The 144,179-nt window shown below is 34.3% G+C and overlaps 1 protein-coding gene and 2 pseudogenes across 2 annotated transcripts; 1 reads left to right on the forward strand and 2 right to left on the reverse strand.

Moving 5' to 3' along the window:
* Positions 1 to 2,512: 2,512 nt before the first annotated feature.
* LOC149549112 (arginine N-methyltransferase, putative (DUF688)) lies at positions 2,513 to 7,504 on the reverse strand. 2 transcript variants are annotated; one of them, XM_089792555.1, is made up of 4 exons: positions 6,922 to 7,504; positions 4,776 to 5,856; positions 3,608 to 4,684; positions 2,513 to 3,139 (listed from the first exon to the last, which is right to left on the reverse strand). In XM_089792555.1, exons 2-4 carry the CDS (start codon positions 5,799 to 5,801, stop codon positions 3,089 to 3,091), a joined length of 2,154 nt encoding a protein of 717 aa, XP_089648681.1. In that variant the 5' UTR covers positions 5,802 to 5,856; positions 6,922 to 7,504; the 3' UTR covers positions 2,513 to 3,088. The 2 variants fall into 2 exon arrangements, with proteins under 2 accessions (XP_089648681.1, XP_089648680.1); XM_089792554.1 differs by lacking the exon at positions 6,922 to 7,504 and adding an exon at positions 6,584 to 6,845.
* Positions 7,505 to 32,368: 24,864 nt separating this feature from the next.
* On the forward strand, positions 32,369 to 120,632 carry LOC149549113 (26S proteasome regulatory subunit S10B homolog B-like; annotated as a pseudogene).
* On the reverse strand, positions 112,451 to 119,262 carry LOC149549114 (actin-related protein 4 pseudogene; annotated as a pseudogene).
* Positions 120,633 to 144,179: the final 23,547 nt, after the last annotated feature.

Here is a 144,179-nt window from a genome sequence, read left to right on the forward strand (position 1 = left end):
TGAGGGCATTCTCGGATGCACCCGTGTTAGATGTATGAGAATCACTAAAGAATTGTGATGAATTTCTCGTGAGCAATGAAGATGGACTTCCCCTGAGAGTAGCAGGAGGTGATGAGGACATTCCAGGCACTTTAAAGATTGATCATTTCTTAAAGATTTTAAATGTTACTGGGAAATTTAAATGTTAGGGGGGGTGGGCCAAATGAGCTTCCACCTTCACATGGTTGGCCCTAATTAGTAAAAAATATCAAACTATTCTCAAAACCAAGTGAAGCTCAACATTAACCTATGATTGCATGACAACTTACTATGTGAATCTATTGTTATTCCTCAGACTTGTATTGCTTCCTGAATTATCAAAGTAAACAAAAGAAATATTTTAGAGATCATTATAACTGGAGAAGTTGGGTGCCTTATCCATGATTATTAAAGCCATAAAAAAAAGGCATTGACTTCACCTGTTGAGGAGGAATATCTCAAGACCAAAGGTGAAACCATGCCATGACTAATAAATCCATACAAGAAGGCATTGATTCACCTCGATAACTTGCTTTGGAGACCAAAGGCGGTATGGCAGTTGTCCATTTGCAATGTCCCTCCCCATGCCCTTCAAGTGATCATGCATTCTTATCCAACCATATTCGTCCTCCTCAACAAGACATCTGTTGAAAAGAGTTCCCCACTCAAGTGTTCCATAAAACTTAGCATCCCATGTTGCAATGGCCGCATTTCTTCTTTCTCCAATGAAGAAACATGTTGCATCCAAGAACATCTCCTTCTCTTGCTTCCCTAGAGCATTATAGCTGAATTTGAGCCTCTTTGTGATGTCCTCATGGGGAATCTGGGAATACTTATACAACATTTGCTGCCAATTTTTTTTTTTTTAATAATTCAGCAAGCTGTCACAATTGTGATGGCTTGTTCCAATGGATAGTCATCGCTCCTACAACATTGTTGTCACATACCCATCGCAATTGCAACAAACTGTTCTGACGAATAGTCATCGCTCCCACAGCACCGTTGTCGCACAGTCGTCACAATTGGGACGATAGACTAAAAGCCTAAGTCGTCGTATTTGTGACGATCTACTGTCACAGTTGTGACGAAGTGAAGATGAACTCTTGCCCTTGCTTTCTTCCAAGTTACAACAACTTTATCCATCACAATTGCGATGGACGCCCTTGTCGTCGTAATTTGCAACAAAAAAAGTTTGGCGGTCGTCTAACGAGAACCAATTTGTGATACTGTCTCTTGGGTGACAAGTGGCCATCATAATTTGAGCCCAAATGTAGTAGTGGAAAGTACCGAATGTTTGGAATTGTAGTACCCAAACCTCTGCAAAACATCAAATTGGGTAGGACATAACCTTTTAGTAAAAAAGCCTGCTTACAGATCTTGAATTTTATTCTTCAGTATCATAAGTTTGAAAATGGGCAATGATCTCTGATCTTGAGGAGCTTCAGTAGGAAGTCAAAATGAAATGGATTTGAAAACATTATCAAACAAGAAAGTCAAAATGGGAATAGGAATAGCAATTCCAATAAAATGTATTTTTTAAAATGGAAAAATGCTCATATTGGGGCCAAAATGGGAATACGCATTCCTTTTCCCAATTTTGATTTGACAAACCAAACAAAGAATTAAAAACAAATTCTAATTTTCCATTCCTATTCCAATTGAATTCCAACAACCAAACCCATCCTTATCGTCACCTTCAAGCATTTCCATACATTTGAACTTATCCCAATATTTTATGTTTTTATTCTCGCACATTCATCATATCATCAATCCACATTTCCATACATATAATTGTTGCCTCAATATTCTACATTGATTGTCTTGGGTCAACCTTATGAGACAATGGTTGTGTAATGGTATTAATCATGTCTTGATATTTAGTAGTTATAAGTTGAATATTTAAATATATATTACTTTATCCAAACATCCTTTTGTTTGAACATTTGAATTTAGAACATTAAAATCTACTTCATGATCATCTAGGACATATATTAATGGAAGTGTGTTGTCTTCAATATCCATAACAAGTATTCGTATAGACCAACGAGTAGAAGAATAAAAATATGCATTCACTCAAATTCAAATCTCACGCCAAGGTTTGACTTGTTGGGCCAAGATTGATCCCAAGGAATGAGATTGTCCTAGGAAAGATATCAAGGCTATGCAAAGTTCTCTATAGCCAACACACCAATAACATCAATTTTCTTCAATATCCATACCCCTATCTTTTCATCATTATTTTCTAGTTAATTAATCTATAACTATACCACCTACTTTAATTAATCTATGGTTCAATTGTATGCACGCACTTAATTAGTCTAGATTTACATCATGAAAAGAATTGTGCTTTGCTGACAATAATCTGCACCCCTTCTTTAGAAAACCATTTCTGCGTTCTCTTTTAAAATGTCTGTATATAGAAATACAGTTCTCTTAAGGTAGAGAAGTGATGTGTTTTGCTCTTGTATGCAAGTACCAAGTAAAACATAAGATATCGTACATGATAATTTGGCATATTAAAAATTAATAATAGATATTTGAGAAATCTACATCAACACTCTTCCCACAACAGAAAGCTTTTCCTGTTCAGGATTCTCATAACAAAGAATGCCATGGAACAGACATGGAAGCTTTGCTCCAAAGAATAAGCATTTTCCTTTACAAAACCTCACCTAAAAAGACACTTAATCGTGTATGATCAACTATGAAGTTGCATTTTCCTTTAAATAGCCTCACCTAAAAAGACATTCTTAGTCATGTATGATCAACTCTGAAGTAGCACTTTCCTTTACAAAAACCTCAATAAAAAAGACATGCTTAGTCGTATACGATCTACCCAAGTTATTAAATGTTCAGAGTACGAGAACAAATTTGCCACATCCTTATTGTGGATATACCTTTATTATTTAAGAACTTACAATTCTAGCTGGACATTTCTTCCTATTGAAAGCTAACAAATTCACTCCTCGCTAAAAATGTCAGCTATTTTGGTCTTCATGATCACCAGAATAGTGATCTCGATAGCAATCCGCCTATACCTGCCTTTGAATAATGAATCGGTAGCTCAAGATTAGGATCCCCCTCTGCGGAAACTGCCAGGAGATGCATTGTAATTTAACTCCTGAAAGCATAGAAAAAAGCAAGATATTATTCATGATTCTACTGTTAGTGTGTTTGTGTTAAATGCAGTGCTTCAGGAATCTGAAGAATAGTTAGGGACCTAAACAATATAGGTCATGTATAATTTGTTTTTTGATTTGATTGTATTTGATTTTTACATCAACTTTCGGATCACACTCTGCGATCCATCACATTCAGGATGAAAAGAGTAAACAGAATGATAAATGGATCACAGAAACAGATTGATGAATGGATCACAAAGTGTGGTGATCCATCATTCTGTTTGCTCTCTTCATCCTGATGATGGATCACACGTTGATGCAAAAAATCAAATCCAGAAACGAATTATACATACGCATGGATTGTAGAAATTTATGTCTTTTACTGTAGGTTATGTATAATTTTCAGGCAAGAAAAAGAATCTATGGCATCTAGAACTGAAAATTTCAGACGAGATCTTGCAATGTACCTCTGAAAACCGCAAATGGCCTGGTTGTGCATACGCTGACTTCACAATAGTTTCCCACTTTGGATCAGCAACTGATGCTTTTGGGCCTTGCTGTTGCTGCTTTCTTAGAGGACTTCCAAGTCTTGAATACCGTTGTGATGGTGAACTTGGTGAGGGCGTCCTAGGCATGGCGCGCCAAAGCCATGATTCAGAAGGAGACTTGGGTAATGGAGGTTGCATTGGGGGTGCCAAACCAGTAACAGAAACACTACTTCCAGGTTTCACATTCACAGGAACCAGAGATTTCTTTTCATCTGACAACTCCTTGGACTTGTTGGCAATGCCCAAAGGCCACCCTTCCTTCACCTGAACCTCTTGGATTTTCTCTACCAACACAATGCTCTGTTCTTTGTTGTCAGATCCATCAGTTTGGTCTGAACAATATGGCTGATCAGGCACCAAACTAAGAGATCGCTCAAGATTTTTGGATTTCATATTGTCACTCGCATTAGCTACCACTAACATCTTCATAGAATCTACTAGACAGCTATCTGGATCATCATGTTTTGGTTTACTATTAACATCAAAATCTGATTCACTTCCTTTCACCAGCTCCTTGTGATTTGAATAACCGGTTAACACTGAGGATCTTGTCTTGTGTACATGATCAACATATACGGTTTTTTCAATGGTTGGACTAACAGAACCAGCTCTGGCAGTATTCCTCAAAAGAGGTGGGCTCTTCCAAAAGCAAAGATCTTCTTCTGGTCCCATATCATTAAGAGAATTGCAGGATCTTCTCATTGATTCCACACCGGGGGTGTTATCTTCTTTATCTGCTTTAGGGAAACCTAGAAACCCCGTGCCTTCACTGAATGGAGACCGGAATGGTTCGTTCCGGTAAGGAGAAATTCCACCTGATTTCGGTGTTCCAAATTTGTTCAACGTTTGGGAATCACTTCCGCATGAAATCCTGCTCATTATACCTATTTCGGGGGACGCACTTGCAGAAAATGCTCGTGTTTCATTTCCCTTCCGTAGGTAACAAGTAGATTGACTCCCATTCACCAGTTTTTGCCTATATATTTCTTCCCAGGTCTGTATATGGCAGCAAAAAGATGAAAATGAAAATTGCAATTATGCCTACATTTCAATGCAGAATAGAAAGAAGAAAGAAATGGGTACAGACCTCGCCATCACTGTCGCTCAAGGGGTCTCCATCACTCAAATGGCCGCGCGAATTGCGTCTGTTTAGAGCAGGTGAGAGAGAGAAATGCTTCTTCTTCTTCATCCGACTCAGTTGTGAAATGGGGCTTGAATTGAAAGCACTTCTGAGGCGTCGGGGAAATAACCCACATGCCTTGGAAGAGAAAACTGCAATGTCATCAGTCTCTTTCTCTTTGGTCCGGGGTTTCCTTGGGTATGGCCTGGACTGTAATGGAGAAGGTCCCCTGCTTTCTCTCCCTCTGGTGACAGGCTTTGTCGGCAGCCTTCTCGAGCTTTGTTGTGGTGACTCAGATGCCATGGCTTTTGCGGCAGGGAGAAAGCGGTCCATCATGAAATTACGAGTCTGAGGATCAACAGATCGCCCTGATTGCCTCAGATCGTAACCCTCCATGCCACTCACCACGCTAACACTGTAAGGAATAGCAGCAGATTCAGTTTGTGATAGAGTTTCTACCGCATCTGAGAAATCATCGCAGCCATCAGAGTCCAAATCATTCTCCAAGGGTTTGCCCGGGCAGGCCCTTCTTGAAGCAAATGCATCATTTGAATTGGCAGAAATCTTTGACGAAGCCCTGTTTGTGTGCTTGCTGGGAAATCCCCCATTTCTTTGCTCATTATCAGATTTCGCCTTCGGTGGTTCTGGGGTATCGATATTTGATTGTTTAGCTGACAATATCCTCCCCGGCGGAAGCCGCGGAGCTCGAGGAGAAGGGCAATTAAAATTAGCTCTCGCCCGTTGTTCATCCTTGGGCCTCCCTGGAGTTTGCTCCCACACAAACGGCACAGTTCCAGGGTCCCTCAGAGGGCCTGACTTTAAATCTGACCTATAGACGGGAAGAATCGGTTTGCTGCTTGAATCTGATCCACCATTTACCTTACTATCTACCTTTTCAGTCTCTGTTGGGGAGCCAGAAATCCTTCTAACGGACATTAGAGGGGCATTGAAATCCAACTGACCTTCAGCGGAAGCATTATTTTTGCTCTCCATTGAGTTTATTCTTATCTCAACATTTGGGGCAGACTCCTTCCCTTTCGACTTCTTCCTGCACAGTACAGATCAATAAAGAAGAAAATCCCTATTAGAAAATACCCAAGAGAAACTGCCTATGGGCATGACCTGTACTCATAGCCTACTATGAAAACAATCCCAGAAGCCATGAAAAACATCAAAAACCTTGAAATTAAGTTCCTTGGATCTCTATGCTCTAGAGCCCAAATTTTCAGAAGTCCGTTAGCTTTTCACTTAAGGCCGAAGTGTTGTACAGTCAGTGAGAAACACGACACAACATGAACACTTTCTTACATTTCATGGCGTCGAATTCGCCCAAAAGCATAATCTAACAATCAGGTACATAAAATGGCAAGGCACTGACACCTTCTCCGACGCACATTAAGAGGCCCACAAGAAAAAACACAGAGAAAAGCAGCTACCTATTACCAACTGTTCTTAATCGGGTTTATCACCCAATGAAAATCTGATATAATTTCCCCCTGGATAACCCACGTAAGCCATGGATCTTTCCTTACAACTACAATTATTTAACCTTAAATACTGACAGAAATCGCCATTACTTGATCCTAAAAACAATTGTAAGTACTGCAAGCTCCTAACTCCTAAAAGGCTTTCCTCATTAAGTTATTCTGTCAGTTTCACAGGCCCTCATGACCCTAAATTCAGGGACGTGTGTGATACTGGCGAGAAGCATAAAAGTCACCTCCATTGCAATAAATATGACGGAAGAAAAAACCCGAATCAGTTAGAAAACTCACTTGGGATAAGCGAACCACCGACCCCTCCCCATGATGAATTCAGTGCCCGCAAACACAAATGGAATTCAAAACATGATTTTCTTAATGATCTCAGTAACACTCACGGGATGCAATCCAAAGCACAACAGAAAAGGATTCGAAAAGAAACTCCAAATGGATTCACAGTCGAGATGCCAATAAAATGAATATAGATCATGCAAGAATCAAGCCAGTCTAGATCCTTGAGCTTGTGATCTGTATATTCTAGTAGCGAAGAGAAAATAATGCAGGGATTGGGAGCAAATGCTGTGGAAGTCAATGCATTTAAAAAGAATTCAAAAGAAAACAGAAAGTATCACCTTTTTCAGCGAGTCAAGGAATAAGAATTCTGCAGCCCACCATTCATGGGGGAATTCATGGGGGAATGTTGGAATCCGCCCACTTGCCTTTTCTTTTAACCCCACCTCCATGTTCTCACTTCAATCTTCTGCATCTTTCTCAGTTCAAACCTCATTCATCTACAAAATACATTATACTTCTCTAGAATACCTCAATGCTTTTGCTTCCACACATTTTGGGATTCGCTTGTATATATGTAGTCTGGATCTTCTACTGCCTTTCTATGCCCTTTCCCTTCTTTTTATGGATGTTTGATGGGATTGAATTATGACAGCAGCAGTACTAGTGGACATCCTTCACGACTCATAGAAATTTTCATTTTTCCCTCCAGATGAGAGTTTCATCATTACTCTGGTAAAAATTATATGTCAAAAGTTTAAACTGTTTCAAAGAAATTATAATAATTATTTGCATCATGAAAAGAATGCCATATATAAAAGTAGTAAATTGTTTCTTCATAGGAAAACCTCTGAAGAGTCTCTACAGATGCCCATCAATATGTCGTCAGTTGGATAGACAAATTGATCTTAAACATGTTAATGAGGAGAACCTTCTTCAAATCATTTTATAAATACTTGTTGTTTTTGGGAGAAAAAATAGACATCTTATATATTTATTATATGATATAGGTTAGGTAGATGATTGTTCTTTTTTTTAAAGTAATTTTTTAATAATTTTATTAAACTATTTACTTGAGATATGTTAGACAAATGAATATTGACTTTTATATATTATTTACATTTTTAATTCTTTGAATTGTTCATATGAATGTTTGAAACTAAGAATATGTTCTAATAAAATATAATTAATTGATATTTTATTTTATATATAATAAATTAAATTAAATAATTGAATAAAATTATTTCTCCATTTCACATAAGTATAATTAAGTAGTCTAGATATTTATGCAAGTGGTCTTCTTCTTAATTTGCATTTTTTAATTTCATGTAAGTATAGGCATGCAGGGTCCTACTTCAACATAAATAATTTAATATTTTTTATATTAATCAACAAACAAAAACTATGTTGTTGACCTTTAACAAGACAACAACCTAAGAGTGTAGAGATGCAACACACTAACAAAAGAAAATATCAGAAGTAGGCTAGAACAAAGCTAAAAATGATAAACATGTCATAGAACTATAGCCTATACCCACGAAAGTTAGCACCAAAGTACCTAGTAGTACTAGTAAATGAATAATTTAATATTTTTTATATTAAGGCAGCCTAAAACAAGGGGGTTGGCCCTATAGTACAAAACAATGGAAGAGCCATTCACAACACATAACCAGAAACTAAGCTACCAACACATTGACAACCCCATCCCCTAACATAAAAAACATAGTCCCTTAGAACTTGTAATCCAAGACAAGTTCACATCTAACATAGTAGCAAAATTACTATCATGTAGATTATTGTTCATCCAGATAACAAATATAAACCTATCCCATCTATACCTACTTAAATCAAACATATAATATCTACTTAAAAGAGTAATTAAAGTTTATAAGGGCCACTAACAACCAACTTAAAGAGTAACTGACTAGAATAGTCATGCGGAACCAAAGTATAGCAGTTAAAATAAAAATAAAGCAAAGGTTTAAACTTTAGCCTTCTCCTTTCCTTTCTTAGCCAGCAAGACTTTGGCCCAATCATCAACCAGAAAACCATAAACCCTCATAGTCTTCCAAGCCAATTGTAGTGCCTCCCCCATTTGACTTTTGTAAGTCGTCCTGATGGATGCAACCTTGATGATCTTTTGTTGTGATGGATCATGATTGTGACCCTGAGTGGTCTACACCGTTGAGGTGTTTGGATTTATGTTTCTTTATCAGTTGCGTTAATTATGCTTTTGACTAATCTTTGAGATTACGATGTGATTTTTGGTTCACTGAGGTTTGTGCCAGTGGTTACCAGGATCGATGTGGTATCATGAGGTTGTTCCGTGATTACCCTGAGATGTGTGCAGAGATTGCACTGTGTACTATTATCATGCTACACTAGACTAGGTTCCTGTAGCAGTGGTTAGTCATGTTTATGACTGTGTTCGCTTATGTGTTTTTAATGCCTTTTTAATGCAGAGTAATCAATCATTATTAAATGCTTAAGTAAGTAGAATGGATTGTTCATGTGAGATTATTTGGTTATGTGTTGCGGACATTTACCTTGTTACATTTCTGATTAGAGAGATATTTGTTACTCATGTTATGTTTACATTTGAGAGGACCCGAGGGTCAGATGTTACTCTTTGATTCCAGTATCATAGATATTAGACTACTATGCTATTCAGTTAATCATATTGCATGATGATGCCATTTTGAGATGACAGTGTGTTTTATGATGTTATCTAGTTATCTGGTATTTGGACATACCTCTAATTTTGTTATGTGATGGATTTAATGCTATGGTAATTTACTTCATTCTTGCGTTGCTATGCCTTTTACGAACGTGAGTGATGTAAATAGATTATTTTAGTATAATTAATTAAATGGTTAAATTAGGTGATTTAATGCATTTATTGCTTCGGCTATGTTATTATATGCAATTGCACTTTATCGTGTTGTTTAATGTGTAGGATTTATATCCCTAGCAGTGGCACATGGAGTTAGTGATTCAGCCTTTCATATTTTACCAATGTCGTCCTTGTATGGTCGACGTATCCTTAATTAAATGTTTAATTTAAACCTTTCGGTGATTATTAAATCCGAACTCATTTGCATTATGTGATTAGACCAGTAAGCGTGTCTGTGCATTTAGAGTTTCGCTTTGTCGCGAAAGTTGTTTAGGAGATTTATGTGTTTTTAGGTTTTTGGGCTTTTTAATTGATTTATTTTAATTTCTGGCAGCTTTGCCATAGATGAATTCCTATTTATAGGAATAGCCTGTTTTCGTTTGGGTCGATTTGGGATTTAACTAGGTTGGCTGGTTATTTGCCCTAATCGATTATTCACCCGAAAAGTGAATAAGTATCCAAAAAGGAATTTAATTCCTGACTTCTCACTTTCAAATTGGAAAGTTGGAGAGTAAAACCCAAAATCCTCTTCATGAGGATTTACTGTTTTGTTCGTTGTGGGAGCTACGGGCGTGGGATCGTCGCGAGGTTGAGCTCGTTGGATCCAGCTCGAGGAAACCTTGGATTGTCATGATTTTCAGCTTCTTCTGCGGGATATTTATTTTATGGTTCATATTCCCGTTTTGCTCTTTTGGCTGTGAGGTAGGGCTTTCCCGTTTTATTGTTTCTGCTCCGTTTCAGCTTCTGTTTTTGGTAGCCGTTTGTTTGGAGGCTGAGAACTAGTGTTCCCCTCTGTTTCTATATGTTAGTTCTACCCAGTTGGGTGGGTATGAACATTTTCCTTTTTTTGGGATGAGGGTTTGGGATTTTACGCCGTTTTTGCATACGGTGTCTGATTTCATTTATTTTTGGATTTTTGAGGTTTTTGAACCCAAAGGCCAAATGGGTTTTAATTTTGTATTTTTCCAATTTTTTGAGTTTTTACCTCGTTTTGTGTGCCACCCTGTTTTCTCGAGTTTTCTTGGCACAATGTGGGTCATGGACCTTGATGATCCGTTTGGATATTAGTCAGACCACTTTTGCACTTTTATGTTGCATTGGGATGCGTGTTGCATCTGTACTCCCGACGTTGTGTTCGGTTGAGTGATTTTACACTTGTTATGGTTTTTGTTGGACCTTTGCTTTTGTTTCGTGAACGCTAGGATTCGTGTAGAATCCATACTCTCGGATAGAGGCCGGTTGAGTGAGTTCATGATGTTTGGTCTTGTTTCATCATTGGGATTCGTGTAGAATCCATACTCTCGGATTGAGGCCGATTGAGTGATTTAATGATGTACGGTTTTATTGGCTTTGGGATTTGTGTAGAATCTATCCTTCCCGTGTTGCTTTCAGTTGGGTGTTTTCTTTGCATTGTGTTCTCATTCCTGTCCTTGTGTTATGATCTTCATGATGGTGGTGCACCACACACGAGTACGTACACGTACATTTGTTGGGTGACTTGCGAGGCCCGATCTTCCGTGGATTTGCCAGAAGTTATGATCATTGGGGTTGGGATGGGAGTATGCATGCCCATAGGCACTTGTCGTAGGATGAGCATGGGTAGGGTAGGGTAGCATATGGAGGGGGCTTCTACCTTGCAGCCCGGTGATCATTGTGCCCAGAGGGTTGGCAAAGGAAGCTTTAATTAAGTGATAATTAAATAAAATGTGTGACTGGTAATAAAACTTAAGATAATAAAAAGGTTTGGGGTGCAAGAGCCTTTCTGTTGAGGGATGTTGAATCTGCGCAAGTCCTAGCTTGGGCTTTTTGATGCCAAGCGACTCTCCATGATGTTAGTCCCTACATAGCAGCCTTTTGAGTGTCAGACTAGGACCTGTACTCCTTGCATTGTCTTAGGTTCTTGGTTCCAGCCATCATATTGTCTGGCGTGAGTGTTAGCCTTGGATGTTGTGCTTTATGTGTGTTTGTGGTTGGATCATTATCTCCATCAGCACGGCGGGTGTGGACCTACGGGTGCCACGTGGTTGGAAGGCGTAGCTACCTTCACCACTGCTAGCGATTGGTGTACAGAGACGATCTTTTGTCCTAGTGCGACCATTGCTGGATGTCCTCACTTGGTACTTCGGGTTCCGGAGTATGCTTTCTTGTGATTTATGCTTTCATTGGGATGATTGTATATCATGTTTAGATGATGTTATTTTATTTGGCACATTCCCTTATTATGAGGTTTAGCATATGATTAGATGATGTGATTTGCTTTAGTAGTATATCTGTTGCTTACTATTGTTTAGCATGTGATAGGTGATGTTATCTATTGTAGGATTATCTTATGCGTTATCACTAGCATGTTAGATTTTCTTATGCTATTATTATGCATGTTTTAGTAGTGACGTCCCTATTATGACAGTACTGACAATCTGGTCGGTGGCTTGGGATGTTACGCGCGGGGGATGGCTAGGATCCACGATGGTCTTATGATGCTATTGACGGTTGGGAGGAACCGCGTACTTAGTTTGGTTGTTTTGTTCCTGAGATGTATTTCTGTACATTGCGATGTTGCTTTGGTTCAGCTCTCTGCGAGGTTTATTTCAGTATGTTCTTTGATGCTGTAGTTTTGTTGGATCGATGTTGTTCGTTCTGTGTTGTTCTTGCACTCGAGTGTTCATTCCTTGAGCCTTCGTGGATCCGATACTCCCCGGTGTGGAGGTTCTTTTGTCGATTTTTCCTTGTTTTTGAGTTTTGGAAGTGTTTTTACTTTCTATGGGCGACATTTTTTTAGCATTGTGCGACACTGAGAAAGTATCACACGCCCATAGAAAGAATGTCGTACAATACTATAAAGTGTCGCACGCATTACTGGAGAAGTGTCGTACGACACTGGAAGAGTGTCACACGGCTTTATGAGAAATGTCGTGCGATACTTTTCCAGTATCGCACGCCTTCTTGAGAAGTGTCACACGCAGTAAGGGAGAAGTGTCGCCCTCCCTTAGTAAAAGTGTCGCACGATTTTTGTGAAAAATCTACGTGTGCCATCAGTGGGCACTTTTCTTCGTGATCCGATTTTTGTGAGAGTGATTTTGGATACCCTTTTGGGCGTTCTTCGACTCTGTGCTGTTGCATTTTGAATTTTGTTGGTTTCTCTTGAAATCGAGTTTTTGTGTTTCTGTTTTAGTGTCTTGGGGTTTAAAATATATCGTTTAATTCCTTATACTTAAGATATATTTTAATATATGCGACAAATCGTTTGAGATAGGTTTCAGACCTCTCAGAGATAAGTTATGGATTCTAGGAAATTTCAGGGCTTCAGAAATCCAGACTTAGCCAATTTTCAGGGCTTCAGGATTTCAGGCTTAGCCAAATTTTGGGATTCTGCATTTTACCCCAGCTTGGTGTTTTGTTGATGAGTGGACTTTTCTTGTGCCCTCATCTTGTTGTGGTGGTTGTTGGTTTTGTTTGGGTGTGTCGGTTTGGTAGTGGCGTTTGGAGATTCGTTGGTTGTCGAGATTGTGTTGAAGTCTTCCGTTGCGATCTTTGTGATCCCTTTATGATGTTGTCTTGTGCATTCATACTTGTAAAAAAAAAAAATCTTGGCTTGATTTGAATCCTTGTTTCCAAGGATCTTTGGGCGGGGCATTACACCAATACTCTCATCCTTTTTCTCCTAGTGAAGCAACTGGAGCATGGTAACCGTTGTGCAGGTCACTTTGACAACAAATTTTGACAGTGTCCCAAAGCTATCATAATGAACAATTTAATGTTATGCTATGGCATCCTTTTTAAATTTTAAGATGACAAAATATAATAAATAATATTTTATTATAATTTATATATAAATGTATAAGAATTTTGATGGAAAATAAGATTTGATGTTGCATTCTTGTTGTTCTAATATAGAAAGTTAGTACTCTTAATCTATTTACTTTATTAAGTTTCAAATAGTCGCATAATGTTTTGCAAGTCAAATCTACATTGTGCTTTTTTGTCTTATTTTATATAGAAATGACTTCTTATAAATTGTCTACCTTTGGGACTTGATTCGACTAGCTCTATGGTATTGGCTAACATACAACAACTTTTGATATTTATAAATTCCCCTTGGAGAGATCGTTAAACCACAAGGGTTATGTTTTCCTATGTCATCACCCTTGATTAAGCTAGCTTTATAGTCATAAACAAATATTGAAGAAGACACATTCACATCTTATTTTTTATAATGTGAATTGTAGTGTTATTTCTCTTAATTTAGAATATCTATGGAATGAATGCTTATGATTGATAGGTGATTCTTGGATTATGTATGTAAGATACTAAGACATTAAAATGGTTGTACAAATATATACTTATAATGAAAAATTGAGCTACTTAGAATCTAATGTTACTTTATTTATATTAGAAAAAATATTAAAACATACATGCAATATAGATTTGTAGATTACAAGAAATAGAAATATTGAAATGACAAACATGAAATAAATTATAAATGTCATAAAATAAAAAACCTAACACAAAGGGGTGGAGCTTGAATCTAAGGATGGTATCTTGACACAAAGGAGTGGAACTTGAATCTAAGGATGGTATCATAATATGAAAACATTTGTGACGTTGTAGTCTTTGTGTATTATCATAGACGATCTTAGATTATCATCCAAAATAGTTATCAAGCATAAATTGCTCATAAGAAAATCAAATTCCCTTTCTACAATAGAAACTAAGGACAATATATTAAAGAGAAAACCAAAGAGGGCAAAATAATATTGAAAAACTAATTTAATCTATTTATTTTGAAACATAAAGTATAAATGATAAGAAAAATGAAAGAGTGAGAAAAAACCTCAATGAGTGCTAAAGTCTTCGATATATGTATACCAAGAATAAGAAAAATGGTTAGGAGTGCTTTGAATATTGTCAAGAATGATCAAGCCCCTAGTTTTTTCTTTCGACCTCCACACAAGACTGAGAAAATAGTAAATTGTATGTGAATGTGTTATATTTGTGTCTAGAACCTAAAATAGTAACCTATGAATGTCACTCTTGTGTCTACAAGGAGTGACAAGCTAATGTATGTACATGTATGTAATTTAGCAAAGTGAAAGTCAAACAGTTCCAAATACAAAACAAAAAATTTAACAATAATGTAAGTAAACAAAAAATGTAAGAGAAATAACTAAAAAATTAACAAGAACAAAGTCACCTCAACTTGTTGGAGAAGTCATGACAGACCGAGCTAGTTATATGATGGTTAAAAGATCATCATGAGAGTAACAATTTTTTTGGTCTATTTTAGATGAAGATGTCAAGTCGAAAGAGTTCAAATTGTAAAAATCTTTACACATTTTTGGAAAGAGTGCTTGAGCGCTAATACATTGAACGATTTATTAGATATATTTAAAATTTGGCCATAAAAGGAGGTTCTAATGGAATATCTTAAGGTCCAAATAGTTAATTACATTTGTTACTAGCCTAAGCATGTAGTAGGAGGTAATGTACCAACAATTGGTTGCTAAACAATTACGTAGCTAGTACATATCAATAGTATAGATAATTATAGGTCTTGAAAAGACTAATCATTAAGAATGATAAAGGTTAATTAAGCTTAGATTTGATTTTACACAAAAGAGGTGATGACATGCATGAACTTGGCACCATGAGAGAAAAAGGCTATGGAAAGAGTAAAATAAGTCTTAAAACATGCTATGAGAATGAACATTAAAATAAAGGTATGCAATTTTTATGTTATAAAGCAAGGTTGGCATTTTAGGGTGAAAATCAACATCTAGAGCCTTAAAAAATACACTTCCATGTTTTATAATTTGAATCAAATTTATTTGTGTTCTCAAAATTGATATGCAAGTTTGAGGCACCTTTCCTAATAACTTTATTTGTATCATGCATGATAGGTTTGATCACAAGCTTGATGTCATCTTCGCTTACCAACATGTTAATCCTTGCATCAAAGTGTGATATTATTAAGGTCATTTTGTCTACTTCTATATTCATTTTTGTCAGTTTTCTTAAAATTTCAACACATCAAAAGACTAGAAAATCCCACATGCAATGTGTAAGGTCATAAGATAATTCTCATGTTCAAACATTGTCATTAAGCTTAATTATCAGTTCAAAGTCACCATAGACTTCTAACATTTAATATTTGTCTTCTTGACATAAAGCAAGCTATGGATAAGTAACTTATTTTCAAATTTGATGTTATTATACAGTTGGGCTAAAATTAGGAATTGTACTAATATTTATTTTCTTCACTTGCTCTTTCCCTAGATTTTTTATAAATAACATCAGAATATATAGTTTCTATATTTTAGTGATGTAACTTTTCTCATAATACCCATGAGATGATCAAAGCTTCCTTTTGGATTATGTATGTTCTTAAGTTTCTTCGAATAGTCCACTCATGACACTTTCTTTATTGTATATTTTTCGCCATTGTTTGTATTATTCTTTGAAACTCTTATGGTGTGAACTTTCTTGTTGATCTCCAAGGAAAAGATTATGTATTCAACTATAAAAGACTAGTTGGATTAACTACAAATCAAAGGCTTGGTTTCCATGTGATGCATTTTAAGGGTCTCAAAATGAATCTTCATCCTTTCTTTGTACCCAGTTTTCTTTAAACATATTAAAATGTGATATAGTCTAATGGTAGGTATCCTCTAATATTTGTAGTATTTCCTAAATAGATATATGTGAAGGGTAGATAGGAGTTCGATTATTGATATATCTTGGAGACCAACAGTATTAGGCTAGTTGTATAATAATGGTTTCAATGGAGCATCCAGTGACCATCCAAAGCATGGAATACTTTCCGCAAAGCATTATAGGTGAGGTGAGATCTGTCCCTCTTTTCTCTTTTCTCCCAACTTTTGCCACAATAGAAACTTTATGGCTTGTCTCTTATATATAACTCATAGTATTTTATTAAAAAATGTTGAAAACTTATTTTTCTTTATATCTAGGTTCATATTTGAATCTATATATTACAATCTACACTTCTCGCTTAGTTTGACAACGAATACAAAACAAATGAATAATGTAGATTGAATAAATATGAGTACAGTTATTTGGTAGTGTATTTAAAGAAGTTTATCTTGTCACTTAAGCTTGTTACCATTCTCTCTACCAAACATACATTGGCATAGAGAAGATCTCAAAAGACTCAAACTAATATTCATATAAATAGAGAAGAGTATTAAGAAATCAAATATAAGAAACTGCGAGAAATACAAATTTCAAACTAATATAATATAAATACAAAGAGATACTACGAAATTAAATTTAAAAAATTCATTTATATACATCTTTTTAAAAACTCATCTCAAAACAATTCCAAATGAAATTCTCTACACTATACATACAATACTAATCAAACTATTTTTAAAAATGTCTATAGGAATGCATCTACAACTAAACAAGATATTATGATAAAAATACTCAATATTATATCATTTACCATCTCATACATATTCTAAAACATTACCTACACAAATATTCCGAAACAAAAGTGGACTTGAATATTAAAAAGATCAACCAGGATGGGCATAAATTTTAATAGTACAAAATTGTTTTAAAAAGCATTTTATTCCAAAAGCATACATTTTAATAGTACATTATTTTTAGCGGGATATTGATGGCAAGCTTAGAAATGCCAAAGCGCGCGAGATATGATTATTGAAAGCACATCAGAGCCAAAAAATAGTTTTGGAGGGGACAAATATTAATCACGAGCACTATAGAAATTGATCAAATACGACACTAAAATGTGATGACTAGCACATGGGGTGGGGAAGGCTAATTGTCAATCATCTTTTTGTCTTGGAATGTAAGATTTTCTGCCTTTTACTAAACCATCTAATTTTGCTTTATGTTTTTATATTCCACTCAATGTCTAGAGACTTGTACTCGTTTTTTCTAGATGAGACAAGAATGAAGACTCACAATTATTGTTCATTAAAATGGAAGTTAAGGGACAAAATTAATGATTTTTGCCCAATATTGTTACTATGGTTTTTTAAGGTTAAATGATCCAATCAATAATGACACTTCATTTATAAGATTACTTGTCTTTTTAAATCTAAATTTGTAACTTTATTTCACTTTAATAATATGAATGTAATTAAAAGTTATAAAAATTTAAAGAAAGTGCTAAAATTAAATAAGTAGTATTAATATAAAAATTGACTATTTATATTTATGTTTCATAATAATGTCTTTAATTCTTACCAATATATCTCAATTTAATTTTGAATTGATAAAATGAAATTGCTACAACATTCATACAAAAAGGAGTGTGGCAAGAAGGTATTTTCATGTCTAATCATAATAAACAGAAAAACTTTAGACTTAAAAAAATTGAATCGAACTCAAAAGCACAACTCATCTTTTTGATTTATCGTCACAACACTTCAAAAAAAGAATAAGCAAATATACCATTTGTTCTTTCTCCAACATAAAACTCATTAAATAAATATAATAAATAGTAAACTATGATTTTTTTAATATATATTTATAATAATAAGACTACTTTTTGGTTAGAATAACTATAAAACTATAATATATAAGCTCTATTGTGGTTTATTAGTGTAACATTGTTTTAAACAAAGAACTTATCTAGGGTGATGTTTACTTGAGTGTTTTAAAGTCAAAATTTACCAACCAATGTCAACTTTGTTCACATGAAGTTTAGTATTGAAAATAACATAAATGATTTTTAATAGGTTACAAACAAGTATAATTAGTCCAAGTCAATAGAATATAGAGTGAGTTGGTAATTGAGAACAATGAGATGAGTTTTTTTAATTTTTAGAAATTAAATGATTCTAGGTAATGAGATTTTGTTTGACTTATAGAATTACGAGTTAATAAATGAGATTTGAGAATATGTTTACTTCTATATTTAGAAATAGCAATTTTTTGAATGAACTATTAGGAAGTTCATATTAGATTCATGTTCTATTAAAAAATCTAACAATCAATGGTATGTTACTCTACAATTTTGCCTAATATATTTTGCTCTTCTTGATCACTTGGTACTTGATGGAATTCAGAAATATGTTAAGGATACTTGATTAGTCATATCGAGGACAACACTCCCAAATTAACCACAAAAAATAGATAAGATCAAAAAATGACAAGCATACACCTAATTATGTTGAATCTTCTCTTTTCATTGCATTTAATTAAAAAGACTTTCCTCGGTAATTACTCTATATAATTGATCATTGTTGAACTCCTTGATGATTATCTTATTATGAGACTGAGTGAATTTAAGTACTAGCATATAACATCAAATAATGTCAAGTGTATAGTTAGTCGGTCAAATGTAGAAGACAAAGGGTGACAATAAACCATAACTTGAATTTCAAAGTGGAAATCACAAATTATGTCCATGTAAACTTATTTAAAAATAAGATAAAAATCAAAATTCAATACCATATTTATAATGAAGGTAGACACATATAAGTGTAATAAGTGGGTTGATACGAAGTGAATGTTTAAGAGTGTACAAATGGACAAGGTGGGTCTAGGTTTATAGTGATATGCATATATGTAAATAAGTAAGAAGACTAGAGAAAGAGTCCAATTTTAAGAAATACCATGCTACATAAAACTATGTGTATACATATGGGTATATTACATCAAAGAGGGACAAAAATAAATGGAAAATGATATTGACATTTAAATTTTACCATTACATTTTGTACCCACTTTGAGGTGCCCATAAATTCTATTATGATCATGTATCTCAAAGTAGTGGAAAGGACCCAATACTTGCATTCATTATGATGGTTGTGATAGCATTTGTTAATTCAATACACACATTTGTTGACTTAATATCCAATATTTAAACAACATTACACCAATAGTTGTGACTTTGAAGTTGTTATTAGTGATTAAAATTTCTCAAAATTGAATGAAATTCATCCCTTGATTCTAAAAAGGAACCAAACATGTGGTGCTATATAGCGCCTCTCCTATTTGATTTTTGTATGCCATCTAGATGGATGCGACCCTGATGTTCATGCCTTTCGAGTGATCATGTTGGGACTCATGAGTGGTCTACACCCTTGGGGTGATTTGACTTATCTTATTGTATCAACAAATTGATTATGCTTTATGCCCAACTTATGAGACTTACGATGTATTTAATGGTTTTACTAAGGTTTGTGTCAGTTGTTACCTAGATTTATATGATATCACATTGTTATTCTATGGTTACCCTTGAGATATGAATAGTGGTTGCACTGTGAGGTGCATTGGATTGTTGCACCTGATTCTAGTTCTTGCACTATTGTTGACTTATATGTTTGATTAAGCTATTAGTAGTATTTTGGCCATATCTTTATGTTGGTTCCTTATGATGCTATCTAGCATATTTTATATTTGAGACTATTGTCATTGCTTAAGATGATTACTTGGGATTGGCTAAGTGTTGTGTCATACATGTTGACTAATTTAGTTAGTTATTTCCATTGATATATGATTAGAATAATTAGGAAATCATTTATTTATATTATGGTTGGGGATTATGGATTACATTTGCATATTGAGATACTTTAATGACTATACATTATTTTGATTACCACTATCGTAGATGTTAGATGGTAGATGATGTTGCTATTCAATTTGTCATATCTACATAATGATGCTAGTGATGCGACATGACACTTTATGATGATACTTAGTTTATTTTATATTCAAACATGGATTAGGGTTTATGTATTATCAAATGAATATTAATGGACTACTTATGATGTGTTTTTATGTTGTAGATATCTATCTTTTACCTCCAATTAATACATGCTCAAATGATGTAAAATAATTTAATTTGAATGCTTTATCATGTGATTATATGGTGTTATGTTATATTGCACCACTAATGTGTGTGGATTTCTCGTTGGTACTAGTACGAAGTGGGAACAAAGTCATAGTCACTTGCTTATGAGATCTACATGTTGTCAAGTTCTCCTTCACATGACTATGTGTCTTTATGTGCTTTGGCTATTTATATATTGAGCATCCACACTTGGTGCTTGTTGTTTACTAAACATGCACCAAGTAATTTCACCCTAAATTTAGGATATGAGTGTGTACCTATATCCCTAATAATGGATACCACAAGATAGTTACTTTGATCTTTCATGTTAACCTAATGTCATCACTATATGGGTACATATTCTTATATTTGTTATTGTTAACCCTTTGGTAATTGGTAAATCTACATTCATAATAAATTATGTGATTAGACTTGTGAGCATGTATGTGCATTTAGGTTCTACAATTGTCACTGAAAATGTTAATTAAAATGTTGATTTAAGTATTTTGGGGAAAATGATATAATTCATTTAATTTAATTTATATATTGGCTAATTTTTCATAGTTGAATTCCAGTTGCCCCTAATTGTCTAATTTATTTGGGAAAAGGGGCCAATTAGATTATCAAGTGATTTAATAATATAATTTATAAGTCACTTTAATAAAAGTGCTTATACTGTAAAAGAGAGTTTCATTACTCACTTCTCACTTTTTTATTTCCTGTTTTGAGGAAATTGCTCCAAAACCCCTTTGGGAGAATTCCTTGTTGTGTTCATTATGAGAGATTGGCTCGTTAGATCATTGTGAGGATATGCTCATTGGATTAATAGTTGGATTGTCCTTTTTTGTCACTTGATTAACATCACATTTAGTTTCCTTATTATTTTCTTGTTGTATTTCCTAGTTTTGAACATTATTATATTGAAACATGACTCTTATCTAGATTTGATATTTGTAAGATCAATACTTTTAATTGCTATATTATCCTTGTGTAGAGCTTTTCTATGTGCAAAAATATTATTTTTTCCTCTAGAAACATTCCTAATGATGATGGAAGAATTTTTGTATTATCACTTACTTGGGTGTAGATCTCACATTTTAAAAAAATCTATAGGAAATTGAGTTGTGGTCTAGAGGGTGAATTTCATGGAAACAACAATTTAACATTAAGATTCTTAAATATTCTCCTAAATACCTCAAACCCTTTCTATAGTAGTTTTAATATGTCCTTGATCAAACCACTGCAAAATAATTTGTAGCCTTCAAAAGAAAATTTGGTGGAAACATAAACTTCATGATAACTCCAAATCTACTTCAAATGATGTCAAATATATATTATAGTAGTTTCAATATGACCTTAAAAATCCTAAAACATTTAACAAAAAGAATCAACTAAGTGAGAGATATGTGGTTCACAATTTGACATTTTGATTCAAAAAATTACATTCTAATGTTTGTCCTCGGAGTGTTAAGTTAATATTCTATTGCCACAATTAATCAAATAATTTGCACAAGAGAAGAATATAATGAAAAATTTGCTATAGTAAATCTATAATAATTGACAATGATAATCTATTTAAGGAAAAGAACCTTCAAGAATCTACAAGAAGAACATAATTTAAAATATGATGATAATAAGATAACTTTTAATTCCTATTAATACCTAATTATTCCTTGAATGTTAGTACAATTATCTTAATGATCTATATAAATTTATACTAATGGTCATATAACTTAGTTAAGAATCAAAATATTCATAAGCAAACTACTTAGAACCTCATGATTCAAAGTATAAAATAAAATAAGCAAGAGAAAAGGGGCCAAAATTGGACATCTCTTTTTGAAAATTAGATAGTTTGAACTTCATTGAATACTTCAAAATTCTTACACTCACATAAAGACTAATAAAAAAAGAACTACCAGGAAGACAAGTTCTCACCAAGGGTTGGAAGAACAATTTGGGTTTGGACAAAGCTCCAAAAGACAAATAACCAATTTGTATAAACATGGGACTCACGAAAGATAAGGGATATGAACACAAAAAAATGAACATTATTGGAGGCACTCAAACAATGTCTTGGATTGAAGTAGATAGATACCATGGTTGATTACATCGATGCAACTAGTATGTGCACTCCCTCCCCCATTGTCATTTTGTGGAAAGCTTTTTGGTTTTAATTTTGAACTTAAGTTTATGCAAGATTAAGAAAGTCAAACATATATGCATAAATAAACTAAACTAAGGTAGAATTGATTTTAGTAGTAGTGATATGGTCTTCATCTGTTCACTTCCATATCAAAATATTTTTAAAAATTTGTTGCTACCAAAATCATGTTCATGCACACCCATCTTGGAAATCCAAAGAAAGCTAATTCGAAGGGATTGTTCATGCTCACCATAAAAGTTGTATCTTAACAATTATATTACACACAACTCCAAACTATGGAAAAAATGGTTAAACATGGAGAAGGAGAAACAAAATTTGGGATTGTGAGGACAATTTTGTTGCATGAGAAACCCATTGACCACATTTAACACAATTAACCAAACCCAAACACACAATTTGAGAAAAAAATTAAAATTTAAAGTTATACAAAAAGTTAAACTTCCTATTGTTTATCCACAAAAGAGAGAACATTTACATAGTAAATATATTCCAAACATCTTTCCAAAAAATACTCATCCAGTGATTTTCCTAAATATAAAATTGGTAAAAATAATAATTTAAAAGAAGCGATTCATAGAAAGAATCAATATTTCCAAGTCTATACACTAAAGAACTTTGGGATCTTTAGCTAGCCATAATCATCAATTAGTCATCCATAAGCATCAATTATTTCCAAAAGTTTTGATTAAAAATCACACCATGTCATTTCCTTATTTAGTGTCAACTTAATAAAATTTATTTAATTGTATTGAATGACCAAATAAAGAAATTTTAAAAGGAATATGATTTTTGATAAACTCGAGAGTTGTTTCATCATGTAGTATTACATTTGATCATTTCTATCTTGACCTACTACCAAATTGTAATGTTCGATGAAGAAAAATAAAAGCTATGTATGGTCTTTCTTAGGCAAGAAATTTGTTGGCAAAAATTGGCTAAAACTCATCCCTCATAATCCTCTCAAACATGTACAACAACAACACCAATTTCATCAAAGAAATAGCCAAATGTGTGGTGGAAAGAAAATAATCCAAAATTCTACTAATATTGTTAGGGTAATAGCGGATGTTAGCATCAATGACATTAGAACATTCAAATATAACCTTCCTAAAGATCATGTAATTATTTAACTTGTTTAGAGCAAAAAATCTACACAAACACTTAATTTGAAAATGTAAAAGAAAATAATTCACTGCAATCACATCTTTTACCTATTTGGAATATAAAACCTTCTCAAAAAGCTAGTTCAAAAATGTGCAAGAAAAAAGAGAAATAAAAAATTAAAGTTACCTTCAATAGGGATGTAATATGCTCTAACAATATGAAGAATAATAATGTTGTTAATTTGGTGCAGTTTAAGATAGGTAGTGAAGGTGTCAAAAATATCATTTTGGCTAATGTCAATTGTATATGACCCTTTCAAGAAAGCCTCCTATGTTGAAATGAGGTTGCTCTCATTCTTGTCTTCCATAAAAACTCTTAAGCTCAAAAGTAGAAAAATGTGAAAATAGAGACTAGGCACATGAACTTCTTTGAAAATGCTACCTACCCACCAAAATCTTGCAAAGGTCTACACTTATGAAATTTCAAAAAGAGGAAAGGTAATTATGTAGACAAGCCTTTGGTGTTGGCTTTAGTGAATGCCATCTGGTACTTGCAACTTGTAGATTTCATAGCACTAACTTGGAATCCACTCCTCTGCAATGCACTGCCTAAGATCTAGCAAGAAGCGCCTTCTCTCACTTTGGAATTTTTGATTTTTGTATGATGATCTCTGTTCACCATTTCTAATCCAATCAAATAACAAAGAAATATTCTAATACATGACACACTTAAAAATCTTGCACTTTTGTTAGCTATAACATAACTTCAGATAGGAATTAATGAAAATATGAACTACCATTTGTTAGTTCTGATAATGTTTAATCACTGGTTAAGCTAGAAGCCTCGACAATAGTTACTACCATATGCATGATAGGAACTAATAATAGTTTTAGTAATCTTGGTTAATTTTTTTATCTAAAAATGATTAAAGTCAAATGGCATTTTATTTGTTGGTTAAGTTGAATAGTTTTGAATGAGATCGTTAGGGATATAATGTTTCTAATTGTAAAGTCTTGATTTAATGAGGCACAGGGTCATGAGTGTGCTTTAAGATGATTTGGTTGAATGAATATTTCGTCGCCTCTAACCCTCAATTAAATAATTTTTATCTTAGTCTCATGCTCTTATAAAATGAGACAAAAATGAGTCCATGTGTATGATATTAAAACCTCCAACAAAAAGAGATGGTTAATTTTTTTTATTAGGTTTAGCATTATTTTAAATTAGTTAGTATAATATAACTAAGTGTAAGTTTAGACAAAAAGTTTTCTTAGTGCACGTTCTTTCCTACCAATATTTGCATTGAACATAGTTTGAGTTGTATTTCCTTTTAATTTATTAATAAAAAATTCTTGAACTTAAGTATTTTACCGATTAAAAAAACTAAATATAAGTAGTATAAATGTATATAAACTAAATGTAAGTACTATAAATATATATGAATTCTCAAAGTGATACATATTGAAAATAACATTTATTAACATATAAATTGCATAACTTTTATAGTGTGCACACATATGTATGTATATATCTTATTAAAATGTCTTAAGATAGATTAAAAGAGAGGAGGGAAGCTTTTTGTAAAGTACTTTATTGTACTTAAAACCAAACTATGTGGGGTTTGGTCGTTACTAGTAACAAAGACGCAAAGCATCTAATTCCTACCGTCTTGTATTTTGAATTGAAGCTTATAGTGTTGAAGTAAAATAACTTGTTCACTTCGCTAATTCTTATTATTTGATTTTCTTGTATTTATTTTATTTGACCAAGTCAATGGACCAATAAGAATGCAGAATTAAATTATCCCACAACAAAATACAATAGTTAATTTTTAATATTTATTTTAAATAATTTTAAAATATGAATTCTCTGATTTATTATTGGTTAGAGCAACAAAAAGAATCAAATTTCTTAAAAGCAATATAAAATTTATTGATTGATAATAATAATAATAACAATGAAACAAGTTTATTAAATATTGAATAATAATAATCATAACAATTTCCTGCATTTCTAGGGTTCGCATCTATCATATGCTTAATTTGACATATACACATTTCAAATTTCAAATAGGTTTGTTTTGAACTAAATATTTTATATTTGGCTGGGAATTTTTTTAAATAAGGAAACATAATTTAAAATAATATGCTAGAGTATACCATTATGCTCTAAAGTATCATTATGAACAAATATTTTGAGAAGAGTTATAATAATAAAAATTGAAAGATGAGTAGTCACATTTCATAATTAAAGGAAGTTCTTAAACCCTGCAAATTTTTTAGGCAAATCCATGGAGGTAAGTTTGTGTCTTGAAAATCATTGAGATCAAGTTGAAGCCATAAGAGGGTTGTTTCTGATGTGCAATTGACATTTCCTAGGAAATATGTGAGTTGAGAAGCCATGGACATGTTGTAAATGGAATGAAAAGACCTGAAACTTTGACCATTTGTCCATACTAGTGACAAGAGGAGTGAATCCCAAATCTTGAACTTCTTGAATTAAAGGTTTGATACCACATAAGAGATTAAATCCTTGATCAATCACAAAGGACTTTCTTAGAGGCCTTTATAGCTTGAATAGAATTTTAAGGATATTACATTCTAGGTGCATCAATATTATAAATAGTGAACATGAAGATAATTGTGCACACACCCTATGGTACAAATCAATTGAAGAGGAAGATGAAATAGGATTAGGATCAATGGAGGTCTTATTCAAACAATTTGCATTCTCACTTCCAAGTACCTCATTTTGGGATCTATCCTTGTTTGTAATAAAAGCCTCATCAAAGTATTCAAAACAAAAATCATATATGTTGAACACAAAGTAACACTAAAAGCTTGAAAGAATGTAAATAGTTTTGTATTTTGAAAGAGAATTTGTAATTTTTTTTGTATTTTTGAAATCTCTATGCAAGAAATCTAATTATCATGCAAGATTTAATATAAAAGACAAATCTAACACCAACAAGATAATATAAAAGGAAATCAAACACCACAAAACACACTAGGGCATCTAACTCCACAAAAGAGAGGGGTAAGCTTTTCAGGTTCACAAAAATGTATAAAGGTAAAAATGTGTAGGGGGGGAATATGAAATGAGGGAAAATATAGGTGTAAGGGTTTCATAATAGATGAAGATAATCACACCATTTTCTTTCTTAAGGGTTATATATCTATTCTGAAGACTACCTATTCCATCATGAAATACACTTGAATTGTCAACCCAAGGATGTAAGACTTGAAATGGGTCAGCATAGTACGTGCACTAAGTTCCTTTAAGAGTATTAACACCTATGTTGTAAGAAAATAAAATGCATGAAAGGAATCTATACTACTGTGACAAAGTGATAAACACACTTGGACTAACAACAAATAACTATAGAAATATTTGGAAGATGAATTCTAAACTAGTTAACAACTCAAAACATCCACCATGATCATTTTCCACAAGTGTTGTAGGAAATTTCACAGTAACAATATTGCTGGACTAATACAGTAAATCTATCTTAAAAATAGGAAATTGTAGGGAATGAATCTACTATACCTAAATATATTCCACCTCCCAAGTGCCCCCCCTTGGTTGGATTCAACTAACTAAGAACACAATAAGTATTCAAAAATCACTCTCCCATTTAAGTCCTTCTTTGATTACGTCAACTAAATAATTCATGAAGAATAGAAAAAAATAGAAAAAAAAGTAACTTCTGAATCTTAAACCAACATTGTTTTTTTTCTCATTTTCCATCCCTCTAAAAAGATCCAAAAATCCCTTATATAGAGGATTGGATGCTTATTAAAAACATGGTATAAAAGTCTTGAACAAACATCGCCAGAAAAGAAGGCGGAAGATCAACCATAACATAATTATTAAGCAATAGAACAACAGCTCGTAGGAAATATAGCAAGTCGGGTCTTCCTAGATTTTCTGGAACAATAACTCCTCTGCAAGTGCAGCTTATCTGTAGGAACTGAACTGCACTTCCCTTGCCATGATCGGTCTTCATCATCTTCTTCCTTTAATGTAATAATCACCACCCTTTTGTGCCACTCTTTACTTCCTGAAAGTTAGAAACGTCCAGGACACATATGCAAGATAACATTCCAACTCTTATTTAGATATTAGAACATAGCTTAAAATATTTATATGAAATACTGCATTCTATGTATAATATTAAGCAAAGTATGTCATGCATGCTACCCATAGGTTTAATAAGTTCTAGTTGTCTCTGGCATAAGTTCACAAGATATTTAAACAAATATTTTGGAAATGTTTTTAGACAAAGCACACAAAGACTAAGCCAAAACTATAAAAACTATATCAAAATTGAGATATTAAATTGCCTCATCAATAGGATCTATCCTTAACCAAAATTCTCAAAAGGAATGATCTAAGTTGATTAACCATGAGGAAGTGATCAATGCACAAATGAATAAAAAAATGGAGAATATGAAGAAAGGAGGAAATCCTATGATCTACTATGGAAAGTAAGTACTTGAAACCTTGAATGAGTAGAAGACAAATACTAAGCTCAAAGTAGAGAAAATATAGAAAATGTTGATTACTGATGTCTGTACATTGTTTTGGGGAATTTTGTAACCTGCTTTGAACTAGAAATGTCAAGATGGAGAAAACCCAAAAAAAATTGTCCTTTTGAGGGTAGGTCAACCTTGGCCTAGATAACAGAGCATAATCTTACCCCGACACACAATTGTACACCAAAAAGTCAACCTTGACCTGCACTGCTCTGACAAAAATTTTGTTCGCAGATTCTACAAGTTCAACAAAAAGGGTATCCAAATATGCACTTTAATTTATTGTGTTGTATCTATATCTACAAGAAAAAGGGTCTTGTTGTTTGGATAAGGGATCTACCTTTGTCAAACCCCAGTTTGGAATCAACCTTAATAATGGAATTGAAAAAGAGAATGCTAGCAAGCATTAGAAGTAAATCTAACAATGTAGCTATGATGTTCAATAGAATTGTATTTGAGATGTAAACAAGTATATTGATATGAAATCTTGGACTTAATAATGTAAATAAAAACCATAAATGTAAATCAAAACCTCCATGATTGTATGCTTGAAATCCACCTTGAGAGAAGAATGAATAGATCTTGAAGATGAACAAAGGGTCTTGAAGGAAGATCACACCACCATGATAGATAGATTGAGGGTTTGAATTATGAATCTTGAATGCTTGAACCAAATCCCTTCAAAGGCTTGAATTCTTGAATCCTTGATCCTCAATAGAGCACTCCAATAGAGAAAATGGCTTGGATGCTTCCTTGAAAATGCTTGATGGAATTCTTGCTTGATCTTTCTTGATGGTAGAAAATAATAGATCATCTAATATCATGTGTTAGAGAGAATGAGAGGAGGAGGCTTCCTTATGTAGTGATCTAGGACACAAACTTCTAGATAGAGACTAACATTGGAGAATTAAATCTCAATTAACCTTAGCCCCTAGAAATGGACCTAGATTAAATGCAATTTAAGAGTTTACTATTTTAGAGACCAAAATAGCAGACCCGGAAGTGGGAAAACAATTCTTTCAGAAACCCAAAATTTGGAAATCATGGAACTTGAAATTCGGACCTAGGGTCAAGGTTGAGGTCAACCTTGACCTAAAATATTGACCTTGACCCTAAGGTCACAAATCCCAGGATCTCAATCTATAATGATAGAAAAATGTAAAAAGAAAGTGGAAAAGGGGCTGGAAACAAGGGGAGAAAAGCATAACAAGGGGGAAATAGCCAAATCCATGCAAAGACTCAATCAAGGTGCTTGACATGACCCTAGACCACTTACTAAGAGGGTTAAATTCTCTTAACATGGAAGTGCTTCCATTTTAAGATGATACATCAGCATAACCAATTCTTGGAAGCTAACTTCTCCACTCCCCTTTCTTTTTCCTCAATTCTTAAAATTCATTGTCATCATAAAATAGTTCAAAGGTAGAGTCATTTGGTTAGAAAGTAGTTGCTACATGTCATGGAGTTTTCAAAATGTCCAAGAATGGTCACCATGTGGAAACAAAATGTCATTCAAACATTATAGGCAGTGATGGGTTGGGTGGCTTAATTGTTATCCTAAATAAGGAACAAATATCATGTGCCCATGATTTCAACTTGTACCTATGTGGATCATATATTCTTGTGATTACAAGGAGATGTAAGTGAAACTTCAAGAATGACATGGTTATTATCATTGGAGAGTTAAGTTCCACATATTCTTGAAGATGCACATCATCTCTGCTTTCTAATCCAAGCTTTTCCTTCCTTGTAATGTTTGCATAGACCAAATTGTTGACCAAGAACTATTCAAAACTGCACATCCAGTTTCTAAAATCCCTCACAGTCACCTCACCTTCATTAATATTGTACCAAATTGGTATCTATAGACTCCACATACACATCCAATTTCTAAAAAAACCCCACAATCACTTTGCCTTCATTAATATTGCACCTAATTGTGATCTATAGAATCCACCTTCACATGTCCTTCATAAATATTGCATGTAATTGTGATGCATAGTCAAGAATGAATCTAATATATATTTTTCTAAATTAATAGATTGGGCCAGTGATTAGCATGACTCATATTTTTTTTTTTCCTCTGGCTTATGTTCTATTGTTTGTTTTTCAATTTGCTATCAAATTGTCATGTGACTTTCACTTTTCCAAAACTATTTAGTTTGCATACCCAACATGTTTGGTGCAAGTAGTAGGGTGTTAATCATGTTCTTATCATAAACTCTTCAATATGGATTCTTCCAAACCTTACCAAGCATATCACAATCAATCCCTTAGGACTTCCACAAGGTTAGAGACCAAGTGGTTGGCCTTTTCCTCATGTCATACTCATCTCTTCCTAATATATCTACCTATATCTTCTCAAACACCAAACGATTACCCTTCTCACCACACAAAATGTAGTGCCTACCCTCGTTCACATCTTTTCTGGACATTGTTATTATCATCAGACTATGATAGACTAGTTTTATGTTGATAGATTAGTGGTATTATTTTGACACTATCAGACATTACGTTATGGATTCAGTGGTTATATGATGAGATCATTTAGATTTTACATTTCATGCATACATGATGATCATTATACTGTTTTCAGTTATTATTGATGATTAGATGGATGGTTTATTATCTTATGTGTTTTATTATGGATACTTACCCCATACTTGCATGTGTATGGTGTGCGTGTTTTCTTATTTTATGGCATTTCTGATGTGGTTAAGGAAGGGAGTCATAGTCACCTGCTTAGTCGGGATCTACATGATGCACCACTTCTTGCCATTGTCTATTTAGCTTAGCATTATATATATTGTATGTACATGCATGGTTTTTCTGTAGGTTGCAGGTACCGGGTATCGACTTCCCTGAATTGCCAAGATGAGCGTACCCTATTATACTATCTCAATGATAAGAGAAGGGAGATAAATTCTCAAGTCCAAATCCCAAAATTTTAAACCAATTGTCCTAGTGAGGTAGGACAAGTATCTAGATATTTTACCCACCGAATGTGTCGGATGACATGATTCGTGATTTTTAACCTTTTAGACTGATTTTGAGTGATTTGCTCTATGATGGGTTTTCATATTTTATCTTGGAGGTCTATGGTGAATTTTCTATTAATTAAGTCTTAATAAATGGATTTAATTAATAAATTAATTATTTGAGAAGATTAATATAAAATATCATGTTATTTGATATTTTAATTAATTAAATGTGGATTATTGAGGAAAATGAATTAAATAAAAGAAAATTAGAAATTAAAATTAATAATAATAATAAAATAATAATAAAGTAATAAATAAATAATAATAATAAAAGTTATAAAGTTAAAATGAAAGTTATAAATATTTAAATAGAAATTATATAAAAAGTGAATTGGAGTTATAAGCTTGCATGGGAATTAACGCACTTCTCTATTTCTCATGTGTCAACAACACGGGGGTTAGTGCATCAATTAAGCACATGGTGTCTACAACCCTAAGGCTCATCTTGAAGGTTGGAAAAGACCCATGCTTAGTTGGTGACACCTTCCAGCTATTTCTAGAAGCATTCTTGATGTTTCCTGAAAGCTCTTTATATTCAAGCATTCATAGAAGCTTAGACATAGCGTTTGGAGTGCAATTGGGGCATTGGAGGACTCAAGCATTCTGAAGAAGGGAGAAGCTTGCTCTGCAGATTTTCTGAGGAAGAGCAATTTAGCATCAGAATCTGGGTAGATTCTTGTGATTTTACTTATGCAATTTTTGCATCATGCATTCCCTGTCTTCTTCGTGTCTTCCATATGTCTTCTAAGAAGTTTCATATTTATATGCATTCTTAATGTGGGTAGATTAATTTAATTGGAGAACTTTATATGCATTCTATAATGCAAATATCTTATTCTTAATTGTAGATATAATCTTTGTGAAAAACATACATGGTTATATATTCAGATCTGCATACATATACATATATATAAATATATATTTATATATATATGCATATGTATACATTATTATGGATCTATCATAAAATTCGAATACATATACATATATACATACATATATATATATATATATATATATATATATATATATATATATATATATATATATATATATATATATCTATGTATGTATGTATGTAAGTATGTATGTATGTATGTATGTATGTATGTATGTATAATGCACCGAATTGAGCGATTGATTAAATCGCAGTGGAAGATTTATTAATTCGCATCGCGATTTATATCGCATGGAACAAAGTTTATATATTATATGTCGTGGGCATGTTTCGTACCCCGCGCTGGCAGAAGGCAGAGGCCTGCCATCGCAAGTCTGCGGCGACAGGGGTACTACGTACCCGCTGTCGGCGCAGTGCCTGCGACCATAGGTACTGCATACCGCAACAAGAGTTGGGGGGATTTTAATTGATGTATATGTTATGTAAAAAAAAAAAAAATGTTTATGTTAAAACATTTGTATAATCGATTCTCATATGAAGTCAATCAAAATTGTTAATTCGATTTTATGAAAACGTATTTACATATGTATGTATGTATGTATGTATGTATATACTTAAATATATATATATATGTAATATGTAAATGTGTTATTTATAATTTAAGTTATTATTTGATCAATGGCTTATATTGATGGTTTATTTCCATAAAGGTGACTCTTTAATAATTTTCAACTATTTAATAATTTAAAAGTTTTAAATTACTAAATAAGGAATTGATAGTTGGGTGGGGGATGTATCAAACAAATGTATCCTCCATTCATTCTTCAGACTTGGAAACTTAAACTGAGATCTCTACATTTAAACTCAAGTTGTAAAACCAAAACATGTGTCTACATTGTGTATTTTTTATGCTATTGTTTTGGGTTTTGGGTTGACTAGTGTTGACCAATATAGGACGTCTACCAGAGGCTTGGGGGTTATGTGATTGTGGTGACATGATGATGTTTTAATCTCGATCTTTATAAACCCAACCATGGTTATGTGATGGAATGCTCTATTTATTGATTGTGATTACTGATTGTTATAGTTGATATTCTTATGTATGAGACACTTGACTTAACCATTATTTTGGTCATCGATCATTTATCCTTGGTTATTTTTCTAGTCACCATGATGGGACTGTTATGTGGATTTATTTTGATAATGTCATGATGTGACATGTTTGACTCAACCATTTTTGGAGTCTTCGATCAGCTTGATTGAGATATATTTTGGTTATTGAGAACCATTGGATATTTGATTATCAGTGATACTTCAGTTGCCAATAGAGAGCTGTTGTGTTCATGATTTTCTATGGATGTTGCTCATGGAGATTTGATGCTTTTATGCATATTTGATAATTTTTTTATGGATTATCTTTTGTGATTTTGAGATTTATGAGTCCATGAGCATTAGGGTAGGATATCTGCATGTAGTGATGGGAAGTGACTTGCAATGGGGGTTGGGGCCCTAAGAGGCTGCCAGGGTAACTCATTGTAAGTTGGATTAATAAGTAATAACATTCACACCTAATACTAACTAAATGAACCTAAAAAGATAAGTGTTTTGTTCTTGCCCATGCCTTGAGTGCTTGTATAGGCTAGGATGGGAGTAGTGAGATGCATGGTTGCGACCTTGCATTCCGTAGTATGCCTCGTCAGTATGAGAGGATACTAGTGGCCGCATGAAATTAGTATGGACCAATGGAGTTTAGCTAACTACCAGGGTAACTTGTACGTGATAATTGCGATGACACGTTCCCACTTGCATAGTAGGTTCCTACATGTCATTGTGCCTCTGGGAATAAGATGTCAGATTTTGTGTTTGGAACCTTTGAGTTAGTATACTTTTAAGATTCTTGGACTTATAGAGATATGTGCTATGTGATTTTGATAGCCTGTTTGGGACTTGAGATTATCTCCTTAGCATGGTGGGAGTGGACCACTTAGGTACCATGCAATCGGGTGGTAGTGTATTTTCCACTCTTACCATTTTGAGATTCATTGAGACATCGTGGCTAATGCATCCTTCATGATGGTGGATATGTATCCTTTTTCATTGATGATTAGCATATGTTAGATGATGTTATCTTATGCTTTTATTTGCATGTTATATTACTTCTACATATGATGATGTGTTTATTAGGAGTGACATTCCTACTATGTAATACCGATGATCTCTTTGGTGATTTGAAATGTTACGCACAGAAGGATGGCTAGGATCCACGATGGTCTAATGATGCTATTGATGGTTGGGAGGAACCATGCACTTAGTTTATTATGTTTGATCTTTATGATGGATGTATATGTTCTCTATGATGTTGTATCATGTGATTATCTCTACTTTGATGTATCATGGATTAGAATAGGATGATGTACCTTATTCTATGTATGTATATTCTTTTGGGCTTGTCATACCCTGTGACATGTACAGTGGATGAATGAGCATTTGAAATGTAATGTATAAACATTGGACTTATCATTATTATTTCATGAGGATGTTGTACTAGATGGATTCATGTATGTAATTCAACGTTAAGGGATCTTAAAGAATGTAATCCGTTATTTATGTTATGTTTAATTTCAGATGGACAATGTTATTGCTTCCGTTATTGTGCATAATTTTTATGTGATATTTACTTTCATGGAAAAAAAAAATTGTTTCTAAACTTAGTGAAATTATAGGTTAATTCTTTGGATCCCTTGGCGGGGCATTACACAAAATCCCCCACTCCCTCACACCCTCCAGGATCTTTCAGAAACTCCACACCCCAAATGATTCCAAGGGGCTTAAATAATCACAAACAATGTGATTTCAAACATTCATAAGGTTTCATGCACCTTAGTGGGATCCATACACTAATCTAACAAGCTAATCTAATAAGGGGATCTTCCTTGTAGCCCTATTTTGGGGTTTTAGATCAAAACTCAGAAATTCCTTTAAAAAAAATCTTGAACTAATGGAGGATTAAGACACCTATTATTGAATCCTATTAAACTTTAAAATCACAAATTCTCAAGTCACCATTAAGACACTCAAACACCAGGCCCTAGTTGAGGGCTAATAGGCCTAATTGGTACAACAAGTTCTAAACTCACAAAAAATTTCAAGAACTTGAAGAAATGAACTTGGAAACATGTTTACCTTATAAATTTCCTTAAAACTTCCAATTATTGGGCTCCTAGTCATAATGGAGATAGTTTATCCTTCAAACCCTTGGCCTAATGAGGGTTTCATTGTTGTTTATAGTAATTGTCCTCAAATCTCCATTGTCTCACCTACCCAACTCTTCTAATTGGCTCTTCAACACCCCATGAATAAATTAAAACATTCAAACATGCATGTAGACTATAAAGCAAGCCTCTGTCATGTTTTCTTGAGTTTTGGTTCAGTGTATTCTTCATGTAGTACCAGATACCTTATAGATTCTTAGCCAACTCCATTATAAGGATCAGGGTTATGGTGTAAACCCATGAGAGGGAAATATTAAAAAATAAGGAATACCTCCAAATCTTCCCTAATTCCACACATGAGAGCATGAAGTCACTGTGATACTTCACTCTAAAAATATATACAATTTACTATCTAACTAGTGAATAATGAGATCTTAACAATAAATCCATGAGGCTACGCACACATTTAACATTAGTATTGATTATAGACTTCATTAACCTTATAGATTCTTAGCCAACTCCATTATAAGGATCAGGGTTATGGTGTAAACCCATGAGAGGGAAATATCAAAAAATAAGGAATACCTCCAAATCTTCCCTAATTGCACACATGAGAGCATGAAGTCACTGTGATACTTCACTCTAAAAATATATACAATTTACTGTCTAACTAGTGAATAATTAGATCTTGACAATAAATCCATGAGGCTACGCACACATTTAACATTAGCATTGATTATAGACTTCATTAAACTATGTAGAAAGATTAAGAACCATCATATCCATGAGGTAAGGGAGGAAGTACCAAGACTACATTCAAATACAAGTACACAAGTAGATTTCACAAAAAAAAATGATTATATTATTCAAAACCACCACACCATACCCTAGACTTCTCTTCTCTACATCGCATACCCTATCTCATCTACATGAAATCCCACCTTTATGTAATAGAATGACCTTTTAAATCCCTCAAAGATTTCATACAAGATGTTTGACCTTCCATCTTCCAAAAACTGTTACTTTGCAAAAATGTTGTCAACAACATTTTTGATAATTTGCATCTTTTGCTAACTAGTCATTCCTATTTGGCACCATATTGTTGTGGTTTCACAACGCACACCCCATTTTTACTAGGAATGAGGACCCCCTAGTAAATTTTTTTATCTCCCAAATCCCTAGTCCAGGGCCTAGGTCATTTTAGGAACTCCAGCTAGAGTCTGGGTCCTGCCTTTGTTCTTTAATTGAGAAAATCCAGCTGTCAAAATTGGGAAAGTTTGGGAAAAAAGAGTGTTTATGTGCTTAAGAGTGCACATGCGCACTTAGCACACATGCACACCTATTGATGGTGCACAAGTACACTAAATGTTTATGTCTACCCTTATGTCCCTTTGGAGATATGCACCCGCACACATGCGTAGGTTTGCACCCCCAAAGGGTGTGCACATACCTAACAACCTAAAACCTAACAAGGACCTAATAAAAACTAAGTTAAAGGTGCACATTTGCATACCTATACCTTTGAAGCTTTGGAACGTACACACCAAACACTAAGACAAGGTGTGGATGTGCACACCTCCCCAAGGCACACACATGCGCACCTTTCAAACAAAAAACTCTAGAGTAGCACAATAATGGTGTGCAGGTGCACATTTGTAACAAAAGAATAATTTATGTGCAGTGTAAGGGTGTACAAGTGCACACCCCATAAAGTGCATTGGTGTGCACCCTATTTGAACAATTAAGAACCCTTTGTATAAGAAAATGGTGCAGACATGCGCACCTCACAAGCTGTGTTATGTGTACACCCTTAATTTTTGATGGTTTTCTTAGGGGAAAAGGTGCACAAGGTGCACCAGATTTTTGTCTTACAGAGTGTAAAATAGGGTTTTCTGCTAGTTTTGTCATAGTTTTGCATTTTGGGTTTATTTATGAGAAATTAGAGTTTGTTTAAGGTTTGATTTTCAACTCTTTGGACTAATGTTTTCTTCTTTATGTAGGTAAAAAAATGCAACCTTAACTTGTTGAGATCATAACTTTTGACCTAGAGCTTGGAATTCAAAACTATTTACACCGTTGGAAAGAAGAAATTAAAATCTAATTTCAGTCCCTACAACAATGAGCCTTCAGCTACCTAGTTTTAGGGACCGATGAAAGTTTAAACTTGAAATTTATAGCAAAATTCCTCAGAAAAACCTAGTCAAAAGACCTCTAAAAAAGCCAGTTAAAAATGCCTAGAAAATATTGTTAAAACTATGAAAAAGTTTCAAACATTTGATCATTTTGGATAATCTGGATCACCTCATCTCTGATAGGGAAGGATCAATAAATTTTCACTAAAAATCAAAGATACATAGGGTTGACACATGAACCAAAATAGGTTCCTCATCTTATGCAACTATTAATGATAAGATTCAACAAGTGTGCCTTGGAATTTCAAATAGAAGAAGCAAAAAGAGTTCAAATCTATCAAAATGTTTGGATATAAAGAAGATATAAATCATCAAAAAAGGGCAAAATAAGTACACTAAAGTGCTCCCAGACCTCATCTAAGAAAAAGTTAGAAACCATTTTGAAAACTGAGAACTTTGATTTTTTGGTCAATTGAGCACCTTGTACAAAATTTCTCCCAAGGTGCACAGGTGCACAAGTGTGCAAGGTGCACTTCTTCCAATGTGTGATTCTTCAAAAGTGCACTGATAGTTGACTACCAGTTCTAAATTTAGAGCTTTTCATGCACTAGAAATGCATTATGACGACAGTTTAACTCCTACAAACACCTAGTGAAGATGGAGCTTCTATTTTTGGCATCTTCGGAGACTCCTACATCATCTAATGGCTTTTTTCTTCTTATTTTCTCATGCTTTCTTTATTTTGAGACATGTAAAGCTCATGCACCAATTAAATAATATAAATAAGGGTGGAATCCTACTTAGCATCAGTTAGAGAGTAAAATTGTACATAAATAAATTTGTTTTATTAGTTTAGAAGCATATGTTTTCATAAAGAGATCTCTCACTCTCAACACAAATTGGGGAGAGTATTTCTTATAAATTCAAGAATGTAATATGTATTCCAAGCCACTATTATTTTGATGCAATAGTATATGCTATTGGTGCTCTCATTTGGAGTGTAGTTATTCTTGCCTAAGTGTGTTATATTTTGTGAATGTATGTTCATGGAATGTAATGGAGCCAATAGTTTTATTAAGTTATTTTGATTGATTGATTTTTTAATTCTAGTGTTTGCTACATGTTTACAAATGCTGTTAATGTACTTATTTGGAGAAGAGATCAGCCTATTATTCCTACATAGCTTTTTGTTCTGCATGAGTGCACTTTTTGTGGCCTTGCAATTTGATGAAAAGTGAAACATCTTATGGTTATTGAGTTCCCATCGAAGATTGCATTAGTGGAATTAAGGTAGTGGTGCTCCTATTTTCATTGGTTACCTATCAATCTTTTCAAAGGCTTAACTTGCAGACATGTTATTTTAGTAGCTTATGTCTATTAGAAATTTACATTTCAAGTCATTTGCTTAAACTTCTTGTTACCCTATCTTTGTTATTACTTTGCTAACCCTTGGTAAAATTAGGAATTCATATAGTTGCATTGTTAGATTGCATTCATTTAAAAAAATAGAAAATACCAAAAAAAATCTCTTTTGTGGTTAATTTTGAAACATCAAGCAGATTGATCATTTGATATTAAATTGGTTCAAACCAGCAAAGGCCTCCTCATGAACACTCACATTTATCTTCTACTAAGCAGATTCTAGTAGGTCACAAGATCGCCCAAAACCTTGGAGTTGATTCCAAATTAGCTTTTCAAGAGAGGAGTTCAAAAGGATTCCTGTCATTAAGCATTGTGCATAACAACAGCTCAACACATATATAGGTCCAAAAGGCTTACAAATTACATTTTTAATTCATTTGTGACCTTGCGTGAAATTTTAATACCCCTCAAGGCCTTTGACTAGCATTGACCAACTTTGATTTATCATTGACCTTGGTCTACATGACCTTGATTGAACACACAATTACATGAAACTAAAATAACTATTTCACTAATCCTATCATGAATTAAAACATACTAAAATGACTCAAAATTCAGTGGAGATGGTCAAGGTGTTCTTGCACCAATGTTGCTTGAAAATTTTACCTGGTTAACTGATCTCCTCATTTATTGTGCCTTCTCAAGCTTGTACAGAGTGTCTCTATTGGGTTCAACTAAATCAAAGACAATAAAACCTAGGAGATTTGTGTTTTAGGGACTCTTGGTTTAGTTAAATTGGAACTCATTTCCAACCTAAATGTATTCACATGATGTATAACTTTACCAAAATTATTATTTTTATTCAAATCACGTCCAACTACACAGCGTGAAAGATAAATATTTTTCACTCATTTTTCAAGTGAAAGTATACTAACTTGTCAATAACATATTTTGTGTAAATACTCTACCTAGTCATTTTGAGCTATATCATTTTGAAAGTTTTTTACTAGCCTTTATTTTATCTATATTATAAAGACAACCCATGTAAATCTATTGACATTAGTCATTTGTAATGAAAATGGTAATTGTGTAAGGAATTATCATTTTTACTACCCAAGAAATACCTAGATTAATCATGGCTAGAGGCTGAACCATGTCAATGTGCTTTACTAACAAATTCCTTCATCTCTTGTTGTAAGGATTATTTGGCTTGGAAAGATCTTTGATAGAAATTGCATTGAACAAACTTGTGAAGGACCTTGATTTCCCTATGAATAACTTTGAGTTACCTCTTATGTACATCATTAAAAGAAAAACTCTTCTTTCTCAAAATTTTAAATAAAAAATATGATATAAAAATAAAAAATCATTGGAACAAGTCCCCAAAATCATCAAGTTTGATATCACAAATAGTGAAATGTATTTTTTCATATCACATAAGTGTTGTTAATCCTTATCACTGTTACCATTGTTTATTTATAATCTTTAAAGTTGAAGTTCTACACTAAGTTGCATCAACCAAATCAACTAGTTTCCAGCTGTGATATTGTTAGTGGATGAGGGTTATCTCCTTAATAGCTAAAACATTTATGTACTCAAAAAAAAGATGTTAAGCCCTATTTTGTTAACTTATAGTGCTACATTAATATTCCTCTTCTACACATGTGGCCCTAATATTTTATTGACCACAATTAAATATGAAACACACTCCATCAGGAAATCATCTATTAATTCACTAATAACATTCTTTTTCAGCATTCATTGTTGATAGTAACTACAACATTTCCTCTTCAAAATTTCATGCCATAACTATAGATGTTGTTGCTATTGTCATGTTATTTTCTTGATTGTGATGTTACACATGGATGTTTTTATGTTTTGAAATAAGACTACAATTTATGAATGTATTATCATGCCTAGGACATCAATAGTGACGTTTCCCTTACTTTTCCCTTATGTTCTAATATGACAATGTAATTGAACAATGCATGAGTGGTAGTCATTTTTTATAGATAGGGTACATACCCTTCATTTCTTAGTTCCTTTGACTAACACCATGCATTTCCATTTTGTCATTCCCCAAAAGATAATAAGACATGTCTTGATAGGTCAGATGCTACATAGTCTATTATTCCACAAGGCAATGATGACTCCTTTCTCTTTCCTTATATTTTAAGTTCTTTCATGTGTATTTCAGTCGCATTGTTTTTCCTTTTTTGTAGTCATCTCAAACACTTGACTTAAAAATGAAAATTGTGGACATTAAGATATGCCAAATGAAAGATCAGGCTAATGAACATAATTTGTAGGGTTAGAAACCAACCTAAATTTTTCCACAAAATGTTAGGTAGAAGTAACCTTTCAATTAGTTCCTAGTGTGTAATTTCTGAGTTGAGCAAGACCATTCTTATTTCCCCCACTTCTTGTAGTATTCTCTAAATTATCTAATAGAACAACACATCCCTTGAGAATGTCAATGGTCTTACCCTAAAGAGTGATTATAAGTATGAGAAACTTCCTTTGCAGATATTTTTTTGGTTGCATAAAGACTAGCAAGTTGATCTTGTTATTAGAGGAACTCACAACAGTCAAGTAATGCCCAATTATCTTGGCCATCTTCACACCAATGTGGCCTATACCCCCAACCCTATTAATCCATATCTCTTGCCAGACTCTATCATCACACACTACTTCATTGAACTATAGGTTATAACTCCATCACATAACGACAGTGCAACTTGTTCAAGGGGTAGATTTTCAAGGATATGAACCAGAAATCTGCACCATCTTAGAAGTTTTATGTTTTACACAATAATATAAAAGACCATTCCTACTAAACTACTAATGATCCAGGTTATATCAAGGTAATAATATATTACAGATTCAGTCAAATAGTAGGGTTCTATTGCTTAAGATGAGTGAGTAATAAAAAAATATAAATGAAGTAGAATAAAGTACATAATAGAGGATGATCATCCGATCACATACTAATTTTAAGACAATTATCTAATAGTTGCAATATAGAACTTACAAAAAATGAGTCAATCTAAATAATTGTTTTAGGCAATATAGATTTTGTAATATAAGAAGAGGTGTCAATTTCAATTCCAAGACATGCACAATGAATGAAAAACTTAATATCTAATAGTTGGGAAAGAATCTATGAGGTGTGTAAGCAATCCCTTCAATAAATAGAAGATAAAAAAATTCCTTTTATTTTCCCAACATGTAGTAACACACGATCAAGTAATTTCATACTAACAAATAAGATTAGTTATTGAAATCATGGATCTTACCAATCTCTTAATAACTATTCAGGTGATCTTTTGTCACTTAATCAATAACTAATAAGGTCTATTAAATTTCTTGGTAGGTCTTAATAATTTTTTATTTATATAGCATTTTTATTTGTAGAAAGCGTCACTAGTACATTTTCTCATAGATATTGATCAAGACATTTATAATAGGAATATATATTAAATTAGTTGTGCAAATTGAAAGAAAATAGTTAATAGAGTAATATATAATATGTAATAAATGTCACCTTAAGATGACCACTTTTTGAAATTTGTATGCATCACAAATCCTCTGTCATTCATGATAACTTCCCATAAACCTAAACAATAATTATAAACTATATACCCATATAATAGTATAAATAAAATTATCCTTTTTTGGGCCATACTGATATAATGTTTAAGAACTTGATGTAAGCATAGGAAGTTACAATGGGAAGCTACTAACACCCAACCCTAATGTAAAGAGGATATTTGAAATAGTATATTATATGCCATTATCTCTAAAAGATAAATGTGCACAACTTTTTCGTTCAAAGTTGTCTTGTCTCTTTATCTTTCCAAGGTATTCCATTGGTGAATCAATGAGCTATAGTGGTAACCTAGAAGTAAGAAAAGATAATTCAGTTGATTGCATTGAGGCTAAAGTGAGGGTATGGATTATATAAAAAAATTCACAATGAATAAGACTTACCTCTAATCAACAACCATGGCACTTGATGTAGTGCCTACCCCTAGTTAACTTTTTCAATTTTATTGTTGAACTCTTTTTAGGCCAGTTTATGTTTATGCTTGATGATTAGTAGAATTATTTTCCAAATTATTGGGTATTGTTTTCATACTTAGTTGATTATATGATGAGACTACTTTGGTACTGGTTAATTCATGTATGCATGATTATACTTTGATGATGATGATTTACAATGATTTTAGTTATTTAATGATGTTAGTTAGATGAATTATTTATACGTGTTTTCTATGGATACTTACCTCATACTTGCATGTGTATGGTGTGCATGTATATTTTCTTTATGTATGACATTTCTGATGTGGTTAAGCAAGGGATTCGTAGTCACCTGCTAGTCAGGATCTACATGATGCACCACTTCCTATCATTGCCTATTTAGTTTTGAAAATATGTGTTTGTACATGCATGGATTTTATGCAGATTGCAGGTACTGGGTATCAACATCCCTGAATTGCCAGGATGAGCGTACCCTATCACAATATCTTAATGGTAAGAGAGGGGAGATAAATTCTTGAGTCCAAATCCTAACCTTTAAACCAATTGTCCTAGGAAATTAGGACAAGTATCTAAGATGATTAACCTTTTGAATTTGTCATATGACGTAAATTCATGATTCTAACCCTTGAGTTTGATCTTGTATGTGGTATTTTATGATGGGTTTTCATATTTCATCTTGTAGGTCTTTGGTGAATTTTTTGTTAATTAAATCAAATTCAAAATCTTAATTAATGATTTAATTTAATGGAAAATAATTAAGATAATTTTAATATTTAATTATATTTAATTAAGCCTAGTAGGATAAATGCTTATTATTATTATTATTAGAATGATATGTCATTTGATTGTTTCATTAAAATATTATTATTATTAGAATTATTATTTGATAGGATGGTGCCTTCTATATTAAATTAGTGATTTTATTTAATGGAAAATTATTAAGATAATTTTAATATTTAATTATATTTAATTAATTGAAAAATTAATTAAATAAAAAATTTTAATTTAAAGAGAAAATTATAGTTCTAATTTTAGAGGGTAATAATATTTATTTAATTTAATAATAATATATTTGGGAGATCATTTTTAAATAAATGCTAAATATTATTATTACTTAAGTTAATAAATATTTTATCAAAAATAAGGCTTCAAAAATTAAATAAAGAGAGAAAGAGAAATTAATTTATTAAAGATATTTTAATTGCAAAAAGTGTGCATGATTATCCAAAAAGTTAATAAAGAGTTAAAAGATTGTGATCAACGAGTTCCGCCGCATTATCACACAATCAGTGCCCTAAATTTAGGAGAGAACTTCATATCAGAGATTGAGAGTTCTTTTTGCAGGGACTAGGATTTTCAGAGAAGGGATATTTCAGAGAGAAGGTTTTGAGAGAAGAGAATTTTCTCACAAGCTTCGGGTGATTGTGTATTAGCATCAGAACCAGGTAGAGCCTCCTGTTTTGTTCACCCAATGAATTATGTAATTTAATATTCCTATCTACATTGTGTTTGTTAATCTATGTTTCCAAATTTTGTTGTGATAAATCTTTCAATCTTTCATTGTGAATTATTGTTATTCATATCGAATTCTTTTGTACATGAGGATTGAAAATCAGGAAACCCTTGTCTATGAATTGAATAGTCATTATTTAATCAAAATTAGTTTCGAAAAGAAATCAATTTTAGATTAAAAATTTGACTGGTTTATCTGGGTTTCCCTATCAGACTATATTTGCAATGTTTATATATATATATATTAAAAAATTTAAATTGTGGGGGGGAGGGGGGTTGTTTTAAAACAAATCTTGTTAAAATAAAATTTAAAAAAAATATTAATTTTGGGTGGGAGGGGGGTTGCACACCCCACCTCCCCACCCGGCAATGAATTTTGCTGTAGTTGTTCATAATAGTACTGTGACAGCAGCAATAGTACCTTAACTGCTATTGCAACCACAGGATGACTGCAGCAGCAGCCAGTTATTGAAGGTCAATCGTGCAGGCCTAAAACACATGAACATATGCAATTTTTAAAAAAATTGTTTATAAATTTTATTAAATTTAATTTTAATTATTATTTATTAATAATTTTATTAATAGTTATTATTTTTATTTGTTAATTTAATTAATGATTAATGAATATCAATATAGTTTGTTTTAATAATTATTAATTAATTAAATTAAATTTAGTTTAATTAATAATAAATATTATCTAATAAAGTTTTAAATGGATTTTATTATTATTAATGATTTTGATTTGTAATAAATTTGTCATTGTTTTATTAGATAATCAATAATTATTATTTTAATAATTTAATAAATAATTATCTTTAATTTATTTTAGAATATTTGATTGTAATCAGATAAGGGCATTTGTACTTTATGTTCAAATACTGGAAATGGGTTAAGTTGTAAGGGTAAAATGTAAACCTCATATATTCAAAAACTTACATTGAAACGAAGACTTAAACCTTACTATTATCTCAGACTGTGTCTTCAAAATCAAACCAAACTATGAAAATATACTATTAAATGTATGTTGTCTTATGTTTTGGGTTCGGTTGACTAGAGTGTTGTCCATTCTTAGGATGTTTACCAAAGGCTTGGGAGTTCTGTGTTTGCGATGTTATGATGATGCTTTGATCTTGATCTTTTAAAATCAACCATGGAAATGTTTCTAGTATGCTCTATGATGAGTTTCATTATATTGTTCATTATTGCTTTCAGTGTTCTTGTGTGATAACAAGATGAATGTTATGACATATTTGACTTAACCTTTGAGTCATCGATTAGTTATTTTTGGATGCTTTCCAGTTGCTTGTAAAGAACTAAGGTGTTATTATGAATTTTCTTTTAATGCTTTCTAGTCACTTGTATAGGACTGTGGTGAAAACTATGATTATTTGATTTGTACTTTTATGAGCTTATGGTAGGTTATTTATATGTAATGTCAAGAAGTGGCTTGCAATAGAGGCCAGAGCCCAAAGTGCCTGCCAGGGTAACCCATTGTAGGTTATTTAATAAGTGAAAACACTAGACTAAATGAGAGTAAAATGAACCTAATAAGAGTCTTTATCTTTCCTCACCCATGCCTTGAGTGCTAGTACAAACTAGGATAGGAGTAGAGAGGATGCTTGGTTGTGACCATGCATCATTAGTATGCCTTGTTAGTACAAAAGGATACTAGTGCCACATAAAATCACTAGGGGGTCAGGGTCAAGTTAGAATACCATGGCAACTCTAGAGTTGATTCATACAATGACACTTGCTTGCTCGCATAGTAGATTCCCTACGTGTCTTTGTTTGCCTCTAGGTCTAGATGTCATTTTATCTTGGAACTTTTGAGTTAGATTACTTTTAGGGACTTACTTGTCATAGATATTACTTATGATTTTTGGGATTGATATCTGTTGGAATTACAAATTGAAAACATATACTTCTAAGGGGGGGGTGAATCAGCAGTTAAAACATGAACCCATAAAACTTTCCACCACACATCCATCTCATGCATTCAATAGATAAACTGAAATAACATGTAAAGCACATACATCTAAATCATGTAAACATATGAGCAATCACACATTTGACACCAAATATGATTACCCAGAAACCCTCCAAAAGAGAAGATAAAACTAGGGCGGGGATGACTCCCACAATTCTTCACTACTGCAGCAACAAATTGTAGCCAATTAAGGTTACAATGGTTTGACCATGAAACATGATCTACCCTATGAAAGGTCTACCCCATTAAAGGCTCACAAGGACTGTTAATTCCCACCTTGCTAAAGGATTTCAACACCTTGTCAGAAGTGTGTCTGGCTAAAGGACTTATGGTCATTCACTTGGAATGCCACCCTGTTAATTTACAATAGTTTGTTAGGACTACTCCACCTATGAGATTTAACTAAAATCACCTGTTAGGATGTTTCAGCATAGATCTTATGATTGGCTCTGGTTTCCTAATTAAAGATCAGATATGTATAGTGTTCTTCTTGATCCTCTCTGATCTAATGTGTCAATGGTGTATCCTCTATCCTTTGTTCTTCTCAAAACGATTATGCAATTCACTCTCTATATCTTCTAAGCCTCCATGAATGCTCTATTTACACATGCAAACTTCTCTATTCTCCTCTTTCAATTCCTTTACACATTCATATGAAGTTTAGGGTTTCATCCTCCTTAAGAAGATTAGAAGACTTAGGGTTAGGTATGAATCTATGGCTGAGATTCATTTATATTGTTGCTTAATCCTTCCTATTTTCTGATTGGCTGTATGTAAACACATAGGGATTATGTAAATAGATTGTCCTTATCTTTAAAGAACCAAAATCTAACCTTATGTCAACTTGAAAATGGTTTACATAGTTATTTGTGCAATCACAAACAATTTTTTCCAATTTGAGTTACTTGGCACTTGAAGTTACTAATGCTTAGCACATACTATAATTATATTCCTTGCTCAACACTTGAACTTCTCGGCATCTACTATTTACTCAGCACTTGAATGACTTAGCATGGTCTATCTACTTGACACTTGAGTGACTCAACACTCATTGCAATTTGGCACAGTCTTGTGTTTACATATTATACTCGGCATGCATTACTAGTTTGGCATAAACTAAGTAAATGTCTTAAGTATTTTGACACTCAATTGTCAAAACCAATCTGAGATCAACAATCTCCCCCTTTGATATGTGTGTCCAAAACACTTAACTATACATGATTATCTAATCTTCTTGAGTATAATATATTCACAACTTGTCTTATATACAAAACTTCAAAATTGCAAAATTTTGTAATAGACTATATGCCTCAAAAAAATTGTAACTCCCACTGAGTTAATATGCCTATTTTGTATCCGAAATCTATTCTCCTTTTTGAGTAGATTTTTCTCTTGCTGATACTCTTTGACTTCAAATGTGTTGATACTCTTTATTTGATATGCTCTATTTTTGTTCTTTCTTTGTTAACTTTGTTTGCTCCCCCTTTCATTGTTCAGCTTAGTCTCCCCTTTTCTTTTTAAAAATCTTTCTTTCTTTCTTATTTTATCTCCCCCTTGTTTATTTATCTCCCCCTTTTTTATGTATCTCTCCCTTCTTCACACTTATGTCAAAGGGTTTATACACTTATGGTGTATTTGTTCAAAAAGGATTTATGGACTTCCATGATTATTTTCAGAGCAACATGCCAATTGTCACATGCAACACCCAATGACTTTATTTGGATTGCTATCTCTGCTGCAAGATAAACTAGTCCATCTAATGTAGAAAGATTAGGATCTTTCTTCAACAAGGTTTCTGCATATGCTAGTTCTTTATGGAGTATCTCCATATGGGGGTGAGGGAGGTTTGGATATTAGTCAACTTAGCTTTTATATTAACCTCTTCTACTGTTAACATAGCTAATTGACTTTGTGAGTGAAGCAATGAGTGAAAATGCTTCTCACTCTGAGCTAGGTTCTGGGGTAATTACATACCTAAGACTTTTAAATTTCTCTCTAGACTCATAATTTTATAGCTTGTTTCTTAAGTGAAGAGTGTGGGACCACACAGTTTGGTGTACAATGAGAATATGTTCTCAAGTACCTTCTTCACTTTCTCAATATTTGTAGCCAATTCAACTTACGTCAATGCTATTTCACTAGATATCTTGACATTTACTTTCCCTTGAAATTTCCTATTAGACCATGCCAAAAGTTTGGCATTAGTGTCCTAGTCTTCATTGTTTACCTGCGCCACAATTTCTAATAACTATTCCAATAGTGGTTTTGATTCTTCGGATGTTTGCAAGTTGAATGCATCTAAGAAGATGTCTTTGATTTCTTGTAATGCTTGCCTCTATCTATACTCCTTTCTGAGTATTTCTTGATTTTTCTTCTTTTCCAAGGCTTGTTGCATTATGCCTATCTCTTCTAATGTTATGGTTGCATAATCATACTTAGGTATCACTATTTCTTCATCTAGAGTTACATCTCCATAGTGAATTACCTTAGAAACCTTGGAGGAACTTGAGCCTGGTGTTGAGATCTGCAATGGTACAACTTTAGTACTCAGCTTTTGAAGGACTTTTCTAGGAGTGCCAGATGTTGGCAATGCTACCAATGCTTGAATGGCCTCTTGTTCCTTCTCCTTTGGTATGTCCTTAATTTCTTTAGATCTACTTCCATCAATTACAATGATTTGAGTTGCGCCTTGCAGTTGTGCTATAGGTACAAATTTGTCTTTCTATCCTATTTTCTTTGTTGTGGTTTCCTTTTCCTCTTATTTGGTAGTCTACCCCTACTCAACTTTTTTTCTTTGACACTTGTGTCAACCTTGATAGATTTATCTACTAATGTTTGTATTGAAGGTTGAGCACTAGTAGCTAAAGGGATGGCAAAAGGTGGTTCTTGTGTATTCATCTTATCCCTTATAATGTTAGCTACTATCTTTTGAAGTTCATCAATGCTGACCAATACTAGATTCACACAATCTAGCTTGTAGTGTGGATTGGTCAAGAATCTTCTTTAGATCTTTTGTAGTTAAAGGATTGATGTTCTGAATAGAGACATCAGAAACATCCTTAACAGTTATAGTTTTTACAGGCATGCTTGTGTCATGTGGAGGGCTCATACTAGGCATTTGTGTGTCTTCCACACTCTGTTCTTCCTACTACTTTTCAACTGTAGCCATGTCATCTTTTTCCTTTTGTGTCTCCTCCACAACATTATTATCTTTTTTAGTTTCTTCCTCCTTGTCCTCATCTTCATCTCCATCGTTTTTGCTTGTAAATGGATCTTCTTCCCCTTCTTTAATAGTTGTCAATCCATAGATTATTTTCACATTTGAGTAGATTTCTTGACAACATCTTCCATATTTTTTTGAAGGATGCTAAATGCCCTGTATTTTGGTGCAAACTGTCCACCATATTTCTTATTTGCTTTTACAATTTGTCCTTTTGTCAATCTTGGCATCACTTGGGCTAGTGTTGATTCTCTGATTTGTTTCTTCGAGTTTAAACAATAATGCCACTTATTTTCAACAATAGTATACAAATCCTTAGCCATTGTATTATCTAATTCAAGTGGAGTGTTCTTGAATTTAGACATCATTGCATATATTGATTCCTCAATCAAATTTTGTTCTTCTCTACTAAGTTTCCCAAAATCAATATTTTTTAAACCTATTAAATCTGCATTGTTCTTAATATTCTCACAAATATTTTCAAGATCAAATTTTTGTGTGTGATGCACCACTCTAAACTGGCTTGTATCTTCAGATTATGTACTTTCATCATCAACTCTAGTTATGCAATGCATTTTCTTCTTTTCTTCTTCTAGTCTAGCCCTTCTTGTTTAGTAGCCTTTGTCTTCTCTTTGGCTTTTTCTTTGGCCTTTTGTGTGGTGGCCCTTGTGATTTCCCTAGTTGTTGGTGTTGTTGACTTTACTAGGCTTGGCTTAGCAATCTTCATAGCCTTTTTCTTTGTTACAGGCTGTGCTTTGGCCTTTCTTTTCTTTGGCTCTACCTGTACTGGTGCTTCCTTGGTTTGCTCTTCCTTGACACCTTCTTCTTCAATGTCCTCACCCATTCCTTGGGTCAAAGAAAGAGGTTCTTGGGCTTTTTCATGTTCTTCATCTTCATCCCCTTCATTATCTTCTTCTTCCTCTTCACCTGCACCTTCTCCAAATTTGGCCTTCAATTTTCTCACCAATTTGTCTTTCTTCTTCAATGTAGAGCTATCTTTAACTCCATTTCAACTTTGGATTTCATAACATCATAATTACCAAATATCTTGGCACTTTTATCAATCTCCTCTACTAGGAGTGTAGTGATGGTAGTTGAGGTTTCATCAACATTTATCTCATATCCTACGAGTTTTAGCCTTCTTACCCTAGGTACTACTACCTGTATGTATGTGTAATCAATATCTACAAGAAAACATATGCCACTGTAGTATTGTTCAACTAAAGAGATAGGTATCCTCATCCTCTACTTCATAGACTTCTTGAAGTCTTCAAAATAGCTTGTCATAACCATTTCAAAGTTCTCACCCATCTGCTCAATATACTCATTGATTTGTACAGCCACTAATTTTTTTTATCTTCCAGCCTATTTTTCCAAAAGATGGGAATTCATCCTGTACATAGAAAAATATGCACACAAGTATTGATCCACATTTACATTGTGCACTCTTGGTTTTTCTTATTGCTCCAAAATTTTCTATCAATTTTTGTAATTGAAGCTCGACAAGATCATAGGTATGATCTTTCTTGATAATTTTATAGCCAACATCAACTAAAATGCAAGGCACACTATTTAAGCTACTTGACTGATAAAACTTATGAGAAATAACCCTAATTGCAAAGTCAAGTAGAGGATCAGTGATGGTATCAATTGTCATTCCTCTCTTGTTCCATTTAGCTCCTGTGTTTTTCTCAATTATGTCTTTAGAGTCACTTCATAGAGTCTTGGGCTGATCTAGGGTTGGAAAACTAGTCACCCTATGGATTATCCTCTTTGAAATATTGATTGGTCCTCCTTCCAACCATAGACATCCATTGTGTATCATACGTAACACTATCTTGATCCATTCTGTTTTGAATACCGTGGGAAGGTCTAGGGCACGGGTCAAACCCTTTCTCTCAAAAATATTAAATTCTTCCTTCAAAATGTCATTTCCACACAACTTATCATAAGCTTGCCTTATTTCTATATCACCTATACCTCCTACTTTGTAGTTGTGACATTTTCTTACATCTTGGACCAATATGACCTTAGGTGGAATCATGGATAATGAACCTGACAAGTCTTGTTTATAAGAAATATTTGGGGTGGCTTTAAATTTTGGTTGTTTGACCTCATTACCAACTAATTGGACATCAAAAACTTCTTTCTCCTTCACATTCTTTGAACTAGAATCCATTTTGTCAAAATAAGGTTTAACAAATTTTAAACTGTGTAACTCGGCTTATGAAGAATACCTCAAAAAATCAATGAACTAGTGCTTGATTCAAACTAGATTGTGAATTACCTCTTTTCTTTGCTTGCTCTTGCTTGAATTTGTAATTATGAAAAATAGGTGAAAATTGACCATATACCCTTCAAAACTTTGCATTTAATGCTTGGTGCTTGTACAGCTGTAAACTCAACATCAACATGATTTCTATTCCACTCGGCATCTATAGAGATTTCCCTCACTCAATAGCTACTACTAGCTCGACAACTACTAGCCAATTTGCTAGCTTGGCATCAACTAGCATTTCATTTGGCATCCATTGAAATATTTCCATGCTCAACAACAACATGAAAAACTTGAAGATTTAACTTGAATATTCAACATCTTGCATCTTTGTTCATGCTAATTTAGTCTTTTTAGTACTAACTCCTTTTGGAACTGATGTATGGTATAATACTTTGAGTATCAATTTCACATACCTTTTGTTGTTTAGTTTGATGAAGTGTGACCACTTGACCTATTAGGTGAATTGATCCCTTCTTCATTTGATGTACTACTACCATCTTTCTTCTTCCATGTTTTATCCATCTCATTCCTTATGTGTTCAACATTTGCTTTGCCTTTACCTTTATCAAATTCACAATTTGGTGCTTTGGACCTAGTTGGACAATATTTATTGATGTGACTAGTCTTTAAATAGCTAAAACATGTAGTTTGACTCAACCACCTCCTATAATTACCACTGAAGTGAGTCCTAATGTAGTTTTCAGGTAGATGTCCATATTCCTGACAAAAGTGATAGCTATATCTTGTATTATAATCCTAGTTATAAGAGTTTATGTAGCTACTTAGCTTTGTTGGCTTGCTTGATGACCATGTGGACTTGAATCTACATTCAAAAGCTCTATGTCCATACTTCTAAAAATTGTAGCAGTATCCTTCAAATCTTCGTGCATGCATGATTCTAGTTTTGCATTCATGTGCCTGATGACCTTGTTTATTGCACTTATTATAGTGGACCATGTTCTTAGGCTTAGCATTCTAATTTTTATTCTTGCTCCTACACATATTAGAGGTATTCCCTTTCTTTCCACAATGATGACAAGTGGTTTTGGAGTTCTCACCTTTGTTGTTCCTTTCCTTAGCAACTTTGGATGATTCTCCTTCTTCATTGCTTATGTAGCCCAATCCTGATGTATCTCTATTGGATCTAGGGGATTCCAATAATTTTTAAAAGTACTTGATGGCTTCATTTGGCTTGTTGAAACTTTCAACAAATTCCTTTTCTCTTTTTAGGTCATTTTGCAGTTGTTCATTTTGAAACTTTAATGTAGTTATCTCAATGTCCTTGACATTCAACTCATGATGAGAATTCATCATTTGGCTTAAGGTGTCCAATTGCATGTTTGAGATTCTAGATAGCTTTATTGACTTCTCTTCCAATCTATTTGCCATGATTCTTTTGTCTTCTTCAACCATGGCCTTGTCTTCTATAGCTTTATTCTTTTGTTCAATCACTTCACACAGTAGTATAGCTTGTGATTCTTGCTCCAACTTGAGATTTTTGATCTCTTCAGCTTGTGTTCTATTCTTTTCCATTGGATATGCAATTTTTGCATCAAATTCACTTGGGCCTCCATTTGAAAATAACTTGGTGGTGTCAATCTCTTTGCATTGTGTGTATTTTTTCTATAGCAATCTCTTTCCTTCTTTTCAGGGAACTCTTCAAAGCATCTCTGGCTTCATTCAGTTAATGTAGTATAAGATGTATTTCAATATCCTAGTTCTCAATGGTCTTTCCTAATTTGTGGACTTCCATTTCAAGATATTTCTTCTAAGCTACAAAGCTTCTTCTTCTAAGAACTTAGCTCTAATACCAATTGTTGGAATTACAAATGGGAAACATATACTTCTGAGAGGGGGGTGAATCAGCAATTAAAACATGAACCCATAAAAAATTTTATTACACATCCATCTCATGCATTCAATAGATAAACTAAAATAACATGTAAAGTACATACATCTAAATCATGTAAACATATAAGCAATCATACATTTGACACCAAATATGATTACCCAGAAACCCTCCAAAAGAGAAGGTACAACTGGGGTGGGGATGACACCCACAATTCATCACTACTATAGCAATAAAGTGTAGCCAATTAAGGTTACAATGGTTTGACCATGAAACATGATCTACCCTATGAAAGGAATGCCCTATTAAATGCTCACAAGGACTTAAGTCCCACCTTGTTAGAGGATTTCAACACCCTGTTAGAAGTGTGTCTAGCTAAAGGACTTCTGGTTATTCACTTGGAATGTCCACTACCTAGGAGATTTAACTAAAATCACCTGTTAGGACATTTCAGCATAGATCTTATGATTAGCTCTGGTTTCCTAATTAAAGATCGAATCTGTACAATTTTCTTCTTGATCCTCTTTGATCTAATGTGTCAATGTTATATCCTCTATCCTTTGTTCTTCTCAAACTAATTTTGCAATTCACTCTCTATATCTTCTAAGTCTCCATGAATGCTCTATTTACGCATGCAAACTTCTCTATTCTCCTCCTTCAATTCCTTTACACACTCATATGAAATTTAGGGTTTTTTCCTCCGTAAGAAGACTAGAAGACTTAGGGTTAGGTATGAATCTATGACAAAGATTCATCCTTATTGTTGCTTAATCCTTCTTATTTTTTGATTGGTTGTAGGTAAACACATAGGGATTATGCAAATAGATTCGTCCTTATCTTTAAAGAATCAAAATCTAACCTTATGTTAGCTTGAAAATAGTTTACATAGTTGTTTGTGTAATCAAAAACAAGTATGTCCAATCAATGTTACTCAACACTTGAAGTTACTAATGCTTGACACATACTATAATTTTATTTTTGGCTCAACACCTGAACTGCTTGGCATCTACTATTTACTCAACACTTGAATCACTCAGCATGGTCTATCTTCTCAGCACTTGAGTGACTCGGCACTCATTGCAACTCAACACAGTCTTGTATTTACATATTATACTCAACATGCACTACTATTTTGGCATAAACTAAGTAAATATCTTAAGTGTGTTGACACTCAATTGTCAAAACCAATCTGAGATCAACATATCCTATTTGGGACTTGAGACTGTATGCTAAAATGTTTACGCACTTCTATGAGTCATTATATCCAAGATTGCTCAAGAATGAGGTCTTGAATGGTGACTCATAGCTCTCTATTCATGGAGTACAAGGGTTTATAATGGAGGCCCTCAGTTTGACCTAGTTTGTTCCCATGCAAGTACACCATAAAATGAGAGATTCAATGATCAAAATATGAATGCAAATGAAGATGCAAGCTAATCTAAATGATGGCAATGCAAAGTAATGCAAGAAAGGAAATCTAATCTATGAAAGGAAATAATAATGCAATATTAATCTATGAAAAAAAATATGACATAATATGAAAATACAAGGATGAAACCTCATGATGGAAGCCATGGATGCAAGAGAGAATAAGACAAGAAGAGAGAAGTTGCAATGAAGCTCCAATATCCAAACCCTAAGGCTCAATCTTCTTCTCCAAAGATCACTCTGTAAACCTATAGCATATCAATACTATAGCAATGAGCTATTTTCTCTATATCTATCTATATATTTCTCTATGTCTCTCTATATTTCTCTCTATATTTTTCTCTATGTCTTTCTCTATGTCTCTCTCTATATCTCTCTCTCTATATATGAAAATGAGCAGGAGAGACCTCCTTATAAAGGAAAATGTGTAGGTGGGAGGCTTATCACAACCAATATGGAATAATAGAGTTTGATCCATGTGAGACAAAATTCCAGCAATGAGAAAAGAGGAGTGTTTGAGAAGAAATTTGAAAGAGGAAATTAAGGAATCCCACTAAGAGATATGTGCATTTAAGTGTAGAGGAAAAAAAAAAAGATTTATTTAATTTTTATTTATTTTCTTTTCTTTTTTCAAGTGGGATTTTATTTAATTAAAAGGGAGCAAGTTCTTTTAATTAAATAGGAAATATTTAATTTAATTAAAAGTGGGATTTTCTCTTAACAAATTAAATTTGGGTTAATTATTTAATTAAAAGAGAGGTTTTCTTTTGATTAAATAAAATTTACGATAAAATAATCAAACCTTAGGAAATATTGAAATAATTAAATTATTTACAATTTGATCAAAGAAATTGATTTGAATTGATTTATTAAAATATTGCAAACCATTGATTTAGGAAATCTGATAAATTGAATAATGGGGCCCATAGTCTAGGTGACTATTTTAGGGTGCATACAGAGACTGTCTCCTCAGCGCGGTGGGAGTGGACCATTTTGGGCTACCACAAGGTTGGGTGGTAGTGCTTTTTACTTTTACCATTGAGATGTGTCTGTAGATGTCATGGCTAGAGTTCCTTGTTCTACATTTCCTTTCATTCTATCTTTGTGTATTATGATGGATTGTTATATTTATATGGTGGATGATTTTTCTTATTGTATTGTGCCTTTTCTCATGGATCTAAAAGGGATGATGTAATCTATTTTATAAATGTATATTCTTTCAACCTTTCATACCCAATGACATGTACAGTGGATGATTGTGCATTCTAAATTTATTGCCAAGTGGAATTTGGAACAAATGTATATTATTTAAATAAATTGGACTTGTAGTTATTATTTTATGTGGATGTGTTATTTATTGGACTTAGTATTATTTAAATTTAAATGTGATTCAACATCTTGGGATCCTTAAGATATGTAATCTGTTATGTTTGCTTATGTATAATTGTATGTTATTGCTTCCACTACTTTATGATTGTTCTACATGTTCTTCTTTCAAAAAAAATGTTTGGAAAAATTAGTAAAACTTTAGGTAAGCTCTTTTGGATTCCTTGGTGGGGTATTACACTTGAAAGCTCTCCCTATGTAGGTATAGGGCAAAATGGCATTTTTCTAGGTCTACAAGATTAATAGATTCCTTACTAAGGGCACAAATGAATAACATTTAGTGAACTAGTAGGAAGAGATGGTTGATTCAAAGGAGTTGGATAATCTTAAGGTAGATGTAGCTCATGAAGATAAACAATGTTATTTTGAGGTGCTTGATTGTAGGTAATTTGTAGCTTTAGGTGAAACTATCTCTCATGAGTATGCATCTTGTCAGTATGAGGAACTCGATTTTAGATAAAGACACTAGGCCAAAGAATATTTTAAAAAGAATGTGATAATGTCTTTCTACTATAGATTTCACAATGGAATAATTAAGGTTACCCAATAATAAACTCATATTTGACTAATCTTGTACATATTTGGTGATGATTGGAGTCCAAGAGAGTACATTTCTTTTAGGCATTCTATCAAACTATTCATGAATAGAAAGATGGGAACCTTCAAACACAAAAATTTATTGTCAACTTACCTGTAGCAATCTAGCTTCTTTGATACTATTCATTCTATAAGATTGGTAATCTGAGGATCATGGGCAATGGAATCTATTTCTAATTAGAATAGGAAAAGTTTACAAGAGACGCTCCCAAAATTCAAGCCCATTTAATAGATTATGAAGTTGATTTGGAGTTTCAATTAAACAAGCACAGTCACAAACTTTTAATAGTGGATTAAGAGTGCAAGAGAAATTAGGATTTCATGCCATCAGAGAATGCAAATTATATAGTTTTTGTGTGGAATGGACAAAGGATTGAAGTGGATTTATCTCAAATCCACCTAGAAACTAATCTTCTTTATTTTACCAATGAAACCATTCATTCAAACAAATTTTAAAACAACAATATTCTCTTTACCATTTAGAAGATAGTTTTTCCTACATATTTTGGCCCTACTATACTTGAATGGTTGTTCCCATGTAGAATACAATATTTATAGGTTAAAGTGATATCTTTTAGGTCATGTTTCAAACTGGTATGTGATAATCTGCTACTTTGCTATCATGCAGTCATAAATACTAATGTTGATGTTTGTGAAAATCATCGCCATGATATCTTTATACCCTTGCATCTGAGTCCATTCATCTTTGAATCTCTAAATTCGATGACCATCCTCACTATTAATCACTATATTGATGTGCCCAGTTTTCTCTAGACTTGCAATAAGTACAGAACATACATCAAATATAAATCATCAGAAAACTGACATGAACAATTAATAAATATGGTTTGTGGTTTGCTCCTAGAATAATTTTCTCTTATCATTGGATATGATCTTAGGATCTCTTCATTCATGGAATAGGTGATGTGTTACCACATCCATAACTAGACTCCAACATCGCTGCTAAATACATTGAAGATGTTGGTACTTGTAATGGTAGTTTCTTTGTTGTATTTGAGAATTGATATTAACAAAGCTCTTGAAACATTCAAACATGACTATCATACATATTAATCATTATTGATTAAGATTCATAGTCTCCAAGATTTACATTTATAATTTATTGTACGCATTCTTATATGGTATGTTGTAAATGCTTTCTAGTTTTTAGATTATGGAAATATATACCCTTGAATTGTGTTGTTGTAAGAAATACTTGTCAAAATACTATACTATGTTTGAAGGTGTTGTGGAGCATATTCTAAACTAAATTTGTTTGCTAAACATTCTATGTCAAAACATCCATTTTTCTGGTATGACTTGTTAGAAAAAATAATCCACCAAGATAAGTGAGAGAGGGGGAGGCAGGGTGAATCATTTTATCCAACAATTAAAACATATATCTTCTTTAAACCAACTTAACCATTCAACCAAAGTAAACAAAAACTATAATAAGATGTCGATAGACAATTACACTAGATATGTTGACTAAGGAAACCCTTGATAAGAGGGAAAACCCCGATGGGAGTGATACCCATAAGATGATCTACTAATATAAATATTCCTTGTTAGAGGATGGACCCTATTAGGCATCAATTACAACACTTAGTACATAGAGTCCCTATTAGGAGACTTTGAATCCTTGTTAGGAGATTCCAACCCTGTTAGGAGTTGTGTTACAATGTATGCAAGATGAGCCCACTGCCCAAACATGCAATTTCAACGAAAGAGAAGAGTTCACTACTCAAACAAGTAATTTACCATTATGTTCTCCTTTTCTTTATTTTGTTAATTGAACTAATCATTGTTAGACTTTGTAGACTAGTCATGAACCTCAAATCCAAATATCAAACATTGGATCACTCAACAAAACCTTGGCAATTAAGTTTCCTTCACTTCCACACTACTATACTAAACTTTGCATTCTTCTCTTACTACTACTTATCATCAATCAAAATTATACAATTTTATACATTCTTGATAAAGGAAAATATCCTTCCTTTATACCAAGTTCTCAAAGCAATTCCTTGAGTTGGTTGTTAGACCTTCTCAATTAATCATTATAGGACCACATTAAGAATATGTCACACTTAGTGATAACATTATCTTTCACCTTGCAACTTGAATATCTTTTTGTACATCCAATATTATGATGAGCGATCTTAGACACATCATCACCAACATGTCTTCTTCATATCCTCAACCTCAATTCTTAGAATAACAATTTGACTAGGAGATATAACAAGTTTACCAAAACATGCCTCTTTAAACTCTATCTCAAAAGAGACATTACCAAAACTTACATAAATTTTTCCAAACTTTTCATTTCTTCTTCCAACATTAACTACATATACTAGATACTCAAAAGTATCTCTGATAACCTCAGATAGTTATAATACTCAACTAGTCATTCCTACCAACTTGATCTTTATGTTGTTCTTCTATCAAATACCACAAAAAATTTCTATGTTGACATCAATGGCAAACTCAGTCATGAATGTAACATATCATCATAGTAAGACATCTACAATACTCCCCATAGGAATATCATCAGCATTCATGCTTGCAACAATCTCCCCCTTTGTCATTGATGGCAATATAGATGAAAAACATCTAGTTTCAAGAATACCAACAAAAGACTGTTCATATTTTTGAATCCTCTTCATCAATCATTCTCCCCCATTGATATACCTCAATGTTCTTTCTATCAAACTATCATTCCATGATGTACTTCTTCCAAACATACTTTACTCATATCAAACTTCTTCAACTGTTATGCATATTATTTTTCATGCCAAAATTCTCCCTTGTTGACATCAATGTTGAAGGTTTCAACAACCAACTTTACTACATCCAACTCTACAACAATTGATTCTTACTTAGCTCAAGTGTCAAAAGACACTATTCAAAACAATATCCAACAAGATTCCTAGATGACTATGTCCATCACATATACTCTCCCATATAGGAAGCATCAGCATTCAGTCCAAACAATAATGGTACTTTGTTACACTCGATTGGTGCACTTTTTCATCTTCTACTCTAATGTAGGAAGGGGCATAACCCCAAGCATGCCTTGCAAATACTCAAAAGTTTCTTTGGAAAGAGGCTTGGTGAATATATTTGCAATTTTTTCTTTAGTACTCACATACTCCAATCTAATTTCCTTTTTTGCAACTTTCTCTCTCAACATGTGATACTTAATAGAAATGTGCTTAGTCCTCAAATGCAACACTAGATTCTTAGACATATTTACCATGCTTGTGTTGTCACATTGTATGACAATAGTTCACTGATTTCTATCCTTATATCCTTCAACATCTGCTTCATCCAAAAAACTTGATTACATTTTATTTCTACTACAAAATATTTTGCTTCTACTATACTTTGAGATGTGCAATCTTGCTTCTTCCTTAACCAAGAAACCAATATTCCTCCAAGAAAGAAGGCTCGGCCATTGGTGCTCTTTCTGACATCCATACTACTTGCCCAGTCAACATCAGTATAGGAATTTAGAGTAAGATCATTAGATCTATCATACTATATCTAAATATCCTTTTGACTGCTGCATAGTGTGCTTCTCTAGGATCAACTTTGAATCTTGCAACAATTCCAATTATTTTTTATATCTAGCCTTCTGTGAGTTAAATATTGCAATCCTCCAATCATAGATCTGTACTTCTTCTGCTCAATAGTAGCTGTCTCCTCCTTTGTAGATAACTTGTGTCCAATTACCATAGGTGTTCCAATGGGTTTGCATGTTTCCAAAGCAAATATTTTTAGTAAATCCTTCAAGTACTTAGCCTGAGAAAAAAATTCATTCTTTATTCTATACAATTTGTAATCCTAGAAAATATTTCATTTCTCCTATCATACTCATTTAATATTCTTTCTTCATCTCTTCTATAGACTTCTCACTTTCCTTATCATTTCCTCCAAATATGATATCATCCACAAATATTACGAAATCATCAAACCATATAAATTTCTTTTCAATAGAAATTATTGTCTACCATACCTTTTCTATATCCAAGCTTTGAAAAATTCTTGTCCAACCTTGCATACCAGGTTCTAGGTGCTTGCTTCAATCCATATAATGCTTTCTTTAATATACATACTATGTCCTTGTCATCTGTCAAGGGATAACTTTCATGTTGCTCGATGTACACTTCTTCTTCAAGTTCTCCATTTAGAAATGTTGACTTAAGATCCATCTGATACACTTTGAATTTCTCTTGTACTACATAGGCTAAGAATAATCTTACTACTTCTATTCTAGCCACCAGAGCATAGGTCTCCTCATAGTCTATTCCTTCTTGTTGTAAGTAACCTTTACATATTAATCTTTCTTTATCCCTTACAACTTCCACATGTTCATTCATCTTGTTCCTGAATACCCATTTGGTTCCTATCACATTCTTTTTTGCTAGTCTAGGGACCAATTCCCATGTATCATTCTTTACTATCTAATCTAATCCCTCTTTCATAGCTTGTTTCCAATAATCATCTTTACATGCTTCATCTACATTCTTAGGTTCAACTTCTGACATCAAACATAGTTCTTCATTAACTCTTCTTATTTTCATCACACCTTTATCTTTGCTTCTGATGATCTACTCAGATGGGTGATTCTTTATCATAATCTTTCTTGAACTAGGAGTTGCTATCTCAACTCTTGGCTCTACTAAAGATTTTGAGCTTTGTTCTTGCCTTGGATCTCCTTCATTCTATAAATTATTGTTAGTCTCAAGAAATACTTCATCATTCCTTCGCTTAGTAACAACATCATCATTTGAATTGTAATAAACTATTCTTTCTTGTATCCTGAATTTCTCATTGTTGGTGTAAATAAGTATTTACTATTTACACTTACTTAAGTTTACTTAGGTTAATGTACATTATTTTATTATTTATTTAGGTGAGACACTTAGGAGTTTGTGTACTCTCATGAGTTATGCAACTCTAATTCAGCACATGGTGTCTACAACACTGGAGTTTGCATCATTCACTGAATTGTCATGTAGACAACATAGTTATTCGCACTCCCTTTTTAGTACATATTGTCTACAACATTGATTTGTGTGATACACCATTGTAGGCTTATCCTCACATCATTGCACTTACTTCCATGCTTAATGGAGGATAACCCATATCTGGTGGATATGTTCCTAGTTATATGACTTATCATGATGCTAACTTCTATGCATTCTAGAAGCTCTCTAGAGGCCTTTATATGCAAGCACTCCTAGTGTACTCTGATATGGCATATATGGCATATTGAATGAATATATCATTATTTTGATCATACTCACTCTTTGGTTTACTATTGTGCTTATGTTTGAGTTCCTTGGTCTTGGGTGAATTTTGTCCTAAGCCAAATTCTTACATGGTACTAGAGCTCAAGGAGATTCTCTACACATAGCCATTCGAGACCATTCATGCTTTAGCACCTCAACTTGAATCCAGAGAATTCACAAAAATTGGGAGCATCTGGAGCTAGATCTAACCTCACCATTGTGTCTAGAGCATTGATTCAATGAAGATCAACTATAAATTTGCCTATGTTGGGCTAATTCGACCGTGAGGCAAAAAATATTACAAATCGGCACCCAGAGGCCCTGATTTACAATTTGAGTATGGTCATTTAATTGATCTGATTATTTAATTTTTGGATTTGCATTATTTTTATCTCTGTAATTTCTCTATATTTTTGAAATTTTTTTTGTGTCAAAGAATTTTTTTTTGCAGAACCAGGTAGTCAAACCCCAGCTCTGTAGAGTATTTAATTAATTTTACAGGGTATTTTAATCAGTGAGCATAATATTGCATACAAACTAGTAGTCAAGCCATACCATTAGTTTGGAAAATGCAGAGAACCCCCAACTGACTTAGATTCAGCCACCAATATCCATCAGCCTACTACCAAATTCTAGCCCACACCTTGCCAAACTCCTGGTGGGTTCCATTTTCTTTACTCCTATGATTTTTGGCTTTTACAAAGAACAAAATATTTTGAGCCCATGCATGTGGGATAAAACAAGAAATTCTAGTGAAGTTAAAAAGAAATAGCGCTCGCTATTTTGGAGTTTTTGGCAACCTCCCTGTGCCTTGAGACGCATCTTCAGTAGACTGTGCCACACAGATCTCTTTTATAAGCCACATGGACTACATATCCCAATCAACACCAACTTGCCTATACCCTATCATTAATTACTCTGTGACATGTGATGATATTTTATAGGGCCATGTGTAGTTAGCCACCAATATGCCTATACAGTCAGCATAGTAGACCTATCCCATCAGCTTGTACAATCAACCCAGTCAGCATTTGACTATATGCCCAATCATTGCATAGTCACATGCCTGCATTAGCACTATACACTAGCTCATCTTCCTGACAAAGTGCTAACTTAGCACTTATGTAGAAGCCACCTCAGCAAACCATACAATCTGACTCTATGTTTGTACCTTATACAGTCAGCATCCATATAGTACATGCAGCCTACATGTCATCAAATTTTGTATAGTCTGTACAATTTCATACTGCCATGTAGGATGATGACATCATCATCTGTACATCTAATTTCATGTTGACATCATCATAGGGTGGGGAGTACTGAGGTCATCAATTTACTAGCCTAAATCGATAGCCATCTGATTGTCATACCAAGCCAAACTTGAATTGTTATGATAGTTGTATGACTGTCAAATTTAACCCCATCTTTTACTGATGCAACGCCTCTCCAGATTGATTTTTGATTTTGTAGTTTTACTTTGGGAGGCCATATCTCAGTCATTTAGACTCCAAATTAGGTGTTAGTTTTTTGAAATTGGGTAGAATTTCCTAAACTTTTTAGTGGTGTAGTTTTTTCTGGTTTTGGTGCACGGATTTGTCAGAATTTGCATTTTTTGGCAACTGTACCTGAATAATCCTACATTTTGCAACTTTAAACCCTCTGTATGGTCATATCTGGAGTCAAAAATAGGTTTCATTTTTTTTGAAAGTGTGTTAATTTTTGTCTACTTTTCAAATCTAAAATTAGATTGTAGGGTTATGTGGACAAAAGTGTCACTTTCAGCAATAGGGCCTTTCTTTGCTTTGTATTGCTTCATAATTGTAGTACATTGTAAAGTTCTAGATTTGTTATCTATCAAGAGGTCATAACAAGAAAAAACAGAAGTCCATGAAGGCCAAAATTAGCAAGTGGCCATTGTAATCACACTACTAATAAAGTGCCAAAAGTATATATTTTGGGGGGGATTCTTGATTTAGTGAAAAGGGGGGGTGTTCTTGTTGTTGTGTTCTCTCTTTTCTGCAATTTTCTTTCATTTTCCTGCATTATGAAAAATTTCAAGTTCCCAAAATTAACTCCTCATAACTATGCTACATGGTCCATCAAAATGTGGTATCATTTAATGCACAATGGAGTTTCTCAATATGTAGATGGTACTCTTCCTAAATCAGCAGGTGATAAGGTATTAGCAACTGATATTTTAGCTTGGGTGGCAATGGATAGAAAAGCCCTAGGTGATATATGTTTGGGGTTTGATGATAAGATCATGTATCAAATTAAGAAGTGTTCTAGATCCAAGGAAACTTGGGATACCCTTGAAAGCCTATATGGTAAAGTTTTTGAAGAGAATGTTTCCAAAATTGAAGATGAGCTTGTCTCCTTAGATCCTAAGTCATTTGATTCCATAAAGGATTTCATCAATAAATGAATGAATTAAGGACAAAGATTACTTATTGTGGGAGTTCTATTAAAGATGACAGATTGATCTATCACATACATAACAAGCTACCATAAGAGTATTCCACATTTGTTTCTTCTTTTAACACCTCAAAGACTACATTAGGGTCTACCTATAAGAAAGTCACTTTTGATGAATATGTTGATATGTTGGATACCAAAGAAAAGAATTTGAAATCAATGGGGATTCTCAAATCACCTAAGTCTAAAGCATTGGTGGCCAACAATGAGGGTTCTCAAAATTCAGCTGGACAGTCTTCAAATAAAGGAAAGGGTAAGAAAAAGAAGTGGAAGAACAAATCAGAGGATACAAAAAAGTCAACACCACAATTCAATCAACAAGGCAAGTCTTCCTCAAATTCAAACAAGAAGGAGGACAACAATAAGGAGAAGAAAAAGTGTGTCTATTGCAAGAATTTTGGTCATGAAGAGCATGAGTGTTATCTTAAGAAGATCCATTGCCTAATGCTTATAAGGATAAAAGGTCTTCTTTAGATTCAAAGGGCAAAGGGAAATCACTCATGGAAAATTCAAACTCTTCAAAGGAATGGATATTTGACTCAAGTGCCTCATATCACATGGGTTCTTCAAAGGAGGATTTTTCTTCAATGAAGCAATCAAAGTTACCACACATCTTTGTCGAAGATGATACAAAAATGGAAGTTGAAGGAAAAGGAAATCTGGAAATGGAAGATGGAGAGTTTCAAGATGTTCTCTATGTTCCAAACCTAAGTTCAAATCTCCTATCAATCTACCAAATCACTCACCTCAAATATGGACATAGAGTTGAGTTCCTTCCAGACTTAGTACACGTGCATAGTCTTAAAGATGACTCATTGGTTGCAGTGGAGAAAGTGAATCATAACAAGAGTTTGTACTCTTTCTCCCATTTTTTTCCCAAGTCTCCTTTAAAGGCCTTGTTATCTCAATCAAATTCAACAATGCAATTATGGCATCGACAGTTTGGTCATCTTGACTTCTGCTATCTTTAGTAACTTTGCACAAACAAAATGGTTAAAGGTCTACCTCAAATAAACTTTTCCCATGGTGAATGTTCAATAGATTCAGTGGATATACATCTAGAAGGGAAGTTATAGAAAGGGAAGTCTTCCACAGCACCACGTGCTCTATAGATTGTTCACATGGTATTAGCAGGTTCTTTTGTAGCCAGTTAGGGTCGCTACATATTGACCTTCATTGATGACTTTTCAAGATACACTTGGATCTATTTTCTTCACAGTAAGAATGAAGTGTTGGACAAGTTTCTAGCCTTCAAGACTCATGTTGAACAAAAATTGAGGAAAGCCATCAAAGTTCTTCGAATGGACAATGGAAGCATGTATGTGAATAGAAGACTTAAAGACTTTTGTAGGCTTGAGGGAATTGATCTTCAAACTTCACTAGCATTCAATCCACATAAGATAGATGTTATAGCATTGAGGATCCACACTCTTAAGTCTATGGCAAGTTGCATGATTCAAGCCAAGTCTCTCTATCCATCATTAGAAGTTGAAGCAATCTATAGTGCCACTCACATTCTAAATAGAACTCCTCATCCATCCTTAGATGGAAAGACTCCTTTTGAGGCTTGGTGAGACAAAAAACCAATTGTAACACACTTTAGAGTCTTCAGTTGTCCTACATGGGAAAATAGATCTTCTAGGGGATGTAAGGCACAGTCACCTCAGCCTTGTACTTTCATTAGTTATGAAGATAGTGTGAAGGCATATAGACTATTGGATCTAGAGACACATTAGATTTTTTTGGAGAAGGATGTACACTTTCTGGAGAGTTCACCCAGCTTGTCCTCTAGTCCTCTCTGCACATCATACCATGTGGAAATTGATAGTGAAACTAGTGATAGTGCTTCAATAGATTTAGATACGTGGGGTTCTATCGACAGTTGCAACAAGAGGTCACTACATCAATATACTCCACATGCATACATCACCATAGTGATAGGTCTAGCACAATAAGATACATCCAGTCTTCCAGGTCTAGTTTCAATTTTGGATTTGGGGGATAGTATTGATGATCTGTCTCTTCTTCTTGATGCAGCAACACCTTCTTCAGTTGTCATGAGGGCTCCATCTGATCCTCTTGTTCATTCTCTACATCTGATCCTCTTGTTTATTCTCTACATGATTGATCATCAAAGGTTGATGTGACAAGTTTTAGAGACATCACTTATTCATGGGATTCTTTCCACATATAGTGGAAGCATCTCATTTGTACCCTTGGCCTTGTTTCTTTCTAAGGGGAGGAACACCATTCTACAGTCTTGGATCAACTTCTTCATCGAAGTAGTCACTAGAAGGCATTTTTCTTTAGGGGGGCGCAGGGGGGGGTGGGGAAGCCTATTTTGTCTCTCTTCCTCTTCTCATTTTTATCTTATATATATACTAGATGTATGTCATAATGGGGGGGTCTTGGTTAATCCATCCATCCATACATCGTATGTGTTTTTTATCTCTCTTTTTGGGGGAGGGTTTTTCCCATGAGGTTTTCCCTCTTTCTTCACTTTATGAGAAATTTCATTTCATTATGTACATAAGTACCTAACATGGCCTAGTAGCTAGGACCCATCTTGTGTCTATCCTAGATTTTGTAAGCTTAAGGGCATTCCCCTAAGTTGCACTTAAGGCGCAGGGGGAGTTGTTGGTGTAAATAAATATTTACTATTTACACTTACTTAAGTTTACTTAGGTTAATGTGCATTATTTTATTATTTATTTAGGTGAGACACTTAGGAGTTTGTGTACTCTCATGAGTTATGTAACTTTAATTCAGCACATGGTGTCTACAACACTAGAGTTTACATCATTCACTGAGTTGTCATGTAGACAACATAGTTATTCATACTCCCTTTTAAGCACATGTCTACAACATTAATTTGTGTGATACACCATTGCAGGCTTATCCTCAAATCATTGCACTTACTTTCATGCTTAATAGAGGATAACCCATATCTGGTGGACATGTGCCTAGTTATATGACTTATCATGATGTTGACTTCTATGCATTCTAGAAGCTCTCTAGAAGCCTTTATATACAGGCACTACTAGTGTACTTTGATATGGCATATATTGCATATTGAATGAATATATCATCATTCTAATCATACTCTCTCTTTGGTCTACTGTTGTGCTTGTGTTTGAGTTCCTTGGTCTTGGGTGAATTTTGGCCTAAGCCAAATTCTTACACTCATCAATTATCACATTTGCACTTTACATAATACTCTTAGTTCTTTGATTATAACATCTATAAGCCTTGTTTTTCAATGAATAACCAAGAAATATACCTTCATCACATCTAGTATCAAACTTACCAATATCATCATCTCTTTTGATATAACAATTAGTCCCAAAAATTTTGAAATACTTAACTGTAGGTGAGTGACCCCTATAGTTCATAAGGAGACTTATTTGTGTCTATCTTGACTATCACTCTATTCATAGTGTAGACTATTGTATTTACATCTTCTCTCCAAAATGTCTTGGATGTTTCATTCTTAGCTAATATAGCTCTTGTAGCTTTTGTAACTGACCTATTCCTTCTCTCTACAATGTCATTCTGTTCAGGGGTTCTTGGAGCTGATAATTATCTTTTGATTCTATTTTCTTCACAAAATGTGTTAAACCATTTGAAGTAAATTCTCCTCCTCTATTTGATCTTAAGCATTTAATATTTATACTAGATTCATTCTCAACTCTATTCTTGAAAATCTTAAATTTATCAAATGCCTCAAATTTCTCTTTAGGAAATCCAACCCACATCATTCTAGAAAAGTTATAACTAGAATCATAAAATACCTTTCACCATAGAATCCTTTAGTCTTCGTAGGACCATTGAGGTCTGTGTGTATAATCTCCAATTTTTCTATAGTGGTAAACTTCTTGCAAGGAAAGGAAGTTCTGTTATGCTTTTCCAACACACATTCCTTGCAAATTGTGTTAGTAGGCTTTACAATCTTAGGCAAGTCTCTAACTGCAAACATACTACTAGTCTTCACAATACTGTCAAAGTTTATATGACAAAATCTCTTATGCCATAAGCAACTGTCATCTACCTTTGCAACCAAACATGTCATTTTAGTAGGACTCAACTAAAATACATTACCTCTAGATTTGGTTCCTATTCCAATTATCATTCCATCTTTATCGTTGATCGTGCATGTCTTCTCTATGAACTACAACTAATAACCTTTGTCCACTAGTTGTTCAACACTCAAAATATTGGGCTTTAAAACATCAACAAAATATACATCCTTGGTGTTAGTTTTACCATCAAGAGTTATAGATCCACTACCTTTAACTTGGCATGCTACATTGTTTCCAACTCTAACAATGCCTCCATCCTAACTTTTGAAGTCAACAAATTTGTTCATATCACTAGTCATATTATGTGAACAACCACTATCAATTATCCAATTAGATTTCTTCTCAACCTATGACACCAAAGCTAATTTTTCTCGAATGTCTTGTTTAATTACCACAAATCCAATTTCATCATCACTAAAACTTAATCCTTGTTCATCAAAATCATTTTTTTCATTTTCATACAAACACTCTCTATATTTTCTAGGTTTGTAATTTCCTTTATAATTTTTCTCTCTTTTAGGATACTTAGATGCATAATGACCATATTCATCACAAGTCCAACGTTTAAAGATTTTCTTACCTCCCTTTTCTATTTTTACTAGAAGGGGTACTCCTTCAATATGTGTGTCTTCCTCAAATCTGGTGTTGCTAGCAAAATCTCCTCTAGCACTTGTGCTATTTGATAAATTAGGTTGAATATTCAATGCACTAAAAGTTGTCTTTATTCTAATCAATTCTCTGGACTATCTAAGTTCATTCTCAACTACTTCATGTCTTCCAAGCAATGACTCTTTTTTGAAATCTTTGGTACAAGATATCAACAACTATCACAAACAAGAAATAGTTAGGAACATGATAAGAGACCAAAGACCTAACTTTTTGCTGATCCAAGAAACCAAGATGAAGAAGGAGATGGTTAGTAAGTTATCCTTTAGCAATAATATGTATGGTGAAGCCACTAACTCAAAGGGTGTTGCAAGAAGGGTGCTCACTCTTTACAAAAAAAAGGCCTATCATCTGTCTACTATCTTTAATGAATGTAATGCTCTTCTTTGTAGAGTTCTTCACAATTATATCAATGATTCTTGGTTCATTTTAAACACCTATGCCCCAAATGGTAAAAGGGACAGAAGGCATTTCTGGGACAAGATTTTGGATTCCATTCAAAAAATGGATTTAAATAAAGGTATCATAATGGGGGATTTCAACACTCCTCTCTTGAATGATGAAAAGCTTGGGGGAATGGCTCTAGACTGATATATTAAGTTGGATCTCTCTAACTTTATTAATAGCCTAGCTTTTTTAGATATGGATCTCTTGGGAGGAAGATTCACTTGGTCTAATACACATACAAGGATGGAGTGCATCTAGTTTTTCCTATATAGGGTTCTTATCTCCCCTTCCTGGCTACAATCCTCTTTGTGTAGACTTTCTCTCCTTTCCAAAGTTGGTTCTGATCACTCCCCTATTTCTCTTTCTATCAACTCTAACATCGCAAAGTGAGGTTTTTCTTTTCAGTTTGACCTTCCATCTAGAGTTGTTTGCTAAGGTTTCTCTTTGGTAGAATATTGAGATGGAAGGTACAACTATGTTCAGGATTGCCCAAAAACTGAAGAATGTTAAAATAAATGTCAAGTCTTGGAATAGAATAGACTTCAGGCATATCTTCCAGCATAAGGAGGAGATTTTTTATCAACTTCAATACATTCAGGCCCTAATCCAATAGGAGGGGTATAATGATCAGAACGGGCTTAAGGAAAGTTTGATTCTCACTGACATCCATAATATTATTAGTAGGGAGAAAGATCCAGAATTAATTGGCTCAAAGCTGGGGACCAGAACACCAAATTCTTCCACCTTTCAACTTTGAAACATTAGGCTTCCAACTAAATCTCCAACGTTAAAAAAGGATAGTCTATTCTGAGTAAGGATTTTGATATTGTGGATGAGGTTGTCCTCTTCTTTTTTTCCCTCCTTTCTCAGGACCCTTCACTCTCTATAGAGGATCATGATGAGATGCTAGAATCTATCCCCACTTTGCTCCTTGATCATCATAATGCCATGCTCAAGGCCATTCCTTCCAGCTCTAAAATTTATGATGCTTTATTCTCTCTCCCTACTAATAAAGCTCTTGGTCTAGATGGTTTATAAACCTTATTTTTTCAAATTTACTCAGAGGTGGTTAAAGGGGATGTGGTGAAAGTAGTGCAAGAATTATTTGGAGCCAGGAGTTTACTGAAAGAACTTAATGACACATTTTTAGTGCTTATCCCTAAATCTCTAAGGGTTGATTCATTGAACCCATTTAGACCCATCAACCTTTGCAACTCTTTCTACAAAATTATTTCAAAACTATTGACATCTCATATCCTTAGGGTTCTCCCTTTGATTATCTCCCCGCAAAAAATTGGCTTTGTTCCTAGCACACAAATCCTGAACTCTATCATGATGGTTCACAAAGTTATTCATTCTTTGGAGGCTAGGAATAGGGAAGGCTTTCTTTTGAAACTTGATCTGTCAAAGGCATATGACAGAGTGTACTGGGGATTCCTCAAGGCTATTCTCTAGGCCTTTGGTTTTGTTTATCAAGTTTGCAAAATTATCCTTCTACTAGTTTCTACTCCTTCCCTTGTTGTTATGGTCAATTTTTCTCCCTCAAATTTCTTCTTCCCCTCTAGGGGGCTTAGGCAAGGTGATCCTATCTCCCCTATTCCTTTTATTATTCTTGTTGAGTGCATAGGCAAACTATTTAGAGGAAAGATAGGACAGATCTCTACAAGGCCTCAAAACATCATCTGGTAATGTTTCTTTCACTCATCAGCAATTTGTGGATGATATTATTTTGGGAGGGGAAGCCACAGTTTAGGAGGCCAAGGCTCTAAAAAAATGTTCTCAACATCTAATCTAAGGGGAAAGGAAAGATCATCAACTAGAAAAAAAGCTCTATTTTCTTTGTTAATACTCTAGATGAGTGACAAAGGAAGATTGTGTTGGATACAATTGAAAATTACATGATTGTCTTTGATGTTACACAAAATGTCATATCAGTCATCAGACAGAGTCTACCGAGCTCTGAAGGTAAGTACAGCTGTTGACAGAGTTTACCGAGCTTGCAAGGTAAACAAAGGAAGTTCAGTGTTTACCGAACTCACTCGGTAAACAAAGGATATGAGATAGGTTGTCAATATTTACCGAGTTAACTCGGTCATCGAAGAAAAGTAGCAGACAGTGTTAACCGAGATCACTCGGTCATCAAAGAAAAGTAGCAGACAACAAAAAGTAGCAGACAGTGTTAACCGAGATCACTCGGTCATCGAAGAAAAGTAACAGACAATGTTAACCGAGCTCACTCGGTCATCAAAGGAAAGTCGGAGAAATCGGTGTTTACCGAGTTCACTCAGCGACTGAAGGATTTCATGAAATTCTCTGTATTAACCGAGCTCAGTCGGTTAACGCAAGAATTATTTTCTGTGCAGTATTTACCGAGTTAAGTCGGCCAGCGAAGGATTTCTCGAAGGTTAAGTAATTAAAATTAATTACTTTATGTAATGTATAAAGCCGACTTATAGCACAATTATTTATAATTGTAACTTGTATTTGAGCCGACTTGATAATCTGAAAGGTATATATGAAGGATCAAGTTGCGAATTCAAATATGAAAAAGAATGAATGTGAGAAAGCTAGCAGATATAATTGAATATCTAATATGCGAATTATAAGGAAGATCAGAGAAAATTTTTGAAGGATCAGAGATGCAGAGTTGCATTTGATCAGAGAAGATCCAGAGGAACAGAACAGAGATCTGTATCAGCAAAGATAAGTTGTATTTATTTCAGATCACTCATTGTTACTTTCTAACAATTGTAACAGTGTTTTCAAATCTCTTAACAAAGTGGGTTTAACAGCCTTTTGTAAAATCCTCTAACAAGGTGGCAATTCAGTTGAATTGTTCTAAAAGACCTCTAGCAAGGCCACTCCTAGCAGGGTGATCAAATCCTCTAACAAGGTCGCACCTAACAGTGTGTTTTGTAACCTTTAACAAGGTTGGCTCCTAACAGGGCTCACTTTAGAAGAGTGAAAAACAGTAACTAGTTACATTGGTGGTTTTTCCCATATTGGGTTTCCACGTTAAAACTGGTGTCTCTTGTTTCTTGTTTCTTGTGTTTTCAGTTTGATCATATGAATATCAGCAATGAGTATTTTCCTTTGACATCTTAAGGGACTTGTGTGAAAAGTTATTGGAGTAACTGATTCACCCCTCCCCTCTCAGTCACTCCATTCTCATTTTCCAACAATTGGTATCAGAGCATATTGGTGCTTGCAGGAAAAGATTTTAAGGATCTAAGCCAAAGATCAAGATGTCTTAGAAGAGAGAAATTCCAAGACTCAACAAAAATAACTTCTCTGCATGGCAAGGATTGATGAAACTTCACTTGGCTACTATTGGTGATACAGGACTGAAATATCTTGATGAAAAATACAAAGAACCCTCCGGCACATTATCTGTCAATGATATTGCTGAAAAGAAGACTCATAACAATATGATGATTGACATTGCATCTGCACTAAGCTATGAAGAATTTGATGATATCAAGGATTGCCAAACCGCTTTTGACATGTGGAACAAGCTGAAAGAAATCTATGGAGGAGATGACAATGTGAAAAGAGCAAAAGCAGAAAGTCTAAGAGGACAATTTGACCAAATGAGAATGAGAGAGGATGAAAACATTGCAAAATATGTTGATAGAATCAAAGCATGTGTCAGTGCAATCAGGGCATCTGGAGGTGATATCAAAGAAGAGACGGTTATAAGCAAAGTTCTCAGAACCTTGCTTCCCATCTATGCAATCAGAGTTTCTGCAATTCAAGAAAGAAGGTGTGAAGCAAATCATAATATCAATTTGGAGGCTATAGTTGGAAGACTAACCGCATTTGAATTAGACAATTTTGACAACTATGTTCCAGCTTCCAAAAACACTGAATCAGCATTTGAGGCCAAACTTTCACTCAAAGATAAAGGCAAAAAGAAATTAGAGTCAGAAAGCAATGATGAATCAGACCAAAGTTCAGACAGTGATCTTGAAGTAATTGAAGCTCTACTGGCAAAGAAATACTCCAGAAGCAGAGGAAAATATAAAGGTAAAGTTCCTCTAATCTGTTTTTCATGTGAAGAAATTGGTCATATTGCAGCTAGGTGCCCAAACAAGCAGAACAATGATGAAAAGAAGGGTCATAAATGGAATAGAAAGAAAGATTACAAATCATTCAAGAACAAAGGTAAGAAATCATGTTTCATGGCTGAAAATTCTAAGGATTCTGATAACAGTGAAGATAAAATTGTTTATATTGCTGTGAAAGATGATTCTGATAGGGATGAGGAAGATAAAGTGGCTCTTATCTCTCATATAAGTATGAATGATACATGGATTATAGACAGTGGTTGCTCTCATCATATGACTGATGATAAAACTAAGTTTGATCAGTTTGAAGAGTATGATGGTGGCAGTGTAAGGTTTGGTAATAATGAACCTCATTTCATAAAAGGAAGAGGAAGAATCTCTCTAACCAAAGAACTTATATGCAACAATGCCTATTGGGTTGAAGGTCTTAAACATAACTTGCTAAGTGTGGCACAGTTACTCAATACTGGATTTAAGGTGGAATTCATGCATGGAAAGGCAAGACTGTTGAATGAGCAAGGAAAGCTGATAGGATCTGGCACACAAACTAAAGGTAACTTGTTCTACCTAGAACTTGGTGAATGCTCATGTTTTATTGCTCAAATAGAAGAAAGTTGGTTATGGCATAAGAGGTTGTGTCATGTCAATTTTGATAATCTGGTGAAGATAAGCAAATTCAAAAAGGTAAGAGGTATTCCTAATATAAAGAAACCTGAGGTCGGCTTATGCAAGAATTGTCAGATTGGAAAAATGGGAAAGACTAGTTTCAAAAGTAAAAGCTATCAGTCTGAAGATATATTAGAAATTGTGCATACTGATTTATGTGGACCCATTGGAATTGAAAGTTATACTGGAGAAAAGTTCTTCATTCTTTTTGTTGATGATTACTCAAGAATGATGACTGTTATGTACCTAAGGAATAAATCAGAAGCTTTTGAGAAATTCAAATGGTACTTGGCAAGAGTAGAAAAAGAAACAGGGAAAAGATTGAAATGCTTAAGGTCAGACAGAGGTGGTGAATTCATTTCACATGAGTTCAATAACTTCTGCATTGAAAGAGGAATTAAAAGACAAGTCTCAGCACCAGGAACTCCAGAACAAAATGGGATAGCTGAAAGAAGAAATAGATCCATTATGGATTGTGCAAGGACCCTAATGATTGAAAAGAACATTGCTATCAAATACTGGAAGGAAGCTATCAACACTGCAGTTCATACCTTGAACCGAGTACAACTAAAAAAAGACTCATTCAAAACTCCCTATGAATTATGGTATGGCTACAAACCCAATGTAAGTTATCTGAAAGTATTTGGAAGCAAATGTTATATTCTGAAAGAATCTAGAAAAGGTAAATTTGATGTAAAAGGAGATGAAGGAATATTTCTAGGTTACTCTTGTAAAAGCAAAGCATATAGATGTTTAAATCTATCTACTCACAAGGTCATAGAAAGTGCACATGTGAAAGTTGATGAGTTTGCAGAGAAATCAGAAGAAGAAAGCAAGAAGGTTCCTGAAGACTACAGAAGATTTATTTACATTGAACTTGATACTATACCAAGTACTCCAGTTTATCAGGAATCCTCAACTCCCAAGTCATCAATGACCGAGTTGCAGGAAGTTCAAACCGAGACACAGGAAGTTTTTACCAAGCTAAAAGAATCCGAGTCACTTTCAGACTCTACCAAGCAAGTATCTACCGAGTCTGAATCTACCGAGCCAGAACAGCAAGAATCTGAAATACAAAGGGACAACAATGAAACTCATTCAAGATGTAAAGAACCTGTGTTAGCTAAATATGTCAGAAGGCATCATGCTCCAGATCAGATCATTGGTGACAAATCTGAAGGAACTCTAACAAGAAGTAAGTTAAAAGACACTTGTTTACTTGCTGATTTTGAACCCAGAAATATCAAAGATGCATTGGCAAATGATAGTTGGATTGAGGCTATGAATGAAGAAATAGAACAGATAGAGAAAAATAAAACATGGACTCTTGTATCTAGACCCAAAGATAAGAATGTGATTGGAACAAAATGGGTATTTAGAAATAAACTAAATGAAGATGGCAAGGTATCAAGAAACAAAGCTAGACTAGTATGCAAAGGATATGCTCAAGAAGAAGGTATAGACTATGGAGAAACCTTTTCTCCTGTTGCAAGATTGGAAGGTGTAAGAACCTTACTTGCATATGCTGCTCACAAAGGATTCAAAGTTTATCAGATGGATGTCAAGTCAGCATTTCTCAATGGAATACTGGATGAAGAAGTTTACATTGAACAACCTGAAGGTTTTGTTAATCCAGATAAGAAGGACATGGTCTGCAAATTACACAAGGCGCTATATAGTCTAAAACAAGCTCCTAGAGCATGGTATGAAAGATTGCATAACTATCTTATTCAAATTGGAAAGTTGCAGTATGTAGTACATACTAGGCCAGATATTGCCCTTGCAGTCGGTATTGTAGCAAGATTTTCAGCAAAACCAAGAGAAACTCATATAATGGCAATCAAAAGAATAATGAGATATTTGAAAGGAACTGAAGATTATGGGATATGGTATAAATTTGGAGGTTATTTGGATTTGAAAGTATTTACTGATGCTGATTGGGCAGGAAACCTTGATGACAGGAAAAGCACAAGTGGAGGAGCATTCTTTCTTGGAAAGAGATTGGTTTCTTGGACAAGCAAAAAGCAGAATTGTACATCCCAATCTACAGCAGAGGCAGAGTATGTTGCTGCAGTAGTAAATTGTTCAAATATTGTTTGGTTTAAGCAGTTATTGCAAGGAATGAGGATGGAAATCAAAGAACCAGTTGTTATGTTCTGTGACAATACTAGTGCAATCAATATATCAAAGAATCCAGTGATGCATTCTAAGATCAAGCATATTGCAATCAAATATCATTTTGTCAGAGAATTGGTACAAGACAAGGAGATCAGATTGGAATATGTCAATTCAAAGGAACAAATTGCTGACATATTCACAAAGCCACTACCTAAGGATGCATTCTTGTATCTCAGAGGTAAGTTAGGGGTTACACCCCTATCCAAAATTCACTAAAAACAAGTTTTAGTGATGCATCAACGCATACCAAAATGAAAATCTATCTGTTGATGCAGTCAAATCTGGAAGCTTTGCATATGAATCAGTACTAAAGGTACATTACAATTCATTTTAGTTCTATTGTCTTTGGCATTTGTTGTCAAAGAGGGAGAGATTTACTGTCATATCTTTCTGAAATTTGTGTGAAAAAGAAAATTCTTATGAAATTCCTTCACAGAGGGAGATTACTAAAAGAGGGAGAGTCTATCATCTTAGAAGGAAAATTGTTTTGTTGACACATTGTGCTGATAAGGACTTGATTTCAAATTTCATTCTGCTATGACATGTTGTGTTGCCATCAATGCCAAAGAGGGAGATTGTTGGATACAATTGAAAATTGCATGATTGTCTTTGATGTTACACAAAATGTCATATCAGTCATCAGACAGAGTCTATCGAGCTCTGAAGGTAAGTACAGCTGTTGACAGAGTTTACCGAGCTTGCAAGGTAAACAAAGGAAGTTCAGTGTTTACCGAACTCACTCGGTAAACAAAGGATATGAGATAGGTTGTCAATATTTATCGAGTTAACTCGGTCATCGAAGAAAAGTAGCAGACAGTGTTAACCGAGATCACTCGGTCATCAAAGAAAAGTAGCAGACAACGAAAAGTAGCAGACAGTGTTAACCGAGATCACTCGGTCATCGAAGAAAAGTAACAGACAGTGTTAACCGAGCTCACTCGGTCATCAAAGGAAAGTCGGAGAAATCGATGTTTACCGAGTTCACTCGGCGACTGAAGGATTTCACGAAATTCTCTGTATTAACCGAGCTCAGTCGGTTAACGCAAGAATTATTTTCTGTGCAGTATTTACCGAGTTAAGTCGGCCAGCGAAGGATTTCTCGAAGGTTAATTAATTAAAATTAATTACTTTATGTAATGTATAAAGCCGACTTATAGCACAATTATTTATAATTGTAACTTGTATTTGAGCCGACTTGATAATCTGAAAGGTATATATGAAGGATCAAGTTGCGAATTCAAATATGAAAAAGAATGAATGTGAGAAAGCTAGCAGATATAATTGAATATCTAATATGCGAATTATAAGGAAGATCAGAGAAAATTTTTGAAGGATCAGAGATGCAGAGTTGCATTTGATCAGAGAAGATCCAGAGGAACAGAACAGAGATCTGTATCAGCAAAGATAAGTTGTATTTATTTTAGATCACTCATTGTTACTTTCTAACAATTGTAACAGTGTTTTCAAATCTCTTAACAGAGTGGGTTTAACAGCCTTTTGTAAAATTCTCTAACAAGGTGGCAATTCAGTTGAATTGTTCTAAAAGACCTCTAGCAAGGCCACTCCTAGCAGGGTGATCAAATCCTCTAACAAGGTCACACCTAACAGTGTGTTTTGTAACCTTTAACAAGGTTGGCTCCTAACAGGGCTCACTTCAGAAGAGTGAAAAACAGTAACTAGTTACATTGGTGGTTTTTCCCATATTGGGTTTCCACGTTAAAACTGGTGTCTCTTGTTTCTTGTTTCTTGTGTTTTCAGTTTGATCATATGAATATCAGCAATGAGTATTTTCCTTTGACATCTTAAGGGACTTGTGTGAAAAGTTATTGGAGTAACTGATTCACCCCTCCCCTCTCAGTCACTCCATTCTCATTTTCCAACAGATTGCTCATATCCTAGTTTGTGGGGTGGGTTCCTTTCCTTCAACCTATCTTGGGCTCCCCCTGGGTTTGAAGCCTCCATACTCTTTTTGGAACGAAATTCTAGATAGATTTAATAAAAAGCTAGCTAGCTGGAAAGGGGCCACACTTAGTCAGGCAGGAAAATGTATCCTTGTGAAGTCCACTTTGCAAAATCTTCTCACTTATGCTCTAAGTCTTTTTGTGATTCTAGCCAAATTTTCTAATAGGATAGAAAAAAATCCAAAGAGATTTCCTCTGGTTTGGCCTTGAAGATAATAAAAGATATCACTTGGTGGCTTGGGATAAGGTCTTTCTCCCCAAAAGCTTTGGAGGGTTAGGAATCAAGAAAATTAGGCACCTTAACAATGACCTATTCATTAAATAGATATGGCACATCTACCATAGGACTAGATATTGGAGGGATACCATTGTGGAAAAGTACCTGAGAAGACCATCTGTTAGGCCTTTGCTAGGAGAAGGTGAGTTTTCAGTTGGTTCTTTTATTTGGAATGGAATTCTCAAGGCTAAACACTTGGCAAAATCAAAGGCAGTTTGGAAAGTGGGGAGAGGGGATAGCATCCACTTCTAGTAGGATAACTGGCTAATACAAGGACCTATTATTAATGATCCCATCTATGAACGATGAGCTCACACTTGCATTAGGAGATTTGGCCGCAAAGTTAGTGACTACAGGACTGATTAGGGTTGGATTGACTTGGCCTTAATTTCACAAGATCTCAAACCCTTAATGAACATTCTCAACTCTATCATCCTCAAAAAAAAGGTGATGAACTTATCTGGAGTGCTAACTCTATGGGGATTTATTTGGTGGCTTTTGGATACCTGTCACTCTGGAATAGAATGAAAAAACCGGTATGGGCTAAGGTATGGACTCCGGGCCTTACTCCCAAAATTAATATATTTTTTTGGCTGATGATGTAGGATAAAATCCTCACCCTAGATAACTTAATCAAAAGGGGCTAGTACATCCCAAATTAGTGCATTCTATGTAAGGAAAACTTGGAGACACTTGATTATTTGTTTATTCATTGCCCCTACTCTTTAGAGGTATGGGATCTTATAACAAAGGATTGGAAAGTTTTCTAGTGTAAACTAGCCACCATAGTGGATTTCTACAGTTCATGGGACAACCTACATAGAGGCCTAAAATATGAGATCATCAGTTCCTAGTCTCTTCCTCACTTCTGTTGGGGTATCTGGAAGGAAAGGAATAATAGAATTTTCAAAGAAAGAGCCACTCCTACCTTTGTCTTAGTTGATAAAATCTAGGGTGCTATTAGAGAAAACTACTCGGTCACGAAAGGGGAAAACCTTGAGGAAGGGGGGAATCAAATGCAATGAAAGAAGGATAGGATGATAAAAAGATAGGATGCAAGGTGGTCTTCCCCCTGGAAGACTGGCACAAAGCCAATTTTGATGTTTTGGCCAAAGGAAATCTAGGGCCAGTTGGATGCAAAGGAATCACTAGAAATAGCCATGGGATTGGAATTTTTGCTCTTTCCTACCCCATTGGGAATTAGACCAACCATTTTGCTGAGGTTGGTGTAGCCTACCATATAGTTAAACTGGCTCTCAAGGTTGGAATCAATAACTTATGGCTTGAAGGTGACTCGTTAAACATCATTAATTATTTAAAAGGTATTGTGCTACCATCATGGACAATTCAAAACATAATAGAGGAAACCCATGCCGATTTGGGAAAATTAAAAAGGGTACACATTGGACACGTGTATAGAGAGGAAAATCCTATGGCCGATTGGTTTGCCAATGAAGCGGTGAAAAGAAATATGGCCATGAGTTGGAATTATAACAATATCTTTCTGAAAGCCATGAATGAGATCTTACACATGAAGCGTATCCAAGGAAGTGCATTTCAAATCCTAAGTTAACAATGCTAAGTTATGTGAGAAATCTCAGATGCCAATGCCTTAATGAAAATTATAGGATGATAATCAATCATAACTTCATTTCATACCTCTAGCACACTTTTTGGGTGTTATCCCTTATTAATGCAAAAGACAAGTTTACATGCAATTCACAAAGAGAGAGAAAATGCACATGGAAGGAGAAAGTGAGTTGTTTCTTTGTAATTTATACAAAAATGGTGGGAGAGCATAGTAGGAGGGAGCTTATGGGGGAGGTTGAGAAGTGGAAGAGTAGAATGAAGGTTTGGAAAAGGGTTGAGAAAGGGGGTGTTGCTAGGTATATCGAGAAATTACATGGTTTCAATAAAGAGGTGACCAATATCACTGTAAACTCATGGAAGGTGGGCTAAGTGAAAATTGATGGTATCTCACATCAGCTCAATGTGAACATAATTGTCTAGGTCACTAAAATCCCCAATGTGGGATTCAATTTCCTCAAGGACAAAAAAAATTCGGTCAGTGTTGTCAAGGATTTCAGTAAGGATGTAGAAGAAATGAGGAGACTGGTGAAGGTGGAAACCTATTATGAAATGGACTCTATTAAGAAGATATGGTGGTATATCATGTATGCGGTCATTGATTTTATCTCATTTGACACTAGTTTCGATCGAGTAAGGACTCACCATTTCATTTTATTGAATTATTTTTGGCATGGGATTAAAATTTCCTTTCCTTTCTATTTATTCTCTTCACTCAACAAGAATATTGAGGGTTTTAAAAAGAAGTCAAGTGCAAACCCTACACTCCATTAGGGTTTATTACTTCTTGTGTATGAATTCTTTAAAGCCCAAACAAGGGTAAAAGCCATTAGCACCACAGGGGGAGGTTCAGAAGATTTTGGAAGCTCTAATTTTTCTATCGACTCTAAAGATGTTCAAAGCATAGACTCGAAAGCAGGGGAAGGCACCCCTTCTTTGGGAAAGAAAAAAAAAAAGGGAGAAGTTGTTTCTCCATCTTTGAGTAACATTCCCAATAGAAGGAGCCCTAGGATTTCAAACCCTAAACCCATAATCTAGGGTGAGGGTGACTATTGTAAGGAAGGAGATGAAATGGACTCAAATAATGGGGATAAGGATGTTGAAGTTAAAATTCTACCCAAAAATCCTAAAAAGAGGAAAGCTACAGAGGAATTGACCCCAGAGAGGAGCTTTAAGCAATCCCTTGAAACCCCTAGTCCTTAGACCCAAAGCCCCCAATGTCCCATGGCCCTTGCTCCCTCATGGCCTCGACATAAGAATTTAGAGGTTTTAGTGGATGTTAGCAGAGGGGAAGTGAAAATAGAGAGGAGAAGGACATTAAGGAGGTTCAATGCTAAAACGATCAAAATGGGGATAGTAAGAGAGGAAATGAATCCACATATCTAGGAGGATAGGGAGGGGAATATAAATTGGTAGTAGCTTATTAACCCTACCCTAATTGTAATTTTTGATAATGCTCATGAACCTAGTCTCAACCTACTTAATAATGGGAAAAATTGCATGATTGACAATTTCTGCTCAATCAAGTGGATTTATCACGAGCTTGAGGAATTAAAATCTAAAGTTGGCCAGATGGATCTTCAAGTCAAAAATAGTGAACAAGCTCCTCTGGGGGACCAGGTGGGTTGCATCACTAGGGTGGAAAGGAGACTGTAGAGTTTAGAGGCCTTTATCAAAACCACACCAACCAGATGATTGACACCTTAGCCACTCTGAATGAGAACATCATTAGTATGAGTGAATCCCTTAAAGTGGATGGTTTTGGGAGGGTCCAGGAGGAAGAGGACACATGTGAGCTCATGTAGATTGATGCTAACAAGGAGAAGATTAAGGACCAAGTAGGTCAACGGGATGATCAGAAGCAGGAGGCTACAATTACAAAAACTCAAAGAGACATCGAGGCGGCCAAGACAATGCAGGAACTTGAAGGATAGACAGATCAATAGAAGCCTTCCAAACTTTTGTCTTGCCTATTTTCTTATATGGATCCCATGGATTTTTGTTATATCTCTTTCTAAGTTATTTTGATTGACTTTTTCTTTCTAGTTGTGGGTCTGTTGTCTTTTGGTCTCATGTAGACAGCTTCACTTGAATTGGGTTTTTGTTTTTATGCCCATTTATATGTAAAAGCTTTTGGGTTTCAGGATCCCTGTAAAACCTATTTTTCTTAATCAAAAACTATACGATTTGAACTACTGACTTAAATGGTTGTATTAGAGTCTTCAATATCTTCTACATAACCTCATCATCTTCTTTGGTTCCTCCTTGAGATTTAATACCTATAATAATTTTTGATATCTTGCCTATATATGTTCTTATAGATTCATCTTTCATCATTTTAGCATCTTGAAATGCACAAATCCAATTTTGTAGCCTCAACTTCTTAGAATGTACATCACCTTCAGAACTATTTTCCAAAGCTTTCCAAATCAAATGTGAAGTAGCAAGTGATTTTACCTTATTGTATTCAATTTTAGGAAGTGCAGTCAATATTGCTTCTCTAGCTCTCATGTCACACATAAAAAGATCTCTTTCTTCTCGGTACAAGTTTCCAAATCCTTTTCAACAATGATTATCTTCACTAATTTTTTCAAGATCCAATATCCCAAACCCATACACAACAAATGTGTCTTCATCTTTTCCTTCTAGCTATCATAATTTGTTCCATCAAACTTTAGACTATCTTTCCTAAACATGCTCACCATGCATCTCCCAAATTTGTTAAATTTTATCTTTAAGGACCTGATGCTCTTATGCCAATCATTAGAAACAACAATCTACCAAGATAACTAAGAGGGGGGGTGAATAAGTTGTCCAACAATTAAAATATTTATCTTCCTTAAACATGCTGAACCATTCAACCAAAGTAAACAACAACCATAATAAGATGCACATAGACAATTACACCATATATGTTGACTAGGGAAACCCCTGATCAGGGAAAACCTTGGTGGGATTGATACCCACAAGATGATGTACTAATATAAATATTCCTTGTTAGAGGATGGACCTTGTTAGGAGTCTATTACAATACTTAGTACATATAGTCCCTATTAGTAGACCTTGAATCCCTGTTAGGAGTTGTGGTACAATGTATGCAAGATGAGCCCACTACCCAAACATGTAATTTCAACTACAAGAAGAGCTCACTACTCAAACAAGTAATTTAATATTATGTTCTATTTTCCTTTATTCTATCAGTCAAACTAATCACTGCCAGACCTTGTAGACTAGGTTATGAACCTCAGATCCAAATATCAAACCTCGAATCAGAAAAACCTCGAAAATGAAGTTTCCTTCACTTCTGTGCTACTCTACTCAACTTTGCATTATGCTCTTACTATTGCTTATCATCAGTCAAAATCATACAATTCCATACATTCTTCATAAAGGAGAATACCCTTCCTTTATACCAAGTCCTCAAAACAATTCCCTAAGTTAGTTGTTAGACCTTCTCAATTAATCATTATAGGACCACATTAAGAACATGTTACACTTAGTGATAACATTAATCTTTCACTTTACAACTTTAATATCTTTCTATACACTCAATTATTGGAAATATTTAGATAGGCTAGGTTAGTGTGAGGGGAGGGGTGAATTGGTAACCCTATAAAACTTTTTTAACTTCAATTATCCAATTAGCATTTAATCCTTCTCATATAATCTGATATAATTGCATGCATAAGAAACTAAAAATATCAAAGCATTCATAAAACTTTGACACATAGATTTGGTGACCCAAAAACCTTCCAAATAGAAAGTAAAACTAGGGTGAGGATGACACCCACAAGCTTTTGTATTGTAGTATAAAGTTGGCTTGTTAAGGTTTACATTGATCACTTCTAATGATTTTCCCTATTAGGAGTAATAAGGACTGCTAGGTCCACCTTGTGAAAGGATTTACAAACATACAATTAAGTATGAACTCGGTAAAGAGATTTACATAAGACTGTTAGGTCTACCTTGTTAAAGGATTTGACTGATTGAGCTATTAGGATGAAGTAGTAGCTGATCTCTAATCTACAACTTGGTTTTCTAAATGAGATTTCTTTATGTACTAATCACCTTGTTGTGATAGATATGTCTTTATTTCTTCTTATACTAATGTAGCCATTGTAATTCACTATTCTCTTATTATATTTGATTACATTGCATTTATAATAACACTTGGATATGATACAAGACATTACATATATATCAATCCAATTAAATAATTGCAAATTTGACCACAATACAAGTTTTCACAAATATTACAAAGTTGTCTCAAATGTAGATACTTGGACTCTGAAGACTAACTTAGTGAAGTTCTGATACTCGACATCCACTTTCAATGCTTGGCCTCATCATGCACTTGGTAGATGTAGAAGCTTAATCCATACTGATCACTTTCAAGTAGTCTTGAACTTGGTCTACATTGGTGACTTGGTAGATACTGTGAAACTTGTCATATAAACTGAGTCTCTTGGTTTACATTATATCACTTGATAAACACTATCTCCTTGAGCTTAATATAAACTAAATCGCTTAGTTAACAATGAGTAGCTTGGTTAACACTAGATTCACATCACATGAATTGCAAACTTGGTAAGCATTGTACGACTTGGTTTACACTGGTAAACTCAGCATATACTAAGATGCTTGGTTTACTCTATTGATCTTCGCATTAACTATAACTACTTGGCATGCACTGGAATTTGTCCAAAGAACTCAGTAGCAACTATAGAACTCAATTGTAACTAAAATGCTTGGAAAACACTATTAATTGTACAATAAACTTAGTAGATACTTACAATTTGATTAAGTGTATGTCACTTATAACAAACTTGATTGATATGTCAACAATCTCCTCCTTTGGCATTAGTGACAAAAACACTTATCAGCCAAAACTGAATTCAAAAAGTTTCCTGAATACTTATCCATCACCTTGTGATAAAAGCTCAGTAGAGTATAGTATTTTTGAGATTCTTCAAAATTGATTTTGTATATATATATATATATGTACATGGTAAGCTTCCTTCATACAGTATACTATACATTGTTTTGGTATATACAACAGATACTTATTGTACATATCTTTCTTGCCCATTACATTTTCAACTTATTGTATTTTCTCCCCCATATTCTTTACATCTTTGTCCATATCTTCTTATTCATCATATATACTCCCCTTATACATATATCTTTCTCTCCCTTTTTGACATTAATGCCAAAGATTTATTCTATATATTTACATGTTAATGCCAAAATGAGATAGAAATCCTCAATATACCTTGAGAATGATTTCCAAGGTCTTGTTCCATTTTTCTTGTAAAATCTTACTTTTGTGTAGAGCAATTAGTACTTCTACAGACAACTCTATCATATGGTTTGCTATGGAGAAATTATCATTATGGATGAGAGTTTTAGAATGTGCAATGTGTTTCTGCAGTGCATCCATGTTGGGAAGAATCATATGTTGTATATCTACCAATGTAGATCGTATCCTTGCTTCTTCTCTAAGTAGTTCTATTTTCATATCTGTCAAGAATCTTATCTTCTTAAAGTGTGCAAAACTTGATCTAGGGTCAAGTTGCAACTGTTGAGCGCTTAACTTAAGGTTTTCATCTATTTTGGACAATTTGTCCTTTATTTCCTTGGCAAAATAAGAAATGCCACATAATTTACCAAAAAGTGATGATACATTTGTACAAGATTTTTCTAGAGAGCCTAAGATTGTAGAGAGTTCTACTTGATAAATTGCAAATTGTTGAGCAATGTGCTCCAACACTTTATCATCAAACTTATTTTATACCTTATGCACTAGCTTATCCTACCTATCAATATCATCATTGAACTTTTGAACTGCCTCTACTAGCTTATACAAAATTGGTTGTGAAGAATCAACCTCAATGCTTATGGCCACTGCCAAAATATTATTTGCATCTTCAATAATTTTGAATTCTTTGTCCCTTTCCTCTCTTAATCTCTATTGTTTGGCTTTCTTCTGGAGGAGTTCACCAAATGTCTGTATTTGGTCAAGGGTAAGCTTGGAAATATCCTAATTAGGGATTACAATTTCCTCATCTAGATCTATATCTTCCTCCATCTCTTTTCCTTTTCCCAAATAATTTTGTGCTTTGTTGAGCCTTGGTCTCAACTGTCCTTGCACTTATTTCTTGTGTGCCAACAATAGAAATAATTGTAGAAATACTAATACTAGCTATAAAAAGTGATACTACATAGTTTATTGAAGGAATACTAATAGAAATACCTAAAGAATCCAAAATTGATGTATTCACAATTGATGTGCCCAAAAATATTATGCTCAAAATTGATGTAGCCAACTTGGTAAAAGAGGGAAGAGTTTGTAGCTTGGTAGATGAAGTGGAAGTCACTTTAGTCAATGATGTTTAGATCTAAATAGGAGCAAAGAGTGATTGGACATTTGTATTGTAACCGATGGTCACAATCAGCCTTGTTAGGGTTATCTCTATGGTTGATGTTGTCACTGGTTTGCTTGGAGAGTGAGGAAGTGAGGTAACAACTACTTCAACTATCTTAATTAGATCAATTTCTCTTCATCTTTCTTTTCTTCCTCAGTAGCCTCTTGCTCCTATTCCTCTTCATCATCTACATTATCAAAATGAGTTACTTCTTCAACATTTTCCTCTTCATCTTTCTCCTTATCTTCATCATCATCATCATCTTTTACATTCACAAGGAAATCACTTGGTTTATGTAAAAGATAGAAATTTTTCCAAATGTTTATTTCATTCCTTACAACATCTTCAATATCTTTCATCAAAACCAAGCAAGTATTAAACTTTAGAGTCAATTTTTCTTCATTTTTCTTTAGTGACTCTTTTACTTATGCATATGATATGCTTAGTATAAGCTACCTCAGAGTTTTCCCATAGATGTCTTTGACAGTTTGCATGGAAAATTCTCATCTTGGCTTTGATCTTATCCAACAAAATGTTAGGAATCTGAGAAGCAAGTTGATCAGGTGAGTACTTCCACTTACCCATTTTGTCCATCACAAGATCTTTTATCTACTTCTTCTCTTCAAGTGTTCTACTCTCATTCTTTAACGCCTTAAATTTTGTTATATTGGCTCTAGCTTCTAGGTCTTTCAATCTATCTTGGAAGGTTGGTGGAGGCTTTTTGAAAATAATGTCTCCTCCTTTCTTGTTAGCTTTCTTCTTGGAGGATCTTCTTGTAAATACTATGATGGATTTGGTGGCTTGGTGATAATTACCTTGCCCTTCTTCTTTAATGATTCTTCTTCCTTAGGTTCTTCCTCATCCTCTACTTCCTCATCCTCACCTTTTCCTTTGATCAAAAAAAGGGTAGAACTTGTTTTCAGTTTAGTAATTCTTTTATTTCCTTTGTTAACCACCTGAGGGAGCTTTATTTCAAGTTCTATCCTAGCTTTTGCTTCATCATAGATACCAAAATATCTTGCCTTAGGATCCACTATCTCATTAACAAGTGTCTCAATAATATCTTTGGTTTCATCTATATTAACCTCATATCCAAGAGGTTTTACCTGTGCTATTCTAGGACTAATTGCCTGAATGTATACTTTGTCACTGTCCACCATGAAACACACATCATCTTTGTAATCTTCAACTAACTTCTTGGGAATCCTAAACCTAATGCTCATCTTTTCCTTGAATACATCAAAGTAGTTGTCCATGATACTATTATAGTTCTCACCCATCTCAACAATATAATCATTGATTTGATAAAGTAGAGGCATATCTTTTCTCCAAACAATAGTGCCTTTTAAAGGGAAGAATTTTTGAACATAAAAGAATGGACATGTTAATAGGGGCCAAACTTACATGGATTATTCTTTGATGTCCTAATGCTTTCCATATTCTTGTTGAATTGTTTCAATAGTAGCTTAGCAAGGTCGTAAGATGGATTATTCTTCACTACCTTGTATGCAAGGTCAACTGCTTTGCATAATACATTGTTTAACCTACTTGAGCTATAAATCTTATGTGCAATAGTATGGATTCTGAATTTCAGCTCCATGTCTGTGACACTACTAATCTTCTTTCCTTTGTCATCCTATTCTGCTAGGGTTTTCTTTTCTAGTTTAACCTGACCTAGGGTTTTAATCATTTTAGCTTTGGCCAGTATTGGGAGACCAATGATTCAATGGATCATCTTCTTTGTGATCAATATGGTTGCTCCAACCACAATTGCCCGTTGTGCACCCGACTAAGGATAAACCTAATCCATTTTACTCAAATTCATTGGGCATGTTAGGGATGTGAGTCAACCATTTAGTTTCTAGGTGTTGGTGCTTGGGTTTCAAGACTCCATTTACACATAGTTTATCTAGGGCATCATCCATTTCCAAAGTGCCAATCTCTTGAATAACACATTTAAAATGAGTGTGAATATCATTGATCAATAGTACCTTTGGAAGGATTTAAGACTGTGCTCTACTTGCATCTAGAGTTTCGATGATTGCAGGAGTGAGCTTTAAGTCCAATGCCTTCCATTCACCATGAACCAACATATCTGATCCTCACTTTTCCTTGCTACTGTTGGATGCCATCTTCACTCAATAGGGTTTGAGAGAATTCAAAATCTTTCGCTAAGAATTTTCTCAAATCACTCGAATGCTCTGAAGATCACACTTGACAATAGCTCTCAAGAATTTCACAACAAGAATGACTTTGATTCCATGCCTTTTATCAAAAAAATTCCATAAATGCTTGGTACAAAAGGTGATTGATATCATGTTGATAGACTATCATCTACTTTTTTGTATTAAACACTCGGTGAAGTCTTCATGACTCGGTAAGCATATGCATCTTCATTACTCCTAACCATGCTTGGTAGAGTCTTCTGTCATTTAGTAACCACATAGAATATAGTTACTCCAAACCTTACTTTGTAGATTCTATGACCCAACCTCACTTGATAAGGAAAGTAACTTTGTAAACACTAGTACCCTTTTACTTGGTGATCCCTTTGTATCTTAAATACAGATATGGATCTTATATCTTTTCAATCTAGAACTGTTTTGAATGTTTTCTTTGGTAGCATAGTCCTAGTTTCTTCTTTGAGAACTTAAGTAGAAATGGTAGAGTCACCCAATTCTTGAGTGACTTGATCACCATTTCTTGGACTTATAGTCTTGGTAGACTTTGGAACCCATTGTTGTCTCATTTGTTTTTAGATGTTATCACCTTTTACCTTCTTCTCATCTTCAATTCTACTAGTATTCTTCCAGTTCTTAGAAAGATGACCAAGTTCTATACAAGTGAAACATCTTTTAGTAGTATCTCTTTTCCTCATATGATATTTAACACAATTCATACCAATGTGTCTAAATTCTCCACAGTAATGACATCTATACCAGGTGTTGTAATCTCAACCAAATATTGCTTTCACAATTTATTTTGTTGGATTCAATAAATTGGTTTTGCATTCTGATGACTTGTGTCAATGTTTCTTACATTTATGACATTTACCTTCAAATCTTGGTTCCTCTTTACATTCATTAGCCTTATGACCATGTTGACTACAATTGTAGTACTTTCCATTGAATTTTTCTTTTCCATTGCTCCAACATTTATTTGAGGTATGACCCATCTTACCATAGTGGTTGCAAGTAGATCTTTGATTCTTTTGAGATTCTTGCTTGGATGATTCTCCTTCTGTATATCTAATTCCTACTTTTCCTTTCTATCTATACATGTTTTCCTCATTTAATTGATTCATCTCTGCTTGGGATTTCATCATATTTTCATTGATTTTCCATTCAGAGTTTAGATCATTCTTCAATCTTTCACTTTCAAATCTTAGACTCATGATTTCTTCATTTGCATTGGTGAGCTAAATAATAAAGTCTACTTGCTAAAGGGATAGTTGTTAGATTTCATTATTTTTTCCTTCTATCTCTTCTTTTATCTTGTTCTTTTCTTCCATGACTTCACATAGCCTGCTAACTAAATTTCTTGCTCTCTTCTTAGCTTTCTCACTTCTTCTTGTAGGGAACCATTCTTTTCTAGGATTTTTTTGATTGCATCATTTGCTTCATCTAAGTTACTTGCAGGATGAAGTTCTTTAATCCTTTCTTCAATGTAGAGATGTTCATTCATTTGAATTGCAAATACTTTTCTTGTTTTCACGAATTGGGAGAGCTGCTCCTTTGTTTTCTTGAGTTGGGTATTAGCCATTTCCAAATCTAGCTTTTCATTATCAATAGCTTTGTCAAGTCTAAATATCTCCATGGCCCTTATCTTTTCTCAAGTTGTTAAACTTTCTCCTGAGAACCACAATGCTTTGATACCAGCTATTGGAAATATTTAGATAGGCTAGGTTACTAAGAGGGGAGGGGTGAACCAGTAACCCTATAAAACTTTTAACTTCAATTATCCAATTAGCATTTAATCCTTCTCATATAATCTGATCTAATTGCATACATAAGAAACTAAAAAATATCAAAGCATTCATAACACTTTGACACATAGATTTGGTGACTCAGAAACCTTCCAAATAGAAAGTAAAACTAGGGTGGGGATGATACCCACAAGCTTTTGTACTGTAGTATAAAGTTGGCCTGTTAAGGGTTACATTGATCACTTGTGATGATCTTCCCTATTAGGAGCAATAAGGGCTGCTAGGTCCACCTCGTGAAAGGATTTACAAACATACATTGAAGTATGCACTCAGTAAAGAGATTTACAAAAGACTATTAGGTCTACTTTGTTAAAGGATTTGACCTATCCACCTATTAGGATGAAGCAATAGCTGATCTCTGATCTGCAACTTATTTTGCTAAATGAGATTCCTTTATGTACTAATCACTTTGTTGTGATAGATATGTATTTTTTGCTCCTTATACTATTGTAGTGTTTGTAATTCACTCTTTTCTGATCTTTTATTATTATATTTGATTACATTGCATTCACAATCACACTTGGATATGATACAATACATTACATATATATCAATCCAATTACATAATTACAAAGATGGCCACAATACAAGTTTTCATAAATATTACAAAGTCAGCTCAAATGTAGACACTCGAGCTCTAAAGACTGACTTGGTGAAGTTCTGATACTCAACATCCACTCTCAATGCTCAACATCATCATGTACTCGGTAGATGTAGAAGCTCAATCCATACTAATCACTTTCAAGTAGTGTTGAACTTGGTCTGCATTGGTGACTCAGTAGATACTGTGAAACTTCTCATATAAATTGAGTCTCTTAGTTTACATTATATGACATGGTAAACACTATCTCCTTGAGCTCAGTATAAAATGAATCACTTGGTTAACACTCAATAGCTCAATTAATACAGGATTCACATCACATAAACTACGAACTCGATAAGCACTGTACTACTTGGTTTACACTGGTAAACTCAGCATACACTGAGATGCTTGGTTTACTCTATTGATCTTTGCATTAACTGTACCTACTTGGCATGCATTGGAATTTCTCCAAAGGACTTAGTAGCAATTGTAGAACTTGGTGGTAACTGAAATGGTTGGAAACACTATTAACTATACAATAAGCTCAGTAGATACTTTCAATCTGATTAAGTGTATGTCACTAATAATAAACTTGACTGATATGTCAATAGAAATATTATGATGAGTGATCTTAGCCACATCATCACCAACATGTCTTCTTCATATCCCCAACCTCAATTCTTAGAATAACAATTTTTCTAGGAGATATAATAAGTTTACTAGAATATACCTCTATAAACTCTATCTCAGAACAGACATTACTAAAACTTACATAACTTCTTCTAGACTTATCATTTATTCTTCTGACATTAATTGCATTTACTAGATACTCAGAAGTATCTCCCATAACCTTGGATAGTTATAATACTCAACTAGTCATCTATACCAACTTGATCTTTCTGTTGTTCTTCTATCAATTACCATAGAAAATTGCTACATTGACATCAATGACAAAATTAGTCATGAATGTAACATATCATCATAGTAACACATCTACAATACTCCCCCATAGGAATATCATCAGAGTTCATGCTTACAACATGACTTTCATTACCCTTTAATGGAAACCTTCATGTACTTCTTGTTATATTTCTTGACTCTCAATATACGATACCACTGCCTCATAACTATCATTCCATCTTATAGCATCATTTTCATTTTGTATTGTAGCAATACCTTGATACAACTATAATATTCTAGAGTTGCTCCTAACATGCTCATAAATTAGTAAATGCTTTTCTTTAAAATAGATGATATGATCTCATCGTTATAATGGATGTCTCTATTCCATGAATAGTCTCTTAAATAGAAAACCTTTTAAAATAGTCTAAACATCCTTCAAATAGTGGAACATCTAAACATATCTCCATTACAATCAATGTGTTTGAACATTCTTTGGCTTTTTTTTGCATTGTATGTGATGTGTTTTGATTGATCACAAACCTTGTAATAATGTCATTGTTGCACTCATGAATCACTTCTCTATTATTTATTTGCATGATGACCATCTCATTGAATTATTTTAGCTATTATAGACCCCCTTACTATCAAGAGCACTTCCTTAATTGATTGAGATTATTTTCTCTATATCATCTTTTCAACCATTTCTTTTGTATCACCATGCAATATCACTACTATAATAGTGAATGCTATTGTCTTCAATGATCACATCACTGCCTTTACTTTTTCCTATCAATGAATGTATATTTATTTTTTTTGTTATTTTTATACTCATGATAATAGTTTTTTTACTTCTCATTGTGTATGCTCATTGTCTAATAATTATTGGCCACTTAAAATTTTCATATCCCTAGTGTTTGTGATGATGTCTTCTCTTCAAGATAAAAAATGAAGACAAGAATCTTGGGTGCCATCATACCCTACTTCAACATGTGTACGTTTGAGCATGCAACACATCTTTCTAAGGTATTGAACATGAACCTCTACAATGAAGTTCCAAATGGTTTATTTCTTTAGTGCATCTCATTTTATTCTCTTAGAGTTTTTTGATGTGACATCTTGCATTACTCTAGGATTGAAATTGTACTATTTTAGTTGGCATATGATAGCCTTTAGTCATGCATGCTAGTGAGCTTTTTTGTTAAACTATTCAATGGTGTTTTACATCCTTTTTTCTAATAAAAATAAGGTAATGACCACCCCTAATTTTTTTTGGTTGTGGTATGTGGTTGCAATATATGAGCCAAACAAGTAGTTTGTTGATTGTTTACTTCAAAATTTATCCATAGGTTTTGCATCCATAGAAATAATTTTACAATAAAGAGAATAATTATTTCTTAAATCAATTCATACTAAAAATCATTACAAATCACATTAGCGCTCAGCTACAAGTTGAAATCACACTTTTATTATATTATATCAGACATCATAATTTCTATTACATTGGTGATATATGTTAAGAAAGATTCTAGCTTTAATAAGTTTTCATTAGTAGCAATTTATGTCCAAATAGTATGTGTCAAAGAGGAAGTGTACAACCCTCTAGAATAGAATTTGAATAATATAATCAAACACTCATTAAAACCCACAAGTGATAGGTTAGAATATGGTGGCTTGAGAACAAAAACATAATAGATGAATACCAAGAGGCAAATTGAGATCTAAGAGTTGTGATAAATTGTGCTTCAGCCACCCTAAATACTCACTTCCGAAATATGTTAATAAACTGTAGGGTGTTGAATTTGAGGCCAAACACACACTATCTCACTCCAAAATTCCATAATGAAGAATGATCATCAACACACTAAAAACCACACACACCAAATTGTAGTTTGAAAACCCACATTAAAACAAGCTGAAAATATTTATCTTCACATCACAAAATACACACCCAAAAGCTTTAAAAATTGAGTGGGTCTTTCAATATCACTTATTTATGTTTCCCAAAACAAGATGATCAAATGAGGGTCAAAATTTTCTCTAAAAGAAGAAAGGGAAATGAAAAGGTCAACACAAGTTTTAAAATCCTCCTATCCAAAACAACACATCCCTATTATTTGTTCCTTAAATTATGTTTTCAACAAAAGGTTTGAGTGCCATGTCTTTGCTCTTATATTGTGTTTTGTCCCAAGCTTCAAACCATTATCATGCATCACCTATGTATCCATATGTATCTATCAAAGAATTTTGGTTGTGGTGTTTACCAAAGATAGTGTTGTCTTTGTGACCCATTAGGCTTTCACATTCATGTTGGTATTGCAACATTGTGCATCTTTTTTAATTAATTATTATGCTTATAGGTGACTAAGAACTTTCTAATGATATGCAACATTAGCACCAGAACACTTTGATATGGAATGAGTGTCTAAGTACAATGATGGTGCACATCTGCTAAATGTAAACTAAATATTAATGTCAAATGCCATGATATTGAAATATATATTCTAGTTTTAGTACTTATCCTTTGTAGTGGGTGGGGTTTAATCAAGATTTTAAGTTTCTCATCTTAAATTGAGGGGATTAAAAATAATATAGTCTATTCTCTAGCCAACACTTGATATTCTTGAATGTTCATTACAAAATCATATTTTAACTTAAATCGTTTTATTGTGGCTAATTAGGCATTTAGAGCTTTCATGTCTGAAATGAATAATTAACTTGTTGACAAGATTTATTGGTTTTTTTCAGGGCGTCAACTAGAGAAAATGGTCTAAAAGGTTTTGTCAATGCTTTCATGAATGATTTGCAGTATGAATTTGCAGAAAGTAAGTAAGAATATCATCTTTATCAAATATGGCACTTGTTTGATTCTTGTGTTTGTCTTTATTTGGCCGCTACAATATTTGGAGTCAAATTGTGATGGCAGTGTAATTTGTGCTTATTTTCATGTTTGTTTTTTTTTTGTAGTTGTCCCCAACACCATCGCAATACCAATGTTGACATCATAAATGCAACACCTGTGTGAGCATAAATAAAATGAAAATAAAATACAACATAAAACATTCCCCATTTGTTTTGATTATGGAGATTTGCACGCAAACAAGGTGGAGAGCTCCAAACGAGGGTGAAGAGCTATGAACATTGTCATGCCCTTGTGATTGGTGCATTCATTATTATGCCCTTATGGTCTCTGCATTTCATTATCATGCCCTTACAAATCTACGATTTCATTGTCGTGTCATACCCTTATACAACATAAATCATTCCCCATTTATTTTGACTATGGAGAGTTACATGCGAAAGAGTTGGAGAGCTCTAAACAAGGATGAAGAGTTGTAAATGTTGTCATTCCCTTATGATCAGTGTATTTCATTGATGTGCTCTTGTGATCCTTTCATTTCATTGTCATGCCCTTGCAGCTCTATGATTTAATTGCCATGTTGTACCCTTGTGATCTATGTGCCCTTACTCTGTGGTTTTCTTCAAGGGCAAGAAGAAGTACCTATGTAAATGTTCTTTTCTTTTCCTTCTAAACATGTATCTCTTTATATATTTAGAGAGATATTTTTAAGGTTCTTATTACATATTATCTCACAATAGAAAAATTGATCCAGCTACATACATATTCCAAAATCCAAATAATAATACAATAAAATGCACTCAACCTATGCTAAATGACTTACCTCAAGATCTTGCACAAAAATAATGCAGATCACAAAAAATGGGCAGAGTTCACAAGAAATTTTACAAAAATATATCATAGCAGATATTTTTAGAAAGAAACAACCAATAACCTAGTCTTTATATATATACGAAGATCTTTTTGAAGGTTCTTATTACATATTAGCACAACAAAAAAATTGATCTAGTTGCATACATATTCTAGAATCCAAATAATAAAACAATAAAACTCACCCAACCCATGCTAAGTGACTCAGCTCAAGATCTTGCACAAAAATAATGCACACCATGAAAAATGGCCAAAGTTTGCAAGAAATTTTACAAAAACATATCATATCTAAGATATTTTTAGAAAGAAACAAGTTATAACCCAGTCTTTTTAGATACATAGAGATCTTTTTGGAGGTTCTTATTATATATTTGCACATTAGAAAGCTTGATCCAGTTGCATACATATTCTAGAATCCAAATAATAAAACAATAAAAGTCACTCAACCTATCCTAAGTGACTTAGCTCAAGATCCTACACAAAAATAATGTAGACCACAAAAAAAAATGGGCAAAGTTCCCAAGAAATCTTATAAAGATATATCATAGCAGATATTTTTAGAAAGAAACAAGCCATAACCTAGTTAAATATGTCTAGTTGTTGATTAGCTAGGTTGATTACAAATTCCTATAGAACTATCATTAGATTAGGTATAATAAAATGAACAATTAGTTGTTCCCAGCCAGCAGGATCAAATACAATTTTTCAAGGTGATAAAATTGCATATGTAGATGCATCACTTACATGCCAGGCTTAAAGTGCATTCCCCAAATTATTATAAATGGTTGGATATAAAGGCTCCATATATTGGCCCAACAATGGAAGCCAAGGATGTAACCATGCATGTAGTGGCACACTCTCCCTGTGAGGGTCCCATGTATATATTATTGTTATTAATTTGGGCATCCTCTATGATCCAGAATGTTATAAAGTATTGAATCTGGTAGTAACTTCTCCCATGTCTCCATAAAATGTAGCATAGGTTCAAGGTACCTTGGCTCCTAGGAATTTGTAGTAGTTATTCTCACTGTTGGAAGAATAACTTCAGTGAAGAGTTGAGTGAAAGGAGTTGAAGAAGCAAGTTCTACTTCAATGTAAATGCCATAATCATGAGGCTCATTCCCTTTCAGAAGCCTCTACCATAATGACATTAGCTCTAAATGATGCAAAGGATGTTGAAGTGGTTCCCAACCTTGAAACACTCTTATAAGAAATGGCAAAGCAAATGAAAATGCAATACATGACAAATTGCACAACTTGTAGCCTTTATATATAGAGAGAGAGATCTTTTTGAAGATGCTTATTACTTTTTAGCACAACTAAAAAATTGATCCAGATGCATACATATTCTAGAATCCAAATAATAAAATAATAAAACTCACTCAACCTGTTCTAAGTGACTTAGCTCAAGATCCTACACAAAAATAATGCAAACCATGAAAAATGGGCAGAGATTGCTAGAAATTATACAAAAACATATCATGGCATATATTTTTAGAAAGAAACAAGCCATAACCTAGTTAAATTTCTCTAGTTTCTGATTAGTTAGGTTGATTACAAATTCTTGGAGAACTATCATCAAATTAGGTATAATGAAATGAACAATCAGTTGTTCCTAGCAAGCAGGATCAAATACAGTTTTTCAAGGTGATAAAATTGCATATGTAGATGCATCACTTGCATGTCAGGCATGAATTGCATTCCCCAACTTATAAAAAATGGTTGGATATAAAGGCTCCACATTGGCCCAACAATGGAAGCCAAGAATCTAACCATGCATGTATTGGCATGCTCTCCCTATTAGGATCCCAAGTATCTATTGCTGCTATTAAATTAGTTATCCTATATGATCCAAAATGTTATGAAGTATTGAATCTAATAGTAACTTCTCACATGTCTCTACAAAATGTAGCATAGGTTCAAGGTCCCTTGGCTCCTAGGAATTTGTAGTAGCTATTCTCACTATTGGAAGAATAACTTCAGTGAAGAGTCAAGTGAAAGAAATTGAAGAAGCAAGTCATGCTTCTGTGTAAATGTCATAATCACGAGGCTCATTCCCTTGCAAGAGCCTCTGCCACAACAATATTACCTCTAAACCATGCAAAGAATGTTGAAGTGGTTCCCAACCTTGAAACACTCTTCTAAGAAATGGTAAAGAAAATTTAGATGCAATACATGACAAATTCCAAGGTGATCATGAAAAATACTAATATCTTAAATGCAATAAATTGGAAGGTAAGAATTTTGTGAGAAGTATGTTTTATTTAAAGATCTTGTGCCAAAACCAGGAAAGAGCATTATTTGACTACAAATAATTAGAGAACAAATATAAGCTCAAAAATTTCAAGAGAGTATGTTGACAATTAGGATGAATGAAAGTAGCGGTCAACTATAGAAGCATCTCATATAGTTGAGTTACTATACCCTCCAATTTATTGCATTATTGATATTAGGATATGCTAGTTTAAGAAAATGTTGATGCTATTTCCATGGTGATCATGACACAGCAAAATAGAATGTAATTCCTATTATAGATTGTTTGAACAAGGGTAAATTTTTGACACAATAATGATTCATGTTCAACACCATTCACTTGCACATGGATAAACCAATAGATGGCTAAGTTGAAGGAAAAATGAATTCCATTGAAATCTAAACTAATGAAATTTGTAGAAGAACAAAATGAGAAATTATGTGAACAACTCCCTAAATATTCAAGAACACAAGAAGGGAAAAATAAGAAGAAAAATGGAGGGAGTGACAAGGAGTTACAAACAAGAGGAATGAAGAGGAAGGGATAGAGGACAAGGGGCCACCTCAAAAGAAGAAAAGGTCACCCTTATGTCCAAGTAAGCAAGATATGGATTCCCCCTCTAATGAAAGTAAAGAACAACATATTGAGAGACATTTTGTGGTCAACTTTGAGGCCCTTTCAAATGATGATCAAATAGAGCCCTAAGGTACAAATTTCTTGGACATTAATTTGAGCACCAAGGATTGTGATTAAGGAATTCAAAGTCATTAGGATGAACTAGGTGAGATCACCTCCCTAACATGGCTATCAAAGTGAATGTGATGGGGACAAATAATATTATCCCAACCCATTAGGAGTTAGCAAGGTAGATCTAATATTTACCTTGGGATTTGGTTTTCTTCATGCAATCTTATTTATTGCAACACTTTCCTGGATTCTATCTAGAGCTCCCATAATATCCTCTATGTTTTCTAGTTGTTGTTTGTGTCATACGATCTCTTTCTGAAGTTTCTCCTTCTCCTTTTGGTATATTGCCACAAACTCTCTCTCTTGTTCCTTCAATTTTAATCAAACTTATGAATATCTACCTCTACCATATCTAAAATCAACTTCACGTCGTGTTGTAACTCTCGCATAGGTGTTTGATCCTCGATAGCTTTCATTTCAGCATTCAAGTTTTCAAGATTGGTCAACACCCTCACTTGTAGACCTCTCATGTCAAGCACTTTTTGTACTATTTCAACACCATGTTCTTGCTTCTGAGCTAATAGTTCTTTAGGTGCATTTTCTTGTAAAACATTAATTTTGTTGAACAATTGTAAACTCTTAGAAAATGCATTCTTGTTTTCTATTACCATTGACAAGCTTCCCTTGAACAAAATCAAAATGAAGAGGCATAAATACACCAAATTTTTCTTTCAAAACCATATGTGCAGATATAAACATTAAGTACAACTTGTCCAATATTTTTGCAGATATACACATTAATTACACCAAATTTTTCTTTCAAAACCATATGTGCAGATATAAACATTATGTACAACATGTCCAATATTTTTGTAGATATACACATTAATTACACCAAATTTTTCTTTCAAAAACATATGTGTAGATATAAACATTAAGTACAACATGTCCAATATTTCTGCAGATATACACATTAATTACACCATATTTTTATTTCAAAACCATATGTGCAAATATAAACATTAAGTACAACATGTCCAATATTTTTGTAGATATACACAACCAACTCAATAAGGGTACAAGAATAGGTTATTCTCATGAAGAAGGATCATGTCAAATAATACAAGGAATTTGATCAAAATAGGAAGACAATCACTAGATTGTTATCTAACTTTCAAAGAGAAGGTGATGAAAAATATTATTGTACTTGCAAGAGTTGTAATGGCTTAAAGACAAGAAGAATCAAAATCAAATTAGTTCTCTTCATCGTAAAATGGTAGAGACTATGACCCAATTAAAATGATCTTGGTAGAACTATTATTGAGCATGAGAATGGATTTGCAATGATTAATACAAGTTTTTTTGACCTAGTTTGGGATGAGCCTTATGTTCTTTCAAGCTAATGTGAGTAGGTACTTTACTCAAAGGTTCCACATAAACCAAGTTGGTCATTTTTTTAAGACATGAATCAAGGGGAAGGCCAATAAAGTATACTGCAATGGAAGAAGAAGATACTAAGGAAGAGGAAGAAGTGGATCATGATTGAGAATTAGTCAATGATGCTCCTAATGTAAATGATGTTGCTATTGATCATGATCATGATGCTTCTACTGATCACAATGATGATGCTTCTACTAATCAAGATGATAATGATGAAGATGATGATGACAATGATGATGACGATGACAATGACGATGATGATGAGAATAATGATGATGACCAGAATAGTGGTGGTGACAATGTCGACAATGAAAATGATCCTAATGATGAGATAGATGAAGAATAACATCTTGTCTTACAATTGCAAGGGATGAAAAGGTTTTTCCTGATAAGCATGTTGAGGTTCAAGCTAATAGGCAAGATGATGTGGTTGGACAAGGTAAAGAGCACTAAAATGTTCTTTTTTAAAAAATTAAGCCTCAAATTTTTAAAATTTAACCCTTTTATTTGTTATTGCAGAGGACCCACCTTTGCAAAGGACAACGAGTGCATGTCCATGAGTGAGAAGAAATATCGATGATGACATGGATATGCCTCTGTAAAAATATAGGGAAGGACCAAAAAAAAGAAAAAAAATGATTCATGTGACCTTATATGTAACTTATTTGATAAGGACTAATATTTATGTCTAGATGTTTTATTTATGTTCTATTGAATCTTCTAATGAATCTTATCTTTTAATGTTAATGTGGATGTTCTAATGAAACTTATGTGTTAATAAATGTTATCATGTGATAATTCATGAATGTTACATTTTATTAATAGAATGAATGAATTTTAGATGTTAACAGGGAATATAGATGTTAACAGGGAATTTTAGATGAATTTTGCATACTCCATCAAGTATGCAAATGAGCTTCCACCTTCATGTGGTTGGTTTTGATTAGTAGAGAATATTAAACTATTCTTGAAACCAAGGGAAGCTCAACATTAACCTATGATTGCATGACAACTAACTATCTGAATCTCTTGGTTTCAGCCAATGCAGAAGGATGCTATAGTCAAACTCATTGATTTATGAAATTTAGTTGCAGTGTATAAAGTATTCGAAAGAATGGATTTCTATGAGATTGCCTCAAATTATTTCTCTCTAAGATATTCTTCTTCTTCTTTTTTAATCTGTAATCACATTTGATTATGTTGTTATTTTTGCATCAAATTCTTGGATCATGTTGTATGGTTCATCATATAAATAAGAGAAAGATATTAGAAAGAGTGATCCAATGTAAATAACATAATTAAGTTATTTAGCTTTATTTCTTTTGAATTGCTTGTAGAATTGATAGTAGTGTTGAGGAGACTAAAATTTTTTCAATACATAGAAAGCTCATGTTCATAGCTTCTCATGAAACACCATTAAGGTAGAGCTTGACAACAAATGGGGTTCCAACTGGTCATTATGCTTCAAAGGTGGAATTTTTTTCTTGGATATTCAGATCAAATGGAGCTATTTTTCTAATGGAAAGAAAATTAAATGATCTTGTCCTTTCTTATTTTGATGCAGGGGAAGGTTCCTCTTATATCACAAGATGGACTCCATCAACTACATATCTTCATTTTTGTATTGGCAGTTTCTCATGTCTTGTCTTGCATAGTAATTATGACACTAGGATGGAAAAGGTATGAGTCACTAGGCTTTCCTCCTCTTATTGTTATATTTTCCATTTTCTCATTGCATGATTTCATTTGAGAACTTTTGTTGCAAATTGGGAGACATGAAGAAGAATTTGAATAGTGGAAACAAATGATATTTGATCATTCTAAAGTATGCATTGATTCATGATATTTTTAAAAAAAAATTTAATGAATCTTGTCATACAAATTGACTTGATATGTTGGGAGGTAGTAGACTTAAAGGGAAAAACAAATCTTCTAAGGTATATGAATACACCATAATTCATGTGCTTGTGCATTCTATTGTTTCACAATGTTATCATGAACTATTCTCATTATTTCTTTTGAGTGTGGTGATATGTTGAATAATATTACAGGTAACCTTTTAAATTTTTAGCTTTTCCATGTAACCTTTTCCATTTATTATCACTTCCAAATAATAACTAAAGTATAATTATGTCTTGTAGATACACATTTTTTCCATAATAGAGCAATATATAGTTCCATGCTTAATTTCTCATTTTATTTTATGTACTGGTGTGTATGGGTAGTTTATCTTTCTTTGAAGGTGACAAAGTTCATAGACAAACATACTAGCATATAGGTTTATTACTTAATAGTTTCCTTAAATTTGTACTTGGTTCACTATCATACATGGTTAGACTCAGAAAGTTGGTCAATCACCATTAGATAGTTTTCCCTTGATTGTCATTTTTTGACTCAATAGTCCTGACATTTACATATTTTATGTGCAATCAACTATTTAAATAGTTTTGGAAAGGTGACTGGATGATATAGTATGGTAAGTATGACATGGTTTAGCATGGATACAATTAGAAAGTATGACATGTTTTAACATGGTTACAATTAGAAAAGTAATCAAGATCCACTAGATAGTTTTTCCTTGATTGCTTAATATCAATATCACACATTTAGTATCCATGATATTTACATATTTGACATGCAATCAAATACATAGATATTTTTGGAAAGGTGATTGATTGATATAATATTGTAAAAATGACATGTTTTGCCATGGCTAAAGTTGGAAAATTAATAAAGGACCATTAGATAGTTTTCTCTTTATTATTTTGCATCAATATCATACATTATTTTATATGATATTTACATGTTCAACATGCAATCAAATGCATAAATATAGTTTGAAAGGTGGAAAAAAGATATAATTTAATAAATATGCTCATATCTATTTTCCAGGTTCCTTATCCCCCACTTGGATGCATTCGCATCTATTTCTCCTATCCTTGATCCTTTTTATTTCCATTTTGAAATATTGTTTCCATAATTTTTAGGGTACTTTGAAAAATCCAATTTAAATATTCTTACATTTCTCATATTTTTCCAATAGGGGAATGTGGATGTGGTATGATCATCCTTTATTTCACTATCATTCTAATATATGTATCACCTATGAATCTAGGATTCTATCTCTAGTGGATATTTAATTTTGAACAAATTAATATTTAACTATTCATGCTTGTACTATTAAAGTAAATTAGTTTTTCTAATATTGGGATTATGAATTTTTCTTTGTACAGTAATTGTGAAAGCTAGTAGTGGGCCAAGATATGTTGTTAGGTGTTAGAATAAGGTAGATAAAGATAGGCTCACTATAGGCATAGGTGTTGTTCTTGACATGAAAACACTTATAATAATGAGGGTTCTTCCTTGTGTGTTAGCTAACATCAGAATCTCACATCATCAAGCTATTAATAAACACAAATTATATAAGAATATTTGAAGGGATTTTCTAGAAAAAGGCTAATCATTTTGTTTGTGTATATTGGATGCAGGTGGACCCTGTTGTTTATAATATGCTACATGAGGATCCCAGCAATGTGAGCTACTCAGCAGTAGGAGGGTTAGCAAATCAAATCAGGGAGCTAAGAGAGTCTATTGAAATTCCTTTAATGAATCTTGAACTCTTTCATAGGGTTTGAATCAAACCTCCTAAAGTAAAATTTGTGTGGGATGCAAATTAATCATGGTAATTACTTGTTTATGTAAAGTTTAACTTGCATGTTTTATTTGTTCTTGTTGGAATTCATTCATAGAGGTTGATTGTTTTTTCTCCAATTTTAGGGAGTACTTATATATGGCCCTCCTAGAGTAGGAAAGACAGTATTACTAAGAGCTATTGCTAGTAACATTGATGCCAATTTTCTTAAGGTTATAGCTTAGATTTTTTGATATCCATCTTACTTTTATGCAATCCAACTTTCTTATTTCTTGGACTTGATGTTTGATTTATGCCTTCTTTTTGTAATACTTTTTTTTGAGTGCTATAATAGATAAATATATCAGCGAAGTTGCAAGATTGATTAGGGAAATGTTTGGTTATGCATGGGATCACCGGGTATGAGTTCTTATTCATTTGCAGATCAAAAGACTAAATTTTGTTGTTTGTTAATATAATTGCAAATGCTAATATTTTATTTATATTTAATAGTAGTTTTTTTTTATTTCAAAACATTGTGTATGTTGAATCATTAGTTCATCACATCATATTTATGGATGAAATTGATGCAATCAATGGACATTGTTTTAGTGAAGGAACAAGTGTTGATCGAGAAATTCAAAGAACTTTTATGGAATTTCTTAACCATGATGCAAGAGTATCCTGGGTGTAAGAGCTATCTTGTATCACCCAAAAAAATAATTTTATTTTTAGTCTTTTATATTTTAATAAGGACTAGTAGACAGGGTGGTTACTGCTTATGGGAACTTGCTATTTTTAGTAATTTTTTCATATGAGCTCAGAATGTTCTCATTTTCTATAGGAAGGTTCATTTTAGAGTTATAAGCCTACCATAAAAATTGCATTTCTCTAGCTTAAGTATCAGAGAAGTTATTGCAGATTTTCAGTGAAAACTTTTGTAGAAAAATCTTCAGGCTCAACGTTGGAGACCTTGGATTGCTTGGATGAGGTCCAAAAACTTGATGGTGGGGCACTTGCGTGGTTTCAAACTTGTAGATCAGGAGCTAGCATTTCTAAAAAGTGGTTATAATAGCCAATTGGAGCAATGGTTCAAAAGTTATGGCCTTCCGAAGTTGTGCTACTCGAAATATCTAAAATAATTGTCAAAGAAGTATTTGGTCGATTCTATATATGTATCGTTAGGGTCTGTTGGCCCTAGGCATTAAGTTTCATTGTCTAGAATCTTCTTGAGTGGCACAAAATTACCTATTTAAGAAAGGCCTAAACATTGTCTAGGATAGCTCTGAGTGGTAGTTCACAGCTTGTCTTGTAGATGATTGTAATGAAGGTGCCAATGTGGGTTAGCATATCATACTTGTGAATTCTATAATACTGCATTTGCGGCACAAATAATAAGTCCATATTTTATTCTTGCATTTATTGTTGTTTCTTTGTTTTTGTTACAAGTTTATGGTATTAAGGGGAGCACCCTTCATCAAGTGGTATCAGAGCTAGAGTTCTTGAGTGTGTGGATAGATCACCGACTATGAGGCAGTTCACATCAAGACCGTGGTTTGGGTGGAGCATGTAAATAGATCCCCAATTGTGAGGCAGTTTGCACTAGGGTTTTAGCAAAAGCACAAAAATGCCTCGACGAAGAGAGCATGGTGGAAGAGTTGTAGGTGTTACACTAGAGGGTTTTAGAGCCCTCCAAAGAAAAATGCAAGCATTGGAAGAACAAACACATAGAGGAATAAATCTTCCTATAAGAGATGAAAGCGAGGATGAGGATGAAGTAGAAGAAAATGTTGAAGCAAAGACAATTCTAAACCCAAAGGAAGAAAGGATTTTTAGGGCCATCTCCAAGATTAAAAAAAGACCTAAGTTTGAAGTTCCCACATTTTTAGGAAATCATAACCCAAAGGAGTTGATTGATTGGATCAATGAACTAGTGGAGTATTTGAGTATGAAGATATTGAGGATCCTGATAGGGTCAAGTTTGTAAAATAAAACTGAAGGGGTGTCTGAAGATTTGGTGGAAGGAGGTTTAGTTGGAGTGAAATAGAAAGGGAAAGGACAAAATTACTAGATGGGAGTGGATGATAGCTAAATTGAAGTGACAATTCATTCACATGGATTATGAGCTTGATCTATTGAAGAAAATGCAAGGGTTGAAGTAAGCAAAAAAATATCTTCAAGAGTATACCAAAGAGTTCTACCAAGGTTTCATTAGAATCAACCATGCAAAATTTGTTAAGGAGAATGTTGCATGTTATCTTAATGGGTTAAGTCCAAGCATTCAGGATGACTTGAGTCTAGTTTGAATGAATAGTATTGATGAGGCATAATAATTTTCCCTAAGAGTTGAAGAAAAACTAAACAACAAGTTTGACAACAAGAATAGTGGAAGAGGTCATGATGGAAGATATGGAAAATGATCTTATGTTGGTCATAATGATGATCAAAAGAACAAGGATGAGGTTGGGAGTAGCAATCAGAACTAGAGGGGAAATAATTGCAATTGTTTCCATGATCAAAACAATAAAGATAAGAGAGGAAGAGGTAGAGGATAAGGATTTGGAAGAGGAGGCTTTTGTGGGAAATGTTTTCATTGCAGAGAAGAAAGGCATAAAGCATTTGAATGTACCTAGTGCCAAGGAAGGATAGATCAAAGAATAGAAGGTAAAGCCAGAGTTGCACATGTTGATGAAGATGCTAGATCCTCATATTCTAAAGATGTTGAAAGAGAAGAAGTCTTGGTTAATAGAAGAGTCATGTTGAGTGGTGAGAATGAACCTGATCAAATAAGGAGCTTGTTTCATACAAGGTGCATATTTGAAAATAAGTGTTGTGATGTGATCATTGATGGTAGAAGTACTAATAATCTAGTGTAAAAAATGATGGTCACCAAGTTGAAGATGAAGAGGCAGAAACACCTACATCCATACCATATTTCTTGGGTGCAAGATGACCACAAGGTCATGGTCAATGAGTAGTGCTCAGTGAAGTTCAAGATTGGAAGCTACCAAGATGAGGTACTTTTTGATATCATACCTATGGATATATGTTATGTTGTTGTGTAGGCCATGGTAGTTTGGCAGGCATGTTCTACATGATGGGCAAGCAAATAGCTACACTCTGACCAAGGATGGAGTGAAACATAAGTTGAATTCATTGAAGGAGAAAGAAGAAAAGGTATTTAGTGTTGCCAAAATATGTTTTGTTGATGGAAAAGAGTTTCTCAAAGGTATGAAGAATGAGCATATGTGTTTTGCTATAATTCAAAAAGATAGTAAAGAAGAAGTAGAGGAGTTACCTACAAAAGTTATAGATATGTTGGGAGAGTTTTTTGATATTGTATCAGATAATGTACCTAATGGATTACCCCCAATGAGGAAGATTACTCACCAAATGGATTTTGTTCTAGGAACTAGTTTTCCAAACAAGGTAGTGCATAGAATGACACTAGCAAAAAGTGAAGAGTTTAATAGACAAGTTCATGAGTTATTTCATAAACGGTTGATTTGAGAGAGTCTAATTCCATGTTTTGTACTAGTAGTATTAGCACAAAAGAAGAATGGAGAATGGAGGATGTGCATAGATTCTCACACCATCAACAAGATCACAATCAAGTATAGATTTCCATTTCCAAGGATGGATGATATTATGGACTGTTTGAGTGGAGCTAAGTATGTCACAAAGATAGATTTAAAGAGTGGGTACCATCATATTCATATTAGAGAAGGTGATGAGTGGAAGACTACTTTCAAGACCAAAGAAGGACTGTAGGAGTGGTTGGTCATGCCTTTTGGGCTAACCAATGTACTGAGCACTTTCATGTGACTCATGAATGAGGTACTAAAGGAATTTCTAGGTAAGTTTGTCATTTTTTACCTAGATGATATTTTGATATTTATTAAGACATTGGAGGAGCATTTGATCCATATTCACGAGGTGTTTGATAAGTTGAAGGAAGAAAAGTTGTTGATAAACCTAAAGAAGTGTAGTTTTTTAATAAAGGAGTTGGTGTACCTTGGATTTGTAGTCTCAGTAGAAGATCTAAAAATGGACCTAGATAAAGTGAAGGCTATCCTTGAATGGCCTACTTCAAGGAGTGTGGTAGAGGTAAGATCTTTTCATGGACTAGCTAGTTTTTATAGAAAGTTCATAAGAGGTTTTAGTAGTATAATGTGGACCTTTGACTGAAACAATGAGAGGGGATAGGAAAGAATTTAAGTGGACTATAGGAGTAGATAAGAGTTTTAATTTGTTGAAATAGAAAGTTATTGAGTAGCTTGTTTTAGCACTTCCTAATTTTAACAAGGTGCTTCAAGTATAATATGATGCTAGTGGTACTACAATAGGAATTTTTATGAGCCAAGAAGGTGAACCTATTATTTATTCTAATGATAAATTGAATGATGCAAAAAGAAAATATTTTTTTTATGATCAAGAATTTTATGCTATAGTTCAAGCATTGAAGAAGTGGAGACACTATCTTCTTCCTAAGGAGTTTTTTTGGTATACTGATCATCAAACTTTGCAATATTTAAATATTCAAGGAAAATTCAACCAAAGGCATTTGAAGTGGGTTGAGTTTTTGTAGAGCTACACATTTTTTTTGAAACACAGGAGTGGGAAGTCTAACAAAGTCACAGATGCTCTTAGTAGAAGATAACTTTTGCTGACAAAAATGTAGATAGAGGTGGTTGGGTTCAAGGAAATTAGTACATTATATCTAGATGATCTTGATTTTGGTGAAGCATGGAAAGATTGTACAGAACCTATTACACTTGACAGGACAAAGTGGTTGGATTTCATGATCTGGGATAGTATGTTGTTTAAAAGAAACCAATTGTGCATTCCCAAAAGTTTAATGAGATAGAATGTCATCATGGAGAAGCATAGTGGAGGATTGGTTGGACATTTTGGTAAAGATAAGACCATTGGTTTGGTTGGTGAGAATTATTATTGGCCATAGTTGTAGCAAGATGTGAAAAAGTTTGTACAGTGTTGCAGAGTATGTCAGATGGCAGGAGTAAAGCAGAATACAAGATTTTATCAGCCATTACCTGTACCAAAGAAGCCATGAGAGGATGTTAGCATGGATTTTGTTCTTGGATTATTGAGGACATAGCACAGGCATGATTCTATTTTTTTGGTGGTTGACAGGTTCTCAAAGATGACACTTTTTATTCATTGCAAGAAGACTAGTGATGTTGTTCATGTGGCAGAATTATTTTTCAAAGAAGTCATGAGACTACATGGTCTGCCAAAGAGTACAATTTCAGATCAAGATACCAAATTTTTTGGGTATTTCTAGCATACATTGTGGAAGAAGTTGAAGACAGATTTGAAGTTCAGTTCATCACACCATCCATAGACTGATGGATAGATAGAAGTTGCGAATTGCATTTTGGGAAACTTGCTAAGATGCTTGGTTGGAGATAAACCAAAAGAATGGGATATGATTTTACCACAGGCAAAATTTGCATATAATAATTATTCCAATCAGAGTACTAGTAAATCACCATTCCATATTGTATATGGGAGAAGTCCTAGAAATGCTTCTGAATTATAGCAATTGGATAAAGGAAAGCTAAGTAGTGTTGAAGTAGAAGATTTTGCTCAAAATTTGAAGAACATCCATGAGGAGGTGAGGATGAACATCATAAAGATGAATACATAGTATAAGGCTAAGGTAGATGTGAAAAGGGGGTATAAGGAATTTTAGATTGGAGATGAAGTCATGGTTCATTTGAGAAACAGGCATTTTCCAATGAGTACATATAATAAGTTGAAGATGAAGAAGTTTGGACCTTGCAAGATAGTGAAAAGGCATGATTCTAGAAATGTTTATGAAGTGGAGTTGTCTACTGAATTGAATATTTCACCAGTATTTAACATTTTAGATTTGATAGTATTATGAAGGAGGTGATGACGATGAAGTTGCAGAAGCATAGTGGAGTATTCCAGCAACCAGTTCAACTACAAAGGAGATTGAGGAGATACTGGATAGTTGTGTTGGAAAAAGTACTAGGAACAAAACTTATGAGAAAGATTTAGTCAAATGGAAAGGGAGGCCAATTGAGGATTTATCATGGCTAGCAAAGGAGGAGGTTAACCATCTTGGTTTTCCTCTGAACACTTGAGATGTGATAGAGTCACTTCTCAAATTACCTCGGGTGTCTAATGTAGGAGCATCCTAGGTGTAAGAGCAATCTTACATCATCCAAAAAAATATTTTATTTTCAATCTTTTCTATTTTAATAAGGACTAGTAGACAAGGTGGTTACTATTTATGGGAACTTTCTATTTTTAGTAAGTTTGTCATATGAGCTCAAAATGTTCTCATTTTCTATAGGAGGGTTCTATTACAGTTATAAGCCTCCCATAAAAATAGCATTGTTCTAGCTTAAGTATCAGAGAAGTTATTGCAGAGTTTTGGTGTAAAAATTTGCAGAAAAATCTTCAGGCTCACCATTGGAGGCCTTAGAGTGCCTGGATGAGGTCCAAAAACTCAACAGAAGGGTGCTTGCACAATTTCAAGTTGGTAGGTTAAGAGTTGGCATTTTCAAAAAGTGGTTATAATAGCCAATCAGAGCAACAGTTCAAGAGTTGTGGCCTTCCAAAGTTGGGCTAGGAAAAATATCTAAAATAATTGTCAAAGATGTATTTGGCCAACTCTATATGTATTGTTAGGGTCTTTCGGCCCTAGATATTAAGTTTCATTGTCTAGAATCTTCCCAAGTGGCATAAGATTGCCTATTTAAGAAAGACCCAAACATTGTCTAGGACAACTCTATGTGGTAGTTTGTAGCTTGTCTTGTAGATGATTGTAATGAAGGCACTCATGTGGGTTAGCATATTGTACTTGTGAATTTTGTAATACCACATTTATGGCACAAATAAGAAGTCAATATTTTGTTCTTGCATTTGTTATTGTTTCTTTATTTTTGAAATATAAAGCAACCAAAACTAGGGGGTTGGCCCTTACAAGCAAAAAGTTGGTAACCAGCACATTACTAGCAAGCTAAAAACTATCTAAAACATCGAAAAGCCAAAGAGTCTTCAACTAGAAACTAAATAGCATAATACTAGGAATAACTAAACTAAAAAGTCCAAAAAATATAATACTACGAAAGTTCAACCAGATAACTATTGGCAAAACAGGCCAACACCAAGTCTTAATTATAGTTGGATACCAGCAAATCCAAAAACAACAGATAAACATAAAAGTCTTGGATTGGAGGATCCCATTAAACTAAAAATCTTTAAAAGAAAATTTCTCCTTCCCCTTCGCAGCTAGTAGAATCTGAGACTAGTCATCAGCAAGGAATTTGTAGAGCAGCTTATGGTCCTCCATATCCCTTCCAGTATCCTCCTTTTCCTATGCCAACAGTTGGATGCTGGTGGCTGCAGCGTGGGTGACTTTGAGGTTAAATTTAGAGAAGGTAAAGAACCCTTCCTTTAAAACTTTAACCCTCTTTTCCAGCTTGGCATACTACTCCACCTACTCCTCGATCTCTTCCTCGATTTCCATTTCCTCCTTCCTCGTTTCCTCCTTGGTATTCTAGACCTAGATTTTATCCTACAAAACCTTAGGATTAGTAAAAACCTTAGAATTTTCCTTGGCCAATTATGAAATAGTTAGATTTTATCTTGCAAAACCTTAGGATTAGTAAAAACCTTAGAATTTTCCTTGGCTGAGGATGAAATAGTTATGGGGGAGGTATCCATTTTACTACTTTCTTCACAAAAGGTTATGGGCTAAAGGGACTCATGTGATTCATTTTTGAGAACAAGTCATATAATACCAAAAAATTTGCAAACACCTGAAGCAAAAATTTGAAAATTTGCTTCCTAAAGATAAAATATTCTTCAAGTGATTCTAAAAGGACTCATGTGATTCATTTTTGAGAACAAGTCATATAATACCAAAAAATTGTTGGCGGGTTTTTGCCTTTGTTGGTGCGCAAAAATAATGGAGGAGCCAAAATTTGAAAACTCGCCAGGCAATTTCTCTTCTATTTATTCATCATTGTACCTGTTGTTTCTTGTAATGATTTCATATGAGCCCACAGAATCAATGCATGGCTTCAATTCGCACGTTGTGTCTTCGTTTAGTTGTATTGCCACTTGCAAGAACGTTGACACATGTTGCTGTTGGTGTTTCCTCCACCAAGTCCTTCGCCAAGCGTTCCTTCATCTTTTGCATTGATTTTGTGCCACCTGCAAGAAGAATGGCACTAAACAATTCCCTACGTATATCCGCATCACTCTTGTTTATACTTTCAATAACCATCTGTGGAAGTCCATAGACTGCATATCCAGAAGTATCTAACTTATCCACATTAGGTAATGTCTGAATTAGAGATGGATTGAACAAAAGATCAGGGATCTTGAATCTTTCAGCTCCAATTTCTATAATTTGTCCATCAGGAAGTTCATATGGTGTTGTTGGGATGTTAGCATATCCATTCTTATCAAAGGCTATATCTGGTACATGGCATACAGCTTCTTTAATATCACTTGCAATGGTCATCTATGAGTATTTTTTTATAGCTCTCAGTAGTATCAAGAAAGTCAGTCTCCATTATCTGAAATTCTCTCGATCGAACCTCTTTCCTCTTGAATGAATATCAAGGCCTCAGCATGATCCCTTTACTCTCCAGAGACTTCATCAAGCACTCATTTAAAAGCTCCCCATCAATTGGAGATGACACAACAACCTTTTGAATAACATAACCATCATGCACTATAGCAACAATTATCGGTCCACCACTGCAATCAATGACTACAGCAGTAGAACGACCCAAACAAAAAGATGTTAGCACAGCATTTTTTGCTAAGAATAATGCAGGGACCTTGTGATTCTGAAACATAACCTGTGTTGTTCTTTCTCTTTGAGTTTGTGAATTGGATGATGGCTCTAATAACAACATTGGATGCTCCTTGGGATCGATCCACAAGCGCTCTCAAAGAGCATGATCCCATATACTATCTACGACATCCCAGTCAGCCACAATCCCATTCTTCAATGTTGGAATAACCTCCATATAATCACATCGGTACCCAAGAGCTTGAGAACCAACATAGAATTTTGGTTTTGATTTGGACCTCTCTGCATCCATTGGAACAATTGCATTGACATTTGAAATTGCCTCCAAATTACCTTCAACTTTGGCTGCATCGATATTTTTTGCTTCTTCAATGAATCCCACAATGGAAGGAAAAACTGCCTTTGGAGCATCTTCACCTGCATAACCAGCTTTACATGTATGAGATCCTAGATCAAGCACTATAGCTAAGACTTCATCTGGAGATCTTCCAAATTTATAGAGCCTTTAGTAATCAAATGTCTTTCCAGATTGCACATACTGCTCCATGAATCTCTGAAATAAGGAAGACTTGTATATCCTTTATCTGAGAAGATCATCAATAAAACATGATATCCTTGTCGAGCGGGAACTATCACCTACCCAACGTGATGACACTTAAACCAACCACCCAACTTATGAATGAGAAGGCAAGAAAGAGGGAAACCTGACAAGGATGGCCTACCTATGAAGGACTTAGACCTAGACATGAAACTGACTTGAGGACTATATGACTCCAATATTGCCAAAAAAAATGGGTGACTTAAAAGTCAGGCAACACATTCTCAAAAAAATTATCTTCCAAGTTTATACTTCTTTCCTCCTCCTCCTTACCTCCTTCTTCCTCCTCCCTTTATTATTTTTTGAATTTTCCTCCTCAACCTCCTTCACCCTAAATCTATTGGATTTTTGTTTATGCCTTGCCTAGGATTGGGAAAGTCTTCTAGATCTCCTCCTTTCCTTACCTCTGGCCTCCTCTTTTGAATCCTCTTCATCCACCTCTATGGTTTTTTCAAATTTTATCTTCTTGTTAGCCTTTTACTCCATAGTTGTATCAATTTTTTTCTTTTTCTTGTTTTCCCAGCAAGGGGAGGGGTGGGGGGTATGAATTTTAGTACCCGTACTAAGGCTCAGGGGTGAATTCTAGAGGTGGTGCTAGTTGTCAACCACCACCACCCTTGAGGAACACAGGGCAAGTTGAAATTGGTAGAGGTAGAAAATTAGGCCTTGATGGATTATGGTATATTTTTTCCCTTTACTTCTCTTTTCCCTAATATTTGCTACCATATCCTCAAGAGAATGTAGAAGATAAAATAGGATAGAAATGAGATCCTTATTTCTAAAATGATTTAACAAAGGGAAATGGTAGTAGTAACATTCGTTGAACCTACCCTCTAGCGTCAGATACCTCATGAGAACCAACCACACATCGTCCCATGGGGCTGGCAACTTGTCCCTTTTAAACCCTCCTCTATATCAAACTGACTCCTCATCTTCTACAAAGAAATTTCTCATGCTAGCCTTGTCAGTAGTTTTAGTGACCTTTTTCCATTTTTCCCCCTCATTGAAAGGCTAGTCGCCATGGCAATCACTTCCTCAGTCACTTGGAAGGTGATTCCATTGATGGTGACCTCTCTGTCATTCCACCCATTGACAAATTGGAGGGCACAATTCTCGTCGTACCTTGCCATCGACTGCATGTAGGGAAAAAAACCCCCTTCTTTCAATAGAAACTAGGTGGCCATCCTATCTTTGAAGTTCTCAATCTTTGTGGGCTCTAGCCTATTCAGGTCCCCACCCATCTCAATTCTGCCAATTTTTGTCTCACCTTCTTTAGTAATGAGCATTTTAACTTCCTCTTCTATGATATCTTTACAACTACTATTCACCTTAAACCATTTAACACTAAACCAAAAAAAATTCCAAACTTGTGCTTGATAAGTTTCAAAATCCCATGTGAAATTATTGTGGAATTCATAATTACATAGCATCATTATTTTCACACCCCAAAAATCTCTAATAGTCTAAAAAATGATATCCTTGGTATTTTTAAATGGGTTTTAATTTAAAATCCATGATGTGTTTCCATTATTATGAAATGACATCCCTCTTAATTTGCATTTACTCCTCTCTCTTTTTGTATTGCCACACCTCCTCATTCCCAATAGAGCTTTGTTAAATTTAGCAGACATCATCACAAAATTGCCAAATTTGGTCCTAACTCTAAATTTAATAATCATAATTGAATAATATTCCTGCCTCTTTCCTTGGTTATTGTTGACATAATATCATCATTGAGATCAACCATGTCCCTTTAGTACATGATTGCCATAGTTTTAAACCCCTCAGCAGCTACCACATCTGCCACCTTATTCCCCCCCTGTAAATGTGTTGCGGGTGGACACTTTCCATCCCTTCTAACATTTTCTTAATATCTATTACGATATTTCAATAATTCCATCCTAGTTCGGCGGCTCCATTGACCATATCAATTATTAATTTGGAGTCTCCCTAAATTGTTATTTCCTTAATTTGCATTTCCCTAATCAACTGAAGGCCCCAAAATAGTGCCATTGCCTCAGCCAAATTATTGCTTCCATTTCCCACTTTCCCAGCATAGACCAATAGTGCATCACCATTCCTGTCCCACAGCACTCCTCCCACTACTCCTATTCCTCCTCTAGTTAAAATGTGAAAGGGTGGGTGGTCTCCATCTCATTTTCTGTCTCTTTGTTATTTTTGAGTTATCAAATAGGAAAAAATCCTCATGACAGCCCCATTTTTCAGCCATTAGGCCTTCTTGCCTACTTGGTTCCTCCTTTAGCATCTTACATCTAGCCACTCTTAGATTCTCCTTCAATAATTTCTCCATTATTCCAAAGACCACCTCCACTAGTTTATTCTCCTCCCTAAATATTTTTTTATTTCTTTCTTTCCATATATGCCAGCACACATATGGTGGAACCATCTTCCATAGCAAATTCAATCTAGGGTGAGCAAAGGGACAGCTCCAATTGTCCACAAATTATCCCAATATTGTCTTTCATAACCCAATTTAATCCAAATCTCTCCCAAACCCTACTCTATATCTCTAAGACAAACTAGCATTCTAGAAATAGATGAGTTATGGTTTCCTCCTTTTCCTTGTAGAGACAACAATGGTTAGTAATATTAAAACCTCTTTTTTTCAAATTGTCCAATGTTAAATTTTTGCCATGTTGAGCTATCCACCAAAAGAAATTAATTTTACGAATTAGGTTACTAATCTAGACCTTACTTCACAATTGTAGATAGGGATCCTTGCTACATAAGTGTATGTAAGCTGATTTAATAGTGAAACTACCACTTGGAGTTAAATCCCAAGCCATGGTATTCTCTTGGAAAAGTATAGGGATTCTATGTTCCCCAATCAATTCTTCTTATTCCTTGAGAAATTGAATGTCCTCTTGAGAGTAAGTTTCCTTGATAAGTTTCCTCCACTTCCTCCCCTGATCAATCTAATCTCCAACTCTACTTCCCACATCTTCTTTAAGCAACTCCATTAACCTTCTAAATTTCCTAAAGACAAGCGGTTTCCCTCCCATCAACTTGTCTTCCTAGAATCTAATACTAAAACCATTTCCCACAATCCACCTTATCCCTCCCCTTAAAAATTCTCTACTTCTGACTATATTCATCCATATTTTAGACCCTCATGGGAAGTCATTATTATATAGATTCCAATTGAAAGGGGAATTTGATAGATATTTAGCTTTCATAATTTTACCCCAACCCGTATTGTCTTTCCCTAATCTCCAGCCAATCTTCCTAAGTAGAGCCTTATTGAGGTCTCAAAGTCTTCTCACTCCCATCCCCCCTTGTTCTTTGGTTTGCACACCTCCTCCCACTTGACTAGACTCACTTTATTTTTCTCCTCTATCTTTGACCATAGGAAGTTCCTTTGTATCTTCTCAATCTTCTCCGCCATGTTTTGGTTAATTTTGAATAGGGATAGGAAATAAATGGGGATACCCTGAAGAGCCACTAAAAGTAACTGTAGCTTTCTAGCATTTCTTAGTACCTTCCCTTTTCATCTTGTAAGTTTCCTCTAAATTCTCTCCACTATCGTATTCCAGAATTCATTAGTCACATCCTTAGTGGTTAGTGGTAATCCCAGGTAAGTATCCGGGAGGCTGGTAGATTGACATTCCAAAATATTTCTTATCCTCCTTTGTAATGAGGCATCAGTATTAAAGAAATAAATATTACTCTTATGATAAATTTCTTGCTTACCTGAGCTTTCTTCATAATTGTGTAGAATAGTCTTCCAAGCTTGAGCCTCAATAACTAAAGATTCTCTAAAAAGGAATGTTTCATCAACAAATTGTTGTAGGACTTCAGTATCTACTGTAGTATCCAGCTTAACCCCCTTAACACAACTAGTATTCACAAGTTTATAGAAAGACCTCCCTAGAACTTCAGCAATCATAATGAAGAGGTAGGGTGAGAGTGGGTCACCTTGCCTTATTCCTTTCTCTGCCCCAAAGTTGCCCCAAGGAGAACCATTTACAAGGATAGAATATTGGATTGTTCCAACCATCACTTTGATTAGGTTTATTACTTTGTTTTTAAACCCCACTCTTTCAAGCACCTCAAAAAGGAAATCCCACTTAACCTTATCATAAGCCTTAGAGATATCCAATTTGAATGCCATCCCCGACTTTTTGTTTTTCTACATTGAGTGAATAACCTCATGTGTGGTTATAGCTACATCTAGAATCTATCTTCCTAGAACAAATCCTTTCTATGGACTACCAATTATTCTTTCCAAAAAAGGCTTTATTCTATTCACCAAGACTTTAGAAAATATGTTATAAATAGTGTTACATAAACTAATGGGTCTAAAATCTAGCAGGCACATTGGTGTGGGGATTTTAGGCACTAATGCAATAAAGGTCTTATTGATCCTTTTTAACATCTTACCTATTCTAAAAAAATCTCTAGTAGCCTAGACCAATTCTGATTTAACAACCTCACAGAAATGTTGAAAGAACATAGGGGGGACCCATTTGCACCCAAAGCCTTATAAGATTTCATAGAGAACACTGCACATTTCACCTCTTCCTCCTCCATAATATTGCCAAGAATATGTTTGTTCTCCTCCATTGCTAGAACCTGTGGAATTGTATTAATCAAACTTCTTCTGATCACCAAATTCACTGCCTTATTGTCCTTGACATAAGCATTGCTAAAGCATTCCACCACATGTTTTCCCATCTCCTCCTAGTCCTTAAAAACCCTTCCCCGTCTAGCCTAACAATAGTATTTCTTCTTTTATGGTTAGAGGCTGACCTATGAAAGAAAGTAGTATTCTTATCCCCTTCTTTAAGCTATTGAATTCTTGATCTTTGTTTCCAAAAAATTTCCTCCCTCAAGAGAATATCCTTCCACTTTTTTCTATACTCCTCTTCCTAAGTTGTGTAGTCTAGGTTGATCCCTTCAGCAATCTCCCCTTGGATTTTCTTAAGCTTTTCCTCTACATCACCCTTAGTTTTGAATAGATCACCAAATGAATCCTTAGCCCAACTCTTCAATTCCTCCTTATGTGGTCAAGTTTTTGGGTCAGTTTGTACATTGCAGTACCATCAATCCTAATATTCCACCAATCTTGAACTTGCTCTTTGAATTTTGGGTGAGACTGCCACATAATTTCATATTTGAAAGGTTTCAGCACAGTTTTCAAACCATCCTCCCATAGGAAGATTATAGGGGAATGATCTGAAGCAGTTCTAGTAAGATTCTCAATATGAGAGTTCCCAAGTCTATTCCAATTCCCTGTAACCAGTAACCTATCCAATCTGACCTGAATAAGGTCCTTTCCCTTTCTGTTATTAGTCCAAGTATATGGGTTCCCTCTCATTTCCACATCTATCAAATCCATTATGCTCATAAAATCATTAAGGTCTTGCAAGCTTTCTAGGCAGTCCCTGTTTCCACCCAGTTTCTCTGAATGATACAGGGGGGTATTGAAATCACCCATATACATCATTTTGTTATCCTTCATAGTTTTAGTAATCCTAGCCAATTCATCATGCATATCCTTCCTTCCTAATTTTTTGTTAGAAGCATAGATATTGATCAGCCCCCAACAATGAGTGCTAGAATGGAAATCAATAAATATTAAAAAATTATCCTTCCAAAACTCAGTTTCCTTCATGGAATTTAGATTCCACATAGTAGCAATACCTACCAAGGCACCATTAGCATCCCTATGAAGATACTCAGCACCAGGCTAGATATGGCTAACTATTTTATCAAAACTAGCACTAGAAATTTTAGTTTCTTGTATTAAAACACAGTCAACTTTTTCCTGAAATATGCATTATTTCTTTGTTTCTTTTATGAGTTTATGATATTAAGGGGAGCACCCTTCATCAAACCAACTACATGGTTTTGATCAATTAGTAAAGGTATTGTGTTTTAAGGTGCTCAAGTTGTTGTAATTGTCAATCAATCACATTAAACAAGAAACTATGTTATTTAACTTCTTTAAGATTCTTCAAGGTAGTGTATTTTTCATTGTGACCTAAAAATATTGTTAATTTTAACATTAAATGTAGGTAAAAATGATCATGGAAAAAAATCATCCTAATGTTCTGGACCCAGCCCTACTTAGACCAAGTCATTTGGATAGAAAGATTGAGATTCCACTTCCAAGTGAACAAGCGAGAATGGAAGTATTGAATATACATGTTGTAGGGATTGTAAACCACGAAGACATAGATTATGAAGCTATTATAAAGCTTGTCAAGGTGTTTTTCTGCTTCTTTGATAATTTGAAATTTATCCAAAATATTTGAGTTTTTATTCTATACTACATTGGTATGTTCTCGAGTTGGTAATTGTTGTTTGATTAATTACTATATAGCTGAGATTATTTCAACTTTTATCAAGGCTTCAATAGAGTAGATCTTTGTAACATTTGTACAAAAGCTAGTATGGAAACCATCCGTGCAGAGCATGATTATATAATCCAAGAAGATTTTATGAAGGTGAATTTCCTTTCCCTTTATGTTTAGCATTTAATAAAATTGGAGTTGCTTGTGCTCTCTAGCCTATAACTTGTACTTATCATTGCCATTCAAGTTGTTCATAAGTTGAATGAAGCAAAGAAACTAGAGTCAAGTTGTTCAAGAGTTGATCTATGTATTATATATATGTTGTTTAATTTAGAAAAAAATGTATTAAAGTTATCTTTGGCCTTATTTGAGCAATCTTGTATGTTCAAGTGGTAGATAATGTGAACCAAATGATGTGATCATTACACCAGTGTGGTCCTTATTTTTCTTAAAACTTAAGTCATGCTTTTATTTTTAAAATTTTGATGTAATGTTGTTAGGCATTGTTTGAATCTCTAATCTGATCCATATTGGTTTAATGACTTCAATCACGCTTTAAAATATATTAAAATGTTGAGTAAAAGCTTGTCCTCTGGCTCACAGGTCAGAATGAGATTTAGGGTATGTCTGGATGCCTACACCTCTAGAGTTCTCTACCATGGCAAGAACTAACAATAGAACACCAAAACTACCAATTTATTTTTATAATGTAGTGAGTCATCACAATTATGATGTCTTTCCCGACAAAAATTTGTTTCTCTTATAGCATTGTCATCGCACTTGTGATGGTGACATCCCCTGGATGGCCATTACTCAAATAGAATTGTTGTTGCATGTCATCACTATTGTGACATCTAATCTAACAGATGCTTGTTAGGCCTATAGAAACTCCATCACAAGTAAGATGACAGACTAAAAATGTTGGCCATTGTAACTGCAATAGTCAATCATCCAAATTACAACAGCATGAAGAGGTACTCATCATCTCTCTTTTTTCTAAATTGTGACTGCTTTAGGCATCCCAATTACAATGGACTAGCTTGTGGTCAAGTCTAATGCCCATCCACTGGGGGCCAATTCGTGCTACTTTCAATTAGGTGACGGATGGCCATCGCAATTGCAATGGACTACCATCGTAATTTGGGCCCAAATGTACTAGTGGGCTAATCTTCCTACTTCTATGTTTTATGCCCATTGATATATTTATGAACATTTCCAAAATTATTATTTGCCATGACATACAAGGGTCTACAATAATCAAAATTGGACAAAATAGATGAAAAATGTTAAATTGAGCAAATATTAAAAATTATAGTAGTACAACATTACAAATAAGTGATTTTCAAAAACATTGTAAGCATTTACAATGGACTTTAAAAACACTACACATGTAAAATTATGGATAATTGTTATGTAAATTGGATACTCACCTAAACCATTAGCTTTCTTGTAGGAATGAAACTTTGCTTGATATGTTTATGAAATCAATGAAAAAAGGTTTTTCTTCTAAGGTGGCTCTTGTTGCACATGTTGCAGGTAAATTATTTTAGATCTTATTGTAATTAGAAAATGTTTTACATAGTAGCTCTATTTCTATTCAACAAAATTTTCTAATTCAGGACATAGAAGAATTTTATAAATTCTTCCAGGTTTGCTAGCAATAAAAATTGGTGATGGTGAAGTAGCCCATAAAGTGATGGAAGATTCTATTCCAATTTTTTCTTGTGCATGTAAAATTGCATCAGATGCAAAAAATTACCCAATGGTATGGAATTCTAGTTTGCAGCCACAAGCTAGATTTTTAATTTATTTCTTGGAAATATTTTGAAAGTCTAGAACTCTAATGCAGAGAGCACTTTTGACATGTACAACTAACCTACAATATTTTCGAGCTTCTCATTGTGTTTTCCTTAGTTTACATCACAAAATATTTAGATTGTAATTATTGTTTATGCATAGAAGAGTGCAAAAATGTGGGAAATGATGTAAATCTTGAATGTGAATTTTAAGATTCTTTATCTTTTCCCTGGTGTAGGGGTGCAGAAGTGTGAATGTCAATATCCCATAGTCCAAAATCATAAGATTACACAAAAATTTGGATTTATTTATTGGACTTTCACTCTAGGGTGAACAAGTTATAGATTAGATGGTTAAAAACTATGTCAATTAGTGAAGAATGTTGGCTAATTTTGGTATGCTATCCCTAATAGAGCCCAACAAAAAGATAAGGCACATGAAAGGCCTCTGAGACTTCCAAACAAATTTGAGTTTTAGTAACATGGAATATTTATCAATTGATGGACCATACAAAGTTATATTCAATTTTATGTATAACATATGGCTAAAGATAATAAGGGAGGCCTGAACTGCCAAATAGTTAAGCCTTTTTTGGTACATCTAGAGTGGCCAAACACCTAGCAAGTCAAGGTAAGGCATTGTTATAGAAATGATTAAGGATGGACTAAAATTTTGTAACCATTTAGTACATCATTTAACTTTCCAAGTGAATTGGGTATAAAATGCCCCACTATTGTCTCTGAAATCCAAGAAAGAAATCTAAGCTATTGTCAAGATGATATTGGATCCTCTTGCCATTATTGTGGCACAACCCCATTTTTTATTCATGTTCTAAGATTCTTAGGCACCCAATTTGACCCAATTTATTAAATATTTCTTCCAATATCTCATGGTATAGAATCTCTCATTATATTTTAGGAACTTCTATCTGTATGCTATGAAATTAGTGTGTAAAGAACATCAAAACTAATCTAACATTCACAAACTATATTAAATAGCAATACGTATGATAAGACAAAGGAAACAATGTAGAGGGAGGCAAACCAAAAATGGTAAGCTCCCCAAGTGCAACCTTGATGTTTCGATGTGTCCAAATGATGGTGGATGTGTGCTCAAGTGTGCTTCAAGCATCAAATGATGGATTTTTTATCAAGGATAAAGATGGATGAATGGTTCAACAATGGAGGTGTAACTAGATTTTGACATGGTAAGGATGCAATGGATAACTTTGGTGGTTTAGTGGAGCATTATAAGTTTGCATAAAAAGTGGATGATTTGTGAGAGGGGAAAGGTCCAATTTATAGGCTAAGTGGTGGTGAGAAGGAGGGACAAGATGCAAAGATGGAGGTTTGATGATGAAAGGCTACGATGCAAAGAAGGAGAAGCACATGGATTGTGCTTCTTCAAATACATTACCTTGTGACAAGTGTCACAAGGGGATTGGATGTGAAGAGATGGTCAAAGTGGATAGTCAAAGGGAGTTATGAGGGAGAAGGAGTGTGGAAGAGGGATTTAAGAGGCTTTAAATAGCCATTAAGGCATGTAAGAGCCTTTAAGTCTTTTGGATAGGAATGTAAGAAGGATAGGATAGAATTTTGACTTTACTTTCACTTAGGACTTCTTAATCCTTGGTTAAAGTTGTGCGCATGCTTAGGGAAGTGATTAGACTTATCTTAGGATGGGATTAGGATGCAATTGGGCTAGCACTTATGAGATGGGTTAATTATTTGACTAGGAGGGATTAGCATGGGTGAATGGTTCAGATTTAACTAATGATAGGGATTTAGGGATAGTTAGGGGTTGGAAATTGATTTAAAATTATTTATTAAATCAAAGGGGATTTTTGGGAATTAAATTACATATATTTATATATTTATTTTATTTAATAGGAGAATAGGGATTTAATTGATAATTTGACTTTGGGTTTGTCATTCGATTTTATCAATTGGGATATAGTTGATTAAATGAATTAATTAACTAGGGGATGACATTAGACTAATTAAATATTAAATTATTAATCAATGATGTCCTAGAAGATGACTAAATAAGATTACTTAGTGATGTAATTAGATTTAGGTGTCTACATTTTGCCTCTCTTTGACATAGTGTTGGGACAACACTATTTCAAAGAAGTTCGAACATAAAAAACATGAAGAAGATTTTTAAGGCAATAGAGTTTCCCTAGTCTCAAATAGAAAGAAGAGAGACTAGACTATGTGATACCCCCTTGAGAAGGTAGTAGGGAGAGAATATGAGGCCTAATGGCTTCTCAAAAAAAAAAATGTGGGGCAAGAGATAGGACTCATATTGGATAATAGAGGATTAACAAGGACTCAAACTCTCACTATGGGAAAATGAGACAAAGAAAAATCATGTACACAAGAATAACCATGTGTTAAGAACTTAGATTGGGGATGGAGGGAGTGAGGTAGGAGAGAGAAAGGAGGTGGGGGATTGTGGATGCTATGGGATTGATAGAGTGGCTGGATCATAATTGTTAGACTGATTGGATTGGATGCTTGAATAAGATGTTGAAAAATGGCTTTTGATTTATATGGAATAAAGGGGTGAAGGAATCCATTGAAGCTTGAGTGTGGGGGTGTTCCAAAGTGGAGCACCACAATGTAGTTGAGCACTTATTCTGATATAGGAATATTAGAGACATTCCAAGGTTACAAAGAACATCAATTCCTTTGCACCAATATTACATAGGACTAACTTGAAAAAAACATGCAAGGATTTCGCTAGCATCACACATAATCTTGGAGGAAGCATAGTGGAAACGATACTGGGTAACCCATAAGAAAATGTTATTTTTGAAGTACATCATGTCACCATAAGTGATAACATGTTTATAATATAAAAGGGTCATATCCGACCAATGTACAAGAAAAAAAGAAAGAAAGAGCCCGATCAAGACCTTGCTCTCAAGGTGCCCCAGTCACACACCATGATATAAAAGATCGTAGTGACCTTGAGGAGGGAACAACCAAATAGCTTGGAAAAGATAATCAAGAACCAAAATTTAAATACAATATCAAAAGGAAGGGTAAATTGATAGAAAAGAACCTTCTGCCAAAGAGATCAGTAGGATAGGAGACATGCAGACCAAGATTAGACAAGAGGAAATTTGTATCCTACAAGTGTCTATCAGTGGTATCTAAAGTGGTGATGGGATTTAGGTGATTGCCTAATTTTTTTAACATGAATGATGATGATACTACATTGGGGGAGTATCCTTAGCATTGGAGAATATTGATATGTTGCATGCATGACTAGATTTGTCATTGATGTCAACATAGCAGTAATTATATAAAGACTAGAAGAATAGTAGTCAGTATTCTTAAGATGTGCAGAAGATAAGGAAGTTTTAGATGATGCATAGTGGAGAATATCATCCTGAGGTTGTTCTAATGATTTGGTTAAGAGGACTAAGTCTGAGTCAATGTTGTATGGAAGTTACACTTGATTTACTAGAAGCGGTGCAGAAATAGAGCATTGGAAAATAGAGTTTTGATGATCTATTGTTATCTTTCATCTGAGATGTAATAAAGAGATGCACAAGTACTCAGTGATAGAGGACAATTGTGTGGTGACGCTAGCATGTGTGCAAGATGTGGTTTCACACATGTGAATTTTTTTATAGACTATGAGCCGATAGTGATATTATAATTGTGAATTAATTAACTATCTTACTTTAATTAATTGGGAAAGCCTAAAGGCTAACTTAAAGAATTATTATGAAGATAAGGTATAAGAGAAAAAAAATTCCTTATATGTATGTGAACTTGGATTAGAGTATCAAGTGGAATGCAAAGTATTAGTGCACAGTGCGAGAAGGAGAAGAATGTTTGTCGAATGTGTGTAAGTGATCCAAGGGATCATTGGATGTGCAATATGAGATCTAGTTACAAGATGTAAAGGAGAAGAAGTCTAGTTGACAAGACAAAGATAGAGGAAGAAGTACATTTCAGTTCTATTATTCTGCAAGATATAATACAAAGATCATTTGACCAGTGGGTTCTTTGATCTTAACTTTGAAGTTGTTTGGGCAGTGGATCTAGCTATCTTCCACAACTCCTAACAGGGTTGGCACGAACCCTAAAAGGGTTAGAATCTCCCAATAAGGACTCATATGTACTAAATGTTGTAACAGACTCCTAACAGGGTATATCCTCTAACAATGAATATTTATATTAGTACATCATCTTGTCGGTACCATCCCCACCATGGTTTTCCCTTTGATCAAGGGTTTCCCTAGTTAACATATCTAGTGTTAATTGTGTATGAATATCTTGTTGTGGTTTCAATTAATATTACTTAGTTGGTTAAAGATTATCTAAAGATAATGATTTTTCTAATTTTTGGATAACTGATTTACCCCCAACCCGTTTAGTCATATCAGTGGACTATATATTCTAACAATTGGTATCAGAGCATCAAGTCCTTGAAGGAAAATCTTAATAGCTTTGGGAGATCAATGGTGAGTTATTTCAGAAAAGATAGTCATGAATCTAATGGACGAAATTTCAACACCCAGAAGATGGAGCTTCTCAGTGAGAGATTAGAATTGTGTATAGAATTGAGCATTGAGTTTCTAGATAGAAGCACAAGAAAAGATAGATCCAGATTCGAAGAAGACATGGAGATCAAAGAAGGTATTGATCTTCTTATGAAAAGAGAGCTAGAAGATATGGAAATTTTTGTTTGTTGGACATGTAAAGAGTTTGGTCATTTTTCATCTAGATGTCCTAAGAGAGTAAGAAAGACTAGAAAGAGTTCACTTTTTGATGAATATGAAGAATTTAAAGCTAGTATGGAAAGATTCTTGAATGACTATGATGTTACTTGGATTGGTTAGGGAAGAGAACATAGTAGAAGAGATAGCTTTGGTAACTATTATTGATAATGATGAAGAAGCGGATAACTCTGGAATTGTTAGACAAAATGTTGAAGTTTTGTTTAAGACTAACAATGACTTGCATAATGACATATCTATTGAGCATAGAGAAGATCAAAGATCTAAACCTAAAGAAGAAATAAGAGTTGAGATATTAACTCCTACTTTCAGCAAAAACATGACAAAGAATCATCTTCTGGAGTAGATAATTGGGAGTAAGGATAAAGGGGTGATAAAAAGGAATAGAGTGAATAAAGAATTATGTCTAATTTCTTAAGTGTAACCTAAGAGCATAGATGAGGCATGTTAGCATAATCACTAGATGCAAGAAATGAAAGAAGAACTAGATCAGATTGTGAAGAATGAGACATGGGAATTAGTTCCTAGACCTAAAGACAAAAATGTTATAGGAACCAAGTGGGTATTTAGAAATAAGATGAATGAGCAAGGAGAAGTTGTGAGAAACAAGGCCAAACTTTTTTGCAAATGTTACTCACAGCAAGAAGACGTAGATTATGAAGAAACATATGCACCTGTGGCAAGAATGGAAGTAGTAAGGATGTTCTTAGCTTATGTAGTGAGCAAGAATTTCAAGGTCCATCAAATGGATGTCAAGTCAGCTTTTCTAAATGGAGAACTTGAAGAAGTCTACATTGAGCAACCTGATGGATTTCCTCTAATAGAAGATAAAGATTTTGTATGAAGACTAAAGAAAGCACTATATGGTATGAAGCAAGCACCTAGAACCTGGTATGCAAGATTAGACAGGTATTTGTCTAAGCTTGGATTTATTAAAGGTATAGAAATGGTAATTTTTATTTGAGAAAAGTTGATAATGGTTTATTTATCATTGTAATATTTGTGGATGACATAATATTTAGAGGAAATGATAAATAAAGTGATAAGTTTGTTGAAGAAATGAAAAATGAATTTGAAATGAGCATTATAGGAGAAATGAAGTTTTTCATAAGATTGTAGATTGCACAGAACAAAGATGGGATATTTATTTCACAAACTAAGTATCTAAAAGATTTGTTGAAAATATTTGGTTTGGAAAGTTACAAAATTGTTGGTACACCCATTATAATTGTTTGCAAGTTATCCAGTAAAGATTAAACACCTGCAGTTGAGTAGAAGAAGAGTAGATCTATGATTAGAGGATTGCAATATCTTACTTACATCAAACCAGATATAGAAAATGTAGTTGGGATTGTGGAAAGATTCCAAGTTGATCCAAAAGAGTATCATTATGTAGCAGTAAAAATGATATTCAAATACTTGAAGGGTGCATCTGATTATGGAATTTGGTATGATAGATCAAGTGACTTTACTTTGTGTGCATATATTGATGCAGATTGGGTAGGCAGTATGGATGACAGAAAGAGCACCAGTAGTGGATCATTCTTTCTTGGAGGAAGATTGGTTTCTTGGTTGAGCAAGAAATGAGACTATATATCTTAGAGTACAACTGAGGCAGGGTATGTTGCAGCAGCAAATAACTATAATCAAGTTATGTGGATGAAACAAATGTTGAAGGATATTTGGATTGACTTAATAGAACCTATTATCATTTACTATGATAACACAAGTATAGTAAGTATGTCTAAGAATCTATTATTGCATTCTAAGACAAAGCACATATCCATTAAGTATCATGTTTTGAGAGAGAAGGCAATAGGGAAAGAGACAAGGTTGGAGTATGTAAGCACAAAAGATCATATTGCGGATATCTTTATGAAGCCTTTGCCTAAAGATAATTTTGAGTACCTAAGAGATATGTTAGGGGTTATGCCCCTACCTACTTTAGAGTAGATGATGCAAGGAGTGCATCAATCTGGTGGTATAGAGCACTATGGTTAGACTAGACCGAATGCTTATGCTTCTTGTATGGGGGAGTAAGTGGTATGTATTGAGTCATTGAGGACTCTTGGTATTTTTATACTTTGTATTAAATGTTGTCTTTGGATACTTGAGCTAATTGAAAGAGTTGGAAGAAGTATAATTATGTATTTGTATTGATACCTTTGACATTGATGTCAATGGGAGAGAGAATGTGTACATGAAAAGCATCTCCTAGGCACATGGGGAGAGAAAATATGAAAGAGGCACATGCTGAGTTGTCAATGGTGGAGTGTTATCTCTTTAAGGAGATTTAGAAAGATTCATATAAGTGCACATCAAAATATGAGAGTGCATAGAATGAAAGTATGTAGAAGGATATAAAGCTATGCAACTAGAAAAGAGTTGGAAGTTGTTTACCATAAACAACTCATAATGATAGCCAAAAAATTTTAGATTGATGAAGAGGATTTGAGAAGATGATAGTAGTAGTAGCAGCAAAAGAGTATAGTTTGGTATTCTTGGAACTTAGATGTTTTTCATCTGTGTTGCCATCAATACCAAAGGGAGATATTTTTACCATGAATTTTGATGATACTACATTAGGGGAGTATCGTAAGCATCAGAGAGCATTAATATGTTGCATTCATGACTAGATTTTTCATTGATGTTAGCATAGCAATAATTCTATAAAGATTGGAAGAATAGTAGTCGGTAATCTTAAGATGCATAAAATTCGAGGAAGTTTTAGATGATGCACAGTAGAGGACATGTTCTTGAGGTTATCTTGATGATGTGATTAAGAGGACTAAGTCTAAGTCAATGTTGTACGAAAGTTACACTTGATTTATTGGAAGTAGTGCAAAAATAGAGAATTGGAAAATAGAGTTTTGATGATCTATCATTGTCTTTCATCTAAGATGTAATAAAGAGATGTATAGTTACATGGTGATAGAGGATAGTTGTGTGGTGATGCCATTGTGTGCACAAGATGTGGTTTCACACATGTGAAATTTTGTATAGACTGTGAGCCAACGGTGATATTATAATTGTGAATTAATTAATTATCTTATTTTAATTAAGTGGGAATGCCTCAAGGTCGACTCAAGGAATTAATATGAAGATAAGGTATAAAGGAAAGTTGTTTTACTTATTTGTATTTGAACTTGTATTAGTGGATCAAGTGGAATGTGAAGTATTAGTGTTTAGTACGAGAAGGAGCAGAATACTTGTTGAATGCATATAAGTGATCGAAGGGATCATTGGATGTGCATTATGAGATTTGGTTACAAGATCTGAAGGAGCATAAATCTGGTGGACAAGATAGAGATAGAGGAAGAAGTACATTTCAGTTCTATTATTTTGCAATAAATAATACAAAGATCATTTAGACAATGGATTCTTTGATCTTAACCTTGAATTTGTTTGGGCAATGGGTCCAACTGTCTTCTACAACTCCTAATAGGATTGGAATCTCCTAACAGAGATTCAAAGTCTTTTAACAAGGACTCATATGTACTGAATGTTTTAACAGACTCCTAATAAGGTATATCCTCTAATAAGGAATATTTATATTATTACATCATCTTGTGGGTACCATCACCATCAGGATTTTCCCTCTGATCAAGGGTTTCCCTAGTTAACATATTTGGTGTTAATTGTGTATGAGTTTCTTGTTGTGGTTTTAGTTAACATTACTCATTTGGTTAAGATTATGGTAATAGTTGAATAACTGATCCACCCCCCCCCCCCCCCCCCCCCTCTCAATTATATCAATGGACTATATATTCTACTAGATTTTTCACCCAACAAAATAATTTTGTTATATCCTATGAAAATTAGGAAGAAAGTTGTTTTAGTCACCTAGGGTTTCTGAAAATCTATTTTTCCTCATGAAAAAACCTGAGGGCAATGGTCATATCTTATGTTTGGTTGAATTTTTCATAAATTGACATGAAAGTATCAAATAGGGATACATGAAAACTATGGTTGTACGTCGATTTTATATCTAAAGTCGTCATTTTCACATTATAATTCAATGTCTTTAAAAGTTTTTTAAGTTGCAATGTCATGAAATCCTTTCAATCAATTTGTTGCTTTGGTTTGAGATCTAACCATTTTAGCAGCTACAAAGTAGCAAAATGGTAATTGACACAATCATCGCGACATCATAGATGTTAATGCTAACTTTTAGGTTTGGGTTGGGAAGGAGCGATTCATTAAAGATTGCACGATCATGGCTTCATTTTGGCTTAAAGAATTTTAAGTTGCAAAGGTGTGGGAGATAATTGTGGCAATCAAAGTTTGGACCATCACAACCTCACATGTAGTTAAGGTTAACTTGAGATTACAGTTGCAAAGTAATGAAAGCTTATGATCGCAGTTTTGCCAAGTTAAAGTTGTAGTTAAATTTTATGGTTGTGAGGCCGCGAAACAAAGAAAAGGTTAAAGTTCAATAGTTATCACTCCATCACAAGAAATTAGATAAACTCTAAAATCTAAGTCACAAAGGTGCAAAAGGTAATGGCACCAGTTAAGTTCAAGGTTATCGCTTCATCACCTATAGTTAAGAGTGATTTGTGGTTAAGGTGGCAAAGTAGTGATATATGGTCATTGCACCATCGTGAAGTTTAATCATCAATTGAAATCTTAAGTTGCAAGGTTGTGAGGAAGGTAATACTTAACTTCAAATGGCTATCACAACATAGTGGGTGGAAAAGAAGTTAAGAAATTTTAAGTTGCGAAGTAGCAACAAAGAGCTGGGACAGTGAAATTTCAAGCCATCGCAACTTCACAAGAGGTTAAGTTTGACTTAAGGTCTGTTGGCGCTAAAAATTGCATGGTCAATTTTGAGCACTATTGAAAAAATCAAGCCCTTAATCGCTTTTAAAATGCATGTGCCTGGTTGTACCCGGCTGTCCATCTGAGACCCCTAAGGTGTTTAATGTTTCTAACACCCTATATTCAGCCTGCCTAAGTGTTTCATAAAGTTAAATTGAGTTTCTGAGTCATTTGACGAAGTCCTGTTTCAAGCATTTGTCAAATTTACAATTCTGCCCTAAGTGTCAAACAGCGACAGGTGGCTTTGTTTGTAAATGAATATCTCACACCCAGAAATGTCTCATGACCTGCCACTTTGGGGATGTTTAGTATCCATAATGGAGAACATATGTTTCAATTTTCAAGTCATGAAAAATTCGTTTGACTAGGTTTTGAACCCCTCAAAGTTGGTTAGTCGTTGTTTTCATGCTTTTTCACTTTGCACACATTTCCGGGAAGCCCTGTTTGACGTGCTATAACTTTGACCCAGTTGACTAAAATGCTAAATTTCCTTTTGTATTGCATAGTTGACATCAGAGACTTCTTATGTTTCATTTTTTAAGTCGTGACAAATCCGTTTGGTCAATTTTCAAGCGTGATTCCAAACGCAATTTATAAGTTTTAACTAGTGTCAGTAATTGCAGATCGATTGTAACCCCTGTTCGGGACGTCATATCTCCTGATCTGTGATAGGTGTGATCGAATGGTTGGTTTTCCTGTGTTCCATACTGAAAGTACTTTAAGTGTGCCCAGTTTCAAATCATGACTAATCCATATGCACACTTTTCTGGGTCAATTCTGTTTTCAAAAATCGCTTTTCAGTCATTATTCCTAATTGCAAAATTTTGAGTAGCCCACTTTGACCGTCCGCCATTTGCGCCCAGTTATTCGTCATGAGCCAAAATTGCATAGTCATACTCACCTCATGACAGAGTTTTAATGCCCCAAATTTTTGTTTTCCCATGTGCCCATTTGCCTAATTTTCCAAGCCAAATCCAAACCCAGTTTGTTGTTTTCTAACATGTTTACTTGCAGGTATTTTGAGAAGGCAATTTTGATAGTCGATATCTTTTGACCCTGAATTCATCATGAGATGATTTTTGACATGTTGCAAAAGTGCGGACCAAAGAATCAATGGGTCAGGTTTGAGAGCCTGTTCTGGTCCCCCTGAGAATTTATGTTCAATTGGAGCATTCTTGTTGATGGGAGTGACATTGCACACTTGATGATTTTCTGGAACAACTTCTTCTGAAATATATTTTCCCCTATAAGCACAAAGGATTCTGCATCCAATATCGCAAAATGAATATAAGCACTGCATCAAACATCTCAATTCTAGAAATATCTATTGATTATGTATCCCTAAAAATTTAACAAGAGCTTACTTTGTACCAGGAACCATCAAATTGTAGCCTGTGAGAATAAGCCTAGTTTCTTCACCAGCCACTACTGCAATAGGCCTGACCGAAACTATTTTAGGAGCATCTCTTGACCTGCAAGATCTGCATAACTGAATCTTGCCTGCAGCGAAGTTTTCAATAGAAATGAGAAATTATCATTGCTATTGGCATAGACTTGGGATACATATTTCCAAGGATTCAAAATCAAATCTTTGTCGAGAAGATCAGGTGCATACCATTTTTTAACGAAGCCAATTGCTGTTCAGCGTGAACTATTATTCGTCCATTTTTCCAGAAATCATTACTACAATCCTTAAAAAGCAACAATTTCATGTGTTCTTGCAAATCTCCTTTCAACTTCAATACAAACAGATAGAAGTCAATACCCAATCTCCCTCAAATTAACATCACACTAAAAATGTGGAATTTTAATTGCTTCAAAAACTTATGATAATGCACATGCCTGATCCCATGCAACTGAAGGCATGGATGCAAATACAGTGAGTATCACACAACCAGGCCTTATATATCTCTCCATGTTTGATGGGCTGTGGGACAACCACTCAAATATCTGCTTCAGACAACAAAAGAAAAAGGATATTAATATGTTCTCAATTATAAGATGGAAAGAGATACTGGAAAAAAGGTGATTCAGTTGAAAAGAGGGTTTTCATTAGCAACTCCACCACATCACAATGCTCACCTGGGTTCGCAACATCTGGGGAAAATCACTTGGATCTCTGCCAAAAAACTTGAAAATTATTCTACTTGTCCGTTCCTGGATATTAGATGAAAAACATAAAACTTAACAAATACGTTCAGACTCACATACCCACAAAGATAACGAGGCATGGTTAAGAGTGTTAGATTAGGTGAGAAACTAATCTCCCAAGAACACTTGCATGCATAAACCTGTCACATGGATGAAGCAAAGAACAGAGGCAAGGAAAAATCAAGGAGGCCAAAAAGCCAGATCCATCTTATGGACATGCAAAGAGCAATATCTCATATAATCCAATAAGTGAATGTATAAAATACAAAGAGGTGAATCCTTATAAAGGAATCACGAAACCCAAAAAGGGAAACTAAAGCCTAAGAAAGCTAGGGTTGCACAATATAATTAATAAAATATTAATTATATGCACCTACAAGATAGCTTAAGAAAACTAGAGTAATAGGCAACTTAATTAATTAAATCAAAGTGATTTAATTAATAAGTTAGAACAAATAATTACTCTAACACCCCCCCTTAAGCGAAGCTTGGGAGGAAGCTAACCTAGCACAGCTATGAAAGAGAATTGGGTCCCGACAACAAGGCCAGATCAGGTACCCAATCACAACAAAATCTCTATAAAGAGGAGAAATAGAGAAAACCACATGGGAAAAACCCTACTTCAAAAAGAGATAGCGAAGAATGTTCCAGAAGAAGGAACAAAGAGATCAGAAGAGAATCATTGAAGCATGAAGAACCGCAAAACTCTGTCAAAATGCTGATCTGTAGAACCTCCATGGAAATAGAAGGCACGAACCATCAGCCAAAGGAACCTCCATGGAAATAGAAGGCACGAACCATCAACCAAAGAAGCATAGAACAGCAATATAACCTCCCCTTAAGGCAGGTGAGGTGACAGGCAGCTGAAAAAATGGGCCAAAAATCTCCTACAACACAGGAGCCAAACACATTGAGAGTGAGGTACAAACACAAGTAAAGGCACGTGTCATCGACACTGTATGAGGAATTAGAGAAAGAGGGCCTATAAGTACAATGCAAGAAGATGCAACCTGTCACATGGATGAAGCAAAGAACAGAGGCAAGGAAAAATCAAGGAGGCCAAAAAGCCAGATCCATCTTATGGACATGCAAAGAGCAATATCTCATATAATCCAATAAGTGAATGTATAAAATACAAAGAGGTGAATCCTTATAAAGGAATCACGAAACCCAAAAAGGGAAACTAAAGCCTAAGAAAGCTAGGGTTGCACAATATAATTAATAAAATATTAATTATATGCACCTACAAGATAGCTTAAGAAAACTAGAGTAATAGGCAACTTAATTAATTAAATCAAAGTGATTTAATTAATAAGTTAGAACAAATAATTACTCTAACAAAGAGGTTAAGAAAACATACCTGTGTATCTGAATCGGAACTTATTGGAGACTAATATGAGCCTGATGAAGTATAGCCACTGATTTTGAGATCTGATCCTGCATGTGCAGAACATAAGCAAAAATGATTATGTTCAATAATCACGTCACAATTTTCTATGGGGATTTTGCAGTGGCCATCATCGCTAGGACTCTGATCAGCTGTTAACTCAATTTCTCCACCAACCGAAACACTGTCATCATCCTTACTGTCAAAGCAGAGGCTCTCATAATATGGAGAGGCTCTCACGCAGGAGAACAGAGGCAGAGGACGGCCAGCGTCAAAAGGCTGAAGGCAGCCAGCTAAAGCAGAAATAGACTCATGTATTAAGAAGCATGTTAACTCCACGCAAGCCAAACAAGGAGCCTTCCACGCCCTTAAAAAGGAGATCACGCATTGTTTAAAGGTAACCACTGCACATAAAGATGAAGGAAGCGGTGAAAGTCATGTTGGAAGAGCCCACGCATATGGAGGGGTGGGTTTCATCTTCAGTTTTATACTATACAAGTTCACAGCCTCACGCATAAGGTAGGGTCTCCACATTAATCGGTGCCACAGTTTGCGAGTAAGGGAGGGAGCCTGCAAAAATTTTTAAGAATGAATGTTCGCCTATATCCCACGTTAATGAGAATGCAGCGGATGTGACATCTATAACAAGAGACGACTTCAAAGGAACCCATGTGAAGGAATAAGGGTAAGAACAGAGATTTGAAGTCGCAGAGTGGTGGGGATTTAAAAGAGTTTGAATGCTAAAATCCCACATGGCCCGTGGGAAAACATTTTAAGTCTTTAAGTACTATTCAACACGGAAGATAAGGTGTCTTTGAGACAAAGCCTTCTAAAGGCAGCGCTTAACCTTGTGTGGGGCTTGCGGGTCAAAATGAATAAATTTTGGCGGTCAATGCAAGTCAAAGCTAATGATGTCAGCAGAATGAGGCAGTCGAAAAACTCAAGAATTCGGCGCCTCGCTACTTCGCCAGCCGGAAAATCTTGAAAAATCCGGCTAGCGAGATAGCGAGGTCACTGGAAAACCCCAAAATATGGCGAGGTTTAAAGTGTTATGTGGGTCCCGCATGTAATGCCATCAGCGAATCAGCAAGTGACACGTGGCGCTTGGTCGGGTGAGGGAAATATAGAAAAATTAAAAATAATAATATTTTATTATTATTTTTGTTGGAAATGCCCACGTCAAGTTTTAAAATTTAATGGGAAATTTTCTAAAGTTTATACTTTAGATTTTTTAAAAATTTTATAAAAAATCAAAGTTGCAAGCATGAACCTTCTAGCAGAGGACCTTTTTTTGAAATAAGATTCTGGAGGTTTTCGAGAGGCCAGATAGGCGATATTATATATCGTCAGAATCGGGAGAAGACGAACTTTTCAATTTTGGAGTTGGTTTTTGCACAGGTATCAGTCAGTTTGAGCTACACAAGGTTTTCTATCAGGTACCTGAATTGCAACCATTTTCAAACCATGAAGTTCAGTTTTGATTTTTTGTCAAGATAGTGACCTGGATATCAATAGAAGGCAATGGAAATGCAGTTAGGGTTGAATTTGTTCAGATTTACTCAGTAAAAACTCATTTTCACTAGCTTTTTCATGGGGAAGTCAGCTATTTTGGCAAGTAAAGGGTTTTCATCATTAGGCAAGGATATTTTGCAAGTTTGTTACAGATTAATGATGAAACAAAATCAAATCAGAATGGGAGATGGAAGGAAGAAGTTATTCAGTTACAGAAGATTGAATTTCAAGTGGACACTTGTCATCTTCAGAACAGATCCAGGAATTCTTTCTCTTCTATATCTTTCTTTCTTGCTTCCATTGTAGGGGTTCCAGTTTTTGCACTGAGAAACCATTCTTCAGCATTTCTTCTTGTATTGAACAGCATTTTAAGTTTTAGGTAGATAGTTCTTTTCTGTTAGGTGATCTACGAGTTATTTTCTGTACATTTCATGTATTTGATTTCAAGGAAAACAGATAAAGTGCAGCAAAAGTTTGTAGTTCAGTTTGAATCTTGTCTCCTGATTATGGCTCTGTTATTTCTTCTAATTTGTGATCAAAGAGCATGAATTAGGTTGCATTACATTTTGAAATGTATGTGGTTAAAATGTCTTGCTTATGGAACAAAGAACCATGTAATTGCTTGATATTTGTCACAGGGTTTGCAGATTTCATGATAGGATTTTCTGAGTATGAGATTCATTCTGTAGCAGATGTCTATTCACAAGGTGAAAGATAGATTAGGGATCTTGATGTAGAGATATGTCTAAGGATTCCAGGAGATGTATGGTTATGATTCATTTAATTGCCCAATAGATAAGGCACTGGTCAAAGATAGGATCATCAAGTTCTGTTGCTCATACTTGGGTCTTGCTGATATCAACATATTAAATCAATTTTCCCTTTTATGTTGAAAGCTATTCAATGTTAACCCGCACTTAGCTTGCCAGTTTCATGAGTTATGTTCTTAGCTATTTCATGTTTGTGATTCCTAGTTGAGTGTAGAAGATTTAGGGGTTTTTTATCTGCTTCATAATAGATTCAGTGTATGCTTTGACAGCTGGTACCATATAAAGAATCTATAGGTCTACCCGCCTAGGTTTTGCAGAGCCTGAAGTGCAGAAGGAGTACGGCCTTATAGTTGGCCTGGTGTCTGAATGGATGTGTTGATAATGGGAGTTAGCTACCCCTAGATGCATCTTGTTCTCATCAGGGTAATTGGAAATGGGTAACATTTTCAAACACTAACAAGGTCAAGGTAGCAAAGTGATGAAAGCTTATAATCATAGCTTTGCATGGTTAAGCTATAAATAAAAAATTTGAGCTGTGACCGCAAAGAGTATTTAATAGTTAAAAGAAATAGCTATCGCATTGTCGCAAGGTCTGAGTTGCAGTTAAATTTTTGGGTCGTGAAGTTGCAAAAAAAATAAAGGGTCAATAAAGTAGTCATCATAGCACCACAAGAGATGAATATGTTAAGTCCTTAACTGAAGAGAAGTTGCAGAAAGGTTAGCCTAAAAGGTTTTTCTACTTTGCATGCGAAAGTGATAGTTAAGAATGTAAACAGTGATGTTGCAATAAGATGTCAAATAATTGTTTCGCTAGGTCACTACAATTAATAAGTTAAAGGGTTAAAGGGCCATGAAGACGTGACATAGTTAGTTTGATGGTCTTCACCACTTTGTAGTGGTTATTAAAATGAAGTGATAAATAATTAAGAGGAAGTGGTAAAGAAAAGAATAAAGAAATCATTATTTCACAAGCTCAAATGATCAATAAAGAAATAAAGATGTGAACTATTGATTTCTATGAATCACAACATTGCAAGGTTGATCTAGCAGTTAGAAAAATAAGTGATGAATCTATGAAATAGTTAAGATACCCTTTTTCACATGGTCATAGCTAGAAATAAAGAAAGGTAGAAAACTGTGGCAAAGTGGAAAATAAAGGGGAATCACAACTTTGCAACCTTCAATTTTAAAAGCATAAAATAGTTTTAAATGGCCATGTTCAAGCTAGAAAAAGGAGATGTGAGCTAGAAGTATGAATAGTGAAAAAGTGAAGCTATTGCCATCTTTTTGAGGATTGATAGGATTTCAAGCATGCTAGCTTTAATGCTATTAATGCCATGCTCCCTTTTTCAAAAATAGATAAATTCTATAAAGAACAGCGATTTTATTATGAGTTGCAAAAGTGTTTGAGATTTTAGAGCAAATTTTGAGTTGCAAATTAAATTTGAGTGAATTTTTGGCAGAGTAGAATTCAAGATTGTTGTGATATTCCGAAGAAATGGCATAGAAGGAAGGTGAATAGAGCACAGATTGAGTCTACTTCAAAAGAAAAATGCCCTATCCCATTCATAGATGAATGGATGCATATTCTACCTGGTTCTTCCAATGCACAGTCTACCATGATCATGTGTTCAGAGATCCCTACATGTTTTCCAGAGATGTGGAGGTCCCTGAAAGGAATTGAAGTGAATTATTTTGGTTCTTCTACAAAAACATAATAGAGGATGTTCTAATTTTGAACCCTTGGACTAGAAACCTGGGAAAGCTAATTATGCCTGAGGTCTTTGTGGATGTTGAACTAGTTAAGGCATTGATAAAGTCCTACAATCCAATCAGCAAGTCCTTCCACAAGAAAGATAGAATCATATTCTTGGCACTAGACAAGGAGACATTTGTAGAAGTCTTTGATTTGGGAGGTCCAATGTTGTTACCCATTGACATGGACAAATTGTATACAAATTGTATAAAAATTTTGAGAATTAGAAAAGCTTCTACATGGGAAGAATAATGACAAGGCACATCTCAATGTCCAAGAAAGAGAAAGGGGAAATTCCAAAGAAGAAGGAGGTGGAAGACCCTATGCCCCTAGAATTCTTTCAAAGATGCATGCAGAACACTATTTTTGGTCTAAACAAAGCCCTAGGTTCAAATAGAACCATGAATGCTCTTGGTGAGCATTACATCATGGCTTTGAATATACAAGACCCAAACACAAATGTTGGATATGATTTTGTGACCTAATCATCAATAAGATCCATGATGAAATTATTGTTGCACAGGAGGGAAGAATGGACAACTTTAAGTTCCATCATTAATCTTTGATCATGCATCTAATCCTATTCATAAATGTACAATTCTTTGATTAGAGCTTCTTTGAGTGTACAAAGGAATAGGGAGAAAGGCTAGTTGTACAAAGATGGAAAAAGGTATGGCCAAGATTGTATCCATATTCAAATGTTATTTCTTTCTATAATGAATTTGTGCACCTTGTCTTCAAAATGATAGGACTTGTTAATGAAAGGGTACCTAGAAGTATTAGGAAGGTGGTTAAGGCCAATTTATGTTTTGATTTGGGGAAATAATTAGGGCATGACTAGGGAAGTTTTTTTCTATTTGAGAAATATATTGTCATCAAAATTTATGGATGCCCTCAGCCACCTCACATTCTATCAAAATATGTCCCAAAGAGACTAGGTTTCATACAAGTCTTTTAGAAAGTAATCTCATTAAATAGAGAATATCTAGGCTAAACTATAAAAAAGAGAACATTTTTGTGTACATGTACCAAGGTAGGAAAGTTTGATATAGGGAAGAATGGCATAGAAGAAACTAATGCTTTCCTAAGAGGCTATAAGTTTCCAACTGGGCCGGCAAGAACATATGACCACTACAATATAATCAAAAATGCTTTAAAGCAAATGAGGGGATATACTTTACCTCCAAAAAAGTGTTTATTGGAGGAGGATGTCATTTTTGACTAATTAGATGAGAATGTGTATAGAGAAAGATTGATCAAATACAAAGATGTCCTAAGTTTTGAGCAAGAGATGAGAAAGGTAGATCTATCCTTCCAAGGATTCTATCCTAAAGTAGACTACTAGTTTAGGTTTGACAAGTGTATTCAAAACTTTGATGACATATCAACACAAGCGTCAGAAGAGATAAGAAAGAAGGTGGATCATGGGTCTATAGAGGTCAGTGATGGTAATGAGGATCAAGCTGAAAGTTCAGAATGGGCTCAGCAGAGGAGCAAGAAATAAAAAATGGTGAAAATTCCACAAAAGGCCCAACAAAAAACCTTACAGATCTTACCAAGGAATAGCCAATATTTTGACATAGTAAGGAGAAATTACCTAATTCCTCAAGCCACTATATCTATAGGCTCAAATGATTGATGACAAAATCATTGAAGCCAACAAATTCATGAGTGATGAGAATTTCATCAAAACTAAAGAATTAAAGATCTTTTTGTTCTAATTGAAGCAGAATGAGTTTTCTCTACAGATGAAACCAAGTGACTCTAATGAGGTAGTTACCAAGTGACTCTAATGAGGTAGTTGTTGAGATGGTGAAAAAACTACAAGAGAATGATCCTTCTAGTGAAACCCTCACTGTAGAAGGGGCTAGAGAGCTAATCCAAAGAAGTGGAATGATTATATTCCCAGGATGGGATATTAGTTCCTTAATTTTGTTGGATCTAATGAAGAGGCAGGAAAAGACAATCTCATTTGAAGATGAGATTAACAGGGAGAGTTGAGAGGGTATGGATATAATAGTGATGCCCAGACCATGGCAATATGGAGTTTAGCTCTAGAACATCAAAAGCCCACTCTCATGGAGATCAAAGAATCCCCTAAGGGGAATAACATTTTGGAATGTGCATTCTACTTCCAATAGCTAGATTTATTGATTGTAAACTTTAGTATCACTATTAGGGAAAAATAGAATTGATGTCTTAGAATAGTAATTGGAAGGAGCCTATGAAAGGTACATCAAGACTAGGGGGCGATATGAAGATGAAATGAAGAAAAAATATGTCCTAGAACAAAAGAATCTCCAGCTAGAAAATGAAATGGTAGCATTGAAAAATACTACCAAATCTACTGCAAAGGTTGAAGGTAGGGGCATACAGATAGAGGGCCATATACCTAAAATAGAGGATATAACATGACAAGCTATGTTAGTAGATGAAGAGGAATTAGAGTCTAGAAAGGAGATTGAAATCAAAACTATCAAGAACTTGTTGACTCACAAGATAGATTGCTTAAAGTCGGTCTCACAAAATGTGCATAGCAACTTTCTAGTTTTACAAGGGGCAAAGTACAAATGTTCTGAGGCAATTGCCTTTTTGTCTCCCCTATTCACTACATGAGGTCCTTATACCCAATTTTTTGATAATCTTGTACCAATTTTAACATAGAAGAAAGATTTTGGAAAGGTGATGATCATCATTGTCAAAAAATTGGTTAATAAGGTAAAACAACTAAATGGTTTCTTTGTGGGCAAGTTATAGTTGATCCAAAATAAGATGAAAGCCATTACCATAGGAACACCAAATTTTGTACTTACCATTTTGGATGATGATGGAGGAGTTAGAGAATGGCTAGAGTGGTCATTCTCCTTTGACAAAATTTTGAATCATTCCATATTTTTGGCAACTACAATGGTGAGGTAGATGTTGTAGTTATTTATTATTTAATAGATATGTTGTATAAGCTAGAAGCAGAGATGGCAAAGATAACTATAGAAGTTAAAGCTATAATTGATGCCAAATGGAATAAGTGTCTTAAATAATTAAATGGTATCAGAAATGCCACATGGCCTGATGTGGATACCAACATAGCCATTTTGGAGGTTATAACAGGAATAAAGGCTTTACCATTAGGGGACAGTGATTGAGAAGTTAAAGATATAGCTGAAGGTAGAAGAGATCAAAAAGGCAAGGAAAGTGTTAACCATATTTGCCTCCTGCCAAAAATTTGAAATTCAAACGCTTGAGCCCACCCAACGGCCGCTTCCCATCTTTAATATTATTTAAATACCCTGGAATTATAAAAAATAAAATGGTTAAAACTTTATGGTATTTCTTTTATTTCCTAATTTGTTTCTACTAGCCCGCAACTTTTTGCACCGTCAGATCTTTCATGATCTACGGTGGGCACTTTCCCACATTCTCAAAATGCACTACCTTTACATAATGTAGGGAAGCCCCTTTGTGGCGCATGGCAGGTGAGGCAAATGTTCTTGTGTGGGCTGCAAAGGGGAGAGCTATCAGGTGAGCTGGCATTTTGATTGGCGCCCGCTTTCCCACATTCTATCTTTTGTCAGACTTTCTGACGATGCAGGCAAGCACCCTGGTGAAAAATGTCCTAATGACATCATAGAGGGTATTCAAGTAGGTTCAAAGGGTACAAGTTATGTACACCATCCGATGCAACGAGATCGAGGGTTGGCGCTTCCTTGCATTATGAATATGCAAGCAGATTAAGGAATGCGGGGAAGAGCCTTGTTGTCACATGTCCTTGTGGGGTTAGGTTATTATGAAGCTGCAAGGTGATGCCAAGGTGGTGCCAGGTCATGCTAAAGTGTATGTTGAATGGTTCATGGGCCCAAAAATTTTAAGGGACAGGTGCAGTATAAGCAGGATCTTTCATGATCGTTGATCTTACAGAGATCAACGATACGCATTTTCTCGTAATATGAAGATGGGAGAAAATTAAACAATGTGAGGAAGTGCTTAAAGGACACGTGTCCTTGTGGGATTGGGGAGATAACACTACAATTAGCATTGGCAGTTAAGGTTGACAATTATGTGACATTGCAATTAGGTTGGGAAGGTGGCACAGTTAGTTGGTTTGGTGGTCAAACTCAAAAAGGCCTTGCGAGGTGGCAAAAAAATAAAAGACTATTGGCCCACGTGGCCCATTTTGGTTGTAAGGCTCAGTTGACCTGCTGACTTTGATGACTAATGAGCCAGAAATGAAGGAAATCAAGTTTTCTTGCACGATTTGATCCTCATGATCAATTCCAACCACTCTTGAATGAATGTTGAACCTAGTAAATATCAGGAGAACACTCCACAACCCTATTTTATCCACCTACTTGGTCAGAATGGTTAATGGCACCATTTCTGTCAGGGCCCTGTTTCAACAAAATATCAGATTTCATTGTATCTGAATCTATGCCCTGATCAGATTTTCGCCAAATCTCTAAAGAGATATAATGGTAGTGGTTGTGGAGTAACTTCAGTTAGAGAACATCTCAGTTATGCCTAAGATATAAAGGCAATTTTTGTATATTTTATCTTCTCAGGTCGACTCTTCTCTATTTTCTCTAATATTGCTCTACAATTTCACTGTAAATCCCCTTTGCCTTTGAATTGTATGACATTCTTATCTCCTTCAGCCATTGATGTGAAGTGCAAGAACTATTTGCCTCTCATTGGTGTATTGTAGATATCTGCAATCTTGCATGATTGTATCTATTTTGGCCTATGAATGGTATATAAGTGAATCCACTCTTTCCTTGTTTCATTCATTTGGGTTTTTTGATCTGCATGTGATTGTTAGATTAAAGCAAGTCTGGATGTGTATTTTTTTGGTGTCATGATGGTTCAATAGTGCATGTATGGTCAGAGATTGGTTTAAACACTCTATTTTTGGTGCATCACCCCCCTTAGATTAGAATAGGCAGATTTGTTTCTATGCATTCCTTCTCCCCTTTCCTCTCCAAGAGTAGTTAGGTGCACCCTGATAGTAAAGGAAGCCAGCCTTCTCCAGAGACTCAACCTCATAGTTCAAGTCCCATAACTTGGAGGTTGTTTCCATGTTTCACAAGGTTTTCCTTAAGTAAAAACTTTGG

The sequence above is a fragment of the Cupressus sempervirens genome, chromosome 7 (assembly GCF_028749045.1).
Source record: "Cupressus sempervirens isolate cs-2001-9-10 chromosome 7, ASM2874904v1, whole genome shotgun sequence".
In the NCBI taxonomy this organism is placed as follows: Eukaryota; Viridiplantae; Streptophyta; class Pinopsida; order Cupressales; family Cupressaceae; genus Cupressus; species Cupressus sempervirens.

Excerpts from the sequence above, each read along its gene's own strand:
- LOC149549112 (XM_089792554.1), bottom strand. The coding sequence starts at position 6,615 with ATGGGGAGGGGTCGGTGGTTCGCTTATCCCAA. Across the intron at positions 4,685-4,775 it reads TGAGCGACAGTGATGGCGAG|ACCTGGGAAGAAATATATAG; the intron begins GTCTGTACCCAT and ends TGCCATATACAG. Across the intron at positions 3,140-3,607 it reads GCCATTTGCGGTTTTCAGAG|GAGTTAAATTACAATGCATC; the intron begins GTACATTGCAAG and ends CTATGCTTTCAG.